The sequence below is a fragment of the Styela clava genome, chromosome 15, assembly GCF_964204865.1.
Source record: "Styela clava chromosome 15, kaStyClav1.hap1.2, whole genome shotgun sequence".
NCBI lineage: Eukaryota > Metazoa > Chordata > Ascidiacea > Stolidobranchia > Styelidae > Styela > Styela clava.
In genome coordinates this window covers 18,556,001-18,700,179 of record NC_135264.1, presented here as the reverse complement: position 1 = coordinate 18,700,179, position 144,179 = coordinate 18,556,001, and the positions used below count along the sequence as shown (strand labels likewise).

Below are 144,179 nucleotides of genomic sequence, written 5' to 3'. Positions count from 1 at the left end.
GGAAACGAACGTAAGACATATGTATATATGTATTGCGTTCACTTACATAATGATAAGTATTAAGATAGAAAGTAGACATATTTAGTAAAGTACTTAGTTTAGGACAGGAGTCGACAAACTGCAGCCCACGAACTAATTTTTGCGGCCTCCGAACGATTCCAATATTAATGCATAAAACAAAAATTGTTCCTGAATTCATAATTGTCTCCACGTGGATTTATGTGGTACCACGTGCCGCTGTACATCGCTTGTTTTGCAGTAAGCGGCGTCAAAACCTATGACACTTTCTTGATGAACCCTGGAAGAGGGCATCGATGGCTGTAATTATAAGTTAAGTTTATGTTGATTTTAAAAATATTTTTCATTTTTGCGCCTTTTAAGACACGTTTATAGCACTTTAATGGAACGTAAATATTTACGAAACGTGTCATTGCAAATATAAAATGCTGCGCATCTGTCTATCAGTGCAAAAGGTTTCACGTTTGGAGGCAAATATTGCTGTGAGCTGTTTTATCTAAAATAAATTACAACAAGAATTAAATTCGTACTCGCTTGCCAGATTGTTATTTTTAAACAACGTATTGCTGGCAAGGAAATTGTCATTTGATTTTGACGATTTGGTCACGACACAGAAACCACACCATCGTTCACCTTAATAATAAGGTAATAAAAACGATTCATTGTTTGAAATTTATTAAAAGTAGGTCACATACACCTTGCAGCCGGCTTTTCACAGAGCAATAGAAGGCGGTTGTTAGTAAGCGGAAATTTAATCGCTCCTGTAATATGTGTACCAAGATAGCGAACAACCGGAAAATAGTATGTGTACCAAGATGGCGAAGAACCAGAACATAGTATGTGTACCAAGATGGCGCACAACCTGATAACCTTAACCTGGTACACATACAGGGTTCTGGTTGTGCGCCAGCTTGCTACACGTACTAGGGGAGCGCCGAAAAGTCGCCCCGTACGCTACCGGAAATATGTATATTTGGTCCGCAGGTACTTTAAGATTGCCGACCACTGGCTTAGGGCATGGCTTCTTGACTACATATTTATTTATAGTCCAGCGGTTAAGACCTCAAAAATGATAGAATTGTACACTTTTGGATGCAAGAATGAAACTCCGCACACATGTACAGTAGCATCCCCTGATCAATTTTGGATATGGTGCCATCCAAGAAAACACCTCGTTGCCATGGAAACGAGGCATCATCGTTATTGCTATTAAAGTGAAAGGGATATTACTTGCGTTTAAATTACGCCATCTTGGTGCGCATACTTGAAGACACTATTTTGTGTCTGCAACTAATAGGAAGCCTATGTTAAATGAAGGTGCGGCCCGCGGTTTTACCGAGTTATTGATATTTGGCCCGCCTGCGAAAAAGGTTGCACACCCCTGGGTTACGGCGTCCGCCATCACAAATAACTAATTTCATAACCGACATGGAATGATAATCGGACGAGAGGCTATGGTTCGCCATATGATTAAGCCGTCTTATCGACTTTCCTCTCCCCCGAAATAAATTGTCTTTGGCGTCATTCAGAGGGCAAACGGGTTATCTATGGACATGGTATGGTAGAAGTCGAGCTTATATTTATTCAAAATGGAAGTAAATAGATAAATAGCTTGATAGATATTATATAGCAAACACACATACTGTTGATTCTGCTATTCTATCCGCAACAAATCACTCGATTACTTGGGTAAACAGAAAATTAATGTTATCATATTTATTTTATGCATACTATTTTTTCATGACCGAACTAGTGATAGTAATTGTAACAATTTGGGGAATGAAGTGGTGTAGCCCGCCTCTTCATGCACCCAATTCTGGCAACCTTGGTTGGGCATTCTGGCATTTGACTCCATATATAATCAGCTTGGCAATATGTTTTCAATAGAATCCTATATTTACTGTTCACTCCCGGTTAGAAAATCGATTCATTCATTGACCCACTGCCCCATCTCCCTCAGCTTTCTTATCATCGACTCACCGCCCTATCTCACTCAGCCTTCCTATTCTAGACCCACTGCTAAATTTCCCTCAGCCTTCCCATCCTCGACCCACTTACCTATCTCCATCAGCCTTCCTATCCTCGACCCACTTTCCTACCTCTCTTAGCTTTTCTATCCTCGACCCACTGCCCTATCTCCCTCAGCCTACCCATCTTTCTCAGCCTCCATATCATTGACCCACTGCCCTATCTCCCTCAGCCTTCCTATTCTCGATTCACTGTTCTATCTCCCAATCTTTTCTATCTTCGACCCACTGCCCTACCTCTCTCAGCCTTCTTATCCTCGACCCACTGCCCTATCACTCGCAGACTTCCTATCCTCGACCCAATGCCCTTCCTCCCCCAGCCTTCCTATCCTCGACCCACACCCCTATCTCCCTCAGCCTTCCTATCCTCGACCCACAGCCCTACCTTCCTCAGCCTTCCTATCCTCGACCAACTGCCCTATCTCCCTCAGCCTTCCTATCCTCGACCCACAGCCCTACCTCCTTCAGCCTTCCTATCCTCGACCCACTTTCCTATCTCGCTCAGCCTCCCTATCCTCTACACACTGCCGCATCTCCCTCAGCCTTCTTATCCCCGACCCACCGCCCTATCTCACTCAGCCTTCCTATTTTCGACCAACTGCGACGTCTCCCCCTGCCTTTCTATCCTCGACCCACTGACCTATCTCCCTCAGCCTTCCTATTCTCGAACCACCGCCCTATCTCACTCAGCCTTCCTATCCCCGACCCACTTTTCTACCTCCCTCAGTCTTTCTATCCTTGACCCACCGCCCTATCTCCTTAAGCCTTCCTATCCTCTACCCACCGCCCGATCTCCTTCATCTTTCCTATCCTCGTCTCAGAGTCCTACCTATCTCGGCCTTCCTATCCTCGAACCACCGCCCTATCTCCCTTAGCCTTCCTATCCTCCACCCACTTTCCTTTCTCCCTCAGCCTTCATATCCTCGACCCACTGCCCTACCCCCCTCAGCCTTCCTATTCTCGACACACTGCCCGATCTCCCTCAGCCTTCCTATTCTCGACCCACTGCCCTATCTACCTCAGCCTTCCTATCCTCAACCCACTGACCTGTCTCCCCATACTTCCTACTCTAGGCCCAGTACCCAATTCACTACACTAGACCAAATCTCCCTTTTGCGCTACACGCGTCCAGGCTACCAAACTCCAATTTTTTTTTTTGAGCAAATTTTCAGGTTTTGTGCTGTTCAACTATGCCAATGATATTATTGAAGCGTACCTCGAAGGAAAATGCCAATTAGGTTGTCTCCATTTAACGTAGGCTTAATTCTGGAAAAGAATTTTCGACCACCATTATTGGTAGCTTAAAAATGTGCTACCTATACCTTGATATTTTGCCAGAAACTGGTCTAACATTCGGCTCCATCGTGTGTAACCGCCTCAAACCGTAACAAAAATATATATCAATATATGTGTAGAATATCTCGTTTGGGAAACGATGTTCAAATCGAAGGACAGTTCTAAATATAACAATTTTCTATCTATGTGCGTACTGTTAAGCAAGTATGCTCGCTCTCTCGGTTCACCATATCACGGTTTCATGGTGGACGTTAGGATAGGATTAACATATTTAAACCGAAAGAGAGGAAAGTCGGCTTAACCATATGGCTGACCACGGCCTAATGCCCGGTTACCATTCCATGTCGGGAATGGGATTAGTTGGCCATTTACGTTTCTGTCCTTATGCCTATTATGTAAGTACGTAATGCGTAGTAAGTAAGCAACGTAATCCGTAAGTCTCACCCTGGCTCCACCGTATGACGCTGTAACCACTAAAGCTAAGCGGTTCATTGATCTCATAAAATTCCGTGAGACGGTTCTATAGAACCGGTGCAAACCGGCTGACTCCCACCAATGCTAACGTCCATCTCAAAAGCGTCATACGGTGGACGAGGAAACGAACGTAAGACATACTTACATAATGATAAGTATTAAGATAGAAAGTAGACATATTTAGTAAAGTACTTAGTTTAGGACAGGAGTCGACAAACTGCAGCCCACGAACTAATTTTTGCGGCCTCCGAACGATTCCAATATTAATGCATAAAACAAAAATTGTTCCTGAATTCATAATTGTCTCCACATGGATTTATGTGGTACCACGTGCCGCTGTACATCGCTTGTTTTGCAGTAAGCGGCGTCAAAACCTATGACACTTTCTTGATGTCCCCTGGAAGAAGGCATCGTTGGCTGTAATTATAAGTTAAGTTTATGTTGATTTTAAAAATATTTTCCATTTTTGCGCCTTTTAAGACACGTTTATAGCACTTTAATGGAACGTAAATATTTACGAAACGTGTCATTGCAAATATAAAATGCTGCGCATCTGTCTATCAGTGCAAAACGTTTCACGTTTGGAGGCAAATATTGCTGTGAGCTCGTCCTTCTTATCCTCGACCCACAGCCCTACCTTCCTCAGCCTTCCTATCCCCGACCAACTGCCTTATCTCCCTCAGGCAAATATTGCTATCTCCCTCGTCCTTCTTATCCTCGACCCACAGCCCTACCTTCCTCAGCCTTCCTATCCCCGACCAACTGCCTTATCTCCCTCAGCCTTCCTATCCTCGACCCAATGCCCTACCTCCCTCAGTCTTCCTATCCTCGACCCACTTCCCTATCTCCCTCAGCCTTCCTATTCTCGACCCACTTCCCAATCTCCCTCAGCCTTCCTATCCCCGACCAACTGCCTTATCTCCCTCAGCCTTCCTATCCTCGACCCACAGCCCTACCTCCCTCAGCCTTCCTATCCTCGACCCACTTTTCTATCTCGCTCAGCCTCCCTATCCTCTACACACTGCCGCATCTCCCTCAGCCTTTTTATCCTCGACCCACCGCCCTATCTCACTAAGCCTTCCTATTTTCGACCAACTGCTACGTCTCCCTCTGCCTTCCTATCCTCGACCCACTGACCTATCTCCCTCAGCCTTCCTATCCTTGAACCACCGCCCTATCTCACTCAACTTTCCTATCCCCGACCCACTTTTTTACTTCCCTCAGCTCACTTCTCTACCTCTCTCAGCCTTTCTATCCTTGACCCACCGCCCTATCTCCTTAAGCCTTCCTATCCACTACCCACCGCCCGATCTCCTTCAGCATTCCTATTCTCGACCCAGAGTCCTACCTATCTCAGCCTTCCTATCCTCGAACCACCGCCCTATCTCCCTCAGCCTTTCTATCCTCCACCCACTTTCCTTTCTCCCTCAGCCTTCCTATCCTGGACTCACTGCCCTACCTCCCTCAGTCTTCCTATCGTCGACCCACTGCCCTACCTCCCTCAGCCTTCCTATTCTCGACCCACTGCCCTATCTACCTCAGCCTTCCTATCCTCAACCTAACCACCGCCCTATCTCACTCAACTTTCCTATCCCCGACCCACTTTTTTACTTCCCTCAGCCCACTTCTCTACCTCTCTCAGCCTTTCTATCCTTGACCCACCGCCCTATCTCCTTAAGCCTTCCTATCCACTACCCACCGCCCGATCTCCTTCAGCATTCCTATTCTCGACCCAGAGTCCTACCTATCTCAGCCTTCCTATCCTCGAACCACCGCCCTATCTCCCTCAGCCTTTCTATCCTCCACCCACTTTCCTTTCTCCCTCAGCCTTCCTAACCTGGACTCACTGCCCTACCTCCCTCAGTCTTCCTATCGTCGACCCACTGCCCTACCTCCCTCAGCCTTCCTATTCTCGACCCACTGCCCTATCTACCTCAGCCTTCCTATCCTCAACCCACTGACCTGTCTCCCCATACTTCCTACTCTCGGCCCAGTACCCAATTCACTACACTAGACCAAATCTCCCTTTTTTTTTTTTTTTTTTTTTTTACGGATCAGAGTTTTTCCAGTCTCGGATCAGTGTCATAAAGACACGTCATATCCGAGTCATATCGGTATTACGCTCCATAAGCATGCCACTGCGTAAGCAGCGGTCATATCGATAAGGCGGCTTCCGTATTCGCTATACCTTGCAAGGCAAAGATTTCGACCCCGGGCATTAGTACATGCTATGTGCCAAATAGCAGGACGTATGCCCAGGGCTTCCGTCAATGCCATGCTTAGCACAGCTCAACTTCCGCCACCCCCGGCTTCCGTACAACCTGTGTGGACGTGTAACACGCACACAGACTGACATCCACCGTGAAGCTTCCGATTCATCATTTCCGTGAAAATTTGGAGATGGTATTATCGTGGATATGCTCCCTTTTATGGGGGCTGAATTTGAGAGTCATTGTTATTTGTTAAAAGCAGAGTTGTTTTTACCCGTAGTCGAATTAAGGTGTTGAATATCCATTTAGAATTTCTTTCCAATTCTTTTTCAAACCGAGAAACTGAATGTCTATGTACTTGTGTTCCATCAGAAGCAGGAATTCTAAAAAGGTTATTTTGGCTGCGACTACAATATTTGGGTCCGTATGGAATATGTACCTGTTTTCTATGTCCAGTTTTAATTTCCTGATGATTATGATCCTTTTTACAATGACAAAAATTTTTTTGATCAAAACTTCGTTAGGGCCATTGTAGCTGTTATAGAATATTTGATTATTGGAAATTTTTGTTGACGAGCCAAGTATTTGATCCAGTATTTGTCTGATATCTGCAAAATAATTTGATATAGTTGTACACTGTAAAAAAAGATGTTTTGGATTGTCTATTGGGGCTTTACAGAATTTGCAGTTCAAAATTTTTAGTGTTCCCATTGGGCCAAATCTGAATGTCATTCCTCTCTTTCTATCGCCGAAAAAATAACCGTCTCTAATTATTCTGTATGAAACAATTCTTTCAGCGTTTGTGAAATTGGATCGGATCCTGCTATTAAGAAGATTAACTTCCTCCCAATCTACACTTTCCCGTTGAGGACTTGGGTGTACATTTTTCAGTTTTTGATAAATGACCTTATGTTTGGCCGTCTCCCATTCCTTAGGTGCAAAATTTACGGTTTGAAAAATTTCGTAAATGTCTTTCCAATATGGTGGTACGGGCATGGCGTGGGGCATTGAGTTGGAGTAAAGATTGCCATTAATATTGTTAATTTTCGAGCCCAATGAGTACAAGGCCTCAAAATGCCAGAATTGGTCGATCTTGTTCCCGTTCACCAAGATTCTTATTCTCTCCACGCGGCAGGCCTTGGCCTTTGTTTTAACATCAACCATGTTGATTCCCCCTTCGCTCCAAGGTAGCTGCAGTTTTTTCCGGTTTATAGGTTCGAGCTTTTCCGGGTACCATAGGAACTTGTAGAGAGCGCTGTTTATTGATTTTATTGTGTCCGGTGGAATACCGTTGACTCTGGCATGATACATAACGATTGACATTATTAACGAATTAATAACTATCAACTTTCCGTACCATGTTAGATGACGAGGTTTTATTGAATTTAGAGTCTGAATTAGTTTTACTTTGATTTCTGCCCATAATTGCTTTGGTGTTTTTTGTCCGAAATATACTCCAAGTATTTTTACATCTTTTTTAATATATTGTCTGTATGGCGAATTTAGTTTCGAAAAGTATGCCGTCTTGGTAATGCATAAAATTTCTGTCTTTTCTTTATTTATTTTTTGTCCAGATGCAAGTTGGAATTTTTGGAGCTCGTAGAAGATTTCGGATATTGATGTTTGATTTGCTACAGCGAAAGTTATATCATCGGCAAACTGGTCTAATTTGTGTTCATAGCGGCCTAATTTTATTCCATGGATGTTTGGGTTTTGTAGAATGGATCTTGCAAATGGTTCGACAATGATAGCATAGAGCAGCATACTCAGGGGACATCCCTGTGTTATGCCGCTGCAGATGGTAATTTCTTTTGTCAGACGACCATTAACGTCAATGCAACTTTTTATATTAGAGTACATACTTTGGATGGTATTTAACGTCTTGCGACCAAGTCCAATATGATGCAGGACATTAAATAGGAAACTGTGGTCAACTTTATCGAAGGCTTTCAAGTTATCAATTAATATGATTATACCGGGGGTGTTTTTTCTTTTGCAATACCGAATTATTGAATCTATATTATAGTGTATATCGTACATGCTTCTATTTGGAAGAGAGCATTTCTGAGTCTGAGTTATGATACGGTCCATGATGGGTTCAAGACGTTTTGTAATAATTTTAGACACAATTTTGTAGTCCATATTCAATGTTGTTATTGGGCGCCAGTTTTTGAGATTGGTTTCTTCGTTCTTTTTGTATAATAATTTGACTTTTGCTGTTGAGGATGACTTAGGGAAGATGCCGAAATATATTATATTGTTAATTAAATGAGTAAATTGAAATTTGATTTTGTCCCAAAATGATATAAAGAATTCCTTGCTCAGGCCATCCATTCCGGGCGATTTGTTGTTCTGGAATGACTTTATGACGTCAAAGATTTCTTCGCTAGTCACAGGCCTTTCCAAGATGGCGTTTTCATCTTCAGATATTTGTGTGCTGCTCATCAGTGATAGGTAATGGCCCCGGATTTGTCCATTTGAATTAAATTTTGTACCCCAAAGATATGTGTAAAAGTCCTCAACCAAGGATATAATCTCATCTTCATTTGTCGTTATGTTATTGTCCGGGGATATTAGGCTAGTGATTGTGGTTTGTTTTGCTCTTCGTTTGATTTTTGAATAAAATGTTCTGGTAGGTTTTTCGTTTTGTTCTAATAGTTCCATGTTGGCCATCATGATATCCAGTTGCTGCCGCTCGTATTGAGACTTTTTAAGCAGAGATTTCAAATTCTCAATTCTGACGAAATTTTCTTTTTTGCCTTCGTTTACCAAATTATCCAATTCCCTTCGTATAAAGGTAATGTTATTTTTTTTGAGTTTTTTTTTGTTTTTGGAGTAAGCAACTGTTATTTTTTTAATTCTGAGTTTTAAACTGTCCCACCAGTCCTGAATTTTATCGTATTTCTCCAAATCAAAAAGAGCCAAATCGTAAGTGTTATTGATGATTAATTTATACGTTGAGTCCTGATAGTGCAAGATGTTATTTCTCCACGTGCCCTTTCCCCAGCGTATCTTTTTCATTTGTGACAAAGTAATAGACGGACATAAAAGGTGGTCGGCAACAGTATTTGTAGCAAAATTTATGCGCGAGATCAGATGGTCTAGTCCTGACGTGTTGAAAATATTATCTATTCTTCGTCCATTTGGATGTGACATAAAGGTAAAAACCTGTTTTTGGGGATATTTTCTCCGAAATGAGTCATAGATATTGTTAGTTTGGATAAAGTTTTGGAATATTTTTTCTGGAGGCCGAAGTTTAAAATTGTCTGGTTGGAGCACGTCAATTGATTGCAGCACGATATTGAAGTCACCGACTATCAAAAAATTATAAGAGTCGCAATATTGCTTTAAAATATCAACTAAATCCTCGAAAAATTCAGTTTTATGAGGACCATTTTGGGCGGGGGCGTACACGTTGAAGATCTTTATGGTTTGGTTGTCCAATTGTATTTCAATGCTGTCCATGCGATATTTAATATGGATCATGTATGTTGTTGGGTGGATGGTATTTACGAATTTGGTGAGAATAAGAGTCCCTTGAAAAAATTGTTGGTGATAATTTTCGTGCTTGTCTAGGGTATTGAAGTGTACGTCATACCCTATATCGTTGGCCCATTGGGTGATCAGTACGTTGTCGAGCCTGTGCGCTTCTTGGACACATAGAACGTTAGGGCGCTCGTGTTCGATGAAGGTTTTTAGGTCCCCCCAATGATTCTGAACTCCATTGGCATTTAATGACAGGATCTTAATAGTAGCCATCGCTTATATAGTAGAAAGATTTGGGGTAACTAGCGTTTGTGGTGGTTATGGTTATATGTCCATAATTTCTCAGAGGTCAGTATTACAAAATGAAAGGCACTTTATATATTACAATTAAAATAATTTCAAGACTCACATCTCTACAGTTGTTGCTTTTTCTTTTTTCCTGTCTTTTTTCCTTCTAAAGTCACCGAGAAGGACGACTCTGATGAGCAAGTATCTTCTCGGTTTCTTTTGTTTGATAAGTCCAAAGTTTCACAATTTGAATCAGATAAATCCAGAAAATTGGGTAATGCTCTGTTGTTCTCCAAATTAGCTGGTGCAGATAGGACCTCCTGTGGCGTGTCGCTGAGTAGTGTAGTTGAGGCATCGTGTGTTTCGAAGTTATGGACCATAACCTTCACATAGGCGTGACCTTTCGGCGGAGGGTAAAACGGGGTGTTTCCTATAGTCGAGGTCTGTTTTAGCCTCGATGACCGTCTGATGTTTTCGGGTCTTTGCGGTGTTACCAGTGGACTTAGAGTGTCTTCACACTCCGACCACTTACTCACTTCACTCTCATTTGAGCCTGAGGTTGAGAATTCTTGAATTTCGTCAATGGTGTCTTCCTGATGGGTTCGTATTATTTCTTCGGTTTGTCTTTCTTTAATGATTGTGTCTTTCGAACTTTCTTTTTCGGGCGTACCCGGGTCACATACAATGGTTTCTGTTTGAGGTTCAATTACAACTTCTTGATGTTCGTTACTGTTCTGGGCTGGTACATTTGCAGCGGGGACTTCTGTTGTTACTGCCTGTGCTTTACGCAACCGCTTTGGTATGGACCATGTTTTTGTCGCTTCCTGGATGTTTGGGAAGTCTTGTTTCCGTTGAGGACAGACTTTCTGGACATGTCCCGATTTCTTACAATGTCTACAAACTGGGTCATTTTCACATTGTGTGAATATGTGCCCAGTTTGCAAACACCTTCCGCATGTTGGCGTGTACAGCTCACGCGGTAAAAATGTCTTACATTGAAATCCATTAATTGAGATGAAGTCCGGAAGTCGTTCCTTTTTAAAATCTTCCAATAAAAATGAGGTATATCCATTATATAGGTCAGTCCCTCGATGGTAGTTACGCACAGCGCTCCGTATCTTCCCACATCCAAGATTGTTGATGATCGCGGATGCTCGCGCAAAGGACGTCTCCCACGAGATACCCCGGATGGAGATTCTCACTGGCGCTTTGTTTGGTAGTGACACCTCGATAACGATGTTCTGGCTTTGGATTTTTCCTCCAGTGCTGCGTAAGAAATCCTCCCGATGGCTTCGGTCAGATGTTTCGGCCGCGGCAAACGAGAGAATCCAAACTCCTTTCCTGGATTCGTAGAGCCCTCTGAAATGTTGAACGTAATCCTTGGTTGTAGCGTCGTTTCTTAGCAGCTCTAACAGGTCTCCAAATTCTAGGTTTTGGCCGGTCCTCAGAAACAATGAGAGTGGTCTTGCTGTGGTATCCGTTGTCTCGTTGGCGGGTGTTGCGGCAGCTGAATAGGTCGTCATCTTTTCTTTTTTTCCAAATTACTTCCGAAGGCTATTGATCCTTTTCTAAGTCTTTCTAATTCTTTTTATATACTTCTGAACGTCTGAAAGATCTTTCTTGCACTGGTGGAGAGGCCCGATATAAAATGCGAACGGGAAGGGCCTCTCCCAAACTAACTGACTGGAGTGGGGTTTTTGAGGCCCGACAACTCCAGTAGTCTGCTGTTGAAGGTAAGTGCGCCGAAACCAGCTTACCTTAATCAAAACAAATCTCCCTTTTGCGCTACACGCGTCCAGGCTACCAAACTCCAATTTTTTTTTGAGCAAATTTTCAGGTTTTGTGCTGTTCAACTATGCCAATGATATTATTGAAGCGTACCTCGAAGGAAAATGCCAATTAGGTTGTCTCCATTTAACGTAGGCTTAATTCTGGAAAAGAATATTCGACCACCATTATTGGTAGCTTAAAAATGTGCTACCTATACCTTGATATTTTGCCAGAAACTGGTCTAACATTCGGCTCCATCGTGTGTAACCGCCTCAAACCGTAACAAAAATATATATCATTATATGTGTAGAATATCTCGTTTGGGAAACGATGTTCAAATCGAAGGACAGTTCTAAATATAACAATTTTCTATCTATGTGCGTACCGTTAAGCAAGTATGCTCGCTCTCTCGGTTCACCATATCACGGTTTCATGGTGGACGTTAGGATAGGATTAACATATTTAAACCGAAAGAGAGGAAAGTCGGCTTAACCATATGGCTGACCACGGCCTAATGCCCGGTTACCATTCCATGTCGGGAATGGGATTAGTTGGCCATTTACGTTTCTGTCTTTATGCTTATTATGTAAGTACGTAATGCGTAGTAAGTAAGCAACGTAATCCGTAAGTCTCACCCTGGCTCCACCGTATGACGCTGTAACCACTAAAGCTAAGCGGTTCATTGATCTCATAAAATTCCGTGAGACGGTTCTATAGAACCGGTGCAAACCGGCTGACTCCCACCAATGCTAACGTCCATCTCAAAAGCGTCATACGGTGGACGAGGAAACGAACGTAAGACATATGTATATATGTATTGCGTTCACTTACATAATGATAAGTATTAAGATAGAAAGTAGACATATTTAGTAAAGTACTTAGTTTAGGACAGGAGTCGACAAACTGCAGCCCACGAACTAATTTTGCGGCCTCCGAACGATTCCAATATTAATGCATAAAACAAAAATTGTTCCTGAATTCATAATTGTCTCCACATGGATTTATGTGGTACCACGTGCCGCTGTACATCGCTTGTTTTGCAGTAAGCGGCGTCAAAACCTATGACACTTTCTTGATGAACCCTGGAAGAGGGCATCGTTGGCTGTAATTATAAGTTAAGTTTATGTTGATTTTAAAAATATTTTTCATTTTTGCGCCTTTTAAGACACGTTTATAGCACTTTAATGGAACGTAAATATTTACGAAACGTGTCATTGCAAATATAAAATGCTGCGCATCTGTCTATCAGTGCAAAACGTTTCACGTTTGGAGGCAAATATTGCTGTGAGCTCGTCCTTCTTATCCTCGACCCACAGCCCTACCTTCCTCAGCCTTCCTATCCCCGACCAACTGCCTTATCTCCCTCAGCCTTCCTATCCTCGACCCAATGCCCTACCTCCCTCAGCCTTCCTATCCTCGGCCCACTTTCCTATCTCCCTCAGCCTTCCTATTCTCGACCCACTTCCCTATCTCCCTCAGCCTTCCTATCCCCGACTAACTGCCTTATCTCCCTCAGCCTTCCTATCCTCGACCCACAGCCCTACCTCCCTCAGCCTTCCTATCCTCGACCCACTTTTCTATCTCGCTCAGCCTCCCTATCCTCTACACACTGCCGCATCTCCCTCAGCCTTTTTATCCTCGACCCACCGCCCTATCTCACTAAGCCTTCCTATTTTCGACCAACTGCTACGTCTCCCTCAGCCTTCCTATCCTTGAACCACCGCCCTATCTCACTCAACTTTCCTATCCCCGACCCACTTTTTTACTTCCCTCAGCCCACTTCTCTACCTCTGTCAGCCTTTCTATCCTTGACCCACCGCCCTATCTCCTTAAGCCTTCCTATCCACTACCCACCGCCCGATCTCCTTCAGCATTCCTATTCTCGACCCAGAGTCCTACCTATCTCAGCCTTCCTATCCTCGAACCACCGCCCTATCTCCCTCAGCCTTTCTATCCTCCACCCACTTTCCTTTCCCACCCACTTTCCTTTCTCCCTCAGCCTTCCTATCCTGGACTCACTGCCCTACCTCCCTCAGTCTTCCTATCGTCGACCCACTGCCCTACCTCCCTCAGCCTTCCTATTCTCGACCCACTGCCCTATCTACCTCATCCTTCCTATCCTCAACCCACTGACCTGTCTCCCCATACTTCCTACTCTCGGCCCAGTACCCAATTCACTACACTAGACCAAATCTCCCTTTTGCGCTACACGCGTCCAGGCTACCAAACTCCAACTTTTTTTCGAGCAAATTTTCAGGTTTTGTGCTGTTCAACTATCCCAATGATATTATTGAAGCGTACCTCGAAGGAAAATGCCAATTAGGTTGTCTCCATTTAACGTAGGCTTAATTCTGGAAAAGAATATTCGACCACCATTATTGGTAGCTTAAAAATGTGCTACCTATACCTTGATATTTTGCCAGAAGCTGGTCTAACATTCGGCTCCATCGTGTGTAACCGCCTCAAACCGTAACAAAAATATATATCAATATATGTGTAGAATATCTCGTTTGGGAAACGATGTTCAAATCGGAGGACAGTTCTAAATATAACAATTTTCTATCTATATGCGTACCGTTAAGCAAGTATGCTCGCTCTCTCGGTTCACCATATCACGGTTTCATGGTGGACGTTAGGATAGGATTAACATATTTAAACCGAAAGAGAGGAAAGTCGGCTTAACCATATGGCTGACCACGGCCTAATGCCCGGTTACCATTCCATGTCGGGAATGGGATTAGTTGGCTATTTACGTTTCTGTCCTTATGCTTATTATGTAAGTACGTAATGCGTAGTAAGTAAGCAACGTAATCCGTAAGTCTCACCCTGGCTCCACCGTATGACGCTGTAACCACTAAAGCTAAGCGGTTCATTGATCTCATAAAATTCCGTGAGACGGTTCTATAGAACCGGTGCAAACCGGCTGACTCCCACCAATGCTAACGTCCATCTCAAAAGCGTCATACGGTGGACGAGGAAACGAACGTAAGACATATGTATATATGTATTGCGTTCACTTACATAATGATAAGTATTAAGATAGAAAGTAGACATATTTAGTAAAGTACTTAGTTTAGGACAGGAGTCGACAAACTGCAGCCCACGAACTAATATTTGCGGCCTCCGAACGATTCCAATATTAATGCATAAAACAAAAATTGTTCCTGAATTCATAATTGTCTCCACATGGATTTATGTGGTACCACGTGCCGCTGTACATCGCTTGTTTTGCAGTAAGCGGCGTCAAAACCTATGACACTTTCTTGATGAACCCTGGAAGAGGGCATCGTTGGCTGTAATTATAAGTTAAGTTTATGTTGATTTTAAAAATATTTTTCATTTTTGCGCCTTTTAAGACACGTTTATAGCACTTTAATGGAACGTAAATATTTACGAAACGTGTCATTGCAAATATAAAATGCTGCGCATCTGTCTATCAGTGCAAAACGTTTCACGTTTGGAGGCAAATATTGCTGTGAGCTCGTCCTTCTTATCCTCGACCCACAGCCCTACCTTCCTCAGCCTTCCTATCCCCGACCAACTGCCTTATCTCCCTCAGGCAAATATTGCTATCTCCCTCGTCCTTCTTATCCTCGACCCACAGCCCTACCTTCCTCAGCCTTCCTATCCCCGACCAACTGCCTTATCTCCCTCAGCCTTCCTATCCTCGACCCAATGCCCTACCTCCCTCAGCCTTCCTATCCTCGGCCCACTTTCCTATCTCCCTCAGCCTTCCTATTCTCGACCCACTTCCCTATCTCCCTCAGCCTTCCTATCCCCGACCAACTGCCTTATCTCCCTCAGCCTTCCTATCCTCGACCCACAGCCCTACCTCCCTCAGCCTTCCTATCCTCGACCCACTTTTCTATCTCGCTCAGCCTCCCTATCCTCTACACACTGCCGCATCTCCCTCAGCCTTTTTATCCTCGACCCACCGCCCTATCTCACTAAGCCTTCCTATTTTCGACCAACTGCTACGTCTCCCTCTGCCTTTCTATCCTCGACCCACTGACCTATCTCCCTCAGCCTTCCTATCCTTGAACCACCGCCCTATCTCACTCAACTTTCCTATCCCCGACCCACTTTTTTACTTCCCTCAGCCCACTTCTCTACCTCTGTCAGCCTTTCTATCCTTGACCCACCGCCCTATCTCCTTAAGCCTTCCTATCCACTACCCACCGCCCGATCTCCTTCAGCATTCCTATTCTCGACCCAGAGTCCTACCTATCTCAGCCTTCCTATCCTCGAACCACCGCCCTATCTCCCTCAGCCTTTCTATCCTCCACCCACTTTCCTTTCCCACCCACTTTCCTTTCTCCCTCAGCCTTCCTATCCTGGACTCACTGCCCTACCTCCCTCAGTCTTCCTATCGTCGACCCACTGCCCTACCTCCCTCAGTCTTCCTATCGTCGACCCACTGCCCTACCTCCCTCAGCCTTCCTATTCTCGACCCACTGCCCTATCTACCTCAGCCTTCCTATCCTCAACCCACTGACCTGTCTCCCCATACTTCCTACTCTCGGCCCAGTACCCAATTCACTACACTAGACCAAATCTCCCTTTTGCGCTACACGCGTCCAGGCTACCAAACTCCAATTTTTTTTTTGAGCAAATTTTCAGGTTTTGTGCTGTTCAACTATGCCAATGATATTATTGAAGCGTACCTCGAAGGAAAATGCCAATTAGGTTTCTCCATTTAACACTTTCGATGCCAAGATCAGTTTTTTCAATTTTACCGTTCCGTGCCAAGGTGAAAACGAGAGAGTTCTCTCCTATTCATTCTCTCTCGTATTTAGTTTTTGATTCATCGGGAAAGGGGCGAACCCAGCGGTGTCATCAGTTATCGTTCATTCCGACACTTCAGTCGTAGGTGAAAGAACTCACCTACACACGCGTATCTTGTCGGAATTGCTCTCTCATGCTATTATAACATAAGTTGATGATAACTTGTCTTGATCTCTCATTGCGATAAAGATTCAATTCGAACATTTTATTCAGCAATCAGAATCATTTTATTATACGAAAATATCAAATTTGAACAAAGAAAACAAAATCGTTTACTAGCATAAAAATATATCCTTCATTCGCTATATATTCCAATAACATTAATAATGGCCAATTATTGTCACTCACAAGGATAACATATTGCAAAATAAACAAAGTAGTCACATTGCATATTCATACAACTGTAACTGTAGCAAAGTTAAAATCCAGGTGCGTTGGCGCCAATCGGACTCCGCACATATTTTTTATATTTCTATTTGCGATTCATCGGCCAAGCTAGATATGTTGATAGTTTAGTGCATGGTAGACGCTAACTTCACCAAACCATAATTCGAATGAGGCAACATATTGACTACGTCTGTGATTCCATAGCGTTTTTGATAAATTCCTCGATTGATGTATTATTTTATGCACCACCATACTGCACATTAATTTTTTATAATGAATTCCGATATGGAAGCTCGATAATAAATTTACTATGTTCGTATGTTTCAAGTACATAAGTGTTATAGTTGTATGAATATGCAATGTGACTACTTTGTTTATTTTGCAATATGTTATCCTTGTGAGTGACAATAATTGGCCATTATTAATGTTATTGGAATATATAGCGAATGAAGGATATATTTTTATGCTAGTAAACGATTTTGTTTTCTTTGTTCGAATTTGATATTTTCGTATAATAAAATGATTCTGATTGCTGAATAAAATGTTCGAATTGAATCTTTATCGCAATGAGAGATCAAGACAAGTTATCTCCAACTTATGTTATAATAGCATGAGAGAGCAATTCCGACAAGATACGCATGTGTAGGTGAGTTCTTTCACCTACGACTGATGTGTCGGATAATGCCGAAACATGCGTAATACATTTCAGGTGCGTTTGTATCTTGGTATTGCTCCTGAGTTTTCGTCGGGCGCTTCCAGATTTGGTGGGTTCAGTCAGTAAACGATGAAATTCGAAGTCTTTACTTGCCTCGGCAAACATTTCATTCAATCTGGTATTTATAGCGAGCAAATACTTATTTGTGTGGATATTTGAACTAATATTGGCGTAATTTGAATATTCATTATACGCATCCGGTGTCTCTAAGTTGACATAATAAAAAGGTTTAAAGCTTCATCGAAATTCGTCAGTTGATCTGTCAAGAACACGATTTTCCGAAATTGTCATCTCACGCAATTTGCTACGCAAGTCTTCTCGACTGCACGTAGTCCCGTCTTCGTGGCGCCAGACACGTGATCGCTATTGCGTAGCTACGTAATCAGTACGCCATGGCTGCTTATTGAACTTGTTCATCCGACACAAAGTCGTAGGATTGCATATTTTGCTATAATTATGGTTATACAATAGCTACGGAAGTAATTCAATATGAGCTGAAAGCATACGAGGGGCTCTGTGTTATTGGTAATATATTTCCCACTAAATTACTATATCATGGATCATATCTCACTGACAAGTAGAAAAATATATGTTCCGAATAATATCAATTTCTCACTTTATTATTTCAAAATGTAACATTTCACCTCTCAGGACGATAAAATTTGCTTTCGTTGCAGATGTCCGTCAATCCGTTACCCAAAAATGATAAAAAATTAAAAAAAACGTTTAGACGATCATGCATATAAAAATATTCGAATTATTTCCCGGTTTAGTAATGTTTTTCTACATCTTCGTAACATAATTGATAATATTATCATCTCTCCTCACACCTTTCAATCATTTCACCGTAAAAAGTTGAAACCGTGTGTTGGCGTCAGTCGGTCTCGTACAAATTTTTGATGATAATTTGCGGCTAATATGTACCTCGGCCATGCTAAATAAGTTGATAATTTACTTCATGGCAGACCCTCCTTCCATCTTGGTATTTCTTGAATGACGCGATTGGCTGACGACGTCATTCTTTCCCCCCAACTTGACAACAAGAGAGAGAGAGAGAAGAAAAAAGACGGTAAATACCTGAACTCGACCGTCTTCTATCTATTAAACTTTTTCCTTTTCGAATGACGTATATATACGTCATTTTGCATTGATGGCACGGAACGGTTGGCGCCAAATGACGTATATATACGTCCTTGGCATCGAAAGTGTTAACGTAGGCTTAATTCTGGAAAAGAATATTCGACCACCATTATTGGTAGCTTAAAAATGTGCTACCTATACCTTAATATTTTGCCAGAAACTGGTCTAACATTCGGCTCCATCGTGTGTAACCGCCTCAAACCGTAACAAAAATATATATCAATATATGTGTAGAATATCTCGTTTGGGAAACGATGTTCAAATCGAAGGACAGTTCTAAATATAACAATTTTCTATCTATGTGCGTACCGTTAAGCAAGTATGCTCGCTCTCTCGGTTCACCATATCACGGTTTCATGGTGGACGTTAGGATAGGATTAACATATTTAAACCGAAAGAGAGGAAAGTCGGCTTAACCATATGGCTGACCACGGCCTAATGCCCGGTTACCATTCCATGTCGGGAATGGGATTAGTTGGCCATTTACGTTTCTGTCCTTATGCTTATTATGTAAGTACGTAATGCGTAGTAAGTAAGCAACGTAATCCGTAAGTCTCACCCTGGCTCCACCGTATGACGCTGTAACCACTAAAGCTAAGCGGTTCATTGATCTCATAAAATTCCGTGAGACGGTTCTATAGAACCGGTGCAAACCGGCTGACTCCCACCAATGCTAACGTCCATCTCAAAAGCGTCATACGGTGGACGAGGAAACGAACGTAAGACATATGTATATATGTATTGCGTTCACTTACATAATGATAAGTATTAAGTTAGAAAGTAGACATATTTAGTAAAGTACTTAGTTTAGGACAGGAGTCGACAAACTGCAGCCCACGAACTAATTTTTGCGGCCTCCGAACGATTCCAATATTAATGCATAAAACAAAAATTGTTCTTGAATTCATAATTGTCTCCACATGGATTTATGTGGTACCACGTGCCGCTGTACATCGCTTGTTTTGCAGTAAGCGGCGTCAAAACTTATGACACTTTCTTGATGAACCCTGGAAGAGGGCATCGTTGGCTGTAATTATAAGTTAAGTTTATGTTGATTTTAAAAATATTTTTCATTTTTGCGCCTTTTAAGACACGTTTATAGCACTTTAATGGAACGTAAATATTTACGAAACGTGTCATTGTAAATATAAAATGCTGCGCATCTGTCTATCAGTGCAAAACGTTTCACGTTTGGAGGCAAATATTGCTGTGAGCTCGTCCTTCTTATCCTCGACCCACAGCCCTACCTTCCTCAGCCTTCCTATCCCCGACCAACTGCCTTATCTCCCTCAGGCAAATATTGCCATCTCCCTCGTCCTTCTTATCCTCGACCCACAGCCCTACCTTCCTCAGCCTTCCTATCCCCGACCAACTGCCTTATCTCCCTCAGCCTCCCTATCCTCGACCCAATGCCCTACCTCCCTCAGCCTTCCTATCCTCGACCCACTTCCCTATCTCCCTCAGCCTTCCTATTCTCGACCCACTTCCCTATCTCCCTCAGCCTTCCTATCCCCGACCAACTGCCTTATCTCCCTCAGCCTTCCTATCCTCGACCCACAGCCCTACCTCCCTCAGCCTTCCTATCCTCGACCCACTTTCCTATCTCGCTCAGCCTCCCTATCCTCTACACACTGCCGCATCTCCCTTAGCCTTTTTATCCTCGACCCACCGCCCTATCTCACTAAGCCTTCCTATTTTCGACCAACTGCTACGTCTCCCTCTGCCTTTCTATCCTCAACCCACTGACCTATCTCCCTCAGCCTTCCTATCCTTGAACCACCGCCCTATCTCACTCAACTTTCCTATCCCCGACCCCCTTTTTTTTACTTCCCTCAGCCCACTTCTCTACCTCTCTCAGCCTTTCTATCCTTGACCCACCGCCCCATCTCCTTAAGCCTTCCTATCCACTACCCACCGCCCGATCTCCTTCAGCATTCCTATTCTCGACCCAGAGTCCTACCTATCTCAGCCTTCCTATCCTCGAACCACCGCCCTATCTTCCTCAGCCTTTCTATCCTCCACCCACTTTCCTTTCTCCCTCAGCCTTCCTATCCTGGACTCACTGCCCTACCTCCCTCAGTCTTCCTATCGTCGACCCACTGCCCTACCTCCCTCAGCCTTCCTATTCTCGACCCACTGCCCTATCTACCTCAGCCTTCCTATCCTCAACCCACTGACCTGTCTCCCCATACTTCCCTACTCTCGGCCCAGTACCCAATTCACTACACTAGACCAAATCTCCCTTTTGCGCTACACGCGTCCAGGCTACCAAACTCCAATTTTTTTTTTCGAGCAAATTTTCAGGTTTTGTGCTGTTCAACTATGCCAATGATATTATTGAAGCGTACCTCGAAGGAAAATGCCAATTAGGTTGTCTCCATTTAACGTAGGCTTAATTCTGGAAAAGAATATTCGACCACCATTATTGGTAGCTTAAAAATGTGCTACCTATACCTTGATATTTTGCCAGAAGCTGGTCTAACATTCGGCTCCATCGTGTGTAACCGCCTCAAACCGTAACAAAAATATATATCAATATATGTGTAGAATATCTCGTTTGGGAAACGATGTTCAAATCGGAGGACAGTTCTAAATATAACAATTTTCTATCTATATGCGTACCGTTAAGCAAGTATGCTCGCTCTCTCGGTTCACCATATCACGGTTTCATGGTGGACGTTAGGATAGGATTAACATATTTAAACCGAAAGAGAGGAAAGTCGGCTTAACCATATGGCTGACCACGGCCTAATGCCCGGTTACCATTCCATGTCGGGAATGGGATTAGTTGGCTATTTACGTTTCTGTCCTTATGCTTATTATGTAAGTACGTAATGCGTAGTAAGTAAGCAACGTAATCCGTAAGTCTCACCCTGGCTCCACCGTATGACGCTGTAACCACTAAAGCTAAGCGGTTCATTGATCTCATAAAATTCCGTGAGACGGTTCTATAGAACCGGTGCAAACCGGCTGACTCCCACCAATGCTAACGTCCATCTCAAAAGCGTCATACGGTGGACGAGGAAACGAACGTAAGACATATGTATATATGTATTGCGTTCACTTACATAATGATAAGTATTAAGATAGAAAGTAGACATATTTAGTAAAGTACTTAGTTTAGGACAGGAGTCGACAAACTGCAGCCCACCAAACAATTTTTGCGGCCTCCGAACGATTCCAATATTAATGCATAAAACAAAAATTGTTCCTGAATTCATAATTGTCTCCACATGGATTTATGTGGTACCACGTGCCGCTGTACATCGCTTGTTTTGCAGTAAGCGGCGTCAAAACCTATGACACTTTCTTGATGAACCCTGGAAGAGGGCATCGATGGCTGTAATTATAAGTTAAGTTTATGTTGATTTTAAAAATATTTTTCATTTTTGCGCCTTTTAAGACACGTTTATAGCACTTTAATGGAACGTAAATATTTACGAAACGTGTCATTGCAAATATAAAATGCTGCGCATCTGTCTATCAGTGCAAAAGGTTTCACGTTTGGAGGCAAATATTGCTGTGAGCTGTTTTATCTAAAATAAATTACAACAAGAATTAAATTCGTACTCGCTTGCCAGATTGTTATTTTTAAACAACGTATTGCTGGCAAGGAAATTGTCATTTGATTTTGACGATTTGGTCACGACACAGAAACCACACCATCGTTCACCTTAATAATAAGGTAATAAAAACGATTCATTGTTTGAAATTTATTAAAAGTAGGTCACATACACCTTGCAGCCGGCTTTTCACAGAGCAATAGAAGGCGGTTGTTAGTAAGCGGAAATTTAATCGCTCCTGTAATATGTGTACCAAGATAGCGAACAACCGGAAAATAGTATGTGTACCAAGATGGCGAAGAACCAGAACATAGTATGTGTAGAAAAATGACGCACAACCTGATAACCTTAACCTGGAACACATACAGGGTTCTGGTTGTGTGCCAGCTTGCTACACGTACTAGGGGAGCGCCGAAAAGTCGCCCCGTACGCTACCGGAAATATGTATATTTGGTCCGCAGGTACTTTAAGATTGCCGACCACTAGCTTAGGGCATGGCTTCTTGACTACATATTTATTTATAGTCCAGCGGTTAAGACCTCAAAAATGATAGAATTGTACACTTTTGGATGCAAGAATGAAACTCCGCACACATGTACAGTAGCATCCCCTGATCAATTTTGGATATGGTGCCATCCAAGAAAACACCTCGTTGCCATGGAAACGAGGCATCATCGTTATTGCTATTAAAGTGAAAGGGATATTACTTGCGTTTAAATTACGCCATCTTGGTGCGCATACTTGAAGACACTATTTTGTGTCTGCAACTAATAGGAAACCTATGTTAAATGAAGGTGCGGCCCGCGGTTTTACCGAGTTATTGATATTTGGCCCGCCTGCAAAAAGGTTGCACACCCCTGGGTTACGGCGTCCGCCATCACAAATAACTAATTTCATAACCGACATGGAATGATAACCGGACGAGAGGCTATGGTTCGCCATATGATTAAGCCGTCTTATCGACTTTCCTCTCCCCCGAAATAAATTGTCTTTGGCGTCATTCAGAGGGCAAACGGGTTATCTATGGACATGGTATGGTAGAAGTCGAGCTTATATTTATTCAAAATGGAAGTAAATAGATAAATAGCTTGATAGATATTATATAGCAAACACACATACTGTTGATTCTGCTATTCTATCCGCAACAAATCACTCGATTACTTGGGTAAACAGAAAATTAATGTTATCATATTTATTTTATGCATACTATTTTTTCATGACCGAACTAGTGATAGTAATTGTAACAATTTGGGGAATGAAGTGGTGTAGCCCGCCTCTTCATGCACCCAATTCTGGCAACCTTGGTTGGGCATTCTGGCATTTGACTCCATCTATAATCAGCTTGGCAATATGTTTTCAATAGAATCCTATTTTTACTGTTCACTCCCGGTTAGAAAATCGATTCATTCATTGACCCACTGCCCCATCTCCCTCAGCCTTCTTATCATCGACCCACCGCCCTATCTCACTCAGCCTTCCTATTCTAGACCCACTGCTAAATTTCCCTCAGCCTTCCCATCCTCGACCCACTTACCTATCTCCATCAGCCTTCCTATCCTCGACCCACTTTCCTACCTCTCTTAGTCGACCCACTGCCCTATCTCCCTCAGCCTACCCATCTTTCTCAGCCTCCATATCATTGACCCACTGCCCTATCTCCCTCAGCCTTCCTATTCTCGATTCACTGTTCTATCTCCCAATCTTTTCTATCTTCGACCCACTGCCCTACCTCTCTCAGCCTTCTTATCCTCGACCCACTGCCCTATCACTCGCAGACTTCCTATCCTCGACCCAATGCCCTTCCTCCCCCAGCCTTCCTATCCTCGACCCACACCCCTATCTCCCTCAGCCTTCCTATCCTCGACCCACAGCCCTACCTTCCTCAGCCTTCCTATCCTCGACCAACTGCCCTATCTCCCTCAGCCTTCCTATCCTCGACCCACAGCCCTACCTCCTTCAGCCTTCCTATCCTCGACCCACTTTCCTATCTCGCTCAGCCTCCCTATCCTCTACACACTGCCGCATCTCCCTCATCCTTCTTATCCCCGACCCACCGCCCTATCTCACTCAGCCTTCCTATTTTCGACCAACTGCGACGTCTCCCCCTGCCTTTCTATCCTCGACCCACTGACCTATCTCCCTCAGCCTTCCTATTCTTGAACCACCGCTCACAGAGCAAGAGAAGGCGGTTGTTAGTAAACGGTAATTTAATCGCTCCTGTAATATGTGTACCAAGATAGCGAACAACCGGAAAATAGTATGTGTTCCAAGATGGCGAACAACCAGAACATAATATGTGTACTAAGATGACGAAGAACCAGAACATAGTATGTGTACCAAGATGGCGCACAACCTGATAACTTTAACCTGGTACACATACAGGGTTCTGGTTGTGCGCCAGCTTGCTACACGTACTAGGGGAGCGCCGAAAAGTCGCCCCGTACGCTACCGGAAATATGTATATTTGGTCCGCAGGTACTTCAAGATTGCCGATCACTGGCTTAGGGCATGGCTTCTTGACTACGTATTTATTTATAGTCCAGCGGTTAAGACCTCAAAAATGATAGAATTGTACACTTTTGGATGCAAGAATGAAACTCCGCACACATGTACAGTAGCCTCCCCTGATCAATTTTGGATATGGTGCCATCCAAGAAAACACCTCGTTGCCATGGAAACGAGGCATCATCGTTATTGCTATTAAAGTGAAAGGGATATTACTTGCGTTTAAATTACGCCATCTTGGTGCGCATACTTGAAGACACTATTTTGTGTCTGCAACTAATAGGAAGCCTATGTTAAATGAAGGTGCGGCCCGCGGTTTTACCGAGTTATTGATATTTGGCCCGCTTGCGAAAAAGGTTGCACACCCCTGGGTTACGGCGTCCGCCATCACAAATAACTAATTTCATAACCGACATGGAATGATAACCGGACGAGAGGCTATGGTTCGCCATATGATTATGCCGTCTTATCGACTTTCCTCTCCCCCGAAATAAATTGTCTTTGGCGTCATTCAGAGGGCAAACGGGTTATCTATGGACATGGTATGGTAGAAGTCGCGCTTATATTTATTCAAAATGGAAGTAAATAGATAAATAGCTTGATAGATATTATATAGCAAACACACATACTGTTGATTCTGCTATTCTATCCGCAACAAATCCCTCGATTACTTGGGTAAACAGAAAATTAATGTTATCATATTTATTTTATGCATACTATTTTTTCATGACCGAACTAGTGATAGTAATTGTAACAATTTGGGGAATGAAGTGGTGTAGCCCGCGTCTTCATGCACCCAATTCTGCCAACCTTGGTTGGGCATTCTGGCATTTGACTCCATCTATAATCAGCTTGGCAATATGTTTTCAATAGAATCCTATTTTTACTGTTCACTCCCGGTTAGAAAATCGATTCATTCATTGACCCACTGCCCCATCTCCCTCAGCCTTCTTATCATCGACCCACCGCCCTATCTCACTCAGCCTTCCTATTCTAGACCCACTGCTAAATTTCCCTCAGCCTTCCCATCCTCGACCCACTTACCTATCTCCATCAGTCTTCCTATCCTCGACCCACTTTCCTACCTCTCTTAGCTTTTCTATCCTCGACCCACTGCCCTATCTCCCTCAGCCTACCCATCTTTCTCAGCCTCCATATCATTGACCCACTGCCCTATCTCCCCCAGCCTTCCTATTCTCGATTCACTGTTCTATCTCCCAATCTTTTCTATCTTCGACCCACTGCCCTACCTCTCTCAGCCTTCTTATCCTCGACCCACTGCCCTATCACTCGCAGACTTCCTATCCTCGACCCAATGCCCTTCCTCCCCCAGCCTTTCTATCCTCGACCCGCTTCCCCCCTCAGCCTTCCCATCCTCGACCCACAGCCCTATCTCCCTCAGCCTTCCTATCCTCGACCCACACCCCTATCTCCCTCAGCCTTCCTATCCCCGACCCACAGCCCTACCTTCCTCAGCCTTCCTATCCTCGACCAACTGCCCTATCTCCCTCAGCCTTCCTATCCTCGACCCACAGCCCTACCTCCTTCAGCCTTCCTATCCTCGACCCACTTTCCTATCTCGCTCAGCCTCCCTATCCTCTACACACTGCCGCATCTCCCTCAGCCTTCTTATCCCCGACCCACCGCCCTATCTCACTCAGCCTTCCTATTTTCGACCAACTGCGACGTCTCCCCCTGCCTTTCTATCCTCGACCCACTGACCTATCTCCCTCAGCCTTTCTATCCTTGACCCACCGCCCTATCTCCTTAAGCCTTCCTATCCACTACCCAACGCCCGATCTCCTTCAGCATTCCTATTCTCGACCCAGAGTCCTACCTATCTCAGCCTTCCTATCCTCGAACCACCGCCCCATCTCCCTCAGCCTTTCTATCCTCCACGCACTTTCCTTTCTCCCTCAGCCTTCCTATCCTGGACTCAATGCCCTACCTCCCTCAGTCTTCCTATCGTCGACCCACTGCCCTACCTCCCTCAGCCTTCCTATTCTCGACCCACTGCCCTATCTACCTCAGCCTTCCTATCCTCAACCCACTGACCTGTCTCCCCATACTTCCTACTCTCGGCCCAGTACCCAATTCACTACACTAGACCAAATCTCCCTTTTGCGCTACACGCGTCCAGGCTACCAAACTCCAATTTTTTTTCGAGCAAATTTTCAGGTTTTGTGCTGTTCAACTATGCCAATGATATTATTGAAGCGTACCTCGAAGGAAAATGCCAATTAGGTTGTCTCCATTTAACGTAGGCTTAATTCTGGAAAAGAATTTTCGACCACCATTATTGGTAGCTTAAAAATGTGCTACCTATACCTTGATATTTTGCCAGAAGCTGGTCTAACATTCGGCTCCATCGTGTGTAACCGCCTCAAACCGTAACAAAAATATATATCAATATATGTGTAGAATATCTCGTTTGGGAAACGATGTTCAAATCGGAGGACAGTTCTAAATATAACAATTTTCTATGTATATGCGTACCGTTAGGCAAGTATGCTCGCTCTCTCGGTTCACCATATCACGGTTTCATGGTGGACGTTAGGATAGGATTAACATATTTAAACCGAAAGAGAGGAAAGTCGGCTTAACCATATGGCTGACCACGGCCTAATGCCCGGTTACCATTCCATGTCGGGAATGGGATTAGTTGGCTATTTACGTTTCTGTCCTTATGCTTATTATGTAAGTACGTAATGCGTAGTAAGTAAGCAACGTAATCCGTAAGTCTCACCCTGGCTCCACCGTATGACGCTGTAACCACTAAAGCTAAGTGGTTCATTGATCTCATAAAATTCCGTGAGACGGTTCTATAGAACCGGTGCAAACCGGCTGACTCCCACCAATGCTAACGTCCATCTCAAAAGCGTCATACGGTGGACGAGGAAACGAACGTAAGACATATGTATATATGTATTGCGTTCACTTACATAATGATAAGTATTAAGATAGAAAGTAGACATATTTAGTAAAGTACTTAGTTTAGGACAGGAGTCGACAAACTGCAGCCCACGAACTAATTTTTGCGGCCTCCGAACGATTCCAATATTAATGCATAAAACAAAAATTGTTCCTGAATTCATAATTGTCTCCACATGGATTTATGTGGTACCACGTGCCGCTGTACATCGCTTGTTTTGCAGTAAGCGGCGTCAAAACCTATGACACTTTCTTGATGAACCCTGGAAGAGGGCATCGATGGCTGTAATTATAAGTTAAGTTTATGTTGATTTTAAAAATATTTTTCATTTTTGCGCCTTTTAAGACACGTTTATAGCACTTTAATGGAACGTAAATATTTACGAAACGTGTCATTGCAAATATAAAATGCTGCGCATCTGTCTATCAGTGCAAAAGGTTTCACGTTTGGAGGCAAATATTGCTGTGAGCTGTTTTATCTAAAATAAATTACAACAAGAATTAAATTCGTACTCGCTTGCCAGATTGTTATTTTTAAACAACGTATTGCTGGCAAGGAAATTGTCATTTGATTTTGACGATTTGGTCACGACACAGAAACCACACCATCGTTCACCTTAATAATAAGGTAATAAAAACGATTCATTGTTTGAAATTTATTAAAAGTAGGTCACATACACCTTGCAGCCGGCTTTTCACAGAGCAATAGAAGGCGGTTGTTAGTAAGCGGAAATTTAATCGCTCCTGTAATATGTGTACCAAGATAGCGAACAACCGGAAAATAGTATGTGTACCAAGATGGCGAAGAACCAGAACATAGTATGTGTACCAAGATGGCGCACAACCTGATAACCTTAACCTGGTACACATACAGGGTTCTGGTTGTGCGCCAGCTTGCTACACGTACTAGGGGAGCGCCGAAAAGTCGCCCCGTACGCTACCGGAAATATGTATATTTGGTCCGCAGGTACTTTAAGATTGCCGACCACTGGCTTAGGGCATGGCTTCTTGACTACATATTTATTTATAGTCCAGCGGTTAAGACCTCAAAAATGATAGAATTGTACACTTTTGGATGCAAGAATGAAACTCCGCACACATGTACAGTAGCATCCCCTGATCAATTTTGGATATGGTGCCATCCAAGAAAACACCTCGTTGCCATGGAAACGAGGCATCATCGTTATTGCTATTAAAGTGAAAGGGATATTACTTGCGTTTAAATTACGCCATCTTGGTGCGCATACTTGAAGACACTATTTTGTGTCTGCAACTAATAGGAAGCCTATGTTAAATGAAGGTGCGGCCCGCGGTTTTACCGAGTTATTGATATTTGGCCCGCCTGCGAAAAAGGTTGCACACCCCTGGGTTACGGCGTCCGCCATCACAAATAACTAATTTCATAACCGACATGGAATGATAATCGGACGAGAGGCTATGGTTCGCCATATGATTAAGCCGTCTTATCGACTTTCCTCTCCCCCGAAATAAATTGTCTTTGGCGTCATTCAGAGGGCAAACGGGTTATCTATGGACATGGTATGGTAGAAGTCGAGCTTATATTTATTCAAAATGGAAGTAAATAGATAAATAGCTTGATAGATATTATATAGCAAACACACATACTGTTGATTCTGCTATTCTATCCGCAACAAATCACTCGATTACTTGGGTAAACAGAAAATTAATGTTATCATATTTATTTTATGCATACTATTTTTTCATGACCGAACTAGTGATAGTAATTGTAACAATTTGGGGAATGAAGTGGTGTAGCCCGCCTCTTCATGCACCCAATTCTGGCAACCTTGGTTGGGCATTCTGGCATTTGACTCCATATATAATCAGCTTGGCAATATGTTTTCAATAGAATCCTATATTTACTGTTCACTCCCGGTTAGAAAATCGATTCATTCATTGACCCACTGCCCCATCTCCCTCAGCTTTCTTATCATCGACTCACCGCCCTATCTCACTCAGCCTTCCTATTCTAGACCCACTGCTAAATTTCCCTCAGCCTTCCCATCCTCGACCCACTTACCTATCTCCATCAGCCTTCCTATCCTCGACCCACTTTCCTACCTCTCTTAGCTTTTCTATCCTCGACCCACTGCCCTATCTCCCTCAGCCTACCCATCTTTCTCAGCCTCCATATCATTGACCCACTGCCCTATCTCCCTCAGCCTTCCTATTCTCGATTCACTGTTCTATCTCCCAATCTTTTCTATCTTCGACCCACTGCCCTACCTCTCTCAGCCTTCTTATCCTCGACCCACTGCCCTATCACTCGCAGACTTCCTATCCTCGACCCAATGCCCTTCCTCCCCCAGCCTTCCTATCCTCGACCCACACCCCTATCTCCCTCAGCCTTCCTATCCTCGACCCACAGCCCTACCTTCCTCAGCCTTCCTATCCTCGACCAACTGCCCTATCTCCCTCAGCCTTCCTATCCTCGACCCACAGCCCTACCTCCTTCAGCCTTCCTATCCTCGACCCACTTTCCTATCTCGCTCAGCCTCCCTATCCTCTACACACTGCCGCATCTCCCTCAGCCTTCTTATCCCCGACCCACCGCCCTATCTCACTCAGCCTTCCTATTTTCGACCAACTGCGACGTCTCCCCCTGCCTTTCTATCCTCGACCCACTGACCTATCTCCCTCAGCCTTCCTATTCTCGAACCACCGCCCTATCTCACTCAGCCTTCCTATCCCCGACCCACTTTTCTACCTCCCTCAGTCTTTCTATCCTTGACCCACCGCCCTATCTCCTTAAGCCTTCCTATCCTCTACCCACCGCCCGATCTCCTTCATCTTTCCTATCCTCGTCTCAGAGTCCTACCTATCTCGGCCTTCCTATCCTCGAACCACCGCCCTATCTCCCTTAGCCTTCCTATCCTCCACCCACTTTCCTTTCTCCCTCAGCCTTCATATCCTCGACCCACTGCCCTACCCCCCTCAGCCTTCCTATTCTCGACACACTGCCCGATCTCCCTCAGCCTTCCTATTCTCGACCCACTGCCCTATCTACCTCAGCCTTCCTATCCTCAACCCACTGACCTGTCTCCCCATACTTCCTACTCTAGGCCCAGTACCCAATTCACTACACTAGACCAAATCTCCCTTTTGCGCTACACGCGTCCAGGCTACCAAACTCCAATTTTTTTTTTTGAGCAAATTTTCAGGTTTTGTGCTGTTCAACTATGCCAATGATATTATTGAAGCGTACCTCGAAGGAAAATGCCAATTAGGTTGTCTCCATTTAACGTAGGCTTAATTCTGGAAAAGAATTTTCGACCACCATTATTGGTAGCTTAAAAATGTGCTACCTATACCTTGATATTTTGCCAGAAACTGGTCTAACATTCGGCTCCATCGTGTGTAACCGCCTCAAACCGTAACAAAAATATATATCAATATATGTGTAGAATATCTCGTTTGGGAAACGATGTTCAAATCGAAGGACAGTTCTAAATATAACAATTTTCTATCTATGTGCGTACCGTTAAGCAAGTATGCTCGCTCTCTCGGTTCACCATATCACGGTTTCATGGTGGACGTTAGGATAGGATTAACATATTTAAACCGAAAGAGAGGAAAGTCGGCTTAACCATATGGCTGACCACGGCCTAATGCCCGGTTACCATTCCATGTCGGGAATGGGATTAGTTGGCCATTTACGTTTCTGTCCTTATGCCTATTATGTAAGTACGTAATGCGTAGTAAGTAAGCAACGTAATCCGTAAGTCTCACCCTGGCTCCACCGTATGACGCTGTAACCACTAAAGCTAAGCGGTTCATTGATCTCATAAAATTCCGTGAGACGGTTCTATAGAACCGGTGCAAACCGGCTGACTCCCACCAATGCTAACGTCCATCTCAAAAGCGTCATACGGTGGACGAGGAAACGAACGTAAGACATACTTACATAATGATAAGTATTAAGATAGAAAGTAGACATATTTAGTAAAGTACTTAGTTTAGGACAGGAGTCGACAAACTGCAGCCCACGAACTAATTTTTGCGGCCTCCGAACGATTCCAATATTAATGCATAAAACAAAAATTGTTCCTGAATTCATAATTGTCTCCACATGGATTTATGTGGTACCACGTGCCGCTGTACATCGCTTGTTTTGCAGTAAGCGGCGTCAAAACCTATGACACTTTCTTGATGTCCCCTGGAAGAAGGCATCGTTGGCTGTAATTATAAGTTAAGTTTATGTTGATTTTAAAAATATTTTCCATTTTTGCGCCTTTTAAGACACGTTTATAGCACTTTAATGGAACGTAAATATTTACGAAACGTGTCATTGCAAATATAAAATGCTGCGCATCTGTCTATCAGTGCAAAACGTTTCACGTTTGGAGGCAAATATTGCTGTGAGCTCGTCCTTCTTATCCTCGACCCACAGCCCTACCTTCCTCAGCCTTCCTATCCCCGACCAACTGCCTTATCTCCCTCAGGCAAATATTGCTATCTCCCTCGTCCTTCTTATCCTCGACCCACAGCCCTACCTTCCTCAGCCTTCCTATCCCCGACCAACTGCCTTATCTCCCTCAGCCTTCCTATCCTCGACCCAATGCCCTACCTCCCTCAGTCTTCCTATCCTCGACCCACTTCCCTATCTCCCTCAGCCTTCCTATTCTCGACCCACTTCCCAATCTCCCTCAGCCTTCCTATCCCCGACCAACTGCCTTATCTCCCTCAGCCTTCCTATCCTCGACCCACAGCCCTACCTCCCTCAGCCTTCCTATCCTCGACCCACTTTTCTATCTCGCTCAGCCTCCCTATCCTCTACACACTGCCGCATCTCCCTCAGCCTTTTTATCCTCGACCCACCGCCCTATCTCACTAAGCCTTCCTATTTTCGACCAACTGCTACGTCTCCCTCTGCCTTCCTATCCTCGACCCACTGACCTATCTCCCTCAGCCTTCCTATCCTTGAACCACCGCCCTATCTCACTCAACTTTCCTATCCCCGACCCACTTTTTTACTTCCCTCAGCTCACTTCTCTACCTCTCTCAGCCTTTCTATCCTTGACCCACCGCCCTATCTCCTTAAGCCTTCCTATCCACTACCCACCGCCCGATCTCCTTCAGCATTCCTATTCTCGACCCAGAGTCCTACCTATCTCAGCCTTCCTATCCTCGAACCACCGCCCTATCTCCCTCAGCCTTTCTATCCTCCACCCACTTTCCTTTCTCCCTCAGCCTTCTTATCCTGGACTCACTGCCCTACCTCCCTCAGTCTTCCTATCGTCGACCCACTGCCCTACCTCCCTCAGCCTTCCTATTCTCGACCCACTGCCCTATCTACCTCAGCCTTCCTATCCTCAACCTAACCACCGCCCTATCTCACTCAACTTTCCTATCCCCGACCCACTTTTTTACTTCCCTCAGCCCACTTCTCTACCTCTCTCAGCCTTTCTATCCTTGACCCACCGCCCTATCTCCTTAAGCCTTCCTATCCACTACCCACCGCCCGATCTCCTTCAGCATTCCTATTCTCGACCCAGAGTCCTACCTATCTCAGCCTTCCTATCCTCGAACCACCGCCCTATCTCCCTCAGCCTTTCTATCCTCCACCCACTTTCCTTTCTCCCTCAGCCTTCCTAACCTGGACTCACTGCCCTACCTCCCTCAGTCTTCCTATCGTCGACCCACTGCCCTACCTCCCTCAGCCTTCCTATTCTCGACCCACTGCCCTATCTACCTCAGCCTTCCTATCCTCAACCCACTGACCTGTCTCCCCATACTTCCTACTCTCGGCCCAGTACCCAATTCACTACACTAGACCAAATCTCCCTTTTTTTTTTTTTTTTTTTTTTACGGATCAGAGTTTTTCCAGTCTCGGATCAGTGTCATAAAGACACGTCATATCCGAGTCATATCGGTATTACGCTCCATAAGCATGCCACTGCGTAAGCAGCGGTCATATCGATAAGGCGGCTTCCGTATTCGCTATACCTTGCAAGGCAAAGATTTCGACCCCGGGCATTAGTACATGCTATGTGCCAAATAGCAGGACGTATGCCCAGGGCTTCCGTCAATGCCATGCTTAGCACAGCTCAACTTCCGCCACCCCCGGCTTCCGTACAACCTGTGTGGACGTGTAACACGCACACAGACTGACATCCACCGTGAAGCTTCCGATTCATCATTTCCGTGAAAATTTGGAGATGGTATTATCGTGGATATGCTCCCTTTTATGGGGGCTGAATTTGAGAGTCATTGTTATTTGTTAAAAGCAGAGTTGTTTTTACCCGTAGTCGAATTAAGGTGTTGAATATCCATTTAGAATTTCTTTCCAATTCTTTTTCAAACCGAGAAACTGAATGTCTATATACTTGTGTTCCATCAGAAGCAGGAATTCTAAAAAGGTTATTTTGGCTGCGACTACAATATTTGGGTCCGTATGGAATATGTACCTGTTTTCTATGTCCAGTTTTAATTTCCTGATGATTATGATCCTTTTTACAATGACAAAAATTTTTTTGATCAAAACTTCGTTAGGGCCATTGTAGCTGTTATAGAATATTTGATTATTGGAAATTTTTGTTGACGAGCCAAGTATTTGATCCAGTATTTGTCTGATATCTGCAAAATAATTTGATATAGTTGTACACTGTAAAAAAAGATGTTTTGGATTGTCTATTGGGGCTTTACAGAATTTGCAGTTCAAAATTTTTAGTGTTCCCATTGGGCCAAATCTGAATGTCATTCCTCTCTTTCTATCGCCGAAAAAATAACCGTCTCTAATTATTCTGTATGAAACAATTCTTTCAGCGTTTGTGAAATTGGATCGGATCCTGCTATTAAGAAGATTAACTTCCTCCCAATCTACACTTTCCCGTTGAGGACTTGGGTGTACATTTTTCAGTTTTTGATAAATGACCTTATGTTTGGCCGTCTCCCATTCCTTAGGTGCAAAATTTACGGTTTGAAAAATTTCGTAAATGTCTTTCCAATATGGTGGTACGGGCATGGCGTGGGGCATTGAGTTGGAGTAAAGATTGCCATTAATATTGTTAATTTTCGAGCCCAATGAGTACAAGGCCTCAAAATGCCAGAATTGGTCGATCTTGTTCCCGTTCACCAAGATTCTTATTCTCTCCACGCGGCAGGCCTTGGCCTTTGTTTTAACATCAACCATGTTGATTCCCCCTTCGCTCCAAGGTAGCTGCAGTTTTTTCCGGTTTATAGGTTCGAGCTTTTCCGGGTACCATAGGAACTTGTAGAGAGCGCTGTTTATTGATTTTATTGTGTCCGGTGGAATACCGTTGACTCTGGCATGATACATAACGATTGACATTATTAACGAATTAATAACTATCAACTTTCCGTACCATGTTAGATGACGAGGTTTTATTGAATTTAGAGTCTGAATTAGTTTTACTTTGATTTCTGCCCATAATTGCTTTGGTGTTTTTTGTCCGAAATATACTCCAAGTATTTTTACATCTTTTTTAATATATTGTCTGTATGGCGAATTTAGTTTCGAAAAGTATGCCGTCTTGGTAATGCATAAAATTTCTGTCTTTTCTTTATTTATTTTTTGTCCAGATGCAAGTTGGAATTTTTGGAGCTCGTAGAAGATTTCGGATATTGATGTTTGATTTGCTACAGCGAAAGTTATATCATCGGCAAACTGGTCTAATTTGTGTTCATAGCGGCCTAATTTTATTCCATGGATGTTTGGGTTTTGTAGAATGGATCTTGCAAATGGTTCGACAATGATAGCATAGAGCAGCATACTCAGGGGACATCCCTGTTTTATGCCGCTGCAGATGGTAATTTCTTTTGTCAGACGACCATTAACGTCAATGCAACTTTTTATATTAGAGTACATACTTTGGATGGTATTTAACGTCTTGCGACCAAGTCCAATATGATGCAGGACATTAAATAGGAAACTGTGGTCAACTTTATCGAAGGCTTTCAAGTTATCAATTAATATGATTATACAGGGGGTGTTTTTTCTTTTGCAATACCGAATTATTGAATCTATATTATAGTGTATATCGTACATGCTTCTATTTGGAAGAGAGCATTTCTGAGTCTGAGTTATGATACGGTCCATGATGGGTTCAAGACGTTTTGTAATAATTTTAGACACAATTTTGTAGTCCATATTCAATGTTGTTATTGGGCGCCAGTTTTTGAGATTGGTTTCTTCGTTCTTTTTGTATAATAATTTGACTTTTGCTGTTGAGGATGACTTAGGGAAGATGCCGAAATATATTATATTGTTAATTAAATGAGTAAATTGAAATTTGATTTTGTCCCAAAATGTTATAAAGAATTCCTTGCTCAGGCCATCCATTCCGGGCGATTTGTTGTTCTGGAATGACTTTATGACGTCAAAGATTTCTTCGCTAGTCACAGGCCTTTCCAAGATGGCGTTTTCATCTTCAGATATTTGTGTGCTGCTCATCAGTGATAGGTAATGGCCCCGGATTTGTCCATTTGAATTAAATTTTGTACCCCAAAGATATGTGTAAAAGTCCTCAACCAAGGATATAATCTCATCTTCATTTGTCGTTATGTTATTGTCCGGGGATATTAGGCTAGTGATTGTGGTTTGTTTTGCTCTTCGTTTGATTTTTGAATAAAATGTTCTGGTAGGTTTTTCGTTTTGTTCTAATAGTTCCATGTTGGCCATCATGATATCCAGTTGCTGCCGCTCGTATTGAGACTTTTTAAGCAGAGATTTCAAATTCTCAATTCTGACGAAATTTTCTTTTTTGCCTTCGTTTACCAAATTATCCAATTCCCTTCGTATAAAGGTAATGTTATTTTTTTTGAGTTTTTTTTTGTTTTTGGAGTAAGCAACTGTTATTTTTTTAATTCTGAGTTTTAAACTGTCCCACCAGTCCTGAATTTTATCGTATTTCTCCAAATCAAAAAGAGCCAAATCGTAAGTGTTATTGATGATTAATTTATACGTTGAGTCCTGATAGTGCAAGATGTTATTTCTCCACGTGCCCTTTCCCCAGCGTATCTTTTTCATTTGTGACAAAGTAATAGACGGACATAAAAGGTGGTCGGCAACAGTATTTGTAGCAAAATTTATGCGCGAGATCAGATGGTCTAGTCCTGACGTGTTGAAAATATTATCTATTCTTCGTCCATTTGGATGTGACATAAAGGTAAAAACCTGTTTTTGGGGATATTTTCTCCGAAATGAGTCATAGATATTGTTAGTTTGGATAAAGTTTTGGAATATTTTTTCTGGAGGCCGAAGTTTAAAATTGTCTGGTTGGAGCACGTCAATTGATTGCAGCACGATATTGAAGTCACCGACTATCAAAAAATTATAAGAGTCGCAATATTGCTTTAAAATATCAACTAAATCCTCGAAAAATTCAGTTTTATGAGGACCATTTTGGGCGGGGGCGTACACGTTGAAGATCTTTATGGTTTGGTTGTCCAATTGTATTTCAATGCTGTCCATGCGATATTTAATATGGATCATGTATGTTGTTGGGTGGATGGTATTTACGAATTTGGTGAGAATAAGAGTCCCTTGAAAAAATTGTTGGTGATAATTTTCGTGCTTGTCTAGGGTATTGAAGTGTACGTCATACCCTATATCGTTGGCCCATTGGGTGATCAGTACGTTGTCGAGCCTGTGCGCTTCTTGGACACATAGAACGTTAGGGCGCTCGTGTTCGATGAAGGTTTTTAGGTCCCCCCAATGATTCTGAACTCCATTGGCATTTAATGACAGGATCTTAATAGTAGCCATCGCTTATATAGTAGAAAGATTTGGGGTAACTAGCGTTTGTGGTGGTTATGGTTATATGTCCATAATTTCTCAGAGGTCAGTATTACAAAATGAAAGGCACTTTATATATTACAATTAAAATAATTTCAAGACTCACATCTCTACAGTTGTTGCTTTTTCTTTTTTCCTGTCTTTTTTCCTTCTAAAGTCACCGAGAAGGACGACTCTGATGAGCAAGTATCTTCTCGGTTTCTTTTGTTTGATAAGTCCAAAGTTTCACAATTTGAATCAGATAAATCCAGAAAATTGGGTAATGCTCTGTTGTTCTCCAAATTAGCTGGTGCAGATAGGACCTCCTGTGGCGTGTCGCTGAGTAGTGTAGTTGAGGCATCGTGTGTTTCGAAGTTATGGACCATAACCTTCACATAGGCGTGACCTTTCGGCGGAGGGTAAAACGGGGTGTTTCCTATAGTCGAGGTCTGTTTTAGCCTCGATGACCGTCTGATGTTTTCGGGTCTTTGCGGTGTTACCAGTGGACTTAGAGTGTCTTCACACTCCGACCACTTACTCACTTCACTCTCATTTGAGCCTGAGGTTGAGAATTCTTGAATTTCGTCAATGGTGTCTTCCTGATGGGTTCGTATTATTTCTTCGGTTTGTCTTTCTTTAATGATTGTGTCTTTCGAACTTTCTTTTTCGGGCGTACCCGGGTCACATACAATGGTTTCTGTTTGAGGTTCAATTACAACTTCTTGATGTTCGTTACTGTTCTGGGCTGGTACATTTGCAGCGGGGACTTCTGTTGTTACTGCCTGTGCTTTACGCAACCGCTTTGGTATGGACCATGTTTTTGTCGCTTCCTGGATGTTTGGGAAGTCTTGTTTCCGTTGAGGACAGACTTTCTGGACATGTCCCGATTTCTTACAATGTCTACAAACTGGGTCATTTTCACATTGTGTGAATATGTGCCCAGTTTGCAAACACCTTCCGCATGTTGGCGTGTACAGCTCACGCGGTAAAAATGTCTTACATTGAAATCCATTAATTGAGATGAAGTCCGGAAGTCGTTCCTTTTTAAAATCTTCCAATAAAAATGAGGTATATCCATTATATAGGTCAGTCCCTCGATGGTAGTTACGCACAGCGCTCCGTATCTTCCCACATCCAAGATTGTTGATGATCGCGGATGCTCGCGCAAAGGACGTCTCCCACGAGATACCCCGGATGGAGATTCTCACTGGCGCTTTGTTTGGTAGTGACACCTCGATAACGATGTTCTGGCTTTGGATTTTTCCTCCAGTGCTGCGTAAGAAATCCTCCCGATGGCTTCGGTCAGATGTTTCGGCCGCGGCAAACGAGAGAATCCAAACTCCTTTCCTGGATTCGTAGAGCCCTCTGAAATGTTGAACGTAATCCTTGGTTGTAGCGTCGTTTCTTAGCAGCTCTAACAGGTCTCCAAATTCTAGGTTTTGGCCGGTCCTCAGAAACAATGAGAGTGGTCTTGCTGTGGTATCCGTTGTCTCGTTGGCGGGTGTTGCGGCAGCTGAATAGGTCGTCATCTTTTCTTTTTTTCCAAATTACTTCCGAAGGCTATTCATCCTTTTCTAAGTCTTTCTAATTCTTTTTATATACTTCTGAACGTCTGAAAGATCTTTCTTGCACTGGTGGAGAGGCCCGATATAAAATGCGAACGGGAAGGGCCTCTCCCAAACTAACTGACTGGAGTGGGGTTTTTGAGGCCCGACAACTCCAGTAGTCTGCTGTTGAAGGTAAGTGCGCCGAAACCAGCTTACCTTAATCAAAACAAATCTCCCTTTTGCGCTACACGCGTCCAGGCTACCAAACTCCAATTTTTTTTTGAGCAAATTTTCAGGTTTTGTGCTGTTCAACTATGCCAATGATATTATTGAAGCGTACCTCGAAGGAAAATGCCAATTAGGTTGTCTCCATTTAACGTAGGCTTAATTCTGGAAAAGAATATTCGACCACCATTATTGGTAGCTTAAAAATGTGCTACCTATACCTTGATATTTTGCCAGAAACTGGTCTAACATTCGGCTCCATCGTGTGTAACCGCCTCAAACCGTAACAAAAATATATATCATTATATGTGTAGAATATCTCGTTTGGGAAACGATGTTCAAATCGAAGGACAGTTCTAAATATAACAATTTTCTATCTATATGCGTACCGTTAAGCAAGTATGCTCGCTCTCTCGGTTCACCATATCACGGTTTCATGGTGGACGTTAGGATAGGATTAACATATTTAAACCGAAAGAGAGGAAAGTCGGCTTAACCATATGGCTGACCACGGCCTAATGCCCGGTTACCATTCCATGTCGGGAATGGGATTAGTTGGCCATTTACGTTTCTGTCTTTATGCTTATTATGTAAGTACGTAATGCGTAGTAAGTAAGCAACGTAATCCGTAAGTCTCACCCTGGCTCCACCGTATGACGCTGTAACCACTAAAGCTAAGCGGTTCATTGATCTCATAAAATTCCGTGAGACGGTTCTATAGAACCGGTGCAAACCGGCTGACTCCCACCAATGCTAACGTCCATCTCAAAAGCGTCATACGGTGGACGAGGAAACGAACGTAAGACATATGTATATATGTATTGCGTTCACTTACATAATGATAAGTATTAAGATAGAAAGTAGACATATTTAGTAAAGTACTTAGTTTAGGACAGGAGTCGACAAACTGCAGCCCACGAACTAATTTTGCGGCCTCCGAACGATTCCAATATTAATGCATAAAACAAAAATTGTTCCTGAATTCATAATTGTCTCCACATGGATTTATGTGGTACCACGTGCCGCTGTACATCGCTTGTTTTGCAGTAAGCGGCGTCAAAACCTATGACACTTTCTTGATGAACCCTGGAAGAGGGCATCGTTGGCTGTAATTATAAGTTAAGTTTATGTTGATTTTAAAAATATTTTTCATTTTTGCGCCTTTTAAGACACGTTTATAGCACTTTAATGGAACGTAAATATTTACGAAACGTGTCATTGCAAATATAAAATGCTGCGCATCTGTCTATCAGTGCAAAACGTTTCACGTTTGGAGGCAAATATTGCTGTGAGCTCGTCCTTCTTATCCTCGACCCACAGCCCTACCTTCCTCAGCCTTCCTATCCCCGACCAACTGCCTTATCTCCCTCAGCCTTCCTATCCTCGACCCAATGCCCTACCTCCCTCAGCCTTCCTATCCTCGGCCCACTTTCCTATCTCCCTCAGCCTTCCTATTCTCGACCCACTTCCCTATCTCCCTCAGCCTTCCTATCCCCGACCAACTGCCTTATCTCCCTCAGCCTTCCTATCCTCGACCCACAGCCCTACCTCCCTCAGCCTTCCTATCCTCGACCCACTTTTCTATCTCGCTCAGCCTCCCTATCCTCTACACACTGCCGCATCTCCCTCAGCCTTTTTATCCTCGACCCACCGCCCTATCTCACTAAGCCTTCCTATTTTCGACCAACTGCTACGTCTCCCTCAGCCTTCCTATCCTTGAACCACCGCCCTATCTCACTCAACTTTCCTATCCCCGACCCACTTTTTTACTTCCCTCAGCCCACTTCTCTACCTCTGTCAGCCTTTCTATCCTTGACCCACCGCCCTATCTCCTTAAGCCTTCCTATCCACTACCCACCGCCCGATCTCCTTCAGCATTCCTATTCTCGACCCAGAGTCCTACCTATCTCAGCCTTCCTATCCTCGAACCACCGCCCTATCTCCCTCAGCCTTTCTATCCTCCACCCACTTTCCTTTCCCACCCACTTTCCTTTCTCCCTCAGCCTTCCTATCCTGGACTCACTGCCCTACCTCCCTCAGTCTTCCTATCGTCGACCCACTGCCCTACCTCCCTCAGCCTTCCTATTCTCGACCCACTGCCCTATCTACCTCATCCTTCCTATCCTCAACCCACTGACCTGTCTCCCCATACTTCCTACTCTCGGCCCAGTACCCAATTCACTACACTAGACCAAATCTCCCTTTTGCGCTACACGCGTCCAGGCTACCAAACTCCAACTTTTTTTCGAGCAAATTTTCAGGTTTTGTGCTGTTCAACTATCCCAATGATATTATTGAAGCGTACCTCGAAGGAAAATGCCAATTAGGTTGTCTCCATTTAACGTAGGCTTAATTCTGGAAAAGAATATTCGACCACCATTATTGGTAGCTTAAAAATGTGCTACCTATACCTTGATATTTTGCCAGAAGCTGGTCTAACATTCGGCTCCATCGTGTGTAACCGCCTCAAACCGTAACAAAAATATATATCAATATATGTGTAGAATATCTCGTTTGGGAAACGATGTTCAAATCGGAGGACAGTTCTAAATATAACAATTTTCTATCTATATGCGTACCGTTAAGCAAGTATGCTCGCTCTCTCGGTTCACCATATCACGGTTTCATGGTGGACGTTAGGATAGGATTAACATATTTAAACCGAAAGAGAGGAAAGTCGGCTTAACCATATGGCTGACCACGGCCTAATGCCCGGTTACCATTCCATGTCGGGAATGGGATTAGTTGGCTATTTACGTTTCTGTCCTTATGCTTATTATGTAAGTACGTAATGCGTAGTAAGTAAGCAACGTAATCCGTAAGTCTCACCCTGGCTCCACCGTATGACGCTGTAACCACTAAAGCTAAGCGGTTCATTGATCTCATAAAATTCCGTGAGACGGTTCTATAGAACCGGTGCAAACCGGCTGACTCCCACCAATGCTAACGTCCATCTCAAAAGCGTCATACGGTGGACGAGGAAACGAACGTAAGACATATGTATATATGTATTGCGTTCACTTACATAATGATAAGTATTAAGATAGAAAGTAGACATATTTAGTAAAGTACTTAGTTTAGGACAGGAGTCGACAAACTGCAGCCCACGAACTAATATTTGCGGCCTCCGAACGATTCCAATATTAATGCATAAAACAAAAATTGTTCCTGAATTCATAATTGTCTCCACATGGATTTATGTGGTACCACGTGCCGCTGTACATCGCTTGTTTTGCAGTAAGCGGCGTCAAAACCTATGACACTTTCTTGATGAACCCTGGAAGAGGGCATCGTTGGCTGTAATTATAAGTTAAGTTTATGTTGATTTTAAAAATATTTTTCATTTTTGCGCCTTTTAAGACACGTTTATAGCACTTTAATGGAACGTAAATATTTACGAAACGTGTCATTGCAAATATAAAATGCTGCGCATCTGTCTATCAGTGCAAAACGTTTCACGTTTGGAGGCAAATATTGCTGTGAGCTCGTCCTTCTTATCCTCGACCCACAGCCCTACCTTCCTCAGCCTTCCTATCCCCGACCAACTGCCTTATCTCCCTCAGGCAAATATTGCTATCTCCCTCGTCCTTCTTATCCTCGACCCACAGCCCTACCTTCCTCAGCCTTCCTATCCCCGACCAACTGCCTTATCTCCCTCAGCCTTCCTATCCTCGACCCAATGCCCTACCTCCCTCAGCCTTCCTATCCTCGGCCCACTTTCCTATCTCCCTCAGCCTTCCTATTCTCGACCCACTTCCCTATCTCCCTCAGCCTTCCTATCCCCGACCAACTGCCTTATCTCCCTCAGCCTTCCTATCCTCGACCCACAGCCCTACCTCCCTCAGCCTTCCTATCCTCGACCCACTTTTCTATCTCGCTCAGCCTCCCTATCCTCTACACACTGCCGCATCTCCCTCAGCCTTTTTATCCTCGACCCACCGCCCTATCTCACTAAGCCTTCCTATTTTCGACCAACTGCTACGTCTCCCTCTGCCTTTCTATCCTCGACCCACTGACCTATCTCCCTCAGCCTTCCTATCCTTGAACCACCGCCCTATCTCACTCAACTTTCCTATCCCCGACCCACTTTTTTACTTCCCTCAGCCCACTTCTCTACCTCTGTCAGCCTTTCTATCCTTGACCCACCGCCCTATCTCCTTAAGCCTTCCTATCCACTACCCACCGCCCGATCTCCTTCAGCATTCCTATTCTCGACCCAGAGTCCTACCTATCTCAGCCTTCCTATCCTCGAACCACCGCCCTATCTCCCTCAGCCTTTCTATCCTCCACCCACTTTCCTTTCCCACCCACTTTCCTTTCTCCCTCAGCCTTCCTATCCTGGACTCACTGCCCTACCTCCCTCAGTCTTCCTATCGTCGACCCACTGCCCTACCTCCCTCAGTCTTCCTATCGTCGACCCACTGCCCTACCTCCCTCAGCCTTCCTATTCTCGACCCACTGCCCTATCTACCTCAGCCTTCCTATCCTCAACCCACTGACCTGTCTCCCCATACTTCCTACTCTCGGCCCAGTACCCAATTCACTACACTAGACCAAATCTCCCTTTTGCGCTACACGCGTCCAGGCTACCAAACTCCAATTTTTTTTTTGAGCAAATTTTCAGGTTTTGTGCTGTTCAACTATGCCAATGATATTATTGAAGCGTACCTCGAAGGAAAATGCCAATTAGGTTTCTCCATTTAACACTTTCGATGCCAAGATCAGTTTTTTCAATTTTACCGTTCCGTGCCAAGGTGAAAACGAGAGAGTTCTCTCCTATTCATTCTCTCTCGTATTTAGTTTTTGATTCATCGGGAAAGGGGCGAACCCAGCGGTGTCATCAGTTATCGTTCATTCCGACACTTCAGTCGTAGGTGAAAGAACTCACCTACACACGCGTATCTTGTCGGAATTGCTCTCTCATGCTATTATAACATAAGTTGATGATAACTTGTCTTGATCTCTCATTGCGATAAAGATTCAATTCGAACATTTTATTCAGCAATCAGAATCATTTTATTATACGAAAATATCAAATTTGAACAAAGAAAACAAAATCGTTTACTAGCATAAAAATATATCCTTCATTCGCTATATATTCCAATAACATTAATAATGGCCAATTATTGTCACTCACAAGGATAACATATTGCAAAATAAACAAAGTAGTCACATTGCATATTCATACAACTGTAACTGTAGCAAAGTTAAAATCCAGGTGCGTTGGCGCCAATCGGACTCCGCACATATTTTTTATATTTCTATTTGCGATTCATCGGCCAAGCTAGATATGTTGATAGTTTAGTGCATGGTAGACGCTAACTTCACCAAACCATAATTCGAATGAGGCAACATATTGACTACGTCTGTGATTCCATAGCGTTTTTGATAAATTCCTCGATTGATGTATTATTTTATGCACCACCATACTGCACATTAATTTTTTATAATGAATTCCGATATGGAAGCTCGATAATAAATTTACTATGTTCGTATGTTTCAAGTACATAAGTGTTATAGTTGTATGAATATGCAATGTGACTACTTTGTTTATTTTGCAATATGTTATCCTTGTGAGTGACAATAATTGGCCATTATTAATGTTATTGGAATATATAGCGAATGAAGGATATATTTTTATGCTAGTAAACGATTTTGTTTTCTTTGTTCGAATTTGATATTTTCGTATAATAAAATGATTCTGATTGCTGAATAAAATGTTCGAATTGAATCTTTATCGCAATGAGAGATCAAGACAAGTTATCTCCAACTTATGTTATAATAGCATGAGAGAGCAATTCCGACAAGATACGCATGTGTAGGTGAGTTCTTTCACCTACGACTGATGTGTCGGATAATGCCGAAACATGCGTAATACATTTCAGGTGCGTTTGTATCTTGGTATTGCTCCTGAGTTTTCGTCGGGCGCTTCCAGATTTGGTGGGTTCAGTCAGTAAACGATGAAATTCGAAGTCTTTACTTGCCTCGGCAAACATTTCATTCAATCTGGTATTTATAGCGAGCAAATACTTATTTGTGTGGATATTTGAACTAATATTGGCGTAATTTGAATATTCATTATACGCATCCGGTGTCTCTAAGTTGACATAATAAAAAGGTTTAAAGCTTCATCGAAATTCGTCAGTTGATCTGTCAAGAACACGATTTTCCGAAATTGTCATCTCACGCAATTTGCTACGCAAGTCTTCTCGACTGCACGTAGTCCCGTCTTCGTGGCGCCAGACACGTGATCGCTATTGCGTAGCTACGTAATCAGTACGCCATGGCTGCTTATTGAACTTGTTCATCCGACACAAAGTCGTAGGATTGCATATTTTGCTATAATTATGGTTATACAATAGCTACGGAAGTAATTCAATATGAGCTGAAAGCATACGAGGGGCTCTGTGTTATTGGTAATATATTTCCCACTAAATTACTATATCATGGATCATATCTCACTGACAAGTAGAAAAATATATGTTCCGAATAATATCAATTTCTCACTTTATTATTTCAAAATGTAACATTTCACCTCTCAGGACGATAAAATTTGCTTTCGTTGCAGATGTCCGTCAATCCGTTACCCAAAAATGATAAAAAATTAAAAAAAACGTTTAGACGATCATGCATATAAAAATATTCGAATTATTTCCCGGTTTAGTAATGTTTTTCTACATCTTCGTAACATAATTGATAATATTATCATCTCTCCTCACACCTTTCAATCATTTCACCGTAAAAAGTTGAAACCGTGTGTTGGCGTCAGTCGGTCTCGTACAAATTTTTGATGATAATTTGCGGCTAATATGTACCTCGGCCATGCTAAATAAGTTGATAATTTACTTCATGGCAGACCCTCCTTCCATCTTGGTATTTCTTGAATGACGCGATTGGCTGACGACGTCATTCTTTCCCCCCAACTTGACAACAAGAGAGAGAGAGAGAAGAAAAAAGACGGTAAATACCTGAACTCGACCGTCTTCTATCTATTAAACTTTTTCCTTTTCGAATGACGTATATATACGTCATTTTGCATTGATGGCACGGAACGGTTGGCGCCAAATGACGTATATATACGTCCTTGGCATCGAAAGTGTTAACGTAGGCTTAATTCTGGAAAAGAATATTCGACCACCATTATTGGTAGCTTAAAAATGTGCTACCTATACCTTAATATTTTGCCAGAAACTGGTCTAACATTCGGCTCCATCGTGTGTAACCGCCTCAAACCGTAACAAAAATATATATCAATATATGTGTAGAATATCTCGTTTGGGAAACGATGTTCAAATCGAAGGACAGTTCTAAATATAACAATTTTCTATCTATGTGCGTACCGTTAAGCAAGTATGCTCGCTCTCTCGGTTCACCATATCACGGTTTCATGGTGGACGTTAGGATAGGATTAACATATTTAAACCGAAAGAGAGGAAAGTCGGCTTAACCATATGGCTGACCACGGCCTAATGCCCGGTTACCATTCCATGTCGGGAATGGGATTAGTTGGCCATTTACGTTTCTGTCCTTATGCTTATTATGTAAGTACGTAATGCGTAGTAAGTAAGCAACGTAATCCGTAAGTCTCACCCTGGCTCCACCGTATGACGCTGTAACCACTAAAGCTAAGCGGTTCATTGATCTCATAAAATTCCGTGAGACGGTTCTATAGAACCGGTGCAAACCGGCTGACTCCCACCAATGCTAACGTCCATCTCAAAAGCGTCATACGGTGGACGAGGAAACGAACGTAAGACATATGTATATATGTATTGCGTTCACTTACATAATGATAAGTATTAAGTTAGAAAGTAGACATATTTAGTAAAGTACTTAGTTTAGGACAGGAGTCGACAAACTGCAGCCCACGAACTAATTTTTGCGGCCTCCGAACGATTCCAATATTAATGCATAAAACAAAAATTGTTCTTGAATTCATAATTGTCTCCACATGGATTTATGTGGTACCACGTGCCGCTGTACATCGCTTGTTTTGCAGTAAGCGGCGTCAAAACTTATGACACTTTCTTGATGAACCCTGGAAGAGGGCATCGTTGGCTGTAATTATAAGTTAAGTTTATGTTGATTTTAAAAATATTTTTCATTTTTGCGCCTTTTAAGACACGTTTATAGCACTTTAATGGAACGTAAATATTTACGAAACGTGTCATTGTAAATATAAAATGCTGCGCATCTGTCTATCAGTGCAAATCGTTTCACGTTTGGAGGCAAATATTGCTGTGAGCTCGTCCTTCTTATCCTCGACCCACAGCCCTACCTTCCTCAGCCTTCCTATCCCCGACCAACTGCCTTATCTCCCTCAGGCAAATATTGCCATCTCCCTCGTCCTTCTTATCCTCGACCCACAGCCCTACCTTCCTCAGCCTTCCTATCCCCGACCAACTGCCTTATCTCCCTCAGCCTCCCTATCCTCGACCCAATGCCCTACCTCCCTCAGCCTTCCTATCCTCGACCCACTTCCCTATCTCCCTCAGCCTTCCTATTCTCGACCCACTTCCCTATCTCCCTCAGCCTTCCTATCCCCGACCAACTGCCTTATCTCCCTCAGCCTTCCTATCCTCGACCCACAGCCCTACCTCCCTCAGCCTTCCTATCCTCGACCCACTTTCCTATCTCGCTCAGCCTCCCTATCCTCTACACACTGCCGCATCTCCCTTAGCCTTTTTATCCTCGACCCACCGCCCTATCTCACTAAGCCTTCCTATTTTCGACCAACTGCTACGTCTCCCTCTGCCTTTCTATCCTCAACCCACTGACCTATCTCCCTCAGCCTTCCTATCCTTGAACCACCGCCCTATCTCACTCAACTTTCCTATCCCCGACCCCCTTTTTTTTACTTCCCTCAGCCCACTTCTCTACCTCTCTCAGCCTTTCTATCCTTGACCCACCGCCCCATCTCCTTAAGCCTTCCTATCCACTACCCACCGCCCGATCTCCTTCAGCATTCCTATTCTCGACCCAGAGTCCTACCTATCTCAGCCTTCCTATCCTCGAACCACCGCCCTATCTTCCTCAGCCTTTCTATCCTCCACCCACTTTCCTTTCTCCCTCAGCCTTCCTATCCTGGACTCACTGCCCTACCTCCCTCAGTCTTCCTATCGTCGACCCACTGCCCTACCTCCCTCAGCCTTCCTATTCTCGACCCACTGCCCTATCTACCTCAGCCTTCCTATCCTCAACCCACTGACCTGTCTCCCCATACTTCCCTACTCTCGGCCCAGTACCCAATTCACTACACTAGACCAAATCTCCCTTTTGCGCTACACGCGTCCAGGCTACCAAACTCCAATTTTTTTTTTCGAGCAAATTTTCAGGTTTTGTGCTGTTCAACTATGCCAATGATATTATTGAAGCGTACCTCGAAGGAAAATGCCAATTAGGTTGTCTCCATTTAACGTAGGCTTAATTCTGGAAAAGAATATTCGACCACCATTATTGGTAGCTTAAAAATGTGCTACCTATACCTTGATATTTTGCCAGAAGCTGGTCTAACATTCGGCTCCATCGTGTGTAACCGCCTCAAACCGTAACAAAAATATATATCAATATATGTGTAGAATATCTCGTTTGGGAAACGATGTTCAAATCGGAGGACAGTTCTAAATATAACAATTTTCTATCTATATGCGTACCGTTAAGCAAGTATGCTCGCTCTCTCGGTTCACCATATCACGGTTTCATGGTGGACGTTAGGATAGGATTAACATATTTAAACCGAAAGAGAGGAAAGTCGGCTTAACCATATGGCTGACCACGGCCTAATGCCCGGTTACCATTCCATGTCGGGAATGGGATTAGTTGGCTATTTACGTTTCTGTCCTTATGCTTATTATGTAAGTACGTAATGCGTAGTAAGTAAGCAACGTAATCCGTAAGTCTCACCCTGGCTCCACCGTATGACGCTGTAACCACTAAAGCTAAGCGGTTCATTGATCTCATAAAATTCCGTGAGACGGTTCTATAGAACCGGTGCAAACCGGCTGACTCCCACCAATGCTAACGTTCATCTCAAAAGCGTCATACGGTGGACGAGGAAACGAACGTAAGACATATGTATATATGTATTGCGTTCACTTACATAATGATAAGTATTAAGATAGAAAGTAGACATATTTAGTAAAGTACTTAGTTTAGGACAGGAGTCGACAAACTGCAGCCCACCAAACAATTTTTGCGGCCTCCGAACGATTCCAATATTAATGCATAAAACAAAAATTGTTCCTGAATTCATAATTGTCTCCACATGGATTTATGTGGTACCACGTGCCGCTGTACATCGCTTGTTTTGCAGTAAGCGGCGTCAAAACCTATGACACTTTCTTGATGAACCCTGGAAGAGGGCATCGATGGCTGTAATTATAAGTTAAGTTTATGTTGATTTTAAAAATATTTTTCATTTTTGCGCCTTTTAAGACACGTTTATAGCACTTTAATGGAACGTAAATATTTACGAAACGTGTCATTGCAAATATAAAATGCTGCGCATCTGTCTATCAGTGCAAAACGTTTCACGTTTGGAGGCAAATATTGCTGTGAGCTGTTTTATCTAAAATAAATTACAACAAGAATTAAATTCGTACTCGTTTGCCAGATTGTTATTTTTAAACAACGTATTGCTGGCAAGGAAATTGTCATTTGATTTTGACGATTTGGTCACGACACAGAAACCACACCATCGTTCACCTTAATAATAAGGTAATAAAAACGATTCATTGTTTGAAATTTATTAAAAGTAGGTCACATACACCTTGCAGCCGGCTTTTCACAGAGCAATAGAAGGCGGTTGTTAGTAAGCGGAAATTTAATCGCTCCTGTAATATGTGTACCAAGATAGCGAACAACCGGAAAATAGTATGTGTACCAAGATGGCGAAGAACCAGAACATAGTATGTGTAGAAAAATGACGCACAACCTGATAACCTTAACCTGGAACACATACAGGGTTCTGGTTGTGTGCCAGCTTGCTACACGTACTAGGGGAGCGCCGAAAAGTCGCCCCGTACGCTACCGGAAATATGTATATTTGGTCCGCAGGTACTTTAAGATTGCCGACCACTAGCTTAGGGCATGGCTTCTTGACTACATATTTATTTATAGTCCAGCGGTTAAGACCTCAAAAATGATAGAATTGTACACTTTTGGATGCAAGAATGAAACTCCGCACACATGTACAGTAGCATCCCCTGATCAATTTTGGATATGGTGCCATCCAAGAAAACACCTCGTTGCCATGGAAACGAGGCATCATCGTTATTGCTATTAAAGTGAAAGGGATATTACTTGCGTTTAAATTACGCCATCTTGGTGCGCATACTTGAAGACACTATTTTGTGTCTGCAACTAATAGGAAACCTATGTTAAATGAAGGTGCGGCCCGCGGTTTTACCGAGTTATTGATATTTGGCCCGCCTGCAAAAAGGTTGCACACCCCTGGGTTACGGCGTCCGCCATCACAATTAACTAATTTCATAACCGACATGGAATGATAACCGGACGAGAGGCTATGGTTCGCCATATGATTAAGCCGTCTTATCGACTTTCCTCTCCCCCGAAATAAATTGTCTTTGGCGTCATTCAGAGGGCAAACGGGTTATCTATGGACATGGTATGGTAGAAGTCGAGCTTATATTTATTCAAAATGGAAGTAAATAGATAAATAGCTTGATAGATATTATATAGCAAACACACATACTGTTGATTCTGCTATTCTATCCGCAACAAATCACTCGATTACTTGGGTAAACAGAAAATTAATGTTATCATATTTATTTTATGCATACTATTTTTTCATGACCGAACTAGTGATAGTAATTGTAACAATTTGGGGAATGAAGTGGTGTAGCCCGCCTCTTCATGCACCCAATTCTGGCAACCTTGGTTGGGCATTCTGGCATTTGACTCCATCTATAATCAGCTTGGCAATATGTTTTCAATAGAATCCTATTTTTACTGTTCACTCCCGGTTAGAAAATCGATTCATTCATTGACCCACTGCCCCATCTCCCTCAGCCTTCTTATCATCGACCCACCGCCCTATCTCACTCAGCCTTCCTATTCTAGACCCACTGCTAAATTTCCCTCAGCCTTCCCATCCTCGACCCACTTACCTATCTCCATCAGCCTTCCTATCCTCGACCCACTTTCCTACCTCTCTTAGTCGACCCACTGCCCTATCTCCCTCAGCCTACCCATCTTTCTCAGCCTCCATATCATTGACCCACTGCCCTATCTCCCTCAGCCTTCCTATTCTCGATTCACTGTTCTATCTCCCAATCTTTTCTATCTTCGACCCACTGCCCTACCTCTCTCAGCCTTCTTATCCTCGACCCACTGCCCTATCACTCGCAGACTTCCTATCCTCGACCCAATGCCCTTCCTCCCCCAGCCTTCCTATCCTCGACCCACACCCCTATCTCCCTCAGCCTTCCTATCCTCGACCCACAGCCCTACCTTCCTCAGCCTTCCTATCCTCGACCAACTGCCCTATCTCCCTCAGCCTTCCTATCCTCGACCCACAGCCCTACCTCCTTCAGCCTTCCTATCCTCGACCCACTTTCCTATCTCGCTCAGCCTCCCTATCCTCTACACACTGCCGCATCTCCCTCATCCTTCTTATCCCCGACCCACCGCCCTATCTCACTCAGCCTTCCTATTTTCGACCAACTGCGACGTCTCCCCCTGCCTTTCTATCCTCGACCCACTGACCTATCTCCCTCAGCCTTCCTATTCTTGAACCACCGCTCACAGAGCAAGAGAAGGCGGTTGTTAGTAAACGGTAATTTAATCGCTCCTGTAATATGTGTACCAAGATAGCGAACAACCGGAAAATAGTATGTGTTCCAAGATGGCGAACAACCAGAACATAATATGTGTACTAAGATGACGAAGAACCAGAACATAGTATGTGTACCAAGATGGCGCACAACCTGATAACTTTAACCTGGTACACATACAGGGTTCTGGTTGTGCGCCAGCTTGCTACACGTACTAGGGGAGCGCCGAAAAGTCGCCCCGTACGCTACCGGAAATATGTATATTTGGTCCGCAGGTACTTCAAGATTGCCGATCACTGGCTTAGGGCATGGCTTCTTGACTACGTATTTATTTATAGTCCAGCGGTTAAGACCTCAAAAATGATAGAATTGTACACTTTTGGATGCAAGAATGAAACTCCGCACACATGTACAGTAGCCTCCCCTGATCAATTTTGGATATGGTGCCATCCAAGAAAACACCTCGTTGCCATGGAAACGAGGCATCATCGTTATTGCTATTAAAGTGAAAGGGATATTACTTGCGTTTAAATTACGCCATCTTGGTGCGCATACTTGAAGACACTATTTTGTGTCTGCAACTAATAGGAAGCCTATGTTAAATGAAGGTGCGGCCCGCGGTTTTACCGAGTTATTGATATTTGGCCCGCTTGCGAAAAAGGTTGCACACCCCTGGGTTACGGCGTCCGCCATCACAAATAACTAATTTCATAACCGACATGGAATGATAACCGGACGAGAGGCTATGGTTCGCCATATGATTATGCCGTCTTATCGACTTTCCTCTCCCCCGAAATAAATTGTCTTTGGCGTCATTCAGAGGGCAAACGGGTTATCTATGGACATGGTATGGTAGAAGTCGCGCTTATATTTATTCAAAATGGAAGTAAATAGATAAATAGCTTGATAGATATTATATAGCAAACACACATACTGTTGATTCTGCTATTCTATCCGCAACAAATCCCTCGATTACTTGGGTAAACAGAAAATTAATGTTATCATATTTATTTTATGCATACTATTTTTTCATGACCGAACTAGTGATAGTAATTGTAACAATTTGGGGAATGAAGTGGTGTAGCCCGCGTCTTCATGCACCCAATTCTGCCAACCTTGGTTGGGCATTCTGGCATTTGACTCCATCTATAATCAGCTTGGCAATATGTTTTCAATAGAATCCTATTTTTACTGTTCACTCCCGGTTAGAAAATCGATTCATTCATTGACCCACTGCCCCATCTCCCTCAGCCTTCTTATCATCGACCCACCGCCCTATCTCACTCAGCCTTCCTATTCTAGACCCACTGCTAAATTTCCCTCAGCCTTCCCATCCTCGACCCACTTACCTATCTCCATCAGTCTTCCTATCCTCGACCCACTTTCCTACCTCTCTTAGCTTTTCTATCCTCGACCCACTGCCCTATCTCCCTCAGCCTACCCATCTTTCTCAGCCTCCATATCATTGACCCACTGCCCTATCTCCCTCAGCCTTCCTATTCTCGATTCACTGTTCTATCTCCCAATCTTTTCTATCTTCGACCCACTGCCCTACCTCTCTCAGCCTTCTTATCCTCGACCCACTGCCCTATCACTCGCAGACTTCCTATCCTCGACCCAATGCCCTTCCTCCCCCAGCCTTTCTATCCTCGACCCGCTTCCCCCCTCAGCCTTCCCATCCTCGACCCACAGCCCTATCTCCCTCAGCCTTCCTATCCTCGACCCACACCCCTATCTCCCTCAGCCTTCCTATCCCCGACCCACAGCCCTACCTTCCTCAGCCTTCCTATCCTCGACCAACTGCCCTATCTCCCTCAGCCTTCCTATCCTCGACCCACAGCCCTACCTCCTTCAGCCTTCCTATCCTCGACCCACTTTCCTATCTCGCTCAGCCTCCCTATCCTCTACACACTGCCGCATCTCCCTCAGCCTTCTTATCCCCGACCCACCGCCCTATCTCACTCAGCCTTCCTATTTTCGACCAACTGCGACGTCTCCCCCTGCCTTTCTATCCTCGACCCACTGACCTATCTCCCTCAGCCTTTCTATCCTTGACCCACCGCCCTATCTCCTTAAGCCTTCCTATCCACTACCCAACGCCCGATCTCCTTCAGCATTCCTATTCTCGACCCAGAGTCCTACCTATCTCAGCCTTCCTATCCTCGAACCACCGCCCCATCTCCCTCAGCCTTTCTATCCTCCACGCACTTTCCTTTCTCCCTCAGCCTTCCTATCCTGGACTCAATGCCCTACCTCCCTCAGTCTTCCTATCGTCGACCCACTGCCCTACCTCCCTCAGCCTTCCTATTCTCGACCCACTGCCCTATCTACCTCAGCCTTCCTATCCTCAACCCACTGACCTGTCTCCCCATACTTCCTACTCTCGGCCCAGTACCCAATTCACTACACTAGACCAAATCTCCCTTTTGCGCTACACGCGTCCAGGCTACCAAACTCCAATTTTTTTTCGAGCAAATTTTCAGGTTTTGTGCTGTTCAACTATGCCAATGATATTATTGAAGCGTACCTCGAAGGAAAATGCCAATTAGGTTGTCTCCATTTAACGTAGGCTTAATTCTGGAAAAGAATTTTCGACCACCATTATTGGTAGCTTAAAAATGTGCTACCTATACCTTGATATTTTGCCAGAAGCTGGTCTAACATTCGGCTCCATCGTGTGTAACCGCCTCAAACCGTAACAAAAATATATATCAATATATGTGTAGAATATCTCGTTTGGGAAACGATGTTCAAATCGGAGGACAGTTCTAAATATAACAATTTTCTATGTATATGCGTACCGTTAGGCAAGTATGCTCGCTCTCTCGGTTCACCATATCACGGTTTCATGGTGGACGTTAGGATAGGATTAACATATTTAAACCGAAAGAGAGGAAAGTCGGCTTAACCATATGGCTGACCACGGCCTAATGCCCGGTTACCATTCCATGTCGGGAATGGGATTAGTTGGCTATTTACGTTTCTGTCCTTATGCTTATTATGTAAGTACGTAATGCGTAGTAAGTAAGCAACGTAATCCGTAAGTCTCACCCTGGCTCCACCGTATGACGCTGTAACCACTAAAGCTAAGTGGTTCATTGATCTCATAAAATTCCGTGAGACGGTTCTATAGAACCGGTGCAAACCGGCTGACTCCCACCAATGCTAACGTCCATCTCAAAAGCGTCATACGGTGGACGAGGAAACGAACGTAAGACATATGTATATATGTATTGCGTTCACTTACATAATGATAAGTATTAAGATAGAAAGTAGACATATTTAGTAAAGTACTTAGTTTAGGACAGGAGTCGACAAACTGCAGCCCACGAACTAATTTTTGCGGCCTCCGAACGATTCCAATATTAATGCATAAAACAAAAATTGTTCCTGAATTCATAATTGTCTCCACATGGATTTATGTGGTACCACGTGCCGCTGTACATCGCTTGTTTTGCAGTAAGCGGCGTCAAAACCTATGACACTTTCTTGATGAACCCTGGAAGAGGGCATCGATGGCTGTAATTATAAGTTAAGTTTATGTTGATTTTAAAAATATTTTTCATTTTTGCGCCTTTTAAGACACGTTTATAGCACTTTAATGGAACGTAAATATTTACGAAACGTGTCATTGCAAATATAAAATGCTGCGCATCTGTCTATCAGTGCAAAAGGTTTCACGTTTGGAGGCAAATATTGCTGTGAGCTGTTTTATCTAAAATAAATTACAACAAGAATTAAATTCGTACTCGCTTGCCAGATTGTTATTTTTAAACAACGTATTGCTGGCAAGGAAATTGTCATTTGATTTTGACGATTTGGTCACGACACAGAAACCACACCATCGTTCACCTTAATAATAAGGTAATAAAAACGATTCATTGTTTGAAATTTATTAAAAGTAGGTCACATACACCTTGCAGCCGGCTTTTCACAGAGCAATAGAAGGCGGTTGTTAGTAAGCGGAAATTTAATCGCTCCTGTAATATGTGTACCAAGATAGCGAACAACCGGAAAATAGTATGTGTACCAAGATGGCGAAGAACCAGAACATAGTATGTGTACCAAGATGGCGCACAACCTGATAACCTTAACCTGGTACACATACAGGGTTCTGGTTGTGCGCCAGCTTGCTACACGTACTAGGGGAGCGCCGAAAAGTCGCCCCGTACGCTACCGGAAATATGTATATTTGGTCCGCAGGTACTTTAAGATTGCCGACCACTGGCTTAGGGCATGGCTTCTTGACTACATATTTATTTATAGTCCAGCGGTTAAGACCTCAAAAATGATAGAATTGTACACTTTTGGATGCAAGAATGAAACTCCGCACACATGTACAGTAGCATCCCCTGATCAATTTTGGATATGGTGCCATCCAAGAAAACACCTCGTTGCCATGGAAACGAGGCATCATCGTTATTGCTATTAAAGTGAAAGGGATATTACTTGCGTTTAAATTACGCCATCTTGGTGCGCATACTTGAAGACACTATTTTGTGTCTGCAACTAATAGGAAGCCTATGTTAAATGAAGGTGCGGCCCGCGGTTTTACCGAGTTATTGATATTTGGCCCGCCTGCGAAAAAGGTTGCACACCCCTGGGTTACGGCGTCCGCCATCACAAATAACTAATTTCATAACCGACATGGAATGATAATCGGACGAGAGGCTATGGTTCGCCATATGATTAAGCCGTCTTATCGACTTTCCTCTCCCCCGAAATAAATTGTCTTTGGCGTCATTCAGAGGGCAAACGGGTTATCTATGGACATGGTATGGTAGAAGTCGAGCTTATATTTATTCAAAATGGAAGTAAATAGATAAATAGCTTGATAGATATTATATAGCAAACACACATACTGTTGATTCTGCTATTCTATCCGCAACAAATCACTCGATTACTTGGGTAAACAGAAAATTAATGTTATCATATTTATTTTATGCATACTATTTTTTCATGACCGAACTAGTGATAGTAATTGTAACAATTTGGGGAATGAAGTGGTGTAGCCCGCCTCTTCATGCACCCAATTCTGGCAACCTTGGTTGGGCATTCTGGCATTTGACTCCATATATAATCAGCTTGGCAATATGTTTTCAATAGAATCCTATATTTACTGTTCACTCCCGGTTAGAAAATCGATTCATTCATTGACCCACTGCCCCATCTCCCTCAGCTTTCTTATCATCGACTCACCGCCCTATCTCACTCAGCCTTCCTATTCTAGACCCACTGCTAAATTTCCCTCAGCCTTCCCATCCTCGACCCACTTACCTATCTCCATCAGCCTTCCTATCCTCGACCCACTTTCCTACCTCTCTTAGCTTTTCTATCCTCGACCCACTGCCCTATCTCCCTCAGCCTACCCATCTTTCTCAGCCTCCATATCATTGACCCACTGCCCTATCTCCCTCAGCCTTCCTATTCTCGATTCACTGTTCTATCTCCCAATCTTTTCTATCTTCGACCCACTGCCCTACCTCTCTCAGCCTTCTTATCCTCGACCCACTGCCCTATCACTCGCAGACTTCCTATCCTCGACCCAATGCCCTTCCTCCCCCAGCCTTCCTATTCTCGACCCACACCCCTATCTCCCTCAGCCTTCCTATCCTCGACCCACAGCCCTACCTTCCTCAGCCTTCCTATCCTCGACCAACTGCCCTATCTCCCTCAGCCTTCCTATCCTCGACCCACAGCCCTACCTCCTTCAGCCTTTCTATCCTCGACCCACTTTCCTATCTCGCTCAGCCTCCCTATCCTCTACACACTGCCGCATCTCCCTCAGCCTTCTTATCCCCGACCCACCGCCCTATCTCACTCAGCCTTCCTATTTTCGACCAACTGCGACGTCTCCCCCTGCCTTTCTATCCTCGACCCACTGACCTATCTCCCTCAGCCTTCCTATTCTCGAACCACCGCCCTATCTCACTCAGCCTTCCTATCCCCGACCCACTTTTCTACCTCCCTCAGTCTTTCTATCCTTGACCCACCGCCCTATCTCCTTAAGCCTTCCTATCCTCTACCCACCGCCCGATCTCCTTCATCTTTCCTATCCTCGTCTCAGAGTCCTACCTATCTCGGCCTTCCTATCCTCGAACCACCGCCCTATCTCCCTTAGCCTTCCTATCCTCCACCCACTTTCCTTTCTCCCTCAGCCTTCATATCCTCGACCCACTGCCCTACCCCCCTCAGCCTTCCTATTCTCGACACACTGCCCGATCTCCCTCAGCCTTCCTATTCTCGACCCACTGCCCTATCTACCTCAGCCTTCCTATCCTCAACCCACTGACCTGTCTCCCCATACTTCCTACTCTAGGCCCAGTACCCAATTCACTACACTAGACCAAATCTCCCTTTTGCGCTACACGCGTCCAGGCTACCAAACTCCAATTTTTTTTTTTGAGCAAATTTTCAGGTTTTGTGCTGTTCAACTATGCCAATGATATTATTGAAGCGTACCTCGAAGGAAAATGCCAATTAGGTTGTCTCCATTTAACGTAGGCTTAATTCTGGAAAAGAATTTTCGACCACCATTATTGGTAGCTTAAAAATGTGCTACCTATACCTTGATATTTTGCCAGAAACTGGTCTAACATTCGGCTCCATCGTGTGTAACCGCCTCAAACCGTAACAAAAATATATATCAATATATGTGTAGAATATCTCGTTTGGGAAACGATGTTCAAATCGAAGGACAGTTCTAAATATAACAATTTTCTATCTATGTGCGTACCGTTAAGCAAGTATGCTCGCTCTCTCGGTTCACCATATCACGGTTTCATGGTGGACGTTAGGATAGGATTAACATATTTAAACCGAAAGAGAGGAAAGTCGGCTTAACCATATGGCTGACCACGGCCTAATGCCCGGTTACCATTCCATGTCGGGAATGGGATTAGTTGGCCATTTACGTTTCTGTCCTTATGCCTATTATGTAAGTACGTAATGCGTAGTAAGTAAGCAACGTAATCCGTAAGTCTCACCCTGGCTCCACCGTATGACGCTGTAACCACTAAAGCTAAGCGGTTCATTGATCTCATAAAATTCCGTGAGACGGTTCTATAGAACCGGTGCAAACCGGCTGACTCCCACCAATGCTAACGTCCATCTCAAAAGCGTCATACGGTGGACGAGGAAACGAACGTAAGACATACTTACATAATGATAAGTATTAAGATAGAAAGTAGACATATTTAGTAAAGTACTTAGTTTAGGACAGGAGTCGACAAACTGCAGCCCACGAACTAATTTTTGCGGCCTCCGAACGATTCCAATATTAATGCATAAAACAAAAATTGTTCCTGAATTCATAATTGTCTCCACATGGATTTATGTGGTACCACGTGCCGCTGTACATCGCTTGTTTTGCAGTAAGCGGCGTCAAAACCTATGACACTTTCTTGATGAACCCTGGAAGAGGGCATCGATGGCTGTAATTATAAGTTAAGTTTATGTTGATTTTAAAAATATTTTTCATTTTTGCGCCTTTTAAGACACGTTTATAGCACTTTAATGGAACGTAAATATTTACGAAACGTGTCATTGCAAATATAAAATGCTGCGCATCTGTCTATCAGTGCAAAAGGTTTCACGTTTGGAGGCAAATATTGCTGTGAGCTGTTTTATCTAAAATAAATTACAACAAGAATTAAATTCGTACTCGCTTGCCAGATTGTTATTTTTAAACAACGTATTGCTGGCAAGGAAATTGTCATTTGATTTTGACGATTTGGTCACGACACAGAAACCACACCATCGTTCACCTTAATAATAAGGTAATAAAAACGATTCATTGTTTGAAATTTATTAAAAGTAGGTCACATACACCTTGCAGCCGGCTTTTCACAGAGCAATAGAAGGCGGTTGTTAGTAAGCGGAAATTTAATCGCTCCTGTAATATGTGTACCAAGATAGCGAACAACCGGAAAATAGTATGTGTACCAAGATGGCGAAGAACCAGAACATAGTATGTGTACCAAGATGGCGCACAACCTGATAACCTTAACCTGGTACACATACAGGGTTCTGGTTGTGCGCCAGCTTGCTACACGTACTAGGGGAGCGCCGAAAAGTCGCCCCGTACGCTACCGGAAATATGTATATTTGGTCCGCAGGTACTTTAAGATTGCCGACCACTGGCTTAGGGCATGGCTTCTTGACTACATATTTATTTATAGTCCAGCGGTTAAGACCTCAAAAATGATAGAATTGTACACTTTTGGATGCAAGAATGAAACTCCGCACACATGTACAGTAGCATCCCCTGATCAATTTTGGATATGGTGCCATCCAAGAAAACACCTCGTTGCCATGGAAACGAGGCATCATCGTTATTGCTATTAAAGTGAAAGGGATATTACTTGCGTTTAAATTACGCCATCTTGGTGCGCATACTTGAAGACACTATTTTGTGTCTGCAACTAATAGGAAGCCTATGTTAAATGAAGGTGCGGCCCGCGGTTTTACCGAGTTATTGATATTTGGCCCGCCTGCGAAAAAGGTTGCACACCCCTGGGTTACGGCGTCCGCCATCACAAATAACTAATTTCATAACCGACATGGAATGATAATCGGACGAGAGGCTATGGTTCGCCATATGATTAAGCCGTCTTATCGACTTTCCTCTCCCCCGAAATAAATTGTCTTTGGCGTCATTCAGAGGGCAAACGGGTTATCTATGGACATGGTATGGTAGAAGTCGAGCTTATATTTATTCAAAATGGAAGTAAATAGATAAATAGCTTGATAGATATTATATAGCAAACACACATACTGTTGATTCTGCTATTCTATCCGCAACAAATCACTCGATTACTTGGGTAAACAGAAAATTAATGTTATCATATTTATTTTATGCATACTATTTTTTCATGACCGAACTAGTGATAGTAATTGTAACAATTTGGGGAATGAAGTGGTGTAGCCCGCCTCTTCATGCACCCAATTCTGGCAACCTTGGTTGGGCATTCTGGCATTTGACTCCATCTATAATCAGCTTGGCAATATGTTTTCAATAGAATCCTATATTTACTGTTCACTCCCGGTTAGAAAATCGATTCATTCATTGACCCACTGCCCCATCTCCCTCAGCTTTCTTATCATCGACTCACCGCCCTATCTCACTCAGCCTTCCTATTCTAGACCCACTGCTAAATTTCCCTCAGCCTTCCCATCCTCGACCCACTTACCTATCTCCATCAGCCTTCCTATCCTCGACCCACTTTCCTACCTCTCTTAGCTTTTCTATCCTCGACCCACTGCCCTATCTCCCTCAGCCTACCCATCTTTCTCAGCCTCCATATCATTGACCCACTGCCCTATCTCCCTCAGCCTTCCTATTCTCGATTCACTGTTCTATCTCCCAATCTTTTCTATCTTCGACCCACTGCCCTACCTCTCTCAGCCTTCTTATCCTCGACCCACTGCCCTATCACTCGCAGACTTCCTATCCTCGACCCAATGCCCTTCCTCCCCCAGCCTTCCTATCCTCGACCCACACCCCTATCTCCCTCAGCCTTCCTATCCTCGACCCACAGCCCTACCTTCCTCAGCCTTCCTATCCTCGACCAACTGCCCTATCTCCCTCAGCCTTCCTATCCTCGACCCACAGCCCTACCTCCTTCAGCCTTCCTATCCTCGACCCACTTTCCTATCTCGCTCAGCCTCCCTATCCTCTACACACTGCCGCATCTCCCTCAGCCTTCTTATCCCCGACCCACCGCCCTATCTCACTCAGCCTTCCTATTTTCGACCAACTGCGACGTCTCCCCCTGCCTTTCTATCCTCGACCCACTGACCTATCTCCCTCAGCCTTCCTATTCTCGAACCACCGCCCTATCTCACTCAGCCTTCCTATCCCCGACCCACTTTTCTACCTCCCTCAGTCTTTCTATCCTTGACCCACCGCCCTATCTCCTTAAGCCTTCCTATCCTCTACCCACCGCCCGATCTCCTTCATCTTTCCTATCCTCGTCTCAGAGTCCTACCTATCTCGGCCTTCCTATCCTCGAACCACCGCCCTATCTCCCTTAGCCTTCCTATCCTCCACCCACTTTCCTTTCTCCCTCAGCCTTCATATCCTCGACCCACTGCCCTACCCCCCTCAGCCTTCCTATTCTCGACACACTGCCCGATCTCCCCCAGACTTGCTATTCTCGACCCACTGCCCTATCTACCTAAGCCTTCCTATCCTCAACCCACTGACCTGTCTCCCCATACTTCCTACTCTCGACCCAGTACCCAAATTCACTACACTAAACCAAAACTCCTTTTTGCGCTACACGCGTCCAGGCTACCAAACTCCGATTTTTTTTTTCGAGCAAATTTTCAGGTTTTGTGCTGTTCAACTATGCCAATGATATTATTGAAGCGTACCTCGAGGAAAAATGCCAATTAGGTTGTCTTCATTTAACGTAGGCTTAATTCTGGAAAAGAATATTCGACCACCATTATTGGTAGCTTAAAAATGTGCTACCTATACCTTGATATTTTACCAGAAGCTGGTCTAACATTCGGCTCCATCGTGTGTAACCGCCTCAAACCGTAACGAAAATATATGTCAATATATATATAGAATATCTCGTTTGGGAAGCGATGTTCAAATCGAATGACAGTTCTACATATAACAATTTTCTATTATTGTGCGTACCGTTAAGCAAGTATGCTCGCTCTCTCGGTTCACCATATGACGCTTTCATGGTAGACGTTAGGATAGGATTAACATATTTAAACCGGAAGAGAGGTAAGTCGGCTTAACCATATGGCTGACCACGGCCTAATGCCCGTTTACCATTCCATGTCGGGAATGGGATTAGTTGGCCATTTATGTTTCTGTCTTTATGCTTATTATGTAAGTACGTAATGCGTAGTAAGTAAGCAACGTAATCCGTAAGTCTCACCCTGGCTCTACCATATGACGCTGTAACCACTAAAGCTAAGCGGTTCATTGATCTCATAAAATTCCGTGAGACGGTTCTATAGAACCGGTGCGAACCGGCTGACTCCCACCAATGCTAACGTCCACCTCAAAAGCGCCATACGGTGGATGAGGAAACGAACGTAAGACATATGTATTGCGTTCACTTACATAATGATAAGTATTAAGATAGAAAGTAGACATATTTAGAAAAGTACTTAGCTTAGGACAGGAGTCGACAAACTGCAGCCCACGAACTGATTTTTTTGGCCTTCGAACGATTCCAATATTATTGCATAAAACAAAAATTGTTCCTGAATTCATAATTGTCCCCACATGAATTTATGTGTTGCCACGTGCCGCTGTACTTCGCTTGTTTTGCAGTAAGCGGCGTCAAAACCTATGACAATTTCTTGATGAACCCTGGAAGAGGGCATTGTTGGCTGTAATTATAAGTTAAGTTTATGTTGATTTGAAAAATATTTTTCATTCCTGCGCATTTTAAGACAAGTTTATAGCTCTTTAATGGAACGTAAATATTTACGAAACGTGTCATCGCAAATATAAAATGCTGCGCATCTGTTTATCAATGTTATCCTTCACATTAATAATAAGGTAATAAAAACGATGCATTGTTTGATAATTTACTAAAAGTAGGTCACATACACCTTGCAACCGGCTTTTCACAGAGCAAGAGAAGGCGGTTGTTAGTAAACGGAAATTTAATCGCTCCTGTAATATGTGTACCAAGATAGCGAACAACCGGAAAATAGTATGTGTTCCAAGATGGCGAACAACCAGAACATAATATGTGTACTAAGATGACGAAGAACCAGAACATAGTATGTGTACCAAGATGACGCACAACCTGATAACTTTAACCTGGTACACATACAGGGTTCTGGTTGTGCGCCAGCTTGCTACACGTACTAGGGGAGCGCCGAAAAGTCGTCCCGTACGCTACCGGAAATATGTATATTTGGTCCGCAGGTACTTCAAGATTGCCGATCACTGGCTTAGGGCATGGCTTCTTGACTACGTATTTATTTATAGTCCAGCGGTTAAGACCTCAAAAATGATAGAATTGTACACTTTTGGATGCAAGAATGAAACTCCGCACACATGTACAGTAGCCTCCCCTGATCAATTTTGGATATGGTGCCATCCAAGAAAACACCTCGTTGCCATGGAAACGAGGCATCATCGTTATTGCTATTAAAGTGAAAGGGATATTACTTGCGTTTAAATTACGCCATCTTGGTGCGCATACTTAAAGACACTATTTTGTGTCTGCAACTAATAGGAAGCCTATGTTAAATGAAGGTGCGGCCCGCGGTTTTACCGAGTTATTGATATTTGGCCCGCTTGCGAAAAAGGTTGCACACCCCTGGGTTACGGCGTCCGCCATCACAAATAACTAATTTCATAACCGACATGGAATGATAACCGGACGAGAGGCTATGGTTCGCCATATGATTATGCCGTCTTATCGACTTTCCTCTCCCCCGAAATAAATTGTCTTTGGCGTCATTCAGAGGGCAAACGGGTTATCTATGGACATGGTATGGTAGAAGTCGAGCTTATATTTATTCAAAATGGAAGTAAATAGATAAATAGCTTGATAGATATTATATAGCAAACACACATACTGTTGATTCTGCTATTCTATCCGCAACAAATCACTCGATTACTTGGGTAAACAGAAAATTAATGTTATCATATTTATTTTATGCATACTATTTTTTCATGACCGAACTAGTGATAGTAATTGTAACAATTTGGGGAATGAAGTGGTGTAGCCCGCCTCTTCATGCACCCAATTCTGGCAACCTTGGTTGGGCATTCTAGCAATTGACTCCATCTATAATCAGCTTGGCAATATGTTTTCAATAGAATCCTATTTTTACTGTTCACTCCCGGTTAGAAAATCGATTCATTCATTGACCCACTGCCCCATCTCCCTCAGCCTTCTTATCATCGACCCACCGCCCTATCTCACTCAGCCTTCCTATTCTAGACCCACTGCTAAATTTCCCTCAGCCTTCCCATCCTCGACCAACTTACCTATCTCCATCAGCCTTCCTATCCTCGACCCACTTTCCTACCCCACTTAGCTTTTCTATTCTCGACCCACTGCCCTATCTCCCTCAGCCTACCCATCTTTCTCAGCCTCCATATCATTGACCCACTGCCCTATCTCCCTCAGCCTTCCTATTCTCGATTCACTGTTCTATCTCCCTAAGCTTTTCTATCTTCGACCCACCGCCCTACCTCTCTCAGCCTTCTTATCCTCGACCCACTGCCCTATCACTCGCAGACTTCCTATCCTCGACCCAATGCCCTTCCTCCCCCAGCCTTTCTATCCTCGACCCACTTCCCCCCTCAGCCTTCCCATCCTTGACCCACAGCCCTATCTCCCTCAGCCTTCCTATCCTCGACCCACACCCCTATCTCCCTCAGCCTTCCTATCCTCGACCCACAGCCCTACCTTCCTCAGCCTTCCTATCCACGACCAACTGCCCTATCTCCCTCAGCCTTCCTATCCTCGACCCACAGCCCTACCTTCCTCAGCCTTCCTATCCTCGACCAACTGCCCTATCTCACTCAGCCTTCCTATTTTCGACCAACTGCGACGTCTCCCCCTGCCTTTCTATCCTCGACCCACTGACATATCTCCCTCAGCCTTCCTATTCTTGAACCACCGCCCTATCTCACTCAGCCTTCCTATCCCCGACCCACTTTTCTACCTCCCTCCGTCTTTCTACCCTTGACCCACCGCCCTATCTCCTTAAGCCTTCCTATCCCTACCCACCGCCCGATCTCCTTCATCTTTCCTATCCTCGTCTCAGAGTCCTACCTATCTCAGCCTTCCTATCCTCGAACCACCGCCCTATCTCCCTTAGCCTTCCTATCCTCCACCCACTTTCCTTTCTCCCTCAGCCTTCCTATTCTCGACACACTGCCCGATCTCCCCCAGACTTGCTATTCTCGACCCACTGCCCTATCTACCTAAGCCTTCCTATCCTCAACCCACTGACCTGTCTCCCCATACTTCCTACTCTCGACCCAATTCACTACACTAGACCAAAACTCCTTTTTCCGCTACACGCGTCCAGGCTACCAAACTCCGATTTTTTTTTCGAGCAAATTTTCAGGTTTTGTGCTGTTCAACTATGCCAATGATATTATTGAAGCGTACCTCGAGGAAAAATGCCAATTAGGTTGTCTTCATTTAACGTAGGCTTAATTCTGGAAAAGAATATTCGACCACCATTATTGGTAGCTTAAAAATGTGCTACCTATACCTTGATATTTTACCAGAAGCTGGTCTAACATTCGGCTCCATCGTGTGTAACCGCCTCAAACCGTAACGAAAATTTATGTTAATATATGTGTAGAATATCTCGTTTGGGAAGCGATGTTCAAATCGAATGACAGTTCTAAATATAACAATTTTCTATCTTTGTGCGTACCGTTAAGCAAGTATGCTCGCTCTCTCGGTTCACCATATGACGCTTTCATGGTAGACGTTAGGATAGGATTAACATATTTAAACCGGAAGAGAGGTAAGTCGGCTTAACCATATGGCTGACCACGGCCTAATGCCCGTTTACCATTCCATGTCGGGAATGGGATTAGTTGGCCATTTATGTTTCTGTCTTTATGCTTATTATGTAAGTACGTAATGCGTAGTAAGTAAGCAACGTAATCCGTAAGTCTCACCCTGGCTCTACCATATGACGCTGTAACCACTAAAGCTAAGCGGTTCATTGATCTCACAAAATTCCGTGAGACGGTTCTATAGAACCGGTGCGAACCGGCTGACTCCCACCAATGCTAACGTCCACCTCAAAAGCGTCATACGGTGGATGAGGAAACGAACGTAAGACATATGTATATATGTATTGCGTTCACTTACATAATGATAAGTATTAAGATAGAAAGTAGACATATTTAGAAAAGTACTTAGCTTAGGACAGGAGTCGACAAACTGCAGCCCACGAACTGATTTTTTTGGCCTTCGAACGATTCCAATATTATTGCATAAAACAAAAATTGTTCCTGAATTCATAATTGTCTCCACATGAATTTATGTGTTGCCACGTGCCGCTGTACTTCGCTTGTTTTGCAGTAAGCGGCGTCAAAACCTATGACAATTTCTTGATGAACCCTGGAAGAGGGCATTGTTGGCTGTAATTATAAGTTAAGTTTATGTTGATTTTAAAAATATTTTTCATTCCTGCGCATTTTAAGACAAGTTTATAGCTCTTTAATGGAACGTAAATATTTACGAAACGTGTCATCGCAAATATAAAATGCTGCGCATCTGTTTATCAATGTTATCCTTCACATTAATAATAAGGTAATAAAAACGATGAATTGTTTGATAATTTATTAAAAGTAGGTCACATACACCTTGCAACCGGCTTTTCACAGAGCAAGAGAAGGCGGTTGTTAGTAAACGGAAATTTAATCGCTCCTGTAATATGTGTACCAAGATAGCGAACAACCGGAAAATAGTATGTGTACCAAGATGGCGAACAACCAGAACATAGTATGTGTACTAAGATGACGAAGAACCAGAACATAGTATGTGTACCAAGATGGCGCACAACCTGATAACTTTAACCTGGTACACATACAGGGTTCTGGTTGTGCGCCAGCTTGCTACACGTACTAGGGGAGCGCCGAAAAGTCGCCCCGTACGCTACCGGAAATATGTATTTGGTCCGCAGGTACTTTAAGATTGCCGACCACTGGCTTAGGGCATGGCTTCTTGACTACATATTTATTTATAGTCCAGCGGTAAAGACCTCAAAAATGATAGAATTGTACACTTTTGGATGCAAGAATGAAACTCCGCACACATGTACAGTAGCATCCCCTGATCAATTTTGGATATGGTGCCATCCGAGAAAACACCTCGTTGCCATGGAAACGAGGCATCATCGGTATTGCTATTAAAGTGAAAGGGATATTACTTTAGAAAAGGATATTTTCAAGATAAGTAAACCGATGTGTATTTAAATAGTGAAGAATATCATGAAAACGAGGTATCGTTGTCAACCAAACACGATTATTTGTCGCTAATCCTGAACCATAATCTGTACACAAATACTATGTTCATGTTGTGTGCCCCCTTGCTGCACATACTTCTGGAGCTCCCCATCCCTACTATTTAATGTACATTCTTTCTATGTACAATACATGCATATTGTAGTTGATCAACATGATATCCCAGCCAAACTACGCTTGGAAAAATTACCGTGTTTTCACGCTTCCCCTGCACCGAATTAGCAATAAATTTCCATAATCAATTGTAACAGATTGGTACTGATTTCACTTCGCGCGTTACAAACTTGGCTTTGTTTTGGAGCAGTTCCTATTGTGTTCGACATGAGCGGGAAGTATTCCCGTTATTGTCATGGATAACAAATTAAGCTATATTCACTTTCGATATGTAATTCCTTTTGTGCTCAGTCAACTTTCAAACTCATAGCCACACAAAGCTGGTGAAAATATATATCTTATAACTAACTGACGGATTATTGTTATCTTGGAGCTATCATATCGTCATCATATATATTAATAAAGATAAATTCATTCTCTTAACTCTGGCATGGAGTATCTCACCCAGATAAAACGGAAAACTTGCATCACATTTCAGCTCAAGTGCTAAATAAAAAATAAATAGAACAAGAGAGCTATGCTCAAATATATGGACACGTAGAGTCACATAATTTTGATGACGTCATAGCGAAAAAAAAAGTAATAGCCTTCTGGAGAAAATTTTTATCTTTAACCACTAAAAATTTCAAAGCAATTGGTCCAGTATTCGAAGAGAAAAGCGACTTTTTAAAAACGTGACTTTTTAAAAGCGGTACTGAATTAGCAGTCAGGCAGCATCTTACCTGTTCACTGTAGGCCATATACGGTAATTGATCACAGAACAGTTGTTCCCTTGCAAATTTTATGTTGTTTACACTTTAGGACAGATAATTGATCACAGAACAATTCTTCCCTTTCAAATTTTATGTTGTTTCCAGTAGACTCTCATCAAAATAAACAAATATAGTAGGCTACAAGTGCTACAACGCTTGCATTACTGCACTGGTAGGACCATGAAAGAATAAGTTACGGTAATTTCATTGTGGTAAGACACCGGTACCGGCACCAGTACCGTACTTACGTACTGAGCTACCAGTACCGGTTAGCAGTCAGCCAGCATCTTACCTGTACACTGTAGGCCATATACGGTAATTGATCACAGAACAGTTGTTCCCTTGCAAATTTTATGTTGTTTACACTTTAGGACAGATAATTGATCACAGAACAATTCTTCCCTTTCAAATTGTATGTTGTTTCCAGTAGACTCTCATCAAAATAAACAAATATAGTAGGCTACAAGTGCTACAACGCTTGCATTACTGCATTACTGCACTGGTAGGACCGTGAAAGAATAAGTTACGGTAATTTCATTGTGGTAAGACACCGGCACCAGTACCAGTTTCGTACTTACGTACTGAGCTACCAGTACCGAACCTGTAGGTCTGATATTCCGTTCCGCATACGATAGGCTATAAAACTTGCATTGCAGCATTAGTAATACCGCGGAAGGAATAAGTCAATTTCACTGCGTTACGGTACCTACCGGTATGGCAACTTACCAGTACCGACCTACAGTAGCTGTAGTACTGAGCAAGACAATCGATCGCGAAACCGCTTGAAATAAGTGTAAAACAGTGTTCCCATGAGTAAAAATAAATACCACGAAATTTTGTATGAAATATCATATCTCATAGGATTCATATAAAATTTAAGAATAAACAAAAGTAATAGCCTTCTAGCGAAAAAATTAATCTTTAACCACTGAAAATTTCAAAGCAATTGGTCCAGTATTCGAAGAGAAAAGCGACTTTTTAAAAACGTGTCAAAGAACAAGAACAAGAACAAGAACAACAACAACATAATATTGAAACGATCGTTATGTCCACTACGTGTCCAAAAACGATTGAAACGACATCGTGATCTTAAATAGTTATTCATCTTATCAGTAACCCCGAATACTGATAAACAGTTACCACGTGTGATCATGTTTCTATTAACTGATTAATAGTATGCGTATCTGACATAAGTAATTCATCTTTATACTCTGAAGATAAGTGAACTCTTGGTTACATTTATCGAAATCAGAATTCTCAACGTGTATGCCTAAATTCATTTAAAAAAACAGAAGATATTTTAAATTGAATACTCCTCAAGCACACATATAGGCATAGTTTCCATTATATTCGAATCCACGACAATTGCACCTGCATACTATTGCAGCTATGGGAATTTTTTTGTTTTCGGATATTTGAACCTATACTAACCCTAACCCATGGGTTTTAGCACCCGCATATAGAAGGTACCCGCGGATATACACATGGGTTCAACTGTAAGACGGTTCAAATGTACATGGTTCAAATGCACGTGGCTTCATATGTACGAGGGTTCAAATGTACATGGTTCAAATGTCCGCGGGTTCAAATGTACGCTCACCACAGGCATATATTTTACATAAGACGACGTCTCTGAATATACGCTAAAACGTTCCCACGGAGGGCAACAGTTAGAATGATCACTTAGAAAGTTTAGATATTAAGGTTTATAAGAGTTCATTATGTCGGTACTGTTTCAGCTTTTTCATTCTGTCTATACTCTCTCTATAGTTAACTTACACTGTTCTGTCATATCCATACCCTTTCCACGCGATTACGTTTATTTCCATTGAATATATATATGATAACTTTGACAATATAAAGCGGTTCGCGAGTATCTGTTTGCAAAAATCTATTACAATTAGCAACGGTCAAGTACATGTCGGGTGGATCTAACTAGGCACCACAAATTTAAGATACATCAAAAGAAACAGCTAATTCAAAAACATATTCCAAGAAAGAATCTCATATGTTTTCAGCAAATCTAATATTTTCCCTCAACCATTGCATTGAAATATTCCATCATTATTGTCTCAAAGTGGATTCCATCCTTCTTGGTGACTGACGTGTTTTCCACCCTAAGTTATCGCGAGATCAACGATCTGCGTTTGATCATCAGTAATCAGTAATTTATTTTTTCACCAATTTGAAAATACGTAAGGTATATATACAGAGTAAAATACAAGAAGAATAGCATTTCACGGTGGAGGGGAACGCCAAAAAAACAGTACTGGTTATCGAGCAGCGACACCCTAGATAGGGTCTTACACAGCATGAAAAAATAAGAAAAAATATAAAATTTAAAATGAATATGAGTATAGAAGCAAAATAATCACACTAATAAATTTGTATATTGGAAACGTTCAAGTATCCAGAGGGGGGATATCGATTATTGGGAAATCCAGAGACTCTCGTTAATATAAAAGTAGACTCCAAGCACCATCAATGTTACCACGGCAACTGCTCCGCTGAGTAACTTCCATTGGTAAACCTGAAAAGCGCGAAACGGGAAAAGTCAAGTTTTCTGGCGTAAACAATATGACTGAGAATCTGTGACGATTTTTGGGTACTCATGTTGTGTGTGTACCAGGTTAGGATTAGGTCATAATTTTATTCCGATTTTCCTTATTTTAGGTTTTATTGCCAGTTCGGGACTGTTTGTTTAAGCCAAGTGGATATATGCCCTGCCCATAGGCTTCTGCCCCTTTACACAACTTAATGTGGAATAGGCGAACAAAATTAGTTACACACACTTCTGGAGTGACGATTTTTGTCGTCTTCCGTGCTTCCGTAATATAAAGAATAAAAATATTTTAGTCATACAGTCCTAAATCGTTCATATTATATAAGCACTATGTTTTGGTTTTTGACAATCGCAACCCCCATAAACGCTAGGGAATCACTCTCGCATCCCAGGCACACGTAATTCAAGATTTGTTTTATCTAAAACATAAATATATCCGTTACCTCGTTCTGGAGAAAAGGGGTCATCATTGGATTTAAGGTAAAGTAAAGGTAGTTTCACATTTGCCATTTTATCTGCCCAGAATTTTGAATCATTAAAGTAGTCTTCAGTCGTTTCATACCCAAAAACTGGAGCCGTAAAATGAGTGTCAAAGTCTCGAAGAAATGCGGATTTTTCGACTTTTTAGTGGTCTGGGACTGATTCAAACACGTGACTATGACGTCGATAATTTAGCTTCAAACCTTGAGCAATTTGGAAGTTTAAAAGTAACTTATTACTACATATCTCAAACTTTTCCATACAAATAGGAAGATGGAATGAACAGGCGAATAGCCAGGCTCGTCTATGGGACATATTTTTCCGTCCCATTCCTATTCCTATATATTTTGCTTTTTATATCTAACAAGAGAGCTATGCTTAATTAAATATGTGGACACGAAATCCATCACGGAATGTTTTACCATAGTTTCCCCCGAAAATCATACGGTTTTCATGTCCCACATATCCATTGGGAAATACGAATGTGTGCTGTCCCATCCCATCCCATGGGACGTTTCCCATGGGAACCCCATTCCCGGTTACGGCAGGGGTGTGCAAAGTGCGGCCCGCGGGCCAAATGGGGCTGCGAGGGAACATCGTGCGGCCCGCGGTGAAGTGCCAATTTTGAATGGTGTGCGGCCAGCTAAACTAGTTTTTAATTTAGTTTGATCAAGTTCCCTTTGTGTTGCAAAGCTTATATTCGAGTTCAATTTATTATTTATGCCGTTACAACGTCCTAACAGCAAAGCGAACAATGCAGTTTACAAAGCTATCACTTGTCGAGAAGTGAAAAATTGAAATAAAAATGCGAAGCAGACGCTAATGAATTTGTAAGAACGGACATATGATACTGAATACGGCGTATTGTACCGAAAACATCTCAACTAAGATAACTTTCCACATTTGAAAAAAGTTATGGCTTCAAACATGGCACTTTTCGGTTACATGTTTTTTTCTAAAATGGCCGTCATATCGAATTACTAGCACTTCCATTAAGCAAATTTGGATAAAAGTATTCGTGAAAAGAATCCAGCAGAAAGTTTCTCATCTAAATCGTTTAAATTGAGTGTGACAATATTTGAATTACAGTTTTAAGAAATGAATGCGTTTTTTGCAAGGAGTCTAATGATGACGACTTGAGATCAATAATAAAAAGACGGTGCTACTGAAGTATGCGCACCAAGATGTTGCACAGCCTGAATTCTAACCGGTACACACATACTATTTCAGCCTTTGCGCCATCTTGGTGCGCATACTTGAAGACACTATTTTGTGTCTGCAACTAATAGAAAGCCTATGTTAAATGAAGGTGCGGCCCGCGGTTTTACCGAGTTATTGATATTTGGCCCGCCTGCGAAAAAGGTTGCACACCCCTGGGTTACGGCGTCCGCCATCATCAAGTCTAGGCTTCCGAAAAACAAATAACTAACTAATTTCATAACCGACATGAAATGGTAACCGGACGAGAGGCTATGGTTCGCCATATGTTTAAGCCGTCTTATCGACTTTCCTCTCCCCCGAAATAAATCGTCTTTGGCGTCATTCAGAGGGCAAACGGGTTATCTACGGACATGGTATGGTAGAAGTCGCGCTTATATTTATTCAAAATGGAAGTAAATAGATAAATAGCTTGATAGATATTATATAGCAAACACACATACTGTTGATTCTGCTATTCTATCCGCAAGAAATCACCCGATTACTTGGGTAAACAGAAAATTAATGTTATCATATTTATTTTATGCATACTATTTTTTCATGAGCGAACTAGTGATAGTAATTGTAACAATTTGGGGAATGAAGTGGTCTAGCCCGCCTCTTCATGCACCCAATTCTGGCAACCTTGGTTGGGCATTCTGGCATTTGACTCCATCTATAATCAGCTTGGCAATATGTTTTCAATAGAATCTTATTTTTACTGTTCACTCCCGGTTAGAAAATCGATTCATTTGGCAGTGGCAACTATTCCAATTTCATTGATATGGTGCGACAAATAATTAATTTTTTTTTTATTTTTCAATTTTTTTGTTTAAGTCTCCTAAGCGAAGTGGATAACTGTGGTAAATCTAGAGCTAATACATGCATTGGGTTTGAATTTGACTGGGGCGGTACACCTGGCAAGGTGTAACGCAGGTGTCCTAAGGTGAGCTCAGCGAGGATGGGGACCTCGGGTAGAGCGAAGGAGCGCGCCAGGCTGCCTGAGGGGGCCGACCGCAGCTGTTGCAGCTATATGGTTGGTCCTGACAGTAGTGATATGCTTGTGTCAAAGATAAAGTCATGCAATTGTAAGTACGAAAGTACGAGTACTATACATGCATTAAGTTTGAGTTCGACTGGGGCGGTAAATATGTCAAAGGGTAACGCAGGTGTCCTAAGGTGACCCTAGCGAGGATGGTATCCTTGAACGACTTGCGCCTAAGTCAAGGCGGCCAAGCTGCGCTAATGCGAAATGCTAAATCATTTGCAGGCAACTTAGTTGAAGATTGGGGTGTCGTACCCAATAGAGCAGTTTCTCACTGCGAAGTGTTGAGAGTCATCTTCAAGATCTTCGATTTGGCCTTTTGGGACTTTTTTTTTCACTTCACTCGCCGGGCCATCGTGTTGTTGGACTTGTCTTTTTTTTCGCCGCGCCGTCCGGCGCACGGTGATCGGCATTCTACGTCGGCCGGCAAAAGAGTGCCGCGTCGCGACAGAAGCGGCGCCTCGGTGTCGATAGCGGCAGACAAAAAAATGTTAAAGTACAAAGGCGATGCTAATGAGCGAGCCGTTGTCTCGACTAATATGTAGGAGGCGCTCGATCGAGCGTCTGGCTTGAGCACTTTTGGTGCTAGCAGAACGGTCGCATTATTATGAATACATGCAATAAGTTTGAGTTTGACTGGGGCGGTGAGTTGTCAAAGGGTTAATATATATGTAACTTGCCATAAGCTTATCACTATTTTTAGTTAACTTCTCTGTGGTTGTGTATGTGTGAATGCGTGTGAGCGTGTGTGATATAATTTAATAATTTTAGGTGAGTGAACACGTACCACTTCCTTTTGGTAATACCTTCCATCTTATATTCCGTACGTTTTAAACGTTATCTAAGGTTTTGTTTGCTCTCCTGATTTCATAATCAGCTTTTATTTTTTTTTATCAATCATTTCATTGTTATGCTGATTATGGAGTCGAAATAAACTTATAAATCTCCAAGCAGAAAATCACAACTTCCTTTAGTTCCAAGTTTTCAAGTCCTCTGGAAATTAAGATAACAACTCGGAACCCTCTTTCAAATAAACGAAGAGTCATGGATTTTATATATCCGGATTCAGACGTTGATGATAAACCCGGAACAATTATTATTGTCGGCCTCGTACTTGGTTCTGAAACTTGAGTCGTTGTGACACCAGTCAACACCAAATACCCCACCGTCGTCGGTATGAGGTACTTCTCTTTGTAATTCCAGGTGACCAATACAATGAACGAAGTGACTTATAATCGTTAATGCTCTTGCCTCAATGGCATGTACGGGTGTCTCAATGTTGAGACATGCCCTTTTAAACACTTATAGGGTTTGGTGTTCTTTTTAAAAGTCACCAATGGAATTTTACCGTATTTTGACCAATTTTTGTGCCAATATAATATTCCGCAGCATGCAATCAAACGTATTGCCCAACCCACAACGCCTGAGAGCAAAGGAAAAATAGCGAATATGACAAAAGCAAGAAATTCGGAATAAGATAGGATATATATATTTATATATTTATCTCGGAGGAAAGGAAAGCCGATAAGACGGCTTAACCATATGGCGAACCCGGGCCTCTCGTCCGGTTACCATTCCAAGTCGGATATGAGATTAGTTAGGTAATATTTGTTTCGGAAGCATGAACTTGATGGTGGAGGAAGCCGTAACCGACCAGCGGTTACCTTACCCACCCTACGACGGCGAGGAGTCCAGCAATTCAGATTCAGATATTTATTTCCGTCGTGCATGAAATATTGTAGCGAGACAGGTAACAAAAAAAAATGCTAACAAAAAGATCAATTGAAATAGAAAGACATACAATATTCCCGCAATTAACGCGGGGCCGCGAAAGACCACCAGAGTCATCGCGTCAGCGACACCGTGTCATGTCCTCTCGCACATAACCATCTCCACGTGGGATTCGAACCTGCGAACCCACGCAGAGTATCATAGGTGCGGTGGTGAGCATATTCCTAACGCTTAGCACGATGAGCCACACCGCCGCGCCACTTTATCTTTACATTAAGCATATTCGCCACTATGCAATTTACAGCATTCATTGTTGCACGTCAACAAAAAGAACAAAAAATAGTAAATAAAGTATAGTACTGGTACTTACAGCATTTTGAAAGTACTGTGAAATCGCGACCATGAATTACATTAATCTGTTAATTTGTAACAGTGATGCGCAAATATAGTTTGGTTGCCTTTATCAAACGTGGTAAAGTTGCGCAGAAAACGGGATATTAGAAACGTAGCCGAAGGACCAACGGTGTAAAATGGTTCAATTACATTTGAACCCACGACAATTGAACCCATGAAATTTTTATTTTGTTTTACGGATATTAGAACCCATACTAACCCTAACCCAAGGGTTTTAGCACCCACCCATAGATTGGATACGCGGATATACACATGGGTTGAAATGTACATGGTTCAAATGTACATGGTTCAAATGTACATGGTTCAAATGTACGTGGGTTCAAATGTACGGTCACCGTGTAAAATAACTTCGCACAGACGTGAAATGATCATTGCATCCTTGATTGTTTTACAAAATTTCAAAACAAATCTGTAGGCCATCTTCGTGGAATGAATGATGACCATAAGAAAATCGATGTCTGGGGCAATTTGAATCCTTTCTAGAATATTCAGATCAAATAATCTTCGGTAAATTAAATAGATAAATGCCCCCATATTTATTTATCTGATAAGGACCAAGTTTGGCTCGGCGGTGTGGGGCGCATCGTGCTAAGCGTAAGGAATACGCTCGCCACCGCACCTGCGTGGGTTCACAGGCTCGAATCTCATGTGGGAATGGTTATGTGCGAGAGGATTGGTCGACTCCGTTGGGTGGTTCACGTAACCGCTGGTGGGTTACGGCTTCCTCCACCATCAAGTCGATGCTTCCGAAAACAAACAATATAACTAATCCCATACCCGACTTGGTCTGGTAACCGAACGAGAGGCTGTGGTTCGCCATATGATTAAGCCGTCTTATCGGCTTTTCGCTCCCCCTGGATAAATACGTGAATCATATCCTAAATATGTGAATCCTTGTTAAAGACGATATATGATAAATAAATATACATCTGACATATTGAAAAGAATGACCCTTTGTTTAGCTTTTATCAGTAGGTGGGTGCAAATCTCTATAGGCGCTTCCGCCGTGATCGCTTGAAGCCTCGGGTGGGAACTATTGAGAGAAACATCCATTATTGGCCTCACATTTGAGGAATCTGCACAATTTGCAAATCTGAGTGGCTTCCGGATAGATCGCGGGTAACTTACTCGCAGACTCGGGTTGTCACAAATTAAGTGAAATCTTTAAAAAAGCATCTGGTTGCGAAGAATATAGTGATGTGGCAGTCTTTTTTGGCCACGTGGTTCCTAATAACAAATGAAAAACGTCCTCATTTCACGGTTTCCTCCGCTCTTTGTTTCTTTATTATAATCAAACCTTTTTCTTGCCACGTCAATACTTGTCTGCGTAAAAGCGGTCTTTTTAAATTTGACGCCGTCGGGTAAGTCTGTAAGTATTACTTTTTATCGTGATTATTCCTTTTATTTACATTCTATAATTTTTGCATTATATCTTGCAGTCATTTTGTTAATTTTTATAGCTATACTAATACAGTTGAACTTAGGCTTACGATTATTGATTCGAATGTATACAAATTGGGATTGAGACAAGTTCTGAAATTAATGAGATGAATCTGGATGCAAATCTTAGATTGTATTTGTATTCATACAACACGAGCGAAATAAGCCACTTACACAAATAAAAATGCATTTCTATAACCTAAAACACCGCCGTAAAAATGCGAAAAGACGGACAACTCACCAGGCCTCTCTGTAGTCGAGTTGTCTCTGGTGAGTTGTACGTGTAGTCGAGTTGTCCGTCAGCCCGATGATCATAAGAGATAATGTTATTCTTTCTGTTAGGTCATAGCTTAGTACTGAATGATTCGTGATGTGTAATTATTGAATTGAAGACGACAGCGCAAACGAGAGCAGGCGATCAAGAACAAGGAAATGTTCTAGTCAAAACAGGTAAGCATTGCAAAAGTACATTCAAATACTTTGGAATAGATTTTAGATTTACTAATGAAGCTGTTTTTTTATGCTTGCTGTATCGGCTTTAACTTATATTGTATAGTGTATGTTAGCTGAATATTGTAATTTCGGTAGCACATCTATAATTTCGTCAGTCTTTCACGACTTGATATACGTACATCATTTTGTCGCAAACGTTTGCATTACTTTACAATCATTTTCTGTGATTTTCAGACTTTTTACAGTTACAAATAACCAATGCAGTTAAAGTAGATCAGGTCTAGCATTACGCATTCAATTTGAGATCTTATCTTATTTACCGGGTAGACTTATTCGCCGGGAAATACGGTATATTGTATATTATAACATGTATATTGTATTATTTCACTGACAAATACTGCATAGTTTCAATCGGATTTATTCAAACAATTGAAGGATGTAAACAATCCTTAAATGTTGATATCAGCAACTGCTGGAGTGGAACAGGAATGGCGAATATAAAATTAGTTGCGACTGTCTCTGGTGAGTTGTACGTGTAGTCGAGTTGTCCGTCAGCCCGATGATCATAAGAGATAATGTTATTCTTTCTGTTAGGTCATAGCTTAGTACTGAATGATTCGTGATGTGTAATTATTGAATTGAAGACGACAGCGCAAACGAGTGCAGACGATCAAGAACAAGGAAATGTTCTAGTCAAAACAGGTAAGCATTGTAAAAGTACATTCAAATACTTTGGAATAGATTTTAGATTTACTAATGAAGCTGTTTTTTTATGCTTGCTGTATCGGCTTTAACTTATATTGTATAGTTTATGTTAGCTGAATATTGTAATTTCGGTAGCACATCTATAATTTCGTCAGTCTTTCACGACTTGATATACGTACATCATTTTGTCGCAAACGTTTGCATTACTTTACAATCATTTTCTGTGATTTTCAGACTTTTTACAGTTACAAATAACCAATGCAGTTAAAGTAGATCAGGTCTAGCATTACGCATTCAATTTGAAATCTTATCTTATTAACCGGGTAGACTTATTCGCCGGGAAATACGGTATATTGTATATTATAACATGTATATTGTATTATATCACTGACAAATACTGCATAGTTTCAATCGGATTTATTCCAACAATTGAAGGATGTAAACAATCTTTAAATGTTGATATCAGCAACTGCTGGAGTGGAACAGGAAATGCGAATATAAAATTAGTTGCGACTGTGGCATTAGATTGAGATTGATGACAACATATATGTGCTGAATAAAAACCTTAACGTAGAAGCGGTTATGCGGGAATGTTTGGCTATTTTGAAGGTAACTTCTGAACCTATATTTTACTGTAATATTTTGTTATCTTTCTTTTGCAAACTAGTTATTACTTATCGATCTTAAGATCGGTAAGTATGTTGATAGGTATTTGTCTGTTTGTTTGCTCGTCTGTCTGTTAGATGCACGCGATATCTCATGAAAGCGAGGTTGAATCTTCTCCAAATTTTGCATGTACATTCATGATAGCTCAGATCAGATGCCTATTTTTTTTGGATGAATTATGTCGTATAATTAGCACGTTATTAATTAATTAGTGATGGGACACATGGTGTCGCTATTGAGAAAATATTGGAGCAATTTTTTTTTTAAATTTTTTTTGACAAGTAAAATTTGGTTTTTACCTTAGTTACATCCGATTTTTGTTTTCTGTTTTCAGTTATACTCAAACAGTTGAGACTAAGTGTAGGCCTTTGATATATATGAATTGGGTTGCAAGTTCTGATGATTGTTGTTCATTTTCTGAATTTAAGACTTTATGTAGGCGTAGGCGTAGCAAGTCTATCAAGAAGTAATAAGGTAAAGGGCTGCAATTTTATACAATCAAAGTTAACAATCAAACAAGAATATCGGTCGGAGACCGAAGACTTATAAGTCGATAATTATCGATCGAAGGTTAGCGGGATCCCCAAACAACGCTCTTACTACATAGTGACACCATGTGTACCATCACTAATTAATTAACAAGAGAGCTAAGCTCTGATATATGGACAGGTCACAAGGTGTAGCTATTTTTCATTCTGACACGTAAAAAACGAATATCTTGGGGTCCACAGAAATTTTGTGAAAATAAGTGAAAGTAATAGCCTTTTGGCAAAATAAATCAATCTTTAATTAACCACTGAAAATTACAAAGCAATCGGTCCAATATTCGAAGAGAAAGGCGATTTTCTAATGATAATGACGGAGAAAAATAAGAACAATGAGAAGAGTGCCAGCATAAAATGCAAATATTTGTTCATTAGTGACAACCCGTGTCCCATCACCAATTAGTTGATAACTCGCTAATTATACGACATAATTCATCAAAAATCAATAGGCTTCTGATCCGAGCTATGATGAATGCACATGCAAAATTTGGAGCAGATTCAACCTCGCTTTCGTGAGATATCGTCCGAATCTAACAGACAAGCAAACAGACAAATACCTATCAACATGATCGAAAATGTTGATCGAAAATAATTACCACTGACTGACAGTACCTGCCTATTGTAATAAAGTATAAAATACTCAAATACTAACCAAGAATCATGATATCATGTATTAAGTATAAATTCTAATTATAAACTTATAAAATGTTGCCTTTTTTTTACAGGCTCATCGCTTGTATTTAATATGATATATCATTCAAGTTTTTTTTTATCTGTGCCAAAAAATCGTCTAGGTCCAAGCTGCCATCGTCAGGTAAGAACAGTAAATCCATTATTTATTCTGATTTTGTTTTTCAAAAGAATTGACTGCATCCGTGTGTCGCTCGTGTTATATTGAATATTTCATCACGTTGATTCCCCTAACACAGTAACTTCTTAACTTCTACTATCACAGCTATAATATTAAACTAAACTAAAATTAGATCTAGATTAATATTAATTCAAATTACTACAAATTGGAAATGCGACAGCAAGGTCTGAAACTTTTCAAAATGGAACGAAAATGGAAGATATAATAAGCATACGCCAGGAATCTTTCGATATTATCGAAAGGCTCATTGATGTAAAATATTTGAATCAAAGGCTTCCGAAGGATATCGACCAAATTAATACGGTAACTGTTTATATGCAGTAATAAGTGCACAAGATAAATCAAGATTGGCGCGGGGGTGTGGCTCATCGTGCTAAGCGTTAGAAAAACGCTCGCCACCGCACCTCTGATTACTCTACATGGGTTCGCAGATTCGAATCCCACGCAGGGATGATTATGTGCAAGAGAATTGCTGGACTCTTCGCCGCCGTTGGGTGGTTCACGTAACCGCTGGTCGGTTACGGCTTCCTCCACCATCAAAGTCCATGCTTCCGAAAAAATAAAATAACTAACTAATCCCATACCCGCATGGAATGGTAACCGGACGAGAGGCCGTGGTTCGTCATATGTTAAGCCGTCTTATCGGCTTTCTCTCCCCCGGGATAAATATGTGAATCTTATCAATATAAATACTTGAAAGACGAATTTCGGTTTAAAAAAGGATGTTTACCCGATATTTTGAAGATCAATGATGTACGTTAAATTCATATTGTTTAGTATTTGTGATGCAGGATAAAAAGGAAGGAAGGATAGGATAGGATTTACATATTTATTCCGGGGGAGAGGAAAGCCGACAGAACGGCTTATCCATATGGCGAACCACGGCCTCTCGTCCGGTTACCATTCCAAGTCGGGTATGGGATTAGTCATATTGTTTGTTTTCGGAAGCATGGACTTGGTGGTGGAGGAAGCCGTAACCGACCAGCGGTTTCGTGAACCACCCAACGACGGCGAGGAGTCCAGCAATCTTTTCGCACATAACCATTTCTGCATGGGATTCGAACCTGCGAACCCACGCAGAGTAATTAGAGGTGCGGTGGCGAGCGTATTCCTAACGCTTAGCCCGTTGAGCCACACCGCCGCGCCGGAATAAGTATAATCTTGTATCTTACCGCTTCCCCAGTTTATAAATTAAATTTGTTTAACACTTTTTAATTTCCCTCTTGTTTCAGGCCCTCTAACAAGTGGAAAAAACTTTTTCAATTAGTGTTGGAAAAATTGACAGCAATCGGAAGGTGGTATATTTGTCAGTTTTTTTTTTTTATCTCTCTCCCTCTCCATTTTTCATGTTCAAATTTGTCTCAGAGTACCAGTCTCCGGCTTTACAGTTCATTTATGTTGTCCAGCCTCAGTTACGTTGTCTGGTAATGTATACACGAACGCAGTGTCATAAACAAATCAACGAGCTCATGAATGACATTTAGGAATAGATTTATGGAAAAGGCCTAAAAGTTTGATAGGAAAGCGACTTTGTTGTTACAACTTACAATTTTACATCGGTGCGGTACAACCCCTTACATCCGATTTCGGATCTAGAAGTAGTGCGAGGCGATACAAATGATCCCTAATCTTTTGAATTCTGAAATCCTAGTCAAACTTGAATTTATTATAATTTTCCTATTATCCGTTGTCCCAAGGCAGATACTGACTGTATTCTATTGGCCATTGGAACGTTGGTGAACAATATTGAAATAACTCATCAATGTGACTAGATACACTTTTAATCACACGCCTTGAAAGTAAAAGAAAAAGTGGACGAAGATTTTCATTTTGATATTTACTATTACCACCGTGTGACCATTTTGCCAAACGGGCAGGTTGGTTGTTTGTTTCCTATTTTATGATGTTTTGTAAAAGTTCATTATAAAGCGAAGGTTATTTTAGGTTTGAAAGCGTAAATATATCCGCCTACATCATAACATCAATAGAATTTTGTATAGAGACTGATTACATACGTACATTAAGTGACGTGCTTCGAAGGTCTGTGTTTCACTAATTCAAATTTTACATTATTCAGTATTCATTCCGCATGTGTTTGAACGCTATGCGCTGCGCCTGAAGTAATTCTTCAGAGTTTAGACTACTAAAATTCTCTTTTTATACCACAGAAGTATAACGCTACGTTTCATTCATATTTTAGGCTTTTCGAGATTACACCATGCCAGCTTGGAGAAATATTGGTAACTAAAACGTGATAACAGACAGATTTGCAATGGGTATGCTGCATTTTTCTACTACAATTAATCTAATTTACTGATAATCACTAGTTCACATCGTTTCTGCCAAGCTAAATGTCGTATATAATGTTCTGCAAACCTGTCGTAGCCCCCAATCAGAAATTTATTTTCGGATTTTAATTACAGTATTCCTCTGAATAATAGTGATCCGGGAGACGCACCCAGGTATTTCCAAACATGAATCAGAAATTCGTGGACCACTGGCAACTGGTTCTAAGATAGTCGCCGTGGTTACGACAACTGGTAAAAAAGCAGACATTTTGCAGTAGATAATAATTTTTCTGTTGCCTAAGATAATCAATTCGTGACCGATACGAGCATTTAAAATGTTTTCTTATGTTAATGTACTAGTTGCGACAAAATGTTTTCGATAAAATTTCAATTAGTGAAATTTATAATAGTATATTGATTGGCTTGTAAACTATACTCGACTCCGGGGAAGAATCGAATGCATGCCGGCCGTATTCAGTTTACACTTAGTGACTGTGTATAGTTGGTTGAGCGTTATGTATTCCGTTGGCACACCAAAGTTAGATAGTTTGCTACTATATGTCTAAAATACCTTCTTTGTGTCTCTCCGTACTCTTAGAAATAAACTTCATGGTGATTTATTTTATATTTAGTGTTTTGTAACACCCCCTTAAAATGTTTATTACCTCCCTCATCTTAGTCTAAAATGAAGTTTTAAAATAATTTGCTTTCATCTTTAACACGTAATAACGAGTTGCCACTCCAGACTCGCGCAGTCCAGGAGTGAAAACTAATCACAGAGGAATACCTGTGAGCGGTTTTCACATTCATCTGTTTTGCCAAGGCATGGGCGAACTCACACTGAAAAGCCTATATTTGTAAACAATGTGGGGAGGATTTTTCATATTTAACTAATTTACTAAAGCATGACCGAACTCACACTGGAGAGAAGCCTTGTATTTGTAAACAATGTGGAAAATATCTCATTTTCAGGCTCGTCACAAGTTGATTAAATAAAAATTACAGACTAAAACTACCTATTTATTTCGTTTCAGAAATAATGAACGAGAAGAAGATATATCACCGATTTTGAAAATAACTGGCCACTCTTCTAAACGGAAAGGTCGGTGGTTCCCTATTTTATAGCAAGATGAGAGAATGTTTTATCATAATTTAAATATAAAGAAAAGATATACTTATCCATGGAAACGTAAATATATTCGCCTGTAGCATAACTATAATACAAGTAGCATAACTATTTTCTTAATAATTAAACTATTTGTGTTATTTTTGGCGTGAAAGATCCGCCTATATCATAACTACAATAGAATTCCATATAGACTGATTAAATACATTAAGTAGTGTTTTACTAAAAATAAATTTAAATTTTACGTTATTCAGCAATCATTTCTAATTTCAGTATTCCCTAAATAGTAGTGATCTGGGTGACGCAGCCAGGTATTTTGAAAGACGGATCGGAAATTCGCGTGCCACTGGCCACTGGTTCTAAGATAATCGTCGCGATTACGACAACTGGTAAAAAAGCAGACATTTTAATAATTTTTCTGTTGCCTAAGATATTCAATTTGTGACCGATACAAGCAGTTAAAATGTTTTATCATGTTAATTTTCTATTTGCGACTAAATAAAAGCACTACTATAACGTCTCTAGTAATAATATTTTTGCGATCTTGAAAATTCCTCAAATTTGAGATCTTGTAATACTGATTGCCACATGAGGTTATTTTTTTCAAGGTATCGCTTTTCCAAATATCCATAGGTCTGCGATAAAATTGCAATAAGTGAAATTTATAATAGTATATTGATTGGCTTGTAAACTATACTCGAACCCGGAAGAAATCGAATGTAGGGCGGCCGTATTCAATGATGGGCAACTGTCTGTTTACACTGACTGTGTATAGTTGATTAGGCCTTATGTGTTCCGTTGGCACACCAAAGTTAGATAGTTTGCTACCATATGTCTAAAATACCTTCTTTATGTCTCTCCGTACTCTTAAAATAAATTTTATGGTATTTTATTTTTAGTATTTTGTAACACCCCTTTTAAAATGTTTGTTACCTCCCTCATTTTAGTCAAAAATGGAGTTTTAAAATAATTTGCTTTCATCTTTAACACATAATAATGAGTTGCCACTCCAGGCGCGCACAGTCCAGGAGTGAAAACTAATTAGAGGAATACCTGTGAGCGGTTTTCACATTCATCTGCTTTGCCCAGGCATGAGCGAACTCACACTGGAGAGAAGCCTTGTATTTGTAAACAATGTGGGAAGGATTTTCCATATTTAACTAATTTACGTAAGCATGCGCAATCTCTCACTGGAGAAAAGCCTTGTATTTGTAAATAATGTGGGAAGGATTTTTCATATTTAACTAATTTACGTAAGCATGAGCAATCTCTCACTGGAGAGAAGAAGCCTTGTATTTGTAAACAATGTGGGAAGGATTTCCATGTTCAACTAATTTACATAAGCATGAGCGAACTCTCACTGGAGAGAAGCCTTGTATTTGTAAACAATGTGGGAAGGATTTTTCATATTCAACTAATCTACGTAAGCATGAGCAAACTCTCACTGGAGAGAAGCCTTGTATTTGTAAACAATGTGGAAAATATCCCATTTTCAGGCTCGTCATAAGTTCTATTTATTTCGTTTCAGAAATAATGAACGAGAAGAAGAAATATCACCGATTTTGAAAATAACTGGGCGTCTGTGGTGTATGGAGCTGCATTACTAAAAGCACTGGTAAGAGCTTGCATTACTAAAATTACCGGTAAGTTTAATCATCACAATTAAAGCATGCGAAAATTTCAAATTTTGTTGTCGTAGTGGAACGTAAACATGACATGGTTAAACTACGGCGCCCGCGGGCCAAATACGTCACATTGAGTTATTTAATCTGGCCCGCCTGGTGCTGCCACAACCAACGCAAATCCAAATGTTGGATAACTTTCGTGACAATTTGCACTTTCTCATTCTTTACATAACAACTTGCATTTTGTGTTTATTCTTCGGAGTTGTAGATTTAATATCGTGGAAAAATTATGCAATAAGACTCCCTGTATATCTCACGGAATTCATTTAGATCGCGATTAAATTTAGTTTGGGCACAAGGCTTATTGTTACTTATCGATCTCTATCGGTAAGTATGTTGATAGGTATTTGTCTGTTAGACACTCGCGATATCTCACAAAAGCGAGGCTAAATCTGCTCCAGATTTTGCATGTGCGTTCATCATATCTCGGACCAGAAGCCTGTTGATTTTGGATGAGTTATGTTGTATAATCAGCGAGTTATTTATTAATTAGTGATGAGACATGTGGCGTCGCTATCGAGTCAGATCGAAGAATACACGCCACAAGATCGATAAGTCTGTGATCTCCGATCGCTGTCTCGTTTCCAGTTTGATTTTGTAATACCGTAAATATTTTTCATAAAATGTGACTTACGGATTTTCAACATTTAATTGATATTTTGATTCAACGTTATCAAATGCTCAAACATTTTACCTCTACTCCCATTTGATTCCTCGTATAAATTGTTAAATTCTGAAAAAAACTGGTATGTAAATGATCTGGTTGCTATAACTAAGACAGCTTAAATTTAGCCTATAAATTTGACCAATCTTAAGATTTTTTATTGGAGTTTTGGCACCTTGGATCCGATTTGGGATCAATAAGTAGACACCGGTATTCGAGGAACTACAAATGAGCCCTAATATTTTAAATGCTGAAATACTGGTCAAATCTAAGTTATTGATTATAATTTTCATATTATCCGTTTTCCCGCATCAAATGCTGTATGCTATTGACCATTGAACAGTTGTCGAACAATATTGAAACGATAACTCATAAATGTGATCAGTAACACTTTTAATCACAGGTCTGAAGAGCAATCACAGGTCTGAAGAGCAAAGAAGAAGTGAACGAAAATTTTCACATCTGCAATTGCCACTGCGTGGTGATGCGTGGCCACTCTTCTTAACAGACAGGTCGATGGTTCCCTATTTTATAGCAAGATGAGAGAATGTTTTATCATAATTTAAATATAGAATATGTTTAGAAAGGGAACCGTAAATATATTTGCCTGTAGCATAATTATAATAAAGTAGCATAATTATTTCGTTTTTAATTAAACTATTCGTGTTATTTTTGGCGTGAAAGATTCGCCTATATCTTAATTAACTTAACTGCAATAGAATTCCATATATACCGATTAAATACATTAGGTAGTGTTTTACTTTTTACGTTATTCAGCAATCATTTTTAATTTTAGTATTCCCTAAATGGTAGTGATCCAGATGACGTAGCCAGGTATTTCGAAAGAGGGATTGGAAATTCGCATAGCACTGGCCGCTGGTTCTAAGATAATCGTCGCGCTTGAGTTTGTTGCTATTTTACCTTGCGTTGTATGTGTGCGGCTCTTCATAACTTTGAGGTTTGAAATGCGACTCTGGGACTAAAAAAGTTGGAGAACCCCTGGGCTAGATTGAATTACCTATTGGGCCGGATTTGGCCCACAGGCCGTACTTTGCCCATGTCTGGTCTATAGGTAACACCTCTCGAACAAATAAACCATCACTGATGAAAAATTATCTATTTTTGCAGAAGAAATCGATCTGACGAGCCCAGCTTCTCGACGCTCGCAGAAGAATATATTTGGACCAGAAATCCTACGAAGTTTGACAATATGACACGATAGAGCACAATCGACTGACTTTATCCAAAATGGCAACACCCATTTTTCATTATTAAATTTCATTTTAAGCTGCTATAAATGTTTGTTGGTACTACTTCTGAAAATTTTCATTATTACTATTTTTAATATATAGGGCATCAAAGTCTTGATTGCGGACAATCCGCCCTCTCTCTTAACGACTTAAAACAACGAACAAGGGTACTCAAACATTCGTAAAGATAAAAATAAGTTTCATGAGGGAATTCATGCGCCACAATCAATAATAAAAACAATTGAATAGAAGCGAATAAACCGCCGTTTCCCGACATGTAATTTCCCTACACGCCTCCTATAAGTTGTGAACACCCCCTGAAATTTCACCCCAACCCCCGCCTTCACCTAAGTTTCATATGCTGCAACATACTTCATACCTTAATGTAAATAAAATTCTGTTTGATGCATACTGTTGCCAACCTATGGATCTGGGCTGTCCAGATTGTCGTAGAAGTGTGATTTTATTATGTCCGTTTTAATAAATCCACGTCACCCCCACCCCCAACATCAAACTGATGAAGATGATCAGTCTAATATATAACACTTCTTTATTAAGGTTTTATCAATAACAATATTACTTAATTTAAAAAACACTGAAATACAGCAACGTATAGCAATTCGGAAATAAATTTCAAAAGGTCTGAGGGGTAATAGAACGCAAATGGTAGCCAACAATATAAAGCCTAGAGATCTGTTTTCCAGTGATAATTTATTTGTAGATTTTCGGGCGCTGCTGCATAAAGTGAGGGATTGAAATCTTATTTTTTTTTATAACTAAGCTACATTTTCGTGGAAACAGTAAAATTGGGGTCTAGTTCTGAAAAAAGGTAAACTTATATTTATTTCATTATGGTTTCTTATATTCACAATGAAAACCTAAAAAATTGCACTTGCTGATAAACATTTGCTGGTTTTGGCCGTAATTATTGAGAATGTTTTGTCGAATAAAATTTATAAAAAAAAAGTCGTTTTAACTGAAAATCGGTGAAGGCGGGGTTTTAGATTTCATGAATATTCCCGACAATGAATGATACCGGATATCCAGTTATTATGAAAAAAAATGTGAATTTTGGGACGCTAGGTGAATGATGGACGTTGGAATATGATTATCTAGATTTTTGGACGCTAGGTGTTTTAGAACTCGCCTTGTATGTGCATGAGACGATATTTTACGACACTTTATTTACAAAAAGGAAAGACAGTTACGAACATATAAAATTAGCGCGTGTACACAGTATTTTTTACGACACAAGTTACAAGAACATAATTATGTATTACGTCACAGTATTTTACGACACACTTTATACAAGGCACAGTTATGAACATACATATATATCACAGTATTTGCAAGACATGGCACAGTTACGAACATATATTATTAAGCACACATTTACATCACAGTATTTACAACACACATTATACAAGAGATGACACAGTTTCGAACACAAGATATACAATTTACAATTCTGGCACTTCACCCACCACCCTATCGCTACCTGCCTATCATCAGCGTCTCATATTCGCTTTTTGGTCTTAATTTTCTCGGATGATTCTTTGTTTTGTTTTTTAAATTAGCAAGCAGGACCGGATTATTTGTAATAGAAGTAAAGACCGACTATTCCAACACCGCTCTGGCGTAGTTGGTAAAACGAGTGGTCTTAGTACTGACTATCTAGTTCGATGGCTCTGCGTTCAAATCCGCTCGTACTTACCTTTTTAAGTAAATATAACAAATGAAGCAATTAGGTTAATAAGTAAAAATTGGGAGTCATCCTTCATCGCTCACTGTGGTGTAGCGGGTAAGCTCGTGGTGTCTTGATCCGGAAACGTAGGTTCGATACCAGCATATCGGACCCTCAGCTTTGTACATTTATTAAAAGTGAAATTTTTAAAAAAATAAAATATTAGTGTTAAACTCATATTAAGAGTGTAACGGGGGGACTTACCTCAGGGGGGTAGGCGTCTGTGATGTACGCCTGAAACCAAAGTTCGAGTCCCGTGAAAGTTGAAGAGGTGGTGCGGCGCCGTAGGCGCCGCGTTAATACACTAGGAATGAGCCTCCCGCTGCGGCGGCGCCTTCGGCGCCGCTTAAAAACACTAGGAATGAGCACTGGGAGAACATAATAGACGCTACCTTTTACTGAAAGTCGCCATTTTAGGCGTTTTTTTTTTTCAAAGGGGTTTGGACTTAGTATATTTTAGACTCTTTCCCACTTATTATTTATTATACACATAAACATAGACACTTGTGTTTTTTTCTTTTCATTTTTATTGCCATGTGATTCGTGTACAACAAATTTATACGCGTACATACAGATATATATATATCAATCAGCAAGCAAAACTGCGAGAAACTTTATCAGATGCAAAGGGGAATGAAATAATATGACACATAGATAACGGAAACCAGATTACTAAGAAAATATATACGGAATTAAAACATTATGAAGTATTTAGAAAATTGCTAATAAAGTAGACTTGGGCGCTAAATGGACGCATAGAGCAAATAACGGAACAAAAATATACGGAAAGACATATAGCGCAATTGATAACAGTTTTGGGGGCAGGACTTTTACATATGCACGACAGAGCCTTGTTAACTTGTAACGAAATAACGTTAAGATGTAACTGACGGGACAAAATATAAAACTTAAAAATACTGTTCCTGGGCCAATTGGGCTCGAATTTAGCGCAAATTTTGTGCACAATACCGAAAATGCATAATGAGGGAATACTGCTTATAACACATAAAAATAAAAAATGTATCATTGTTGGGCTCGAATTTAGCACAAACGTTTAGGCGAATATGCATATTGATGGAATACTGCTTATTAAATCATATATATATATAAAATAAAGAAGGTTAAATGAAAAGCAAAATAGTAGCGGAATAAAATTATACAAAACATGTGTTTTTGGGCCGTTTGTCTGGGACCTGGGCCTGTTGGTCTAGGATTTAACGTAAATTAGGTGTGCAATACCGTTTCGACAAATATTTGTGAAAATGCGTATTGAGGGAATACTGCTTATTATGACATTTAAAAATAAAGACTGTTAAATAAAAAGCAAATAAGTAACGAAACAAAATTAGTTCGGACTGTTCTGGGATTTAGCGCCAATTGGGTGGACAAGGCCGTTTCTGCGATAATGAATAAATAGTGCTAATGACATATAAAAATAAAATGCGATTATATGAAAATGCAAAACATAAAATTACTATTGATTACTCTTTCTGGGCCTGTTGGTCTAGGATTTAGGCAAATTAGGTGGTCTTGTTCAATTTGAGTGTGCCACGCTGGGCTGCTTGGGTTGGGAGCAAACAGAGATAACTAAAACTTTTTCAACTATTCGAAATGTTCGATTCTGAAATTACCAGGTATTCGAAAGTGCTAATCTCGAGCAGTTTAGAAGAGAAGGCATAAAATACATACATAACGCAGACTGAATGACGAACAACTAATGACAAAAATATAGAATTAAAAACATAAAAATTAAGCAGTTTTGTTGACGTGGACTTTGGACCATTGGGCGAAACATTGTCGTGCCGGGATTTTACACTTCAATGAATGCTTGCTTGAAACGAAAGAAACGGGAAATGTGCTGCCATAAAGGCGAATAGACTGTAAATTATTGTAATTACAAATTACAGGAAATGTGGTGGCATAACGGCGAATAAACTCTGGAATTGACGGTAATTACAAATTATTTTTGTTGAAGAGTGGCCTTATTGGTTACTGAGAAGCTCTTAACTACCAGTAGCAGCTTGTTTCCAGTCTTGTTTAGGGTGCTACACAGCTTTTCATTTTAGAAGGGTGTTTACAAAATGAAGGGGGAAGAGGGTCATTGGACGAGAGCGTGATTTATATTCAAACTTCTAATAAAACGTGCAACAGCACGTGAAAATTTTTATCAATATGATGAAATCATTGCTGATTAATGGTTTGTCGAAGATAACCGAAAAAAGCACAAGATGGCATGAAAATATTTGCAAATTGAGAATAAATTACTATTTTGCCAATTACTATTGGTGTTTCTAGGGTGTGGCAACCATTGCTAATGACAGGGGCAACAAAACTGAATCTCAATCATAAAAAGTTTCAATGAAGATAATTTCAAATTGGGAATAACTGCAACTTTTATTTTACTCATATAACACCGTACAAGTATCTAAATTCAATAATAGTCATTATAAATTGTCAAACTTTCAAGGGGGCGCATAGACTTTGCCATGGCCGCTGAGCGAAAGTCTATTTATGGCAGATTGAAGTGCAACGCCGGAGCGAATAAAACGGGATACCCATCCCTCAAACGTGGAAATACTTTGGAAATCGTTAGATATTACGGAATTTATGAAACCCAAAAACGTTTGGTGAGAGTGCTGATATTGGCAAACTACGGCCTGTTGGATAATTCAATCTGGCCCGCCTAATGCTGCGACAGTCAAAATAAAACCAATTTTTGATGTTTTATATGAAAATAACTCAAGGAATTTTTAAAATTGCGATTGAAAATCGAAAAATCTTGCCCACCCCTGGTCTAGTGGTTTTGGCTTCTACGTAATAGGGGCAGCCGTTGTGGGTACCTGCAACAGAATATGAAATTCAAACGATAAATAAAAATGGGTACTCCTGAAGTATGCGCACCAAGATGTCGCACAACCTGAGTTCAGGATGTGCGCCATCTTGGTGCGCATACTTCAAGAGGTCCTAAAAATGGTATGAAGTGGCAAATCGTCGGAGGAACGAGCGTCTTTGCTTTGTTAGTTCTGAAAACCTGAAAATAGAATGTATATTTGTAAGTCTGCACTTTATGGATACTTATCGATCGAGAGTTAATCCCCCAAACAGAAACTGCGGTTTCGATTCATCCATTCTTGGTCCATAGCGACACCGTGTGTCCAATCACTAATTAATTAATAACTCGTTAATTATACGATATAATTCATCCAAAATCAATAGTATTTTGGTCCGAGTTATGTTGAATGCACATGTAAAATTTGGAGCATATTCAACTCGCTTTCGTGAGATATCGCGTGTATCTAACAGTCAAACACACAAACAGACAAATACCTATCAACATACTTACCGATCTTAAGATCGATAAGTAACAAGTAATGGTTAGGAATGGACATTTTCGAATACCTGATGGTCAGAATCGAATCGAATATTTTGCGAATCGAATCTCGAACACTTGGGAGATATAAATATGTATGCAACTTTTTTGGAGCTCCTGATGTGCACCAAGATGGCGCACAACCTGAATATAGCATGTGCACCAGGTCATGGTTCAGGTTGTGCGCCATCTCGGTGCACATACTAATTTGTTGAGATTGCGATTAAATTTAGCTTTGGCGCGAGGATCATTGATTAACACTGTAAATATTGTTCATAAAATGTAACTTATTACGTCACACCTGCATGACCCACCCCTTTTTAACCTATATTTTGAGGAAGATAATAAATTATTATTACTATAGCTATACTAATTAATATCTGTGCCACACCCCCCCCCCCCCCCCCCTCCCCCCTCCCCTCCGAAACAACTAGGAAGGATTGTTGACATCGGTTCACCCGTGACATGAAATACAGATTGTTTCTGGAAGAAATGGTTGAGGGAATGTTTGCCAACACTGCAGTTGAGACAGAAATGGCACGATATTGTCCAAAAAGGTTAATCGAGAAAGTGTTCTCGATTTAGATAGGAATGTCCGCAGTGTACGCATGAGGACCGCGGATTCTAGTTACATGCGAGACATTCGTAAATTGTGTCTATTGGAAGGAGTAGTGTAGGTGCTCCCGAAGTATGCGATGGCGGACATCGGAACGTAACATGGGTAACAGGTTAGGGTTAGGCGATATTTTTTTCCAATTTTCCTTATTTTAGTCCTATTATCAGTTCGAAGACTAGCCAAGATCCTCCCGTAGTATTTATACCTAAAATTATGGCCTAACCCTAACCTAGTACACATGTTACGTTCCGATGTCCGCCATCTTGGTTCGCATACTTCGGGAGCCCCTAATTTTGTATATGTATATTGCTTTTATATTTCATTTCGTGAAAATGGTAGTCGGTAATAACCGTGGGTTGTAGACGGTTCTTAGGGGCCGATGTAATGCACGCAGGTCGTATTTTGGTATCCTCGTTCATTTGTCTTTATCGTATTCGAGAGAGTGAGATTAGCTATGTCAACGCTACTTGCTGCGGCAATCGAACGACGACGACTCTTGCTCTTTAGTTAGTTTCTTGCATCACTCTCGGTTGTGCGGGCGCAAGACGAGCTGTGATGGCGCAATCTGCTTCTATCCGCTTCGCCGATCTTTTAGGATTTAACTGACTGTATGTTTTTTAAGTTATTAGATTTCTGCCATTTGTTATTACTTATCGATCTTAAGATCGGTAAGTATGTTGATAGGTATTTGTCTGTATGTCTGTTAGATGCACGCGATATCTCACGAAAGCGAGGTTCAATCTGCTCAAAATTTTGCATGTGCATGCGTCATATCTCGGACCAGAAGCCTATAGATTTTGGGTTAATTATGTCGTATAATTAGCGAGTTATTAATTAATTAATTATCGCTCGATCGATAAGTCTTCGATCTCCGACCGATATTTTCGTTATTTAGTTAGGGAACCAATCGGTTAGAATAGGCTTGGATTTATCGTGTGTTGATATTTACTAACTGTTCTGTATTTTATTCAGTTATTTAATCCCGGAATCTATCAATATTTGAAATCAAACTTAAATTCAGTCGAACTCCGTGCTATTCACACCTACAAATTCAGTTTAGCCTACAAAATCTGTGTGCGATTTGTGAGTGTTATTGCCGTATTCTGTCGTGATTTTAAGTTGAATATTACAACAAAGTTCTTTTAGTTCGTGTGATCTTCTGAGGTGTTGCTGTGTTGGGTTCAAAAGTTCAAGACTGTGAGTGGGGACTCAATGTTACGAGTTTGCATTGCAAATTGTAGGAGAACCGGGACGTGGTACTTGACAGTGGTTGGGTATAAACGTAGCGCAGTTGGAGACTCCCAATCCGTGCGTTACGCGCATGTTTGACAGAAATTACGATCCCGGAACATCTTCACGCGACCAACAGTTTGGGAACCACTGCCTTACTCGACCTTAACCGGAAAAGTGTGAAAAAATAGATTGGAACCTGCTTATACTACATCATATATATATACTAGGAGCAAAACCTTTTAAACCTTCACTTTTTTATGAATTTATGAACGAAATTTATGAACATGCCCAATCTTGAATTTGCAGCCCTAACAGCGGACAAGATGTTATCCCAATAAATTCACATAAAAATATCCCTCTACCTCACCCTGCAGTGCAGAAACAACAACACGTGAAATTTATGAACAAAATGTAATTCAACTTTCAAACATAAAATATATATTCACTGCATGTCGTACAATTGCACATAGTATTTGTTCAGGACCGTTTGAATGGTCTTCATCATTGATTGCTATTAAGCTGCCAGACAGTGGGTTACGAATAGGGATGGATACAAAGCCCCAACTGCCATTTGTTTGTTTCGTTTTGTAGAGGGCTATCTGGCTCATATATGGAGGAAGTTAGCAGCAAGGAAGAATATGGTCCCTTGGGCTGTCATATTTGATAGCAAGATTGTCGGTATTTTATAGTTTGACTCGAATCATAATAACAACCAAAACCCTATACGTTTTGATAGGTTTATCATATTCTAAACCTTGCTCACCATAAAATAGCTAAAAATGCTATTGAAAACTTATTGAAGGGTAACCAAAGCCATACATTCCACAACCCACAAGATTTGAAATGCGCAAAACACCTTCAAAGAATTTAACGAAAATTAAAATAGTGATTGGAACACATTTTCAATTTGAGAGGAGTGCAGTGGCTTAATTACTGCTAAAGTCGGCAGATCAATTTAACACAGAAGACAGAAACATGTCCACTTATCAGAAGTCTAAGCCTGGGATAAATTGGAAGTTGTAGGACAAACCATTACACAATGTAATACAATGTTCAATTGTTCAGACAAACTAGTTGGCAAACAGCCAGTGGTAGTTTAATCCAGACCCCGACCACCTGTGTTTATGTGGAAAGTGAATGCGAAACAAAACACATGTGAAGGTATGTCATGTGCCCTGACACACTAAACAATCTCATTGCAAAAAAACATCTTGCATATCTGCTTCAGTCAACTAATTTTGAATATTACAGATGTTTAGCAGCCAATTTATCAGAAAAGTGCTTTTAGATTTTCATCAATACATGTGGTTGTGTGCCCCACCACCATTGCAAAATATGTACCGGTTAGAATTCTTCATGAATGCTTTGTGCATAATTATATAACTTGCTTCCCGTATAAAACTCGCTGTTTTCAAGAATTTCCCTCAAAGTTAGTTTTCCGTCTTCATTTGTGTCACCAAACCCGATAAGTTGTCGAGCTTCTTGTCCAGCCATCGTTCGACTCAACGGATCCAAGTAGGCCTGTAATGTGAATTGTTTTGAATTCTGCTCTGTTTGTTATAAATTATTTCCGGCTGAAAAATTGGGCAATATATTGACTTGCAGGATTTACTTGAATTAGATTCAAAATGTTTGCTGCCATGCTTTAAAATCAAGCACATGCACAGTTTAACTAGAAATGTGGTTTGCTGAATGAGTTAGTGGTGAATAATGTTTAAATAAATTAGTGTTTGAAACCCCGCTCGGAACAGATTTATCTTACAGCACCGGATGGATCCAATTCCTATAAAGACAAACCTCCAGCTCCTCGACTCCAACCTTTCCATCCTTGTTTATATCAATGATTTTGCGAAACTCCTCCCTCCTTGAAGCCACCCAGATATCTTGGACAATATCCACATCTGCGTTAGGAGCCATCGCCACATATTCTTGCACAGTGATATCATTGGAGTTGTCTGTGTCTAAAAATTCATCGGAATGTTGCTGGCTTAATGTTATAGTGCTATGCCGTATTGGAAAATTGGTGCTCCTGAAGTATGCGAAACAAGATGGCTGACATCGGAATGATACATGTGTACCAGGTTAGGGTTGGGCCATAATTTTAGGTACAAATACTACGGGAGGCACTTGGCTTGTCTTCGAACTCACAATAGGACTAAAATAAAGAAAATTGAAATAAAATTTGGCCTAACCCTAACCTGTTACCCATACTACGTTCCGATGTCGGCCATATTGGTTCGCATACTTCAGGAGCCCCGGAAAATTTCCAGTTTATCCGAAAATAATTGCTCTGTGCGTAGTTGGTGGATGCCCATATGGCTGCTTGTTCAGTGTAATGATTTCTTAGAAAAAATTTGAACTATTTAATCCTAAAACGTTTGCCAATAAACTACTTACCCATATCATGCAATATATCTTCCACTAACAACTTCAAACTGTCCTTACTTGTCTCTGGGTGTTGGAAATCAAAGAATTCTGAGACGGTCAAGAACTTCTTGCCGACTTCCTGTACCTGATGTATAACCATATATGAGCTTCAACGAGATTTAAGAATGAAAATTGTCTGCCTTCTATCAATGAGGTTTTTGTTGTCACAGACCAACATAAACATATTTCAGGAAATTTGACCTCAGTCAGATGTAATGTTACAGAAATATACTAATGTTAGTGAGACTCCACAAAATTTAAATCATGATGAGCTTATTCATCCACAACTACTTGATTAGTGGAAATGCACAGAAGAGAAGAGAATATTGCCAGCCATATTAGCCACTGAGGAATATACCAAAAATAACCAACAACGCCTTCTAGAGCGAAAGTCATACAAGGCAGCGTTTCCCAATCAAGAAGCAATATTTATTACCATAAGGCAGTGGTTCTCAAGCTTTTACTGAACGCGTGCGTACCACTTTACTGTTTTTTTACTCCGACCGTGTACCACTGAAAAAGCCCTTTTTTATGCGGTGAACAAAAACACGCGGTATGGGAGTATTTTATAATGAGGCACTACATCCTTAGCCTAGCCTTAACCTAAATTGCAAGACAGATTAAAGCAGCATTTGCAAGACTTATTTTTGTTTACAGCAACTAGATTGAAGACATAATGACAATTAAGATATTTAATTCATAACTATTTTTTGAAACGCAGCTGAAAACTGACAAATAACACGCAAAACTAAAAAAACGAGGCAATGATTGTTGCTGGTTACGGGAATGAACAAGGAAAATGATGCACGGGGGAACATTCATAAAGGTCGTTCAGCGAATACATACAGTATGGATATGGTAGATAAAGCGTTGCCGGCATATTTTGGCCAACTCGAAAGCTGCTCGCGTACCACTTCATCATCTTCCACGTACCACTAGTTGAGAACCACTGCCATAAGGGATCAAATACCACACTAAAGATCCATTAGAGATTGACCAACAAATTTATTGTATATTGAAAAAGGAATGTAAGTTTCCCATGGTTGTGAGGTGGATCGATACTCTGATGGCAAACTAACCTGGATCCATTTTTCCCGAAGTTCCTGAATTTTATTCTCGAGATCCTCTGGTACTTTGACTGATTCACCAGAATCCAACTGAGTGTAGACATCACGTCTGCAAATCAAAATGAATATTAATGATTCCAGAATCATGTACAATCGAAATTATTGAGGCGCATGACAACCTATGAACAATGTTTGGGATAAGTAGAAATATCAATGCATATTCATTTATAAGGGCAATAAAATTTACTTGCAAAATCTATCACGCTTACAACTGAAAATGGTCAGGCTAAGTAGTTTGGGAGTAAGATCCTTGAATTCTCAATAGTCAGAATTAAATGATGATGAAATTTCCTACTGAAACTAATTGAGTGTAAGTTTTCTAAGAGAACTCGATAATTTATCAAAGTTTTTTGTGATCAGAGTCCAATTTTCAAGTTTGAGTGGATAGACTCTACAGCTCGGACTGAAACCATCTCACTTGTTCATTCCTTTCTCCGACAAAAACTGTGAAATGAACTCGTTCCAAGTAACTTTCTCATCTCCGTCCAGATCAATCAAGCGGAAAGTTTTTTCATTGTTCATTCGAGCTTCATAGAAATGTTCTCGCGTTTTTGTCAAAACCCAATCAGTTAGTTCGGCTTCATCAAGAAATCCATCAGTGTTCAGATCAACTCTAGAGAAAGTAAAATCCATCATGAATGATGCCAAACCTTAGCATGCTAACCACAAGTTTGCACAGCATACTACCCCACATGGGTTCGAATCCTCATAGGATTGGCAAACACCTTGTTGTCATGGATATCTGGTCCCAACTAACAATTTTATGTATTTCTCTGTAAAAAGCTATCGGAATGCGATATAGAAAGAAATTTAGATATAGGGGAGAATATATGGCCCAATCGACGTTTGAATGACTTCTTGGGCTTTCATAATTGTTGGCAAGATTTCCTGTAGCTTGGTTCAAACCATATCAACAACCCCACACAGGTGGATGATTACTAGATATTTAGGGCAACCTGACTTGGCCACAGTTGCATAAACGTCTCCCATCTATTCCCAAAGTCAGTGGTAATGGAAAACACTGGCATGCCCAGAACCGCATATAATTGAAATACCACAGTTATTTCAACATAAGGATTGAACTTACGCAGTGAAAATATCCTTCAATTTCTCCTTTTGCTGGTAACCTTCATAATCTCCATTTTTAAACTTTTCCATTTCTTTCCCAAGAAAAACTTCTTTGTGATAGTTCGAGTTTTGATCGCCATCTCGCTCCATTTTTACCGCAGCTATGTGATCAGGAGGGGCAACCTCACGATCCAGGGATTCATCAAACATGACCTCGAGAGTGTGATGCATGTTAATTTCGTCAGGAGATTCAATCTTCTCATCCAAATGCACAACATCCTCATCAAAATGGAGTTTGTCGTCTCCAGCTTCTGAGTCTAAACAGTCGTGATAAAAAAACTGACATATAGGAATTTTCAGCACAAGTCAATTACAAGATGGCACAAGTAAGGTTACTGACTGAACTGTTCTTTAAATTCTGAACATTTAATATAAGGATTGACTGTTAAAATTATTGTTTTTCGAGTGTCCGTTAGAAATTTGGTATCAAGATTTAAAGGCAAAATTTTTATAGATGACTTGGTCGATAAACACTTGAATAAGAATTCTGATGCTTGCGAATGGCGAGCATATACATTATTATAAATCTACATTAACTCCACCAAGACAAACAAAGACCCAAAATGAGTCATATAAACGCAAGATCACGTAAGCAACTGACAATCAGACTTAAGCTTAGTAGTAGACTCAATGAACCAATGGCTTCCCTAACGACTAGAGGTCAGTAACTTTTACAAAACACTGCACAAATGCAGCGAATAACACTACTGGAATAGTTACCTCTGATGTTATCCAAAGGCACAATATTCTCAGGAACATCTAAATGTGCATCTTGCTCAGGATGATTTTCTTTGTTCGATTCCAAGGCAGCCACCCCATCAGGTACATCCAGCTGAATGCCATCTTTGTCAGGTTCGTAATCCAGACCAACGTCAGGTCTCAGCTCTTCATCAACCTCTTTCTCAACTTTATCTTTAAAAAGAAGCAATGACGTCAACTTTTCCATGGATTTCACACTTCTCTTTATTAATATGCAGCCTCATACACAGAAAGCATTAATTCCGGATTTGAAACCTATAAGCATTGACTTCTCAATTTTTTACATCCTAAATAAGGCAGTGGACATAGAAGCCTGTAACATAGAGCTAATTTCGTCTTTCCGGGACTTGAACAACAATCATTCATTCCACAGAAACTCATGCGGATTTGGATATAAACTCATTATTCTAAGATAAAATCTTGAGCAGTATGGAAAGCTCAACTGCTGAAGACCTTAAAAAACTATTAAATCACAGAAAGAGACATGAATTACCTCGATCCATTTCTAGATTCCTCTGAATAGAACCAGCAGCCGCAATAGTAATAAAGCAAACCATCAGTGCAGCATAAGAAATCCTCATATTATGATTTAATATTACCCTAAGTATCATCTAATATACAGAAAATATAGTAAATACGCAAAATATACAAGATCCAAGTTTCGAAAGCAAACTAACTAACCAACATCCATAATCATATTCAATAAGAAGTTAGTGTCCAGACTATTTGGGATGCAATGCGTTGCAGAAGAAAACATTCAATTTGACTGAATATTGACAATTTTGCTCAGATTAAGCAGACAGTCCAAGCCCTATGTATATCAGAGGAAATCAAGTAAATCTACGTAAATCAGTAACCGTGAGAGATAGAACAGAAAGCTACAGATAGAGTTCCACAATATTTCTACAAACATAAAAACAAAATATAGAACATTTCAAAAAAAAAACTAGAGTTTTTAAGCAATGAGGAAATAAAAAATGAATTAACCATTTCACCAAATTGTGCAACAACTCGATGCAACGAATCTGCCATTCCTACAAAACACTGATATAGTGGGTCATTCAGTGGGGGTAGGACATACAAATAATAAATTTTATCAACATCAAATATGCTTGGAGCAAAGCTACAGGCAATGAAATTTTGAATACTTTTTAAGATATTAAAGTGTATGAAACTTTTCATTGTTATTGGTTTTCCAGGCACAATCACTGAAAACATGGAATCTATCAATTAGACATTTTGCTGAACATTAAAACACAATAGGAAACATGCAAAGAAAAGAACCATATACTTCATTATAAAAAATGACTCCAATAAAAAAATTGAGAAATTAACTTTGACCCTCGGTGGCTAAAAAAAATGGCGGAAATTCAAAATTTTCTTTCAAACCGATTTTACTCTATAATTTGAAATGCCCAGCCTTAGTTCTAACCCAGAACATTAGACTTAATTTGGGGTAAAATCATCAGTTGGTTGCAAAACAAGATATCTGACAACCCAAACAGAGGAGCCACTCTGTTCATGTATTACATACTTCACCCAGTTCGCAACTAGCTCAAAATTTTAAATAAAATCTGAAGAAGAATCACCAGCACTCATTCTGAGTTATATATTAATAAACAAAAATAATTAACAATCTACAGATGAGCCCAGTCTACTAAATGTCCAATATTCCTGGATTCAATATCATGTGACACTCGTTCAGCTATTCCATGGGAAAGCCATAACTTTCGAAGTTCCTGCAGTCTTGGCTGGTTAAGATACAGCGGGTTGCCTCGTCTAAAAAAACATTCAGATTTGGCAAAAAATCTTGATTACTGAGAAAGCAATATTTGTACAAATTTCAATCGAAATTGAACAACGCTCAAATCAAAACCAACTAAAGAAATAAACTTTCATAATGTTTAATACAGCTCTCATGTCACAAGTCCACTGGTTTACAACTGAACTCTAAACAATACATAGGAGTATTAAATACTCTCACATACAAACCCACCTCAATCCTTTATCTGTTTCTCCATGTCTATCAAGGTACGGTGCAGGCGCGAAGCATCCTCTGTATACCCCATGTAATAGCACAATTGCGGCTTCTCGCACTCTAAGAAACATTCCTGTACTTGCTCCACATTGTAGTGTATGAAATGTGCATGCTCCTACCTGAATAGAGGAAGCAGATCAGTTGTATGTGTGGTGCTAGGATGGCATGGTAGCTCTCTATGTGTGGTTAGCAGTGCTAGAAAGACATTGTGTGGCCAAGGGGCAGTATCACATTTCCTAACCCTGCCCCTCAGTAGAATATGAACGCTTTCTCAACCACAATGAAAGTAATGCAAACAGAGGCATCATGGCAGCTCTTTCAGGCACTAGAATCAAAAGTATAAAAAATAAATTGATTACCAGACTTACCTGAACATCCTTCCCAGGCAAAGTCTGCTGACAGCAATAGCTTTGTGAACAAAGCACGACCCCACACACAAGGCACATGGTAGGGCATAACGAGTCTTCTGATGCAAATTTAGGGCATTTAAATGAAGCCGCGGCACCAATTAGGTCACTGTAATCATGTGGGAAAGGAACAATGTCAGGTACTTGTGACACTACAGGATATAAAACGTGGTATGGGAGTGATGCCACACGTGCGATTACATCAGAATGTGAACACCATCTGAAATGAAATGTTGTACTATTCAATACAGGAAAAGATAGGATTGGCAATTTTCCATAATCAATGGCTCTTCAATGAATCAATTTTTGCACTAAAAATGCAAGCCATGAATTAGAAATCTATGATGAACCACAGTCGAGACTCACCTCTGGATCAAGGGTTCCAGGCTCATTTTTCCTCCGACATCAAATAATTCAGTCAAATTCTTGGTCAGTCCAAGATATTGCAGTAAACTACTCTGATTATCTCTCGTTTCCAAGGAATCTGGGACAGGTACACCAGTCACATGAAAGAGCAGAAGAGCACAACACCTGGAAATTTATGGTTCATGACATTTAACTTTACACAAGTTGAAAAAAAAGTCAATACAATTGTTTTAGTATTGCAACAGTCAACACAACATACAAAGAATTGGGGCGCAATTGCAAAGAATTGGGACGCAATTGCACACACACTGTCGGTTGCAATGTGTAGAAGTCCTAGCGTACATTCAGGTATTCTGACTCGGCCCGAGACCAAGTGATTCTTAGTGAATACTCTAATAAAACTGCACATAAAAACTAGCCCTCACCTTAGAAATGGATGCAAACAATCTGTTACGGTTTCCATTAGTTGATCTTCATCTATGTTCGATGGTAGAGGCGGGAGGTGGGCGTTGGCTCGTACCTGATGAAATACAAGATAGAGTTTATAACCTCTACAACAGGTGGTTCTCCCTGAATTTATCATATAGAACAAATAACCACCCCATACTCATTCTAGACTCTGGTTCAACAATGATTAAGCCCTATTCCAGGGATGAATACCAAATCATTGAGATGGAATATCCTGCTATGAATCTCCCAAAGACATGGATCCTAAGCTTTGTTTAAGTCAAATACCTGATTGCAAGCCAGATACATGGCCCCCGCTTCTTCCCTTCTCTCTCCTGTTCCGACAATTCCTTCCAGTTCATCAACATTCAGGAAAACAAAGATCTGGATAATCTGGAATGAGAGAAGAGTGTTGATTGGAAGCTTTTCACGAAGTGCAGTATACCACAGACAAAAGTTGGAAAATAATTTTAGAAGAGAAATTTCAATCTCTGGATGTCGACTAAACAACATAGAATCAGAAGAAAAATGTTTGCAGACAGGATCTGTCTATAGGATTTTCATTCATTCTGTGCTAGCAATCAGTAACAATTTAATGAAATGTGTTTGTAAGGGGTGCTGGACTCAGGGATGGCCAATTCGAATAAAGTATTCGAATGTATTCGAATATCTCGTCATTCGAATATCGGAATTCACGTTCATAAGAATATCGGATATTTGTGTGACGTGACACATTTTCGACGCCGCTTTCAAGACGTTTCCGTTGAATGAAAATATCTCGATAGAAACTTGCGCGTGATTGTTTTCATCACTCATCAGCGTAACGTGTTATTTAGGCCGTAAACGCCTTTACGATTGTGTTATTTTCTCTAAAACGAAAATTTTTCACAAATTTGTTCCACGATAACGATAACATTTATTTTATTTTTGTACGCCCACGGAATTGTGAATCTGGTAAATACGTTCATTGGCGGCGAGTTTCTGAAGACAACGCAACTTTTTGATTGAAAAGCGGCAATTTAAAATACTGAAAATGAAATCGTAAACAATATAAGTTTTATTGAGGCCCGCGAAAATTTAAAAAACGCTTTTCTAGGCAGTGAAAATCGCTAAATTTTGGTCGGCGTTTAGAAAAATATCATCACTAATTGAGGGCGTGATTTGCCTGATTGGCTGATTATCCATTACTTTAAATTGCCGTCGAATATTTCCGTGGTAACACGATACAAGGTTTGAAACGCGACTTTTTCCCGGGTTGTGAGGATGTATATAATATAATTAATCTAAAGTATATTCAATCAATTTTATTGTGATGAAATAAATTTTACTCTGAGATATTACTGCATATTTATGGATTTTTCGAACGGTTCTATCTAAAAATAATCAGAGTGGCAGCATTTCGATCGAGCGGAGTCACTGTTAACAAGTAGATCTAAATATTTGCCCAATTCGCAAAATACGGATCAAAACAATATTTAATCGGACAGTTTACCTCACATTTTTATTTTTATAACCGCGGATTGCAATGGTATATAAGAGCGGTGAGGATTTTATTTTGTCGACGCAACCGCAGGTTAAATTGAAGAAAATTAAATTAATAAAGCAAGACATTTTAAATACGCGTGTCGGTCACGAATTCATCACTTTGCACAACAGAAAAATATATATTCGTTGTTATATTATTTGTTGTAAAAGTCGACTCTTTTAACAGGTGGCATAATCGCGGCGATGAATATGTATTTTTAATTCACTGCTAAGTTTATATGTATATTCATCGTATGAAATGAATTATACTCTACACTTAACAGGATTTTATATAATTATTTGAGATTTTTCTAGCGGCGATAACGAGTTGGCAAGATTGCAAAAATACGTATTAAAATTAAATACATCAGGCAGTTTATCTCGTAATTTTAGGTCACAGATCGCCGTGGACCTAATAGTAATGTTTTTTTTTTGACGTAAGAAGAACAACCGTGAGTTACGTTGGACCCATTGAATTAATATATAAAGTTATTTTATAATCTCGTAGTTGTCATGGATTGAATATTTTACGTAACAGAATGATCATTAAACGCTGAAAAGACGGCTCTTTTAACGAGCGCGAAATCGCGGTGGGTGTTACAGGCGGCAATGGGAATTTCCGATTTCGAAAATCCTAGCTGCGCGCTGGCAGTGGTGGTCATCTGTTCTCTACTAATTTATTTCTAATTCCAAACACAACAATATGTTACACATAATAACAATATGGTTCACATAAATTAATATACAAATATACTGATAGGTAGTAGAATACCTCAGGCTTAACTATTAGAATTTCTAAAGGCATAATGGATTTTGGATTGTTGTTGCCTGTATTGCCAATAGATTTTTATTACTCTCAGAAAATATACACAATTATCTGAATACAAGTAGTATTTTTGTCAATAGACTTGACTATTATCGTAATATCATGGTACCAATGATAGAAAGCGTCAGACAACTCCTTGGCTATCTTTTCATATGGTCATTTGTACAAAGTGAATAATTTTAATAAACTGACCGTGTCACAAGTTGCTATTATTTTTTATTGATAGCTGTGAACTATCAATTACTTTGTGTACATATACTGTTGGTTTGTATCTTCATTCTGATATTTCTATTGAAGCTTATGTCCTAATTTACTGGGTTTTAATCAACTAAAACAAAAATGTGTTATTTTCGATTTTAGAATGTATTCGGAATTCCAGATTCGAAAACATTATTTTAGAATGTATTCGGAATAGTTTAGTATTCGGAAATGGCCATCCCTGGTGCTGGTATTTAATATTTAATGGATGTCTGTATGAAGCATCGCATGGTTGGTTGCATTATTCAAAGAAAACAAACAGAAAGATTCCTCCTCCCTCACCTGCGCCAAAGTGCAAAGATATAAAATATTCCTCTCAAACTCAGCGCTGTCTCTCAGAGCAGGCTGATTCTGCATTGATTTTGATTTCCTCAAGATGGCGCTAGAAAACAACAGGCTAACAAACAGTGAAAATATATTGGAATTTAGAAGTGCGTGTGATTGTTCATCCGTATCCTCCCCAATAAGTGCAGACAAAAGTTTCCTAGCATGATCGCGAACTTCACTCAGTTGCTCCTCCTGTGTTGAAAGTAAAAACTACAATTTAGTATTTACAAAGAGAATGCAATTTAAAAAGCAAGTGGACTACTTTTGATAAAATTTGTAAAAACTGGGTTCAGAGCTGGCAGATCTGGATAATACATTTGAAACCACAATAATTTATTTCCAAGACAGGATTTGCATAATCTTACAGCATTGTGTGACAAGTGGTAACTTCAACCACTCTGAGGTGCTCAAAACATCCAAATGTAGTAAACTGAAAATCTACAGTGTTCAAACAAGATTTAAGTATATTCATTAATGCAGACACACACACATAAATTATAAACTTTGCCATAAAGGGAATAGAAGATTTAGGATACTGAATCCCGCCATCGCTTGAAATCCTTGAAACAGTGATATGTTATCGAGTCTGTATTTAGAAGCAAAGACTGAGTGGTAACAGTCAAACAGACTCACTGATGAAGTAGAATTCATGGCAAATGCCGCCCGAATCACTCCTGATAAAGCAGATGAAATTCTGATCGGACTTTTAGCAAGTATCGGCGTTCCTTCTAATCGCCCGACCATTTCAGAGCAGATGACAGTGGTGGCAACAGAAAGCCAAGAGGTCAAGGGTCGGTGTACTTCAGATATGTCTCCATTTAACCCGACAACTTGGATTTGCTGTAATACAAGAAGGGAAAAGGATTAATTTGATACAAACTGTGCCTTTGGTCCAGGGTGGGCAATTACTTTCCTGAGTGGGCCGGATGCGGATAACAGACTTGGTTACTGGGCTGGATGATCAAAATTCAGTATGATCAGAAACGGTTATTTGCAAATACCTAGGGTCCTAGACACAATGATCAAAAGGCCGTTATTACAGTGGCTGGCAAATTACGGCAGCAGCGCAAAGAAAGTTGATAGAAAAAAGCTTAACAGCTGGGCTAGGATAACGTTAATAATAAAAATAGCACAATGTAACAATTGCGGTCATGATGACCGTATCTGATAAATAGATTATTCAAATCAACGAGAATAAATGATGCGCATTCCTGCCGTTTACGAACAAAATTGCTGTAACTTGGGATTTAGGAAGGCAAGTGTTATCTGATTGATTTTATTTTGTATCCAAAATAGGAAATGGAAATTTCAATGGCAACAGTCGTCGTGATTACCCATTTGTTGAAATTGCCGACTTTTTCACCGATGATGGTTTTTCTGTTGCGCAAAATATTTAGTTCAAAACTATTACGAGAATTAAAAATGTCTTGCCATATCAGTTTAATATATAATATAATTAATTTAATTATATATTAAGAAAAGGAGCGATCTTGGTCATTTGATTAATTTGAGCCACTTAAGATTATTTTTAAGAAATCACCATTTGCAAAATTCCAATGTCGGTCATAAAATCCCACGAGTACAATTCATTACGATAAAGTAAAAGCATTGCAACTTTGAAACAATGTGGCGATATGGCGCAGCACAAACACATATTTGGGATTTGCTATAGTTTTCGATCCGATGAAGAAAAGAGAAATTTTGGGGATTTACCAGGTCAAAAATAGAGCTTTGAAAACGAAATTTATGATGTTCTGCTTTATATTTTGTGATAAATATATATCTCTTATGACTCCACTCCTTTCTTACAATAATTTACTTCCTCATTTTCAGTCGCTAATTGGATTTGCGGATTACATTTTAGTTTGTATTTAGTCTCTCGGGTGAGATGACCACACAGTAAGAAGTTTTGCACACTTCACGCACAGTTCCAAACAAATCCTTTTCTCGACGTCCTCATAATACAGGGATAATTCCCTGTAATATAGTTTACCGATATATTACTGATGTTCACGTCTTAAATACCCATGACATGCTGAAATAACTATCAGCGATTTCAACTCAAACCCCCCCAACCCCCTGTACTAGACAAATGAATTTTTGTACAGAAATTATTCAGATGGTTCTATGTTTATATTCAGGGCTGATAGTATGTGTGGAATTACAATATTTACATTTGCGGACGATTTGTTGTTTCTCCGATATCTTCAACGATAATTTTTATGCATGAAAACTATAGCCTAATTTCAGCACGAACAAGTGGGCCGGATAAAACACTAAAGTGGGTCGGATCCGACCCGCGGGCCGTAATTTGACTGAGCTAGGGTGTAACTATGTGGTCTGTGCAACACAAAAAATAGTATCGAAATTTGCTGAAAAAATAACCATGGACATCTGACCCTGAATGCACTAAACGTTGTATTTTGATGATATTTCGGGCCTACAAATGCAGCCATGGATATCTAGTCACTGGTACATGAGGAGCCTCAAAACTTTGGCTGAACTATCTATTTGCATATTTTACTGCCAGCAACCATTCATGTAAAAAAAGTTTTCACAAAAACTTCAAATGGAATTGTCGAAAATTGCCATTGGCCAGCTAGATGTGCGGATGATACAAACCTCTATGAATTCGTTCAGAGCTGCACGTTGATCTTCCAATAAAATTGTGGCATCGGCAGATGCCGCAGCATCCACTTGGGTCAAAGCCTGAACTGTCTCCTCCAGAACCTCTTCGGCTTCATTTTGGCTGTGATACGGAGACATCAGAATAAATAAAATATACAGACAAAAGGGTCCCGTGAAACGAAGACATCAGAATAAATAAAATATAAAGACAAAGGGGTCCCCATGGCCTGGGTGCGAAAGAGTGATTTATAGAACATTGAAATCATTGCAAAGACCTAACAGAATAAATTGAATTGAACATTTGTCGAGTTAAGCTGTTGTATTTTGTGAAATATTCTGTTATTTATCTATTTGTTTCAGAGGTTATTATGACCAGAGGTTATTACGACAAGACAAGAACACCAATTAAGTAACATGGATCACCAACAACCAGACTAAACACCGAATGATACATAAGCCTGAAGCTCGGCAAGCTAAGAAAATGTATAGAATGATATTTGAACCTATCTTAATCCTTATTTTTGCTCCATTTTCACAATGGCTTATGATTACCGTCAAAATCTAGTTTGCAAAACTGAGGAATTACGTCACAAAATATTAGGATTCAAACCTCTGTAAATCTTCATATTAATTTGTAGCAGTGGTTCTCAAACGATGGGCCGCATTCCACAAGGGTAAAAGGGGGTGTAGACAATTTTTTTGAGGATAATAAAGAAGGTAAAAATATAAATATATGTTAGAATTATTCTTGCCTGCCTTATTTTGGATATTTACATTTCTTTATTGTAAAGAGACATTTTTCAAAACATACTTTCGCCTCACTATCTGTTATTTGTTAGCTAGTTATTTTTGAGGTGGGACAAGAGACTTGACAAATAAAAAATGGGCTTGAAATGTTTGAGAACCACTGATCTAAAGATAACATGCAACTAAACTAAGAGCATCATTGGTAAGTTTTTTCACAAAGAAAGGTCATGCTTAGAGAGAAGAAACAGAATATTGAACAAAACATATAATGAAATTAGAACTGAAACAGAAATGAGGTCTCTGTATAATCTGACACGATCACAGTCAAATCTTGGCAGACAGTTTCTCACATCCGACAAGATTCAGAGAAAATCTATGAGCTGAAATTATCAGAAAGATTTGACAACATACGTTGGAAAGACTACACCAAACAGAGGAAAGTCAACACGACTAATAAAAACCTTTCTTCTTGAAGTGGGGCTATAGCACCCACTTGTGGTTGGGGCTCAGGAACTTGCCCGCCATCGGGCTCAAGCATGTCGGGTTCATCCCCAAACCGATTCGATGCTGGATCATTCACCCATAACCTTTCAGAAATTAGTCAGAATGAATTTTAAAAATTGAATTACTGGGGCCATTACTTTGAATCATCTCTATACTGAGCTTACGACATATTTGAAACCTTTGAATTTCCACGAAAATATTAAACGCATCATCAGCCAGTATCACACGTGTAAGTTGCTACAATGTGCGCACAACTATGCATAAAATATTACTAAATACGTGAACAATATGAGAAATACTACACAAAAATCCGAAGTAATTATTTTCCCCCCAAGACTCCCTCCCCTGTTGAGAAACACCAGTGTTTCAGATGTCTGTGGGCTTCTATGCCTAGGTAACGCTTTAGGAAACCTGGTTGAAAGATACTACACCCAACCTACCTATCAGCTGCCTCAGCTTTTTCCATCTCATTCTTCATATCCGAGACATCAACGTGGAATTTCAGAACGACCTGCCAAGATACGACATAATGAATACTGGAAAGAGGGAATCCTAGGAAAAGGGCTAGTCATATAGCAACCAGTCTGAATTTAGTTTGGGCACGAACAATGGCATAGCATTTTCAAGCCCCCCATGCAATAAATTATGGGCCAAACCAAAGAAAATCCGGTCTTTACAAAAATTCCAGGTTTTTACGTACATCAGTAGATGCTTATACAAAGCCCCAGTATGAGAAAAGGCAGGAAAACATCAAGCATTTGGGGGATCTGAATGATAAGAGGATTAGGGACTGGGAAGGATTCACATCCAAATCTAGATTGAAAAACATTTGGCCTAGAGTCCGGAAAAATTTCAGCCTCTGTCTCCAGCTCTGAAGTCTTTTTTCAACTTAATTATTTTTTTTTTACATATTTTGATTTTTATCACCATTGAAATTCTGAACTTCTGACCCAGAAATTTGGAATTTTGACCCCTGAAAAAACAAAATTTGGGATTTTTTGCAATAAGAATACTAATCAGCTTTCCCCTCTATCTATCCAAACCTCTTGAGCTTCCAATTTCAACGGTTTCAACACTTCTTCAATTGATTTCAGCCATTCCCTCATGGTTGAAGGCGTGGCACTTGTAGATGGCTGGCTGTCAATCATCTCATCCTCTAATGGGTCAGTAAGAATTCCTCTTTGTTTGGCAATAAATGGATGTGGAATAACAGGAATGACAGAGTTGCTGAGGCGACTGCCAATCAAGAAGTACAATAGTTAGCAACCTACCAAACATCAGATAAAAATTACTGATCTTCCTGGCTGTGTCAGGAAAACTATGAGGTATCACAATTAGAGATACAATTAGAGCTCGACCGATATATTGGCCAACCGATATATTGGCCAAACGATATATCGGGCCGATATTGCGTGTTTGCCGATATATCATATCGGCCGTAAACCGCCGATATATATCGGCCACATCGGCAAGCGGCGGGCTGCGTGCTGCAACGACTCTAGCCCCTGCGTAACTGGTTTCCCAATATTTCTCTCGCTCTCACTTGCATTAAAAAGGTGTCTCTCCTAATTCCCGGTGTCTTATGATTAGCCATTTCATACATGGTCATAACTGAAAAGTTAATATCTGGAGTAACAAAGACGTTTTATTAAGTGACGTTTTTGAGAGAGTGCACAATGAGAGAAAGGCAAATTTAGTATCAACATTAAAGGGTGGTTCTATAAATATAATCTATTTGAAGTTGGTGAGTTAGTAATCACACAATAATGTCAGTTCCGAATTTGTGACCTCCCCAAATTCAATTTTGAATTGCTGGGGTAACAGTTTTTTTTATCTATATTTATGGTTGTTTATCACTTTGCTGAAAATTACAAAAAAAAATAATCCATTATTATTGACTAAATAAGGTATTGAGAGTCTCTGGAACAAAGTCACTGCAAATTTCACATGTAACTGCACATAGGCTATCACAAAATCGAAGGAATTTATCATTATCACAATTCACTTTAAAATATATCAATTTATAATTTTCTAATACCCTTAACATATGCTCATAGTTATATTCAGAAACGTCAGATTAACAAATCTTTCCCCTGAAAATAGCTAGACTGATATTGAAGTAGCAGGAAAAGTTACAGAATACCATTTGTTCAAGCATTAACTGGAGTTAGTTAAGTAAAACTATTGCTCCAACAATATAAATATCAAAATGAAACTACAGACTCATGAGGTATATTATAAAAGCCCATCTTGTGGCTCAACAATATGATTTATATTAATATCGGCATATCGGTATCGGCGTTAAAAAAGTGATATCGGTCGAGCTCTAGACACAATGCAAACAAAATAAAAACAACTTTAACCTGCACAAAGGGCATAAGAACTCGTTGTTTTTTATGTCAAAACCTTTCCTTGAATATCTGCTATTGTGCCGCCTTCGTGCTTCAGTGCTAGAAAATAAAGTTGGCATTAAAGTAACACGCAGGTCTCGCAGAACCGATAACATACAAAGGAATGACCCAATGGTGAAATACTAAATATTCCTGAAAACGATGCTTAAAAACTTCCCTTGCCTTCAAAACGAAGTAGCCATTATGAAGGAATCCCCACAGAAACATGTAAACAAATATTACTTACCAAGCAACGATTAAAACCCATGTTTACAGTCACACTTAACCAGACTGGTTTGCTACATGAAATTACACAGTTTTTGTTCCTATTATTTTTAATTGGTTACACTCAAAACTGACAAAAACGACATTTAGGTTTTTAAATGTTGGTTTTGTTGGAAATGGAAAGAGGAATTTCCCCAAAATGGGATTGTTACGTAAAATTGTAATATAAAATTCCCAATACAACATAGTCTGGGAGCATTTTTCGTGTTTTGATTTTACAGAGATCTATCCCTTGTATTCTATGTAAGAATAATCATTATCGCTCCACACAATACCTGTTCACAGAATCCCTGAACTGCTTGAAGCATTCGTAATGCATTGTGTGGCTGCACGTACTTGTGTGGATGCCGCTTTGGTAAGATAAGTCGACAAACAATGGAGCAAAGTCATCCAAGTTGTTCAATTCACCATGAGGACCTCTAGTGAGAACAGATGACCTTTGAACCAAAGCTGACATCACCATGCTGCCTTCAGCAGCGACTGCTTCTTCCTGAAATGCAGAAATTGTGGCATTAAGGATATGGACATGTGCACCATCACTGTGCCGAGTGGTTTCATAATCATGCCACACTCGGACACTCCTGCCCAAGAACCAGATTCAAATAGCCACAGAATATGAAACAAAATATCAAAGTTTTCCTATGGCATTAACATGGCTCTGGGCATGAATATAATGCCATAGTTTACACTAAGAAGCTAAGAAGAACTTATAAACCTGACAAAGCATGCATGTATACGATGGCTCCATTGCCTTCAAGGTCTCTTGCTGCCAGGATAAATCTGTACAAACTGGTGTTTCATTTTCTCGCTGTGATGAAGCAGAGACTTGTGACCTGAAACATTGAAGCAACTTTCTGTGATGTGGATGACGAATAGATCTGGATCTGGTATGTAAACTGTCACAAATGTTATACATTGAGCACACAAAGTTAAGAAAAATCATAACTAATAAATAGGGGAGGGAGAAATGTTTGCAGTGCATATCAAACATTGGGGAGCCTAGTACTTATTAGGGATGCGACGAATCCAAAAAGGTTCGGCTCGGCCGAATCCCGAGTATTTGTGCTGGACTCGTGTCCGAGTCCCGAGTCCAATACTTTTACATAGCTACGAAACAAATACCTAAAGTGATGCTATTGTTCTCGTATATTGGCCGTAAATTAAACATTCTGTATGAAAAGACTATGTAATTTAAAAACGTTGCACTTAAACACTATTGCTTTCGAGACAATCATTCTCCGAGCGAGTTTAAATTAAAATAAATAGGTCATATTCCCCGTCGAAGGAATAAATACTTTGTTACGTAACTCTGATCTACCGCCGCGTCGACTGCTGAAGACGCCGCGTTGTGTCCTTTCACGATAAATACTGGGCCATAACCCACACATTTGAAACAAATTTTTTATGGGAAATTTTTACTCATATGTTATCTTTTTTAGTCGGCGCTGATACAGACGCCCATCTCCATGATAATTGAGATATTAATAAAGAATTGCCAACTGTGGAAGCATCGAATAAATGTATCTTATAAATATATCGTAACAAAATAGCTATTCTTCGTTTTAAAACCATCAATAGCTATTGTCGAATCCGTGGAAAATAAGAATGTGTAATTGTTGATTTTGATTCAATAAAAGAGACACAAAAGGCGAAATGTGTTAATTGCTAAGTTACGGCTGTATGACACAATCATTTTCATTGATACAAATAACGGCGCTTTGAAAAGCAAAATCAAATTTTTTAACATTAATTTAGAAGTGACAGTTACGAGTAAGAATTCACATACGACTCTCGCTAACAGACAGAAACGATAAATGTGAGAATTATTGTGGTTTTCTTTCTGCGCCTATCGTTATCTTAACAATTCCCAATTTTGCATAAAGCAACACCTTTTCACATATAGAAACGTCAAACCAGATTAAGGGAGGCAGGTAAATTATGTATTATATGGAAATATTGTTTCGACTAGGTAGAAATGCCATAACTCGAAACAGCACGCAATGGTAAATTTCCGGAGTTTTTATTTATTATCTAATATTAAAATAACACAGCCACGATAGGTATTGTTCGCTTAAAATAGGGACCGTAATTTACAAACTGTGATATGGAAGATCAAATCCAGCAGATGAGGCCAGAATAAAATTAATATATTTATGAATTCACTAATTAATAGATGTCTTTAATATCTTCGCCGATTTGTACTCACACTTCTGCCTGAAATATAAAAACGAAACTTCGATGTCCGGCGTTGCGTGAGAACTGATAGTGAAAAAGGGTGCTTTAAAATTATATTTTACCAACCATAATTAGAATGTCGGTCGCCGAAACGATTGCGGTGACAAAAAAAAACAATTCACGATTGTGATAAAATTACGGATAAGAAGTAAAGACGCCGCGTTGTTATCGAGTCTCCAGTCTTCCAGTAATTTTCTACTATCGGTAAATTAAAAGAAATACGGTAGTCGAATTATTCGATCAGGAAAAATTCGATTTTGCCCGTCACTAATCGCGGTGTATGTAAATAATTATTGAATAAAAATAAAAAGTCGGCCCGATTAACATTCAATTACCACGCGTAATAGTTTCCAAATTTATGCACACTTGCGAGATTGTTTTTGTACATATATACGATTGTAACGCCACTGAGATCTGCAAGTTGTACTTTTCTCTTAAAAGAACCGTAATTTTCACTATTTTATCGTTTTATTTCTAACATTTGTTTCTCTCCGGAAATAGCTAGATCATTTATGGAACGATAAATGGCGGATAGCGCGACATGGTTACCGCTGATTACGGATTAATCACTGTTAGAGGATTAGTAAGTATATGCTTGAAATAGGAGGTGGTAAACATTCACTAAATGACGTCTGGCACTGGAAGGCAAGCTACACGCGCAACACTGGAATTTATTCAGCTGACTTTCGCTGACATTTTTTTGTTTTTACGGCGTCGTGAATTTGTAGTTTTGGCGCCTAGTTTTAATTTCACCGTAGAGAAAATAGACTGGACAGTCTCGTGGCAAAACAGAACGAAAAAGTTGAATTTCTCGTCGAATCCGCCACCAGTCTGCGCTTGACTATCGCCTGACGTATGATATCCCGGACTCGGGTAAAATCATCAAAGACTCGGGCCGAATCCGAGTATCAAATTACGAGGGATTCGGCCACGAATCAGAGCGGGAGTCCGAATCTTGTCGCATCCCTAGTACTTATAGGAATTTCTGAAACCTTGGCTGGAAAAAAGTTCTTCTAGAAGATTTCTAGTCCAACAGTCCCTTGAGCATTGAATGCATATAGGCTCAGCCACCACAAATAAACCCTAAGATGAGCTGCAATTGTAAATACTCAGTCAACCCTATCATGGAAGGTCTAAGTTGTTTAGAAAAACTGTGCCCACCATGAAATATAACCCGAAAAAATTCTCATATAGTGACTCACAATTCCATAGATTCACCCTGAGATCCCCCAGACATGACGTCGGGATTCTGAGACAGAAAGTCTTGCTGCATCGTTTTCATCTGAGTCAGCAGTTTATCTCGAAGTTCTTGCGCTTTACGTTTACGAGCGTTGCGTGTCGGATCCTGAGAAAGTCAAAGCAATACTAAGCAAATATCCACTCAATTGAGTCAACATAATTCAATACAGTTTTAGAAACCATCTCCATTTCATTGGGCATTTAGTGGGCGCTTGTAACTTTGTTAAAAGTTCACTTCTGAGCATGTGCATGTAACCTTTCTTTATTTAAGATAACTGCAGAACTGAGCCAGATATCACACAAATCAACACATAGCTTGTTGCAGGAAGATTTTTTTGTTGAATTAATCTGATGTGATGTGGAAACTGTGCTTGTGATTTAAATAAATAGTTTCTCTTGCCTATATGTAATTGTCAGATAACCATAAAAGTTTGCACAAAGCAGGTCTTCACTGTCATTTACGTACAGAAGATAGCGATTACAAACCCTCTCTTCATTGGAATCTTCTCTGGAAAGAATGAAATGCTCTGGATCCACAGCAGATGATGAGCCGTGCCTCTGATTTGAATGACGCTCAATCTTAAGAACCAGCCATCGTACTGTGTCCCGGTGAATCAACAGTGATTCGGTCACTTGCAATTGTTTCAGGAGGAACAGGATCCCTCTCTCACAACCTGAGTTGTAATGCAATATTGTACAAACATGCACCTCACACGAAAATTGCCAGAAACAAAATGGTTCTCATGGTTCTCAAGAAAGTAGAACTGTAAATATCAGTACATGTTCATATAGAGCCTTGTTTCAACTAAGAGTAAAGCATTCCAGAAAACATAAGGCTCATCAACTGCAGAGGCAATAATGTCGGCTAGCAATATCTATTTCACAACTTAGGTATAAATTGGGTAATTCATAAGTCAAAAAATTTGAGGTTGAGCTACTTTTGAGAAATTTGAAAAATTTCATGAAGTTCCTGCCATCTAATGTTCTATAGAATCTTCCAGATGACCTGGGAGCAGTGACTCGAAGAACAGTGCTTGCCAGTATTAAATCCAATGGGATAAATGAACCGTGACAAAGTTTACGCTTTAGATTTTCTCTCAAAGGACATTAATAAACAAAAACCACAGGCAGATACCAAAGTCACACCCTCACTCAGTGAAGCAAAGTCGCCGGCCTGGCACATCGTGCTAAGTGTTAGGAGTCTGCTCGCAATGGCACCTATGATTACACTGTGTGGGTTAGCAGGTTCGAGTTAGGTGGAGAATAATTATGTGCGAGAAGATTGCCGGAGTCCTCACCGCCATAGGGTGGTTCACGTAATCGCTGGTCAATGCAATATCTGGCCAACTAATCCCACATCCGACAGGGTCTGGTAACTGGCTCTGGTAACCGGTCGGTCTATCCTCATTCTGCCGGGATAAATATGTAAATCCCATCCTATCCTATAAACCTCACCTGCAACAGCTTTCTTAATGAAATCAAAATCATTTTCTGGATTCATTTCTTTCTGTTGTTCATGTTCAATGATCGCCATGGAGATGAGATAGAGGACCTGATAAACGAGAAAAAGTTAGTAGTGGTGCACAGGGAGAGGCAGACTCAATTATAAGAACATTAGTTATCATGGCTGAAGAATAACTTGGTTTCCAATCAGCAGACCAGCCTGAAAGATCCAAATTTTCAAGGCAATTATCTCTATACCTCCGAGTGATTGAAGACTTAACCAGAATTGTCTGATTCACTTGCCGAACAGTTGGAGATTTCACTCTGAACAAGGCTTTATGCAAACATATTTGGATTAGAGAGCTTTATCCTAAATTTCAACCACAGTTAAATTTCATAAGAGTTGTTAACTTAGCGCAGTTATCATTTCATAAAACATTAAGCTAGCAGATTAAAACCAAATCCAAACCAAAAAAGAGAGATAATAAACTGCAAATTTTCGCATCAACCTGGAGCCTGAAATTCAGTATTTTGCCAACAAACTCATAACTAGCCCACCTTTTCCACAAGTCTGTCCGACCAGCGTTCGTGATCCCCTGTTGTTAGTTGTTGAAGGAACTTTGATACAAGATCGACAAAAACATCACAGCACAGGAGTTTGGGGATGTTGCGGAATAATTCACTGAATTGTGGTAGCTTTGGTGGGATGAACACTGAAAAGGAAACAAATGGTTCAGTGGACAAACAGATATCTGGATATCAAATGGGATGCTTCTGATATAAGAAGTATCTTCCTAAACAAAATTACTATTTTCTATTCATAAGGCAAAATCCTTATGAATGCTATTTTGAGCTGTAAGAGTCTGAGTCTGTCATAATTTGTTGAATTTGAGTTGTTTAATGAGTTTGAATTAAGCAGTGATATGTTTAGTTCCTAGATTTATGGGTTGATTTATAGAGTTGATTGGACTAGACCTGGGATTCGCGAACACCCAGGGGTGCACGAGAAGATTTCCATGGGTACTTGGGAAGGCAATCGAGTTTTTGTGTGTTGTTGTTTTTATTATCCTTTATTACTACCAAAGGAAAAATCATGTCAATTGAAACGCAGATTTTCCCTGATCTTGCGTTATTGTGATTGTGACGCAACAATGTGGAATTCACGGCTTTGCAGGCAAACTAAAATCTCTAAGACAGCGTGCAACAAGCATTGGAGAAAGTGATTTTGCTCATTAAAACTTGGAACAATTTTGAGAATCCATTAGTTGGGCAGACGACTAGGGCAATATTATAAACGCGGACAGGGGCGCAGCCAGGGGGGAGGGGGGGGGGGGGGTTACATGTGTCATAACCCCCCCATTTGGAATAGTTTTTTTTTAATAGTGTTACGTTTACTTACAATAATTTTATTCTTTGCGTTATCACTTTCGCGCAGCGTCCGACTTTATTAATCACGTTTACAATTCGTTCTCGCTGTTACACGGCAGTGGAGATAGCAAAGTAATGGTCAATCTTTGAGTAAAAAGTATCACAAAATAATGTTCAATCTTCGAGGAAAAAAATATTACACAATAATGTTCAATCTTCGAGACTTTGGGTAGCAAACTCGTCCAAGACTCGTTTGAAATCGTCTGTCTGCGAAAAGCAGTTACATGCGTTGTCTTCCAGTTCTTTTTAATAAACTGGTAACAATATGTTAATAAATCACCGCTGAAAGTGAAGAAGCGCTATGCGCAGAATGCAGCTATCACGGGCGCGAGATTTCAAATTCGTGACGTTTCCACTTTCAGTAATATAGGTCTAGCTAGACTCGACGCCTTGCGATAAAAATTAGAATTTATTAACACATAATTGCAACAAGAGTTTTACATTGAAAGACGTTCCCAATCAGTTCGATACATGAGCTTGTTTTTAAACGATTGTAATCGTTTTATGAAGTTATAAATACGGGAACATCAAATATATTTTTTTTTGAATGGATTGATATTTCGTGAAGCACTCAAAAATAGTTTATGAACCATTGGCATTTGGCAAATATCATTAATTTATGCTATTTCCTCGTGTTTCATGATTGCTAATATTTCATTCTATTCTTATTTTACATTTTTTGCGTTATTTCAATTAAAATCATGTGTGGCATTTTATTTAACCGTTGACAATTGGGTAATAATCGGCGATTACTAAAAAGTTGAAATTAGACATGCAAAAACAAAATCAATGAATTGACTCCTGTCAAAGGAGATGGGGTCTGGCGACAAAGAGCCACATGTGTCGGTGTTTCTCTATCATCCGCCTTTTCGGCATCACTTTGAAACTCTAAAACGCAAGGACACCCCGCAGAGTGAAGACTTGCGGAATAAGCGAAAAAAACAAATGCTTATTTTCTTGCTTGAAACAACGATAAACCCTGTTGCCAAAAATAATAGCATGCATTATTAACAAACTGGTAATAATATGTTAATGAATCGCCGCTAAAAGCAGAGAAGCGGTATGTGCAGATATCACAGGAATTTAAATTTGCGACGAATCCACTTTCAGTAATATAGTTAACGGCGCATTGAAATGAAAAGTTGATTATTCTTGACCAAAGAGAATGGTCGGCGATTGCTGAAAGTAGAACATGCGAAGAAAGGTTAATGAGACAGACACATCGCCGCACATGTTGTTTTGCCATCATCGGAACATCTTTTTAAAGACCTATAAACGCGTTCTTATTTCACCGTAAAAGAACCCCTCCCAATGTTGCAAAGGAAATGCCACCGCCGAGTAGGGCATTTGGAACATATTCTAGGAACAACACCATTTTTGTGCAAAAAGTCCTAGATTTTCTGACACTTTTGGGTACAAACATACACAAAAAAGTTTCAAGTTTAGACAAAATTAAATAATTCACTCGAATTTCGTTTAAGTAATCGAGAAATTGTTGGTCTTGTTTTTTGGGAAGCACGCTGTATAATAATGTTTTTAGTATAAATCGGTTAAATATGCTGCTTAAGTCACTGTATTCGATATTTTGAACTTAAGCAACACAAATGATAAACCGACTCTGAACAATGTCAGACACAACATGATATAACTACAGGCTAGATCAGGAGTGGGGAACTTCTCTAGTCGGCGTGCCAGATGTGGAAAAATAAAGTCCTCAGTGGGCCGGATTATAACATGTATAGTATTCAATATCTTAATCACATATTTATTCGCTAATGCAAGAAAGAAAATTATAAATCGCGTTTAAAGTAAAGTTTAAACTTAGAGACCAAAAAACACATAATGAATTTATCATAATGTACTAAAAGTGTAATAATGTAATATCACAATGTACTGAAGTCCAGTCTGCAGGCCGGTCAAAATCTTGTAGGCCGTATGTTGCCCACCCCTGGCCTAGATCCTTCTGCCAATTTATGTATTACTTATGTAGCCTTAGTATTCAATGACCCAAGAAATGAAGATGAACCAGTTGAGTCGCAACATAGAGCTGGTCCTACCTGGCGTATGTCAGTTCAATCAGATACCCAGTTCTCACATTTCGCTCTCAACAAAACCAGAATTATAACATAAGGGTGTTGTACTTACACTACCTAACAAGTATATAATTCACAATTACTTGTTTAATAAGCCTATAATTTAATTATAATTAGACCAGGGTTGTCCAAAACGAATCGAATATTCGAATGTATTCGAATATCAAAGTATTCGAATACCTTTTCGGCTGATTTTCGAATAATTCCGAATAGTAGCCATTTTTCGCCGTAAACGTGGTGTTTCCTTTTAACGGGAATCTTCAAACGACTTTTTACGCTGTCTCACGTATTGTAATGACGATGAAATAGAATCGGCACTTTGATTGTTTATATTCTGTGCGACCGTACGTCGCATAGTGTTGCGACACATTTGCACGTTTGCGTGGGTGGACATTGCCGACATTCGTGTACGTGGCTTTTAATTTACAAATTCATTTCCAATACGTCGAAAAATTGAGAAAGTATGTTTATTTTATTTCTATGTGGCCTGCTTATTATTCGCATGAGTCTTCCCAAGCATGATTTGTGTAACCTTATATTTGGGTCTTAGGGTCTGCCAATCATGATATTTAATCGCAGGCTGGTTATCGTTACTTTAAAGAGAAACACGGCCACCGAGATAAAGTGATTTGTGACCCTTTCGTTTTGCCGATTCAGCAGAACACGACAGGGATAGGAAAACACAGCTGTGAAATAACCTGTGGACGTACAGTGTAGTACTTATCACATTCCAAAATTATTTCGACATTCGGGTTAATAGGTTGTCTAAAATGATTGCCACTTTACAACTTAAATTAACCGCTCATTTGTTAAAAATAGTTAATTCTGTGAGTATGATTCTCCAAACTAACATGATCTGGTTCTAAACATATAAAATTATTAGCGCCTATCAGCATTACTGAACAACAGGGACACAATTTTTCTACCCATCTTATTGGAGGCCTATATGGAAAAACCTCTTTTTTGAGTGCTAAAAATAGACATCGTCCTATTTGCCATGTGGACTTATTGGACTTCGTGAGTACGAAAATAGGAATCAAAAGCTAATTATATTCGGCACAATATCACGGCAATCTGTGGACATAAATTGTGTGGCAAACTCGCGATCAATATTAATTTTTGATTCCTATTTTCGTATTTACAAAATACAACGGCGATCTGTGGACTTGGAATGTGTGGGTAAACTACCCGAATATAAATAGTTTTTGATTCCTATTTTCATATTTATGAAATAATGAAAGTATTATTACTCAAACATACAACGGCGATCTGCGGACTTAAAATGTGTGGTAAAGTTCCCGAATATAATTAATTTTTGATTCGTATTTTTGTACTCACGAAAAAATTGTCACAAGTCGGAAAAATACCTCATACTTTATCCCGCTTTTTTACAAATAATTTGGATAATTGATGGTATTTAAAAGTATGGGCGTTTTACTAGGATGATTTTGTGTTTCACAAATATTCAAATCCATCATCGATCCCACTATTGTCGTATTAATTTAATTCTGTTAACATGACTCATGGTATATAAAATATATACTGCAATAATCTGCAAATATGAAATGCCTGGTAATTTGGCTAGGTTGTAACTTTAGATAGCAGTTATTCCATTGCTTATTGTATGGAAATTCCTACATACATTTAGATAAGCTTCAATTGGTGGATTTTATTTTCGAAGTATTCGAAATTTCATATTCGAAAAAAATAATTTCGAATGTATTCGAAATAGTGAACTATTCGATATTGGCCATCCCTGAATTAGACAAATGGCAGCAAAACGAAGAAAAGTTGATGCTAAAGTGATTCGTCGGCCATCCGTTCGGTTTTAACTTTCTAAAAATATGTGCGGCCCGCCAACGACTTGCAACCTTTAATTTTGGCCCGCGAGTGACAAAAGGTTGCCGACCCCTGCTTTAGAGTATGTTTGATTCCTAAATTTATAAGATATTTTCGCTCGCACTTAGTTACTGCAAGATTCCCAAATTGCTAAAAAGAAAATCTTTGAAATGTTATAGTCTAAATCTAATTATCGTGTCATGGTCACCTGTAGTCATCTGCAATGCCTTCTTTCTTCTCACGACCTCGTGCTGAGCTTTAGTCTCGTCTGTCAACGTCGTGTAGTGGAAGGAGTACGGACAGAACTGTGCCAACATGGATGGTTTCAGAACGTACCTGGATAAAACAAGATACCAATGCAAGATGAGATGTTAGCACAGAAGATAGAATGGCGACAGTATGGCTATAGCCTGTGTGAAATAGAAAACTATTTTTTATCATGCAAATAATTTTAATGCAATTTCACTGCACACATTGGTAGTTGAGGCGGGGATTTGCTACAAAATTTGATGGAGTGGCACAATATGTACTAAAATTCGGGTTGAAATAAAAAACCACCCTCCTGGTCATCATAGGCAATTGAAATTTTGAAATATATTAGATTGTTAGTTATTAAAAAAAGTCATTTTTCCGAAGGTCACAATTCAATAATAGAATTAACAAATCGCACAAAATATTTTATGAATCATCTGACCTACGCGATAGGCAAGTTATCAGACGTCATAGGCGATACTTTGCCATATTTTTTCTGTAGTTATTTATATTTTCTCAATAACATTAAAGTACGTCTACATTGCAAGATACACAACATATCAATCATCAATCATCATTTATTCGTCAACACAATTTAAACATGGTAAGATATATGAAAAAATATTACAAATACAAGTGGAAACTAACTTAAATTGTGTGACAGGAGTCGCGAGGGACCTCAAGAGGTCTTCAGGCAGCGACACCTAAACATAAGTAAAGACAACATCAACACGAACCTCCCAACAGAACTTATACTCGTCGGTTCCTGAAAATCTGCAACTTCTTGCAAAATCTCCTCCCAAGGTATTTTATCTGAGACCTGGTGAAAAAAGAAAACAATTACAAGGCTCTTCCAGTTGATTGATTTTACAACCGGGTGTATGTGTTTAAAAAATATCGTTATCGCCAAGTACTCAACCATCCTTCATTCAAAAGGTATAGCTTAGTCTTTGGCGGCTTATTGGGAACTAATTCTTATCCCTGCAACTGAAATAAAACACACAGAAGAAAAAATGACCCTAAAGGTATTTGAATTACTTAAACCTAACTTTTGAGAATCATTAATAAAAAGTGACAAGTTGTGAGATGCCTCAATCTGATGTTTTGGGGAAACATCCAGTCAAGTCAAGTATGCAAAGAGTCAAATGAGGGAGGGAGCTCTACATTTTATGAATATGGCCAATTTAGTAAAACAACAGAAACTTTTATGGAGGAGGAGTGAGAACGTTTCCTAATACTTACTGAATCTGGTAATTGTTTGGAGATTTTCGAATGCGGCTTTGGCTCCGAGGCAAGAATGTGGATGATTTGACGTTTCCCTTGTTCTTGTAATGATGCTACGGCGACACCTGGTGTATATCGTTCTCCGCAAATCGAGATCAGTAATCGGAAGAATTCACTCATCAGAGCAATGTGGTACTGGAAGGGAAAAAGTTATAATATTTCAGAGGGACAGTGCTACCTAGACATGACATCTATAGAGAGAAATCTATACTAACACCAGGCACAACCTTAATAATAGCTGTTTAGGTGTGATCAAGGGCGTTAAATTCATATTTAATTTTAATGATAACATGAGCATTATATCTACAACCACCTTGCAACAATTATTCCCATCCCGCATAAAGCATGGCAGGATCTTCAGGTGAAGAATGCAGGTCGTATTAATGAACAAATATTAACCACCTGCATGTGAGCTTATAAAAAAAAGTATGATGCTACATGACATTTTGCTCACCTCAGCAAATTCAGGGGATTCAGGATTTAATTTCATCTTATTCAGCAGAATTACAATGAAATTGTTGGGATCCATGTTGGCAGCAGAAACCTGTGATAAATTGAAAACATTTGCTGTGATTAAGAACCATGATTAAAGGATTCATATCATTATCTTTATAGCTGTTGTGTCTGGATAAATTAGATTAAAGTCACAATCCAGACAATTTATGAAACGCCACATTAGAATTCTGATAATCCAAATACTAAGAATTTGAATTCTGAAGATTTTGGAAATCCTGTTCTGGCTGAGATTTCAAAAATCAATAGGAAGTCCACAGCCCTGAAGCTCGGCCTCAACATTTCCTACCTGCAGTAACTGAACGTCCCTCTCATAGGCCTCCTGCCGGCATCTATAGTCCTTGTAATAGAACAGTTGATTAATGAGCGACAGGCCGTTACGACGCCACATCCCTGCATTGACTTGGGCAGAGAGACAAAGACAACGAAGTGAGCATTCCATCAGTTGCATTGGGGGCAGAGAGTTGCTTTCCAACATCTGCAAGATTAAAAGAGAACTTAATGAAATCGATCAGTATCTGGTAATGAATTACTTTGCTTTGCCAACTAAATTTGCGTCAGTCCATGGCTTAACTTTGTTATGTAGTATAGTTTCATGCTTGAGTATTTTTCATATTGAAATTTAGAATATGCCATTTCGAAAAAATTAAGTCTATTTCTCAGTGTTTTTGAAATGCAGCTCTGGCAAAAAAATTTGGCCATCCCTACACTTAACATTGTGCATGAATTTAGAGAAAAGGGAATTTTAAAAATACATCATATATTCTCAATTCAGCCAACCCAAATTTTAGTTTAGAAGAATAAGTAAAAGAATAAAGGTTGAAAACCTAGAAGTAACTCACAGATGCAATATGTTCATTCCTCTCAATATCAGACCAAGTCATCCCGGCCAAACCGAGTTCAACAATTATGGCCGACATGAGACGAGTCACTGGATACTGGGTAGATACTGGTTGCTTAGTGATGTCATAATCCAAACATGGATAGGTTTGATTGTTGTAAACAGTCACGCCTGACCGAAGCGATGCCGGATCCGATTCGTTTAAAACTTTCAACGCTTGAAGACAAAGCTTCAGCATGATGAAAAGAAGATCGACCTGGAAGTAGGGAGTGAATTGTCAAGAAAGGTGGATAAATTCCCTCCCACCCTTCGCTTAAAACTACTTTATTTTTTCAATGGATCTAGTGTGATGCACAACTCGCACTTTGCTTTGTATAGTTCAAGTAGTTAATAATGTGTCCATAAATAAGTATTACAGTAATAATAAATAACCAGAGAATATTAGTGCAAAATCCCTCCTCTAGAACGACGAAATTACCCAGCTGGGAACGTTGGCATTGACAATCTACTCCAATCACTCAAAATTGACAAAACGCAGTGAATTATTTTTACAATGTTAAATCACTCACATCGGTTCTGAACCATTGCAACAAGTGGTAGATCACAGGATTGAATTTTATGACAACATTAACCCCCGTCTCCCAGTCGGGTTCATGTTCTATATGTCGGTCTGCCTTCCTGGTAATTGAGTCCATTCCCTGAAGTTTGAAAAAAGTCTTATTATCAACCTGATGTAAGTTGGGATGATGTCAATTTACAGTTTGTCGCAAGTACAACACCAGCTGCAATACATTCCTAACATACTCATCGAAGCATCATTTAAATCAGGGATCTTCACATTGGGGGTTTCGATCCCCTTGATGGTTAGCAAAGGGCTCACTGAGGGTCACAGTAAAATCTATTTCAATATTCACTTATGTTAAAATAAAAAATTTCAATATAATTTGATTTCAATAAAAAGATTTTGAACCAGTACTGAAATAGAGCCAACATTAGATATTTTGTGCGAGAATGCGCAAACACACCGGTCTCATTGATGTACCTGTTGTCTCAAAAAAAGTCGGCCCTGCCAAGTGGGTCGTGATGGAAAAAAGTTTGACAAGCCCTACTTTAAATGATCTTTGATAAGTATTTTAGAAATGTATGATGCTTGCAGCAGTTAAAGTAGGTAAGGATTTGGCATCAGAACATTATGTACGAACAACCTCATCTTCAGTTTGCAGGCAGCCAGTACAAGCACTCAGCCAACTCTCTGCTTCATATATTCATGAATGCCTATACAAGCAGGAACATATTGGGCCTCACCTGCATTGCCATCAGTATCTGCACAAACAACTTCACTCCATCAATGAATTTGCTTTTCAAATCTGCTGTCATTTGATCAGGGAGAATCGCAAGGATGTACCTGTCAGACACAAATCCCACAGTATAAGAAACTGCATTAAATTTGGGTGCTCCGGAAGTATGTGCACCGAGGAGTCGCACAGCCTGAACCCCAACCTAGTACATATACTATGTTCAAGTTGTGCGCCATCTTGGTGCACATACTTCGAGAGCAACTAAATTTGGATTATGATATATCGCATGGCTTTTTAAACTGGGGGACCCGACCAAAAGGGTCAATTGGGGGCAAGCCCTACTTACTCATCTTGATTTGTCTAATCTTATCTCAGTGAAAAATCTTTTTTGACACAAAACAAAATATGGATCAAATTTGAAAGATTTGGGACCACTGAGACCCACCATCGGAGAAATAGAGCAAAGATTTGATCTTTTGAGCGAGAATATGCAAACACATCATACACATTAAGACGAGAGGGCTTTGTGATGTTGTTTTATCTTATGCATGCAAAACCAATGAACCCCCAGTCTATGGAGCATTGGCTAACTGCTATAGCACCAACCTGAGATCATAGAATGAATGATGGGCTCGCCTCATTGCCCACTTCATACGTCTAGTGTTCAGCTTCATTATATTGCACCAATCATCGGGGTTCAACAGCGTTCCGTCATAACAGGATTTGGCAAGAGCTCGCAGAATGACTCCAATCACATTTTCATGGACGATCAGGTGACGAGTCTGGAATAATAAATAACTTCATAAAAGTAAGAAGACGAGATGGCCATAACCGAATGCTGGACTATTCCGAATACAATTGTTAACTCCTAACCATAAATGCCCATAAAATAACCAAGGTAATCCCCAAGACACATTAACAGAAATGGACCCTTAAGTACAGCGTGCACATGGCTACTTCACGTTCACAGCTGGTTGGTAATGATCAGTCATCTGTGACAGATGACATCACAAGCAATGCTAACTGGGAAAATGGTAGTTGCCAGGAATACAATTAAGGTACAATATTAACAACCATAACATACTTAAAAAAATGTTTACAATCTGAAATTCTGGATAGGCAACATTCTAATAAAAATAAATTTTACTAAGTTTTCCCAAATCCAAGGACATGAACTGCCGCTTTACCCTATCTCTGCACAAGTCTTGTGCTCCCCCCCCCCCCCCCCCGCCAAAGTTTCCGGTCCATTCAAATAATAAAAGATTCTTTAGATGCATTCTGATTCATTGGCTGCTTCTATAGGGACTTGTTCGAATAGGAAGTTGCTCGCCATATAAAAAATACAAAAATAAATGAACTCACAACTGTAGGGACAGTGTAAAGTTGAACAGCCATAGATGCAACAGAATGCCCATGTTCATGATCACCATTCAAGAAGCCCTCCTAAAAAAAGTGGAAAAATTTAGGTCACATAAGTCCCCAAAAATCAAATTCTTTAAAATATTTATAAGCAATCCCGGATGCAATGAAAGCCTACTTCACATCAAACTTTCTTCCAACACTGGACGCTAATGGGTGTGTTAACATCCAGCATGTATTGCGATATACAAGCACTGAAACAAGTCAAAGCTTGAGTTGAAAGTGCGTTAAACAGATCAAATAAAATTAAATCTTTTTAATAGGAAGCAGTGGTTTTGAGACAATTTCATTAGCATTTAGCAAATTACTTCAGCTTCGAATGTGGCATGAGTGAATGTGGGATTGCAAACAATGAATGTTTTTGCCAGCAAGCTAATCCAGCCAGGGATTGCCAAAACTACATATTTCAGTATTCCGAATACATTCTGAGAAAATGTACACAAATATGAAATACATTCTAAATTGGGGGCAAGATCATGTGGTAAATTACATAAATCATTATGTCTTCATGCTAACAACATCTAAAACGACACAAACATAAAGAGCATTTTTTTCTCGGTGTTTCAAATTTCGTACGTATTGATCTGCTTGTCTGACGACTCAAAATTACTAATTTTGAAAATAAATGTTCCAAATTATTCCCTTAATTTAAAAATTTACTATTTGGAATGTATTTGAATATTCGATTCATTTTGGACATTCCTGCACAAACCTGTATGATCTCATACAACCTCGTGAATAAAATCCCAAACTTTTTCTTCGTTTCAGCATCGAGGAGAAGACTGTTCATTAGTAGTTGCAAGTACATGTTCCGAGCGGCTGAAAAAGATTGAATTCAATAAACATTATAAAATTATCATCAAATAACTCAGCATGGATGAACAATGACATGCAATATTGTGAAGCTTATACTGAGCTAATTCGCCGATAGTTTTGAATTGTTAACTTATCTGTCTCTTTGACAACAATCCCTATATAACTCATATTTGGTGTTTCACCTTTTTTAAAAGTTATTTCTCTTTTCATATAAAACAACACATTTCCTAAATTGCAGATTTATTACAGCAAGCTGACAAAATTCAACACAATGAACATCTGAATGTAGCAATGGCCAAACTTACTTTTCCAAAGCTCATGATCGCATCTGATGAAACGTTCCACTGGACTTATCATTCCACTGACGCCAACTTCTGGCGGAATCGCTTTGATGAATTCATTCAATGCGACGTCACAGAAAATCTTACGCAAACCCTCTAGATCGGGAAATATTGAATTAAAGTAAACAAAGGGCTACACAAAAGTGTTTAGCTTTACAGGGAAATCAATGGTTCATAGTTGTTTGTCATGTTGACTTGAACGGCTTTTATCAGTATTTACTGGTGTGTATTGCAACACTATAGTTCCTATTAGATCTCACACAATTCATCCTATCAGCATTCCTCTCCCCTCAGAATAACTATGATACTTACCGGACTGCTTGACAATCCTTGATAACCACGGTAGGAGCAACAGCGCCATCTCCTGGTGAGCAACTATATTCACATGCATGACGAGTGTCTTCAATGGTTCGTTTGTTCGGAAACTGAAGTAAGCTGTCGGACGAGTCTGGGAAACATTGAGACATTATTACATCAAAAACTAAGCGGCTCGAACAAATAACTGGTTTATTCCCATATCTGACATTGACTGGTGTGTTTGCAAGAAGAGCTCGTTGGTGTCGCATCATGCTAGGAATACGCCAACACACCACTTGTCATCATGCAGGGATTCTTAATCTTGTGCAGATAATTATGTGCAGGATGATTGCTGGACTTCTTGAAGTCCCAACCGCTAGTGATTACAGCTTCTTCCACCACCAAGTCCATGCATCTGAAACGAATAATCCTGTACCCAGCATGGACTGGTTATCGATGAACAATGGTGGTTCGCCACATGATTAAGCCGACTTATCAGATTTCCTCTCTGTTGCAATACCCAAAAAAATGGCTAGCTCACCTACCGCATGAATAGAAGAACAAGGCATAGTATGGTTGAGCCTTTTCATCTGTTCCCCAGGATAAATATTTAGAAATCCATGAATTGCTGTGTTAATGCCATGTCACTGACTTATTATTACCGTGGCATTGTGCCTCTCGGCCCCTATGGCATGATGTCATGCCATTAATCATTGAGGCATCCAGAACAATATTGAGGCACCAACATAATGCCACACTTACCCCAACAATTTTCTTGACTTCTTCACATGCGTTTACATCATCAATGCACACTGCAGAACGACCCTGAAAAATAACAATACAATAATTCTCACCACAAATGGTAGCTTATTTACATATATAATAAGCCAATGAGACACTTATGCTAACACTTTTAGTGTTCAGCCAATATTTTGCGGGCTTGGATGGCCCTGTGTGACTTGTTAATGATAACTATTCTGTGCCCTATAGTAGTGGAAATAAAAAGTTATGCGCAGCTGTGCGGCTACAAGGACTTGTGGGGACCCAGATAAAACATCACGGCATATTCCGAATAGATGTTTTAGTCACCTTACGCTAGAGTTTCAGACGCTGACAAATACAAACAAGTTTCATTTGGACCCAAAGCGAAAAACAATAAAGGCACAAAAGCAAACTCGATAACGTAATTGCCTGTTGCAATCATGGTTGGTTAAATCAAAACATCTGAAGTGACAAATTTTTTTTTTTTTGGTGCAGACAACTATGAAATACTTTTGAAATCCATTTATGCCACATATTGCCCAGCAAAGATTTATGCTCTAATACAAAGTCGTGGCCCGCGCAAACATTTCTAGTGGCCCGCGCTGTATTTATCAGAATTGAATAAAAAAAATTAAGTATTGATGTCCGGAAATAAAAGAGGCGTTTGCAAATATAAGCCTGTCAAGACAGACGATTCTTGTCGTCGTATTGAAGAGCTTGGGAATTCTATAGCCGAAGCTTCAATAGCAAATGCGGGAAAGTTTCCATCGTATTCCTTGGCGCTTGACAAAAATACTGGCATTAAGTCTACTGCTCTTCATGCATGGAGTTAATGATGATTTTAAAATTACCGAAGAGCTCGCAGCCATTGTCCCACGACTATGGGCATTGACATGTTGGGAGCTGTGATGAAAATTATCAAGCGTCTTGACTTGTTTTTTGCGAAACTTTTGGGAATAATCACTGATGGCACCCCATCAATGGTTGGGAAACAACAGTTTTAGCGTGAGGGTATTGCTTTTTTTCAATAACCCGTAGTCAGTGTATCAAAACTGAAACATAACTACAATGGGTGCTCCCGAAGTATGCGAACCAAGATGGCGGACATCGGAACGTAACATGGGTAACAGGTTAGGGTTAGGCGATAATTTTTTTCCAATTTTCCTTATTTTAGTCCTATTATCAGTTCGAAGACTAGCCAAGAGCCTCCCGTAGTATTTATACCTAAAATTATGGCCTAACCCAAACCTAGTACACATATTACATTCCGATGTCCGCCATCTTGGTTCGCATACTTCGGGGGCCCCCTACAATGTTTAGTGGCCCGCGCACTTATTAGTAAATTACATATGGACATTCGGCCAAAAAGGTTGGACGACCCTGCACTAATATAAGGCCCAACTAAGTTCAGAAGACACTCCCCTAAATACGAACACGCCCACCTCTCTGTCCACAATAGTTGCGAAATCTGATCCAATGGCTTCGTCACACTTCAGCGCTCTCTTCAAGATGTCAATCACAAAATCGAAGGTGTGAAGTTCGTCATTGTAGAGCATTGTTACAAAACAATCAGATTTTTCACTGAAATAAAAAAATTTTGATTCTGTCACCCTGCTACGATATAGGCACCAGGGATGGCCAATTCGAATAAAGTATTCGAATGTATTCGAATATCTCGTCATTCGAATATCGGAATCAGCGTTTATAAGAATATCGGATTTTCGTGTGACGTCACACATTTTCGACGCCGCTCTCAAGACGTTTCCGTTGAATGAAAACATTCTCGATAGAAACTTGCGCGCGATTGCTTTATCAGCGGACGTATTATTTAGGCCGTAAACGCCTTTACGCTTGTGTTATTTTCTCTAAAACGCAAGTATTCCACAAATTTTTTCCTCGATAACGATGACAATTATTTATTTCTAAAGAAAAAGAGTTTCTAAAGAAAACGCATTTTCAGATTGAAAAGCGGCAATTTAAAATACTGAAAATAAAACCGTAAACAAAATATGTTTTATTGAAGCCCGCGACAGTTTAAAAAACGCTTTTCTAGGCGGTGAAAATTGCAAAATTTCCAAATTATGTTTGGTCCGCGTTTAGAAACATATCGTCACTAATTGGGGGGGGGATTTGCCTGATTAACCATTACTTCAATTAAATTGCCGTCGAAAATTTTATTACAAGGTGTGAACGCGACTTTTACCGGATTGTGAGAATGTATATAATATTATTAATCTAAAGAATATTCAATCAATTTTTATTGTGCTGAAATAAATTTTAGTCTGAGATTTTACGGCAGATTTATGGATTTTTCGAACGGTTTTATCTTAAAAATAATCGGAGTGGCGGCATTTCGATTGAGCGGAGGCAGTGTTACACATCTTAAATTTGCCGAATTTGCAAAATATGGATCAAAACAATATATGATCGGGCAGTTCACCACACATTTTTATTTTTATGACCGCGGATTGTCATGGTATATTAGAGTCAAGAGGATTTTATTTTGACGACGCAACCGCTGGTTAAATTGAAAACAATTAACTTAATAAAGCAAGACATTTTAAACATGCAACAACAGAAAAATATATATTCGTTGTTATATCATTTGTTGTAAAAGTCGACTCTTTTAACAGGTGGCATAATTGTGGCGATGAATATGTAATTTTAATTTACTGCTAAACTTTCTATGTATATTCACTGTATGAAATGAATTATACACTACACTTGACAGGATTTTATATCATTATTTGAGATTTTTCTAACGGCGATACCAAGTTGGCAAGATTGCAAAAATACGTATTAAAATTAAATACATCAGGCGGTTTATCTCGTACTTTTAGGTCACAGATCGCTGTGGACCGAATAATAATGTTTTTTTTGACGTAAGAAGAAGCAACCGCGAGTTACATTGGACACATTGAATTAATATATAAAGATATTTTAGAATCTCGTAGTTGACATGGATTGAATATTTTATGTAACAGGATGATCATTATAGGCTGAAAAGACGGCTCTTTTAACGAGCGCGGAATGGCGGTGGGTGTTACAGGCGGCAATGAGAATTTCCGATTTCGAAGCGCCGCGCAGCAGTGGTGGTCATCTATTCTCTATTAATTTATTTCTAATTTCAAACACAACAATATGTTACACATAATAACAATATGGTTCACAAAAATTAATATACAAATATACTGGTAGGTAGTTGAATACTCTAAGCCCAAATATTAGAATTTTTGCAGGCATAATGGATTTTCGATTGTTGTTGCTTGTGTCAGTTGTCTGTATTGCCAATAAATTTGATTGCTCACAGAAAATATACACAATTATCTGAATACAAGTTGTATTTTTGTCAATAGACTTGACTATTATCGTAATATAATGGTACCAATGATAGAAAGCGTCAGACAACGCCTTGGCTATTTTTTTATATGGTCATTCGTACAAAGTGAATAATTTTAATAAACTGACTGTGTCACAAGTTGCTATTATTTTTTATTGATAGCTATAAACTATCAATTACTTTGTGTACATATACTGTTGGTTTGTGGCTTTATTCTGATATTTCTATTGAAGCTTATTTCCTAATTTACTGGGTTTTAATAAAACTAAAACAAAAATTTGTTATTTTCGATTTTAGAATGTATTCGCAATTCCACATTCGAAAACATTATTTTAGAATGTATTCGGAATAGTTTAGTATTCGGAAATGGCCATCCCTGAATGCCTTGACATTATAGCTCAAAGCAGCGCTGACACAAGTTGCAATGCATATCCACACAAATTGGGGAATTTTTTTAATATTCATTGAGTAAATGTACATGTGTAACTCTTCAATAACTTCTAGAATAAATCAGGGGTCTTCAAATCAGGGGTCGGGACCCCAAATTGGGTCGAAGTGAGAAGTAGGTGGGGTCGCAAACAGGTCATGGGGTCGGTGAGGTCGCTGAGGTATGGTAAAGGTTCATTAATTAAAAGTGATTATCCGAGCTGTAAAATAAACATTAACTTGGAAAATTATGACACCATACATCCCCAGATACAGGATATTGATTAAAATCAAACAGTGACCGTTCCCAATAAAAGAACTTTTAAATTCTCAAACATTTTTTTTTGTAATTTCGCTATTTTTAATTTTTAATGAAAATAAAGAGTTCAAATTATTTAGCTTATTTTACCTTATACCACTAGTTTTGTGAAAAAATTATATATTGACCTGGAGTCGCACTGGACACTTGAAAGTTGTCTTTGGGGTCGTCCTGAGAAAAGCTTGGGAACCCCTGAGATTAAATAGTCCATAAGCTATGGCAATCATGTCACTTGCTACACTGACATGCAAGGCCTTAAAGCTGTAAAAAAAAACCAACCTTGGTTGCAGAGATTCATCCAAATCAGATATCGAAGTTTTTTCGTTTGTTAGAAACTCAACAATGTAGCTGAGAATAACCTCGAAAAACTTTGGAGCTCTCTCTCGCACTTTCTCTGGCAGTCGGGAAACCGCATCCTATGTTAATTAAAGTGTGTGATTACTCAATGATTTTGGCAAATGGAATTAGACAGTTGATGGGTTTATAGGTGATATCGACTTTTTGTTATTAAGGTGAGTAAAGCATGAAAATATCAGTTAGGAGTTGTTCACCGGAGGCAATGTGATAACACTTATCTTTTTCCTGTGCAACCTTGGGGTTAGACATGCTTTATATTCTGATATTATTATTAAGGTCTCATTCAAGCATCCTTGTGGTAAGAGAGATGTTAGGGGGATATCGCTTTCTCAACCTTCAATTGTGAACAAAAGTTACAATTTTAACTGAATGAGCTCCGCTGTGCCCTATTCACCTGACTGGTATCCATGGTATCTTGATCAGTAGCATGTCTTTTGCAGGCATGGTACTGATGCCATGCCTCCACATCTCCGCAGTCACAACATCCACCACCTATAGACGTATGCATCTGAACAATGAAACAAAGCTCAAAATGAGATATCAGGCATAAATGCAATGCTCAAAATAAAATAAACTTTCAAAGTGCTTCTTTATCAGGTGGTGATGTGACTCACGGAGATGCAGAGGCGTCCTACTAATAACAGTTCTGTGTGGGCATAATGGCTCACAAATTTGCAATAACTACACACACAGTCTTAGAATTTACCTGTAACAATTTGCTACACTCAAATGCCTCGAATCAAATATTATAGTATGACATGAGAAAGAAAATAGGAAGATTTAAATCCGAAACATTGATGGAAATGCCAACTATCAATTAATAAAAAAATGGGTTATTTCAGCAAATGTTTCAGTTTTGTGTTGAGAACAATAAAGAAGAAAGTGTGGCAATGCAACTTGTCGAATCATTGTGCCCTCATTATTAACCTCAGCCGCAAGTTTTGATTTCTGATACGACTCCTCATGAGTAGAACACCGAGTGTGTCTCAGAAAAGCCTCTGTATCTCCGCAGTCACACATCCCACCACCTTCATCCATTTCTGCCTATATTGTAAGAATGTTGATAATATCACAAAAAGTAGTTGCTATCCACAATAAACAGTTGGTAAATGCTGCGTTTGCTTCACAAGCAAAAACCGAATGAGAAATATTGATTCGAATGTGGTAGATATTCCATTAAAATGTGTGTAATCAGGATGCAATGAAGGTGGGTTTCACATTCACATAACGTGGAAAATCAGAGGTTACTAATAACAATATATTTACCACCTCCTTGAATTTGGAAACCCCTCCTTGGAATGAAGAGCTCGGAAACATATTGCAGCCCAATAGAACATTGCCATTGGCCAACCTACCTTATATCTATGCTTCTGATGTTCACTCATTCGGAAACATTGCTGGCAGAAAACGCAGGTTGGATCCATTGCACAATCCCTGAATGGAGAATTTCGAATTATTGACTGCCAAGCACGGCAAAAAAACTGGTTATATTTGCATATCACCTGTAAGGTTTCCTAATTGGGAGTCCCAGCACCCCGTGAATCGTGTAAGTGCTCAGTGGGATAAAATCATTTTTGACACCACCTTATGTTAAATGTTAGAAGTGGTAGCCTACAATAGAATCACCTGCAAGAATATGTTGGTTCCCCTGGTTTGAAAACTCTTCCACAGATGTGTTGAGGATTGTTCAATTCTTCAAGATGCAGCAACGTCTGCTCGGGATCATCGTTGAACAACCACCTGAGATAAATAAATTTAAGTGTGATATTTTGTCAGTAAATTCATGATATCGTTATTATGCGAGATCATTATGAGAAAAATTAATTTGATCTTTTTTGGCTGTAGTTACTCAAAGTATATCTTACCATATGATATTGTTGAGCAACCCTTTTGCAACGTCCTGATGCAGAATTGAACCAACAGACCAACTTCCATCAGTTCGAATAATTTTCACAATTTCATCGCGAAGATACAAACGGAATTCTTCTTCAAAAGAGTTGTTGTCAGTAGCCAGATACCGTGAAAACTGAAAGAAATAGTTTGCAGTTGAAACACACTAAACATTTTCATATTTATTCTAGGGTTAGGGATGGCAATACAGGGTATATGTACAATTTCTAGACCTCGTCAAACATGGATTAGATATTATCACGTAAAAGCCATAACTGCTTATTAAATAATGCCAAAGTGTGATATGAAAATAAACCCCAAATTTTCATTTTTTCAATAAAAAGCCTTGTCTTGCACAGAATGAAATTTTTGACAAACACCTTCAGGTAAAATCAATCCTACTCAATTTTCAATTAAGCCAACAGTGAAGTGTCCAACAATGTTACCGCACATGATTATTCCACTCTCATTGCATGGTCTAACCCAGGGGTTCGCAAGGTTTTTTCAGGACGACCCCAAAGACAACTTCCAAGTGTTCAGTGCGACCCCAGGTCGATATAGATATTTTTAATGAAACTTCTCAAGCTTCTTTCACTGGATTTTTGAGTTTGGTCTCGTGGTGGTATTATGTAAAATAAGCTAAAACCAAACAATGATGTCACAATAAGCACCTACATTTTCTATAGCATAAGCATAGAGCGTTGCCTATGGACCTGTTTTACAGTAAACCATGATACAAACTGCTAAATTTAACGTGGTTTGTCAAATCTTAGATGTTGTGTACATCCATCCTCTACTATACCTCAGCGACCCCATGACCTGTTTGCAACCCTGCCTACTTATCACCCCGACCCAATTTTGGTTCGCGACCCCTGGTTTGGGAACCTCTGGTTTAACCAATGGTTAAGGTCTGGTTAAACCAATGGTTAGGGTCTGGTTAAACTCATGGCTAGAGTCTGGTTATACCAATAGTTAGGGTCTGGTTAAACCAATGGTTAGGGTCTGGTTAAACCAATGGTTGAGAAACCAATGGTGAGGGTCTGGTTAAACCAATGGTGAGGGTCTGGTTAACTTTAGTATTGTACAAGTACAATTCAGGCTCATGAGTAATCAGACTACAAGAAAAGCATACCAGAATATTCATTTATCCAGGTTTGAGACCAGACATTAGGGCATCGACGAGCTGGCATAGATTTGAAAATTGTGATGAAGTTCCTATATTTTGTTTGATTGGATCAAAATTAGTTAAAGATATGCATGAACAGGTTTCTGTGGATCTTAAGTTAAGGGCATCAAATATGGCCATTTAATAAGAAAAATGACATCGTTCGATTTGACGATTTCAAACTCTTTCACCTATTTGAAAGGGGAAAAATGGTTTAAATAGAAAAATTAAAGGCAGTCATAGTTTGTTCTATAAGAGTTCCGTTGCGATTTGAACGGCCGCTGTTAAATCAGTATTTCTGTAAAAGGTAATTTTTTTATACAAGCGTCATTTTAATTTAATAATAGAATCAGCCACATGCATGCTGGATAGTATTTATAGGGCAACTAGGTACATTATTGTGTGTACAATCAGTACAAACGCTATGATTGTGACGCCATAGTGACATAATTTTTAGAAGGCGTAGTCAGGTGGGGGTTAGGATTGACACAAAAAAATGGCTACGCCCACTAGAGATATGTTAGGTAAAGTAAAACCGGGTAACTTCGGATGAAATTTTCAATTCAAATTTATATCTCGACTAAATTGCGTCATACAGTGCTTCTGGCAGTTTCTATGGTAAGATGTATCTGAATCTGCCATCATATTCAATGGCGCTTTTCAATTTATTTTTCGATTAAAAAAATCAAATTTTAGCAAAAAATTGACATGCCATTCTCGAGCGAACTGTGTCCCAGGAGACTCAAAAAAATTTAAATTCCAATAATTTTTTTTCATCAAAATAATAGCATCTGATGCACACGTTGAACTTGACGTCACCTTGTCGTTGCTCACTTAGAAGACGACGTCATGTTGCGTCGCCGTTACAGATTTAACACCAGGCATTCGGGCGTCGACGAGTTGACGTAGATTTGAAAATATCAATGATATTTTGTTTGATTAGATCAGGGGTGCACAACCTGCGGCCTTAGAGGGTGAAATGTAAGGAATGTACTGTAAAATAGCAAAGCAAATCAGCGGACATTGGTATACGTGGGGAGTTTATCCAATTACATTTAGTTTTGAATCTTTACCTACGATCTTGCGAATTCGTTATTGGCGTTAGAAAAATCCGAAGATCTACAATAAAATCCCAAAAATTACATTTTAATTTAGTACAAAATAATTTGATTAAACATACTTCACACTGATTAGCTTGTATATCAACCCCGAGGATAATTTAAGAATATGTAAGCAGGTACATCGTTGCCTCGTTGGCACAAATAATTGTTATAACTTCAGTAAATATGATATATAATGGCCCAATTTTGAGGGTTTACAATGTCTAAAGTAGCGTTTTTACATCTGGCACGAAATCCTAAAGCAAAAATTATGGTGTATTCCCTTCATGTTGTCAATACTTTATAACACAATTTTAGAGTCTTAATATTCACTCCCTTATTTTCAGTTGGAAATTTTTAGTTGCAGATTCACGCTTTTGATTAAATTTAGCGTCTCTATGCCGATGATCGCATGATAACGTTTTTTTAGATAATTTACCGACGTTATATCAATGTTATCGGCCTAAATAACCACAGCAGGGTGACCAAAACAATCGGCGGCTTGAATAGCATTAGCCCTGCGAAAACAGCATGCATTATTAGCAACTTTTCAGGTCTCCTGAAAATGTTGATAAAGAAGCGGAGATTTGGGCTGGCCCTCTCGATGCGCCAATAACAGTAATTAAAGTACGTAAATAAGTAATTAAAGTGAATCTTAAATTCACAGAGTAAAATGTTGGAATTGCAATTTAACAATATACAAGTTATACAAATGAGAGTGTACGAACGCTACCAAAACAATAAAGGCTAATACAAAATCGGCTATGATTGATGATATTTGGATCTAAAATTACGCTAAGAGAAAACAAAATGAGACATTTTGATATTAAACAACTTAAAAGTGCCGCACCGGAAATCCTACCGCCGCCATCATCATCGTCAATCGCATCTGCGCCGCCGATAACAAACTCGCTAACGCCGACGATCTCTCTCCTATCGTGATCGTTGTGACAAGATACGAGAGAAATAGCTTGCTCGATTTCGGGTGATCGTCTGCGCGTTTTGGACGGCCATCCGCATACTTCGCTGGGCCTTATTACGCCAGTACGCCCCTATGACGTCAAAATGAGGTAATTTTTCGGTGACGTAGTCAGGTGGGGGTTAGGTTGATATATGCAAAAATTGCTGAGCCAGGCCAAGTAGAAGTGCATGTGGTACTAAACTATACCAGACCCCAGAGAATTACTTCAATGTATTGGAACCTTATCTCAAGTTTTGTTTGCTCTCCTGTTTTGTTTTCATTTATTTTATTATCAATCATTTTATTGCCTGTTATGCTGATTATAGAGTCGAAATAGACTTATACCGGTACAGTACAGCTATCAGGCTATAGCACGAAACTGTTCGAGGTCACCTCAAAACAACTCATTACCGGTACTCAGCAACGCCTAAAACATAACACAATGACATACCTTTTCATCGCTGGTAAGCGACTGCAACATATTTCCGATATTTTCAAGATATATCCCAATAGAATATTCCAACTTCCGCGGGATAAATATGTAAATCCTATTCTAAATCTTCCCCGAAAAATGTCCAGAAATATCCGTAATATTCGCGGAAGCAAGGATAAAGCCAAACACCAGACAATGTAGGTAAACACAGAACAAGCGGATCATGTGGTGCCTCGAGCACGAATTATTGAATCCGGTATTGAAAAAAGTGCGATTAGCCATATGTTCTCAAAGTGCCCCACGGCTCCGGGGAAAAAAACCTAGGGGCTCCACATACTAATCGATTACTGATCGACTAGGATAGGATTTACATATTTATCCCGGGGGAGGGGAAAGTCGATCAGACGGCTCAATCATATGGCGAACCACAGCCTCTCGTCCGGCTACTAGTCCAGCTCGGGTATGGGATCAGTTAGCCAATTATTTGTTTTCGGAAGCATGGACTTGATGGTAGAGGAAGCAGTAACCGACCAGCGGTTACGTAAATCACCCTATGGCGGCGAGGAGTCCAGCAATCCTCTCGCCCATGATCACCCCCGCATGGGATTCAAACCTGCGATCCCACGAAGGGTAATCAGAGATGCGGGGGCGAGCTTATTCCAAACGCTTAGCACAACGCCGAGCCAATTTTGTAACTGTTCAAAGAAGCAATAACAACATCAATGAAATTTGACAACTGTGGCGTCGAAATATGGCAACATTGCGGCAATTCAATTATATATATGACATTATCTATAAGCAGCAGCGCAGCCAGGATTTTTAAATAGAGAGGCGGTTTAAAATTTGGAATCGAAAATTACCGCGCAACATTCTTCGCGATCAGGCCACTGATCGTTGAAAAAAGACTTTTTGAGCAGATAACGTATAGCATGTATGATTGGTAAATGTTTGTTTGATTTTATTCTCAGATTTCCACGATACACAGAATATAAATCTTATAACATTTATCCCTACTAGCTTTGAATGGTTTACATCGTCTTCCACAATCGAAAGATATCGGAGTCGTATTTATACGTCGATCATAAATCCAATTAAATGCTGTAAACGCGAGCTCGTGATTCACGTTATAAACAGAAATTCCTATTATCTCAACAAGGGTAATTATGTACATCGTACGGATGGGAACTTAGATATAATTATTTCAATCAGTGCCAAAGGTCTTGAGAATATAAATTTTAATTTGATAATGAATGGATGGAACATGTTGTGGGTCATAAAACTGGCGTAATTTGATTCCTACGAAAGTCTTTGTTCGAATTTTGGGAAAAATTAACTTTGTTTTCATATTTTTAACATGAAATGGGGTACATTTGGGGGTTAGTTGCTATAAACGTATTTTCTGTTGCATAAAATATTCAATCCGTGGTCGATGCAAACATTCATAATGTCTTGTCATATTTATTTTAATGAATAAAGTTCATTGTTACTCGCCTTTGAGTTGAGATTACTGTTACGATAAAATGTAATAAAATAATATTATTCCTTCATCTCTGCTCTTGCTTGAATTTTCTTTGTTATCTTCTGCTCGTTATCTTCAGCGTAGATGATTTCACTCTCACTTCTCCGTGTTGATTTGCTTTTCATCTCTGCTTTCCTTGGCTGCTGCTCTCGCCTGGTCCTTTCTTTACACCTCAACCGCTCGTCTTATTCTGAGCCTCGATGACTTCACTCTCTCTTGTCTCCATTTTTACTCCACCCTGATCGCTTGGCCACCCCGCTGATCGATTTTCGCTCACTCCTATGCTGGCTCCTATTTATTTCCTTTCGCTTATGCTCTCCTTGGCTGCTGCTCAGGCCTGTCCCTTCCCCCTCGACCGTCTGCCTTGTCTGATGATCAACCCCTATAAATCAGTCCACCATGTGGGGTTCGAATCCCGGTCTTAATGTTTGACCATGTCCCAACGCTTCCCCTAAGCTACCGCCACTGTTGAGGATCGAGCGGATTAAAATCTTACTTAATTAACGACGTCACACTTGACAGCCTATGACGAGGATAATCGCCTACAAAAATGATGGCGCACAACCTGAACCCTAATCTGGTACACATACTATGTTAAGATAGTGCGCCATCTTGGTGCACATTTTCCGGGAGCTCTCAAAATATTACATTTATTCGGAGCATGTGTATTCATACCTCAATTGAAAACGTTCATCTGGGACTATTGTGTGCGCTGCTTCAACTGTTGAATGTGTGAATATCCCGTTTTAAAACTGTTGTTCATTTTAGTTTTTAAGGATAAATGCTAAGATAATTCAAATTAGTGAATGTGCAAACCAAATATCTGACTGTCAGTGGAGGAATACTAATTCAATCTTTCCGTCTCTTGCGCTAACTAGCCGTCGTATCTCTGGTTTACTTTTCTGAATTTATAAAACATCTCAGATCAAAATTGGCGATACGTTATGCCCTTTTATAGACTGAAACGATATCATACACACTAAAAAAATTTAAAAAACACCGTAAATTTTGTATAAAGACTCCAAATAGTCCCGCGACATGTAAAACATGCTACCCCAGGCACTAAAGATGAAATGTAGTAAATAGCGCGTGCTATGCACCTTTCTATGGTCACGCGTCATATTTCCCCTTATTCAGATGAAATTTCAACTAATCAATGTGAAGGCTATGGTCAAATCAATCTTTCATTATAATATAAATGCATTCATTGCGGTCTGTATATTTAAATTATTTGTGGTGCCCCATTTTTCTTTGCTCCCTAAGCACGTGCCTATTTTGCCTAATGGACAAGACAGCACATCTCAATATATATATATATATATATATGAAATTTATTTGTGAAATTTAGATTCATTTATGGCTTTTATTTATCGTATCTAAAAAAGGTTTATAGCTTTTGAATTGGGTAAAGTAATTTAAACTTACCCATAAACATTAATCGTCAAGTAACAATGTGTTGTCTTGTTTGCTTTATTTTTAAAATTTATTGTGGGCTCCGTGAATAATAATCAACTTCT

General features: G+C 40.3%; 2 protein-coding genes and 1 long non-coding RNA gene across 15 annotated transcripts; 1 reads left to right on the top strand and 2 right to left on the bottom strand.

The window, feature by feature from the left end:
- Positions 1-77,988: 77,988 nt before the first annotated feature.
- Positions 77,989-88,847, top strand: LOC120334064 (uncharacterized). 10 transcript variants are annotated; one of them, XR_013469014.1, is made up of 12 exons: positions 77,989-78,098; positions 78,507-78,623; positions 78,696-78,803; positions 79,273-79,415; positions 80,743-80,831; positions 82,121-82,183; positions 82,590-82,765; positions 83,089-83,164; positions 84,211-84,278; positions 85,831-85,917; positions 87,055-87,163; positions 87,780-88,847. It is a non-coding gene; the product is annotated as an uncharacterized LOC120334064 (long non-coding RNA). The 10 variants fall into 10 exon arrangements; XR_013469011.1 differs by adding an exon at positions 81,049-81,191 and having other exon boundaries at positions 82,121-82,765; XR_013469010.1 differs by adding an exon at positions 80,973-81,191 and having other exon boundaries at positions 82,121-82,765.
- Positions 88,848-90,843: 1,996 nt separating this feature from the next.
- On the bottom strand, positions 90,844-100,933 carry LOC120334043 (45 kDa calcium-binding protein-like). Of its 2 annotated transcripts, XM_039401498.2 has the most exons (9): positions 100,799-100,933; positions 100,267-100,458; positions 99,506-99,803; positions 98,837-99,031; positions 98,371-98,467; positions 97,262-97,376; positions 96,662-96,825; positions 96,206-96,385; positions 90,844-92,676 (listed from the first exon to the last, which is right to left on the bottom strand). In XM_039401498.2, exons 1-8 carry the CDS (start codon positions 100,914-100,916, stop codon positions 96,209-96,211), a joined length of 1,356 nt encoding a protein of 451 aa, XP_039257432.1. In that variant the 5' UTR covers positions 100,917-100,933; the 3' UTR covers positions 90,844-92,676; positions 96,206-96,208. The 2 variants fall into 2 exon arrangements, with proteins under 2 accessions (XP_039257432.1, XP_039257431.1); XM_039401497.2 differs by lacking the exon at positions 90,844-92,676 and having other exon boundaries at positions 95,257-96,385.
- On the bottom strand, positions 100,916-141,350 carry LOC120334031 (E3 ubiquitin-protein ligase UBR2-like). 3 transcript variants are annotated; one of them, XM_039401473.2, is made up of 40 exons: positions 141,162-141,350; positions 137,460-137,620; positions 137,221-137,334; positions 136,950-137,028; positions 136,522-136,638; positions 135,517-135,653; positions 132,595-132,733; positions 131,153-131,215; positions 130,406-130,541; positions 130,058-130,189; positions 129,649-129,755; positions 128,880-128,960; positions 128,124-128,299; positions 127,525-127,624; positions 126,789-126,917; positions 126,221-126,475; positions 125,668-125,856; positions 125,320-125,409; positions 124,824-125,000; positions 124,319-124,401; positions 123,538-123,665; positions 118,528-118,682; positions 117,982-118,078; positions 117,013-117,200; positions 116,490-116,632; positions 113,768-113,885; positions 113,328-113,542; positions 112,741-112,827; positions 111,421-111,613; positions 110,818-110,888; positions 110,335-110,460; positions 109,121-109,247; positions 107,132-107,338; positions 106,454-106,690; positions 103,852-103,956; positions 103,542-103,636; positions 103,117-103,281; positions 102,712-102,970; positions 102,302-102,462; positions 100,916-102,084 (listed from the first exon to the last, which is right to left on the bottom strand). In XM_039401473.2, exons 1-40 carry the CDS (start codon positions 141,189-141,191, stop codon positions 101,943-101,945), a joined length of 5,514 nt encoding a protein of 1,837 aa, XP_039257407.2. In that variant the 5' UTR covers positions 141,192-141,350; the 3' UTR covers positions 100,916-101,942. The 3 variants fall into 3 exon arrangements, with proteins under 3 accessions (XP_039257407.2, XP_039257408.2, XP_039257411.2); XM_039401474.2 differs by lacking the exon at positions 136,522-136,638 and adding an exon at positions 135,989-136,102 and having other exon boundaries at positions 141,162-141,349; XM_039401477.2 differs by lacking the exon at positions 110,335-110,460 and having other exon boundaries at positions 141,162-141,349.
- Positions 141,351-144,179: the final 2,829 nt, after the last annotated feature.

Excerpts from the sequence above, each read along its gene's own strand:
- LOC120334031 (XM_039401473.2), bottom strand. The coding sequence starts at position 141,191 with ATGTTGCAGTCGCTTACCAGCGATGAAAAG. Across the intron at positions 137,335-137,459 it reads TTGCTCAACAATATCATATG|GTGGTTGTTCAACGATGATC; the intron begins GTAAGATATACT and ends TATTTATCTCAG. Across the intron at positions 136,639-136,949 it reads ATCAGAAGCATAGATATAAG|GCAGAAATGGATGAAGGTGG; the intron begins GTAGGTTGGCCA and ends CTTACAATATAG.
- LOC120334043 (XM_039401498.2), bottom strand. The coding sequence starts at position 100,916 with ATGATACTTAGGGTAATATTAAATCATAATATGAGGATTTCTTATGCT. Across the intron at positions 99,804-100,266 it reads GCCTTTGGATAACATCAGAG|ACTCAGAAGCTGGAGACGAC; the intron begins GTAACTATTCCA and ends ACGACTGTTTAG. Across the intron at positions 97,377-98,370 it reads TTCGGGAAAAATGGATCCAG|GTACAGGAAGTCGGCAAGAA; the intron begins GTTAGTTTGCCA and ends GTTATACATCAG.